General features: G+C 45.4%; 2 protein-coding genes across 13 annotated transcripts; one reads left to right on the top strand and one right to left on the bottom strand.

Annotated features, from left to right (window-relative positions):
- The first annotated feature begins 27,960 nt into the window (after positions 1–27,960).
- Positions 27,961–126,006, top strand: TNRC6C (trinucleotide repeat containing adaptor 6C). Of its 12 annotated transcripts, none has more exons than XM_056505677.1 (24): positions 27,976–29,340; positions 48,170–48,269; positions 49,036–49,057; positions 70,819–71,121; positions 87,860–90,445; positions 97,332–97,538; positions 98,695–98,861; positions 99,486–99,590; positions 100,033–100,113; positions 100,709–100,766; positions 100,993–101,138; positions 106,381–106,554; positions 107,800–107,946; positions 108,359–108,481; positions 109,751–109,834; positions 110,136–110,367; positions 111,956–112,123; positions 113,168–113,359; positions 113,500–113,643; positions 116,363–116,479; positions 118,691–118,888; positions 120,163–120,233; positions 120,930–121,069; positions 122,761–123,895. In XM_056505677.1, the coding sequence occupies exons 2-24, from the start codon at positions 48,207–48,209 to the stop codon at positions 123,119–123,121; spliced, it is 5,889 nt and encodes a 1,962-aa protein (XP_056361652.1). In that variant the 5' UTR covers positions 27,976–29,340; positions 48,170–48,206; the 3' UTR covers positions 123,122–123,895. The 12 variants fall into 12 exon arrangements, with proteins under 12 accessions (XP_056361657.1, XP_056361652.1, XP_056361653.1 ...); XM_056505678.1 differs by having other exon boundaries at positions 97,329–97,538; positions 106,405–106,554; XM_056505676.1 differs by having other exon boundaries at positions 97,329–97,538.
- A 9,759-nt stretch (positions 126,007–135,765) lies between these two features.
- On the bottom strand, positions 135,766–137,082 carry LOC130260547 (GTP-binding protein Rhes-like). The gene has a single exon (XM_056506066.1). The coding sequence runs from the start codon at positions 136,906–136,908 to the stop codon at positions 136,282–136,284; it is 627 nt and encodes a 208-aa protein (XP_056362041.1). The 5' UTR covers positions 136,909–137,082; the 3' UTR covers positions 135,766–136,281.
- Between the last annotated feature and the right edge of the window lie 5,354 nt (positions 137,083–142,436).

The raw sequence follows: 142,436 nt of genomic DNA, 5'->3' as shown, positions 1-142,436 counted from the left end.
GGAGCAGGAGCTGGGATCAGGGGCTGGGAGCAGGATTTGGGATCAGGAGCTGGGAGCAGGAGCTGGGATCAGGATTTGGGATCAGGATTTGGGATCAGGAGCTGGGATCAGGAGCTGGGAGCAGGAGCTGGGAGCAGGAGCTGGGAGCAAGAGCTGGATCCAGGAGCTGGGATCAGGAGCTGGGATCAGGAGCTGGGAGATGGATCCAGGAGCTGGGATCAGGAGCTGGATCCAAGAGTCTGCAGCAGGAGCTGGGAGCAGGATTTGGGATCCAGGATTTGGGATCAGGAGCTGGGAGCAGGAGCTGGGAGCAGGAGCTGGATCCAGGAGCTGGGAGCAGGATTTGGGATCAGGAGCTGGGAGCAGGAGCTGGATCCAGCAGCCTGCAGCAGGAGCTGGGAGCAGGATTTGGGATCAGGAGCTGGGATCCAGGAGCTGGGATCAGGATTTGGGAGCAGGAGCTGGGAGCAGGATTTGGGAGCAGGAGCTGGGATCAGGGGCTGGGATCAGGAGTTGGGATCAGGAGCTGGATCCAGGAGCTGGGATCAGGATTTGGGATCAGGAGCTGGGAGCAGGAGCTGGGATCAGGGGCTGGGAGCAGGATTTGGGATCAGGAGCTGGGAGCAGGAACTGGGATCAGGAGCTGGGAGCAGGAGCTGGATCCAGGAGCTGGGATCAGGGGCTGGGAGCAGGAGCTGGGAGCAGGATTTGGGATCAGGGGCTGGGAGCAGGAGCTGGGAGCAGGATTTGGGAGCAGGATTTGGGATCAGGAGCTGGGATCCAGGAGCTGGGATCAGGATTTGGGATCAGGAGCTGGATCCAGCAGCCTGCAGCAGGAGCTGGGAGCAGGATTTGGGATCAGGAGCTGGGATCAGGAGCTGGGATCAGGATTTGGGATCAGGAGCTGGATCCAGCAGCCTGCAGCAGGAGCCTGCAGTGACTGTTTGCACAGTGAGATTCTATTAGCTGAGTTACTGCTGTAATTTCCTAATGGGACAGGGAGCGTGCAGGAAATGATAGAAGTGTGTAATTAAACCAAGCCTATCTGAGGATCTTCCATTATGCCATGGTAATTTCTGGGCCTGGGCATCCTTCTCTCCCTTTCTCAGAACTGGGGGAGAAGGGAGGTGTGTGCTTTTCCCTTGAAGCCATAGGTAGCACACCTTTATGGTCATAAATCCCTGCTTATTTATGATCCAGGGAAGTTAACCTTCCAAATCAGATTACACAGATAATTCTGTGCCTTGCCTTTGCCTGGCTGGCAGGAAGAAGAGCTGCCAGGGAAGAGGCACTTATTCCAGCAGTGGAATCTGTTGTGTGAGGGAATTTAGCAACATCTTTGTGAATAAATGGAGAGCTCTCCTTTGGGACTCACTGTGTTTTATTGGAGGAGCTATTAAACACTGTGAGAGCAGCAGGGATCAGGGCAGCAGGTTTGGTCTATTTGCAGAGGGTAGTTAACCTGGTTATTTAGAGTCCAGCTGTAGATGTTCCTCCATATTCCTGAACTGTAAAAGCCACAGCAGTTTGCAGATTCTCCTTCAGGCTCCACTTCCAGGACTTGCTGTTCTCTTGCTCCTGGCACTCAGGGCAGGTCTGCCATACCTGGTGTGATCAAACACTGCCAGACCCAGGCACACACCACAGCACAGAGGCAAGATTCCCACTGCAGCAGGCAGGAACCAGCACGTTGAAGACAAAGCCAGGCAGCCCAGGTTTCACCCCAGAAAAAGCCCCACTGGAAGATGGCAGGAGCTGACAAAAGGTGCTGTGCACAGGGCTGGGATGTCTCCTTCAGGTTATTCTGGGCACAAGCCCTCAGGTGATTGATGTCTGACACCTCCAGTGCAAATTCCTCTTCACTGGGTCTGGTTTTTGACAATGCAGCCCCTTTGCTCTCAGGAGGTGAGCACAGCCTTTGCCCATCCAGGCAGCTTAGAATAAAGCACTGAGGAAAGTGCATCTGCACTGGGAAAAAACCACCTTTGCATGGCCTTGGTAGTGAGCCTGATCTTCAAACTGCTGCATTAACATAGTCCCCTCCTCACTGGGAATATCAGCTTTTCTTACATCCTTGTCCAATGTATAGTGTTATTGCTGGGACAGGGTAAACAGTTACTTAATGCAAACAGATATTTTATGGCAAGGAGGGATCTGACATGCAAAATTTAGACTTGTAAGAAAGCAAAACATCCCCAGAGCTGCAGTGAATTGGATTTCAGGCTCCTGGGGTTATAGTGGGACAAGAAGAATGGCAGATTCACACAGTTCTTCTTCTCCTTCAGTCAAGTATTTCATCATTTTGATGCAAATAAGTGATCTGCGACCAACTTGCTGAGATCTGTGCATCTCACTGGCAGCTGGCAGAGTCCTTTATTTTCCCATGTCTCCTGCACCAACATCTCACACTCCCTTCTTCTCTTTCTTTGAGGACTTTGGCTCTCCTTCTAATTAAATGGCTCTGCTCTAGCATCAGCATCCTTTGGTGGGACCAGACTCAGCAGTCATGTGGAAGGTGAAAGCTGGAGAGTCTTTTTTGAGGAGATACTTGGAACACTGGAAATTTGGGGTGAATTTCCCCCTCTCTGCTCTTTGTTAGTTTCAGACAGGTTGGAACACAAGTAGAAATGCAGAATTTCTCCCTTCAGAGACAGACAGAGCAACACCCAGCAGGTCAGACATGCAATTCTGAACCTGTGGTGTTCATCACAGCCTGACAATATGAGAGTGGCAGAGAGGACATTCCTCCAACAGCCTCTGTCAGTCAGTTCTGGAAAGGAATGGATCCTGATGCCTGGAATTTCCTGGGCAGAGATGCAACCTGCCAGATTTCACCACAGACAGTCCAACCACCAGGAATTGGTTTAAGTCCAACAAAAAAGATCCTCAAGTGATTGGGGTGTGGCCCTCCAGAGATGATAATGGAATCATTTAGGTCAGAAAAAACTTTAAGATCATCAAGTCCAAGCATTAACCAAGGTCAAGGCCACCACTACCCCATGACCCCAAGTTCCATGTCTGTGTGTTCTTTTAATACCTCTAGGGATGGCAACTCCACCACTTCCCTGGTAAGGGTAGAACACATGACAGGAAAGATGGGAATCTGAGAAAAACACCTCCCTGCTGCATGAAATGAGTGTCACTGCATGAAATGAGTGTCACTGCATGAAATGAGTGTCACTAGCACTAAGAAGGATGGGAGAAATAAAAAAAAAAAAGAAAACCAACCCAAACATGCAGGAGTCTGTGAGGTCTCTGGAGCCCCACAGCTCCTTCAGGCCTGCCTGAGATCTGAGTTCTTGGCAAAGACAAGATGCAGGTGAGCAGGATGTTATTCTGCATTCCTAGCAGGACATTCAGAGGTTTGTATCCTTGGGTTACTGCATCCTGGGACTGTGGATTATGGAGCTGCAATTGCCACCATTAACTGTCACAGATGTGACTGAAGTGCCCAGCTGGAGACAGCACACCCCAGTCAGCTACTGCAGCACCCAGGACCTGCTCACCAACACAAAACATCAGCAGCTCCACCCATCTAATCCCTTGGATTGATGAAATAATCCTGGAAGGAGAGGTTTTGAAACAAAGGCTGCTGGCCTTTCAGCAGAGGGTCCAGCTGGAGGTTTGGTGGTGGCAGAGCTGTGCCAAGGGGCACCTTCCCCACTGTGGATTCACCTGCTGTGCCTTTGAGAGATGTGCTGTGAAGTCTGTAGGCAAAACAAGCCTAGATTTCAGTGCTTATCGTGGTTACTCTGCAAAAAGAGTCTGCACAAAATTCTCCCCTGATATCTTCAAATTTTGCTTGTGCTAAGGAGATAATGAGTGTGATCCTGCTGCAGCCTGGCCCCTGCACAAGGATTCCATTGCCTGGACTTTATTAGGCTTTATTAGGACTTTATTAGGCTGTGGGGCAGCAGTGGGGTCAGGGGATGAATTCATAGAAATGAATTCTTCATTGATAAATGCCCAAGGAAGGGGGTCCAGCAGCACTGCCCTGATCCACAATTGCTCCAAGGACGGCAGAGAGGAACAAATCAGCTATGGAAATGACAGCCTGGCCTTTCCAGCCAGGAGAGCATTGTCTGTGCACCCTGATGGAGGTCTGGCTGGTGATAAATGGGTGCAGATCTGCCAGCCATGGCTGGGGTTACCCATCCCTCCCCCAGCTGTGCAGGGAGCCTTCCTCCTCTTCATCAGCTGGGGAAGGACAAGGAGAGGCACACCTGGCACACAAGGGCCCTCTCATCCCCAGGCAGCTCCTGGCACCTCAGAGTCTGTGACCTGCAGCTCACCCAAGCACAATGAGGCTTTCATCAGTAAAAGCTGGTGAGCAGCAGTGAAGGAACAGGTCTTTGGTATTTGCTCACAACGTGGTTTGTGTGTCTGTGCTCTGCAGCTCAGCCTCCTTGGAGTTTTGGTTCCCTTTCTCTGCATGACTACAGCAGTATCTTTCTGCAAATTAATCTATTTTTGTGCTTTTTTTTTTTTTTTTTTTGCTTTTTTTTTTTTTTTTTTTTTTTTTTTTTCTGGAGAAATTCTCAGCATCAAAACAAACCCAGTGTGTGGGAGTGATGAGGAGTGAGTTCTCTCAGCTGATCCTCACCGTGAGCACAAAATCCCTGAATTTTGCTACAGTTTTGAGCCAAATTTGCATCTCATTTTGGATGGGATTAGCCAAACCAATCCCTCCCATCTCCAGGGCAGGTTGCAACTCATTGAAAAAAAAAGAAAAAAAAAGGAGCAGTTACTTTTTTCCTTTCTCCTTCACTAAATGTGCAAAACCCATTCTTTTAACAATTAGTCTCAAACATATTTTTTCTCATATTATTCCTTACCTGAGTCATCTCCATCTATTGTATGGTGCTTCTGAGATCAGACATGAATGCATTTCTCAAAGGTAATCTTTAAATGCCCAGGCAGATTTTGTTGTTGGTCTTTTCTAAATCATTTGTTTTGTTGGAGGAAAGGTTATATGTATTTATTATGAAATGCAATAACATTTTAATGAGAAAATGCAGCATTAAATGTATTTCACGTGTATTTATTTCTCAGAAAACTCATATTGTTCAGTCTTTGGGTGGAAGCCAAGCACTTGTAACAGTTACCTGGCATGATGTGGCCCCGTGACAGAAAGTCTAATGAAGACTTTCTTGATAGGAATGTAATTGTAAAGAAAAAAAATGATTAAAAAATTGGTTCCAGTGCTCTGTGATCCAAGAGTTCATTTGTTTCCTCATTCATGCACTAAACAAGTCCCTAATTAATCTTGAACCTTGGAGAAAGGAGACTAGATTGGCATCTTCTGAATACGAACGCACTTCTCATTTTGGAAAGTTTGAAGAGGCTCTTAAGCATTCTCTTTTAATGGTATTTTTGCAAGGGTTTAAAGTGGCTTCATTAGCCTGCCAAAGCCACTAATTGCATTACCATATTTTTAAACTTAGGAGATTCCTTTAAAAAAAAAAATTAGATTAATTTGCTGGCTGCAAGCGCCTGAAGTGCTCAGTGACTGTGACGGCCCCAGCTGGAGCCAGCGTGGCACTGAGTGGTGCTTGTGGGGCTGCCCCGAGGTGCCAGCCCTGCTGTCCCTCCTGGCAGTCAGGATGTGTCCCCTGCACAGGAGAGCTGCCTGAACTCCTGCCAGCCTCAGCACCCACGGAAACCCTGTGCAGGGGCAAACCTCTGCTGGATCTCTTTGGGGTAGAAATGCAGAAACAACTGATCTCTCCCACACCAGCTCTAACTGGGAATAAAGAGCTGATTGTGTTCCAAGCATCTCTCTTCCATCAGTGTGGGATTCTCAGCAAAAGCCCCCCCAGCTCTGGGGGTGCAGCCCCTGCTGAGCACTCACCTTTCCACAGCCCTGCTGTGCCCAGTGGCCAAAGCCCTGCAGTAATCCCTTCTGGAGGAACAGTGGCAGAGCTGATTAATCCAGCTCCTCCGTTCCCCTGTGCTCTGAAGTGTGAAAGGGATGGAGCCAAAGCCTCAGATGGAAAGTGCCAGCCAAGTTCAAAGTGTGCCTGTGTTCGTCCAGCTGTTCTTATTACAGTAAATAGGCACCTGAACTGTAATGAGGTCACTTCCCTGGATCTTGCTTGTGTGCAGCCCCAGGTGGCTTATCTAAGGTAATATGAATAATAAGAACAAGATAAGATAAGGCTGTTAGCCCCAAACAATATTATCAGCCTGTGATTTTAGCTGCCTACCTACTCCATCCTGACAGCGAGGGATAAAAGAAAACCTAAAACTGCAGCCTTGGAGACTTACAAAAGCCTTGTTAAAGCCCATACCAGCTCTGAGAAGAAATATTACCCTGTCTGGGGGAAGGGGGTGGAGGAGAATCAAGGGCACCAAGAAGAAAATACAGCTCACGGTTGAGGGAGTTGGGTTTTTTTTCCTTCCTTTGCAAATGTGTTCTTGCTCATTTCATTGTGAGCACCACAATATATTATCAGCTTTCAGGGAAGTGAAGAGTCGCCGAGGTTTCATTAGTTATGTTTATGCCAATAGAAATAAATCTCTGCAGTCATCAGAACAGGTTTGTTCATACTCCTGCTCCTGACTGGGGAATTTCACTGGCCACATCCCTGTTGTGCTGGTGGAGCAGATATAGTTTGAGATATACTTTGGCCTTATTGATTTGAAGGCTTCTTCATTACTTCTCCAGCACTGCAGATCAATAGCCATGCCTAGAGCAGCATAATAGATTTTTTTAAAAAATCAATTAAACAGAATATTTTTAACAGAGCCTAGTGCAAAATTCTGTTGCATTTTGATATGTGTGTTTTAAGCCTTGCTGCATTCACCTGCAGACCCTGATGAGGGTCTTTGTTTCAGCATCCCTGTGCTGTGGTGTTCAGCCTCAAAGGAGGAGGAACAATTCAAGATTAGAAACAAGAACCACCCAGCTTTTCTCCTTTGAAACCCATATTCATCACTGCAGCCTCACCAGAAAGTGAAATAATGTTTGTGGTCTTGGCTCAATCCCCAGTGGACAATAATTCAGTTAAAATATACCAAATTCTGTCATGCTTTTTCCTTGCTCCACGTCTCTGAACACCAGGAGATGAGCTCCTCTTAAATTAGCTTTCATGCTTGAGGGGTTTCCTTGTGCATGCAGAGCCTGGTCCTGTCCCTGCTGGGGCTGGTGACAAATTCCCTATTGATCCTGGTGGCCTGGGCTGGGGTCAGGCAGCAGCGTGGGTCAGGGCAGCCCTCGGTCTTGCTGCCATCCTGGAGCTGGGAAAAGCAGCTGCTGCTGTCCTGGGGGAATGTGGAGGTGGTGCCTGGCCCTGGGACTGGCTGGGAATCTTCTGTGGCAGATTTTGGCAGCAATGCAAGTGTTTAACACAGTGTAACAGAGGCAGGTAAATCCTTACAGGGAGGAAAACCCTCATTTCAGAAGCAGCAGAAGGATGTAATGAAGGATTCTGGTGATGTTCTGAATGGTGATGCTCAGTAAAACCCTTTCCCAGTCCCAAGTCCCTCAGATGGGGACACTTAAGGTCACCCCACAGGCAGCCAAAACCAAATTTCCCCATCATTATTCCTCCTTCTCCCTCCTTCCTGCCTTTTCCAGCTCCATACCAGCTGCTCTGGGCTGCCTCAGCCACTGGCCACTCTCCCATCACTCCTCCCTAACCCCAGGTTGAATTATTTCTTTGAATTATTTGCATGGCAAATGACACAGGTGGGTATTTTCAGAACTTGCCTTGTCACATCCCAGTACAGCAGCTGCAGCCACGTTGGGTTGGCTTGGCTGGGGCCTTTTTCCTTTGCAAAATGCAAATATTTGTGGCCACAACCCCTGATGCACTTGGAGCTGCAAACTGTGAGGGTTTGTCAGCAATCCAAGCCAGGTCTGCACACTGTGGACAAAGCAAAGCTTAGGGCAAGGTGCAGATCTCCTCCTGCTGAGCCCATCACCAAGCCAGGCTGCTCCAGCCCCGTTCCCAGGGAGATGCTGTCCCAGGGGATGATTTGGAGGAGACAGACCTCTCTGCATTGCTGTTACAGGAACAGCTTGGCCAGGCAGGGAGCTGAGAGAGGATGAAGCCAGCTCCTCAGATGTCTGCAGCTGGGAGGTCTGGAAGCCTCCTGGTTTTCTTCTTCCTGTCATCCATGCACGTGGGGGATGTGAGAACCACTTCCAGAAAGCCATGTCTTCCCTCTGCTCCCCTGGTTTTGAGTTTAAACATCTCATGCAGCTTAAAAACCTTGTTTAAAGCTGGAAAGGGAAGCAGAGGGAGGCAGAGCCTGAGCTCAGGGGTGGATCCCCCCCAGCCCATCACAGCTCAGGTTTAAAGGCCAGGGAGGTGTTTTCTGGTGCAGGTGAGCTGGGGGAGAGGCAGCAATGAAGGGGTGCCCGGGCAGTGAGCTGGGCTGTGCCAGGGGCAGGGCTGGGCAGCAGAGCTCACACACACTCTCTGTTCATTCATTTTTCATGCCTCATTTTCAGGCCTGCCTGGTTTATGAACCTCATTCTTCCTTCCCCTCGGTTTAAATCTATCTTTGGAAAACAAAGGCGGGTTTAGAGCAGACCTTCCCTTCCCTCGAGACCGACAAGCCTGAGTTGGTTTAAGGCCACCAGATTTAACCAGGGCACGAGGGATGTCCTGGGGACCTGGAGCCTCTTGGGTGAGCAGCTGCCCCCAAAAGTGATGATGCTCCAGGTGCTGCCTTAGCCCTGAGGCCCCTCCAGCCCTTGGCAGGAGCTGAGCCAGCAGAAAGCCACCCCTGTTTGCCAGCAGCTGGGTCTGCCTGGGAAGCACCAGAGCTGGAACCTGGAGTGGGCTGGGAAACCCAAGGAAAGGCAGTGAGACAGGGAACACAGATCTGGAACCTGGAGTGGGCTGGGAAACCCAAGGAAAGGCAGTGAGACAGGGAACACGGAGACAAGGGGAGTGGCTGGATGCCGTGGGGATGGGAGGTCTCCTGCCTCACCTCTGTGCTGCTCCTGCTGCCCCACCAGCCCCTGCTGTCCCCACTGACCCTCAGTGACCCAGCAGGGACCAGAGCAGGCTCAGCTCCTGTTCCTCACTGGTGCCAGTGCTCACTTTGGTACCCTGCACTGGCACAGCTCCTCTGGAATTGCCCCCCCTGGATGGAACAGGCACCTTTAGCTCTCATGTATTTCACACAGACATCCAGAGAGCAGAGAGAGGAGCCAGGGGCTCTGGGCTGGAGGGCAAACACAGCCCGTGGCGCTGGGGTGGGACCTGCAGCCACTGTGCCACGGTGGCATTGCTGGAGCTGAGCTGTCCCCTGGCAGCCACACATGAACCTTTCCCTGATGGCTCAGGGCTGTCTGGGCTTTGCCTTTTCCGTGCTGCAGGGCTGGCTGAAGCCTCTGGCCCTTCCAGGGGTCACCACCATCCCCCAGCATCCTTCTCTGCCCCAGCTGGGGACAGCAATTCCCTGGGGGCAGTGCCCTGGCACAGCTCCTGGCATGCCCATGCATCTTCTGCCGGGCACCCCTGACCTTCCCACGGCTTCAGCTGCGCCAGCACTGCCATAATTACTCAGGCAGCTAAGAAAAGACCTTGTTATTAGGAAGCTTTTTTTCCCCCCAGTTATCTTTCAGCTAATTTTTCCCCGGTTCTTAATTTGCGGCCGGCTCCTCGGAGCCTTCAGATCTGTCAGGAGCTCCGGGTGAAACGCTTGTTTTTGTTTGACTAACACGTTCTGGGGGAGGGGCGGGCGCTGCTTTGGAAGAGCCGCTCTGTTTGCTTTGGTGATAGCGCTGATATTTGGGAGAGACAGATGGAAGGCACTTTTTATTTTCTGCAGACACTTTATGATCCAAGCTGCTCATATTGTATAAGAGAGGCCAGATGCCTTGTTAATTCATAGACATGTTTACAGCATGGAGCTTCTAATAGGTGAATATGAATACTAAATAGTGATTAGTGCTTGTCTGACAGACGTCTCCCTCCTGACTGAAATTGGATCTAAGTTTGACCTTTGGTGAGGGAGGAAGGTATTCTGGTATATTACAAGCCTTTTTTTTTTTTTTTTTTTTTTTTAATATAAATATCTCTTCTCTGCATGTAGAAGGACAAATCCTTCACAGACAAATCCTTTTTCTTCCCACTGAAGGATGAATTTGCCCCTGTTACTGTGTCACTGTGGAAATGGAGGGGGAACCCTCTGAGTATTAAAAATCTGTGTTTTGAGTGGGGAGCATGAGCCCAGTGGTGCTTTAATGCCCTTGGGTGGCATTTTGGCTTTGTGAGAGGGACTGAGGAGCACCATGGCTCTCCCCCTGCACCACCAGGCTTTTGTGGGATGCTCCTGCTTGGAACCCATTGATGGTTGTGCACCCTGTACAGGAGGAGATGCTACAGCAGCAGACCAAACACACAAGATGGAAAGGTTATAGACAGGAGAAGGAAAGGGTGTGGAGAGAGAAAATAATTAGCCAGGAGACTTATTTCAAGAGCAACCCCAGCACTGCTGGTGGAAGGGGCCAGCAGCTCTTTCAGAGGATGGGCCAGGGTACCAGGACTGTGTTCACCCCATCCCTGGGGATTCACAGCACCTCCCTGCAGGACCCAGAGCTCCATGCACATGGAAAACCCCATGAGGAGCAGCACCCAGTGCATGTTAAATTGTCCTGGATGTGATGTGACACCCAAAACCCAGAGGGTGGGAGCACTGCCCTGGTGCATGCCAGGCTGCTCCAGAGGCAGCAGAGGTGGGGAGGTGGTTTGTGGAAGAAGAAGCAAGGAAAGAAGAAATAGAGCTCAACAGAAGGTGTTATTTTAGTAAACTGCTCTTTAAAGACAGGCAAGCACAGACTTCTCTTTCCTTAAGGAATCACCCTGACCTGGGGAATTGCAGGCTGTCTTTGGGAGGGCCAGCTGGCTGCCAGCCAGGTCCCCACACCCTGGGGCTGTGCCACTCCTCCCTGGGGACTGCCTCAGTGGCACCAAACCCACGGGACCTGGGGGACACAGCAGGGCACCTGCACAGCCCCAGGGCGACCTGCCAGGGCTTCCCAGGAGCACACTGTCTCTACGGGGACCAGGCATTTCCCAGCTTGTTCTGGCTGGGAGAGCTTTGTGATGCTCAGAAACCTGAGAGGAGGTGAGGGTGCTGAGGGAAAGCTGAGTGTGCAATGACACAGCTTCAAGCTTTATGGTGTGCTGAGCAGCCAGGGTGAGGGGCACTCCTGTGTCACCAGCTGGGCACTTCCAGGTGGAGAGAGGGTCCTGAGCCAGCAGGAGAGCAGAGGGAGTCTGGTGAGCAGCCACAGTGTGGAGTGAGGGAAGAGGGGTCAGGCCCTATGTCCCCAGCCAGGCTTCCCACCCCAGCCTGGCTCCCTACAGGTGCAAAGCAGCAGCACTCACGATGTCCCTGCATCACCAGAGCATCCTTTAATTGAGGTAAAATCATCTCATGCCCATCCAAGGCACTTTTAAGGCTACTTTGAGACAGAGGGACCACATATGGATTATCACCCAGGAGCCACCCCAGTAATCTGAGTGGGGGTGTCCCCAGGAGAAGGGAGACTGAGCTCAGCCCCTCACACCAGCACCCAGCAGCTCCCAGCTGAGGCTGCTCACTGCTTTCCATGGTTTCCCAGGTTCTGCTGGTGGCAGACACAGGGCAGAGGAGGGTCTGGCTCTGCCACAGCCCCACTGGCTCGGAGCACATCAAGGCAGAGCTGCTGCTTCCTCTGGAGATGCAGCCCCAGCCTGCTGCCTGTGATCACGGCTGGGTGCAGTGCTTGCCTCAACTTGCTTTCATCCCTTTCCTTTTCACTTCACCCTCAAAATTAGATATTAAGTTTATTCCCCAATTAGACCAGGAAAGGATAAAATGTTTGGTTTGGGGGATTTTTAGTTTTATTTTTTCTTTTAAAGGCTCGCTCTTGCTGTGAATTTATTGGGTATTGCTGACAGCAGAGGAAATCCTGTGGTTTTGCTTTCCCTGCTTGCTGTTCAGATGTGAAGGTACAGAGGATGCCTCAGCCCTTGAGTGAGCTCAGCTCTCACTCGAGGCAGAGAGAGCACAAGCGATTGAGCAAAATCAGTCCCTGACTCGTTTCTGATCTCAGCTCCCCTCTGCTTGGACTGGGAGCTGAAGCTGGAACGTGGTTTTGGCAAACAACCTTAAAAAGTAAATTGCTTGCTCTGTGGACTGAAAATCACACTCTTTCTCCTCTAACCAGCTCGTCTCTGCAGGGAAACAAGCCTATAAATGAACAAGGCGAGAGACCTGGCCCCCAGAGCTCAGCAAAGCAAGAAGGTGGCAGGTCATGGCAGCTGCTCCTGCAGGCTGGGGGGGCTGGTGCTCTGCCCTGCTCTCACCCCAGAACCAGCCCCTGTCTCTGGAGAGGAGGAGAAAAGGGATTTACCACGTAAAGCACCGTTAAGGACTTTGCTTTAGGTACCAGCTGAGTGCACTTTGGTGGCCATAAGCCAAATGTGTATCTATTATGTGTGTATGTATGGAGCTCAGATAAGCTGGTTGCAGGTTCTCTCAAGGCAGCTGGAAGGGAGGGAAGGAGCCCACAGCCTCCTGCACTGACTTTTCCCCAGACCTGGCTCCCTGGGCTGGCTGCCTGTGTGGGGCTGCCTGCTTCCATCCCACTGCTGCTTGGGTCCAACCCAAATCCCTTCCCAAAATTCCAGCACTCCCATGTGCCTGGGCTGGATGGGACAGAGGGGGCTCTGGCTCCAAGGCAGAGGTGGCAGAGGGGCTGCAGGTCTCCCTGTGTGTATTTAAACCCCTCCAGTCAGCAGGCAGGAGAAATATCCTTTGCCTTAGCAGAGCTCAAAGTGACTCCTCCATTCTCTGCCTGTGACATTTCCAGGGGGCCCTGGCTGCCACGCAGGGCTCTGGCTCTCAACTCTGCCAGAAAAAATGATGGTTTTCAGAGCTGGGGTTTTGGCTCTGACCCATCTTGAGCAATATTGTTCCTCTTGTTTTTGAAACCATAATGCACTGCACTTGGTGGTGATGTCAGGTACTTGTGGATTGTAATTACTGTGTAACCCAGCAGCCTGGAGAGGGATGTCTCAGGAGGGGCAGCCTGAGGGGAAGGAAACTTAGTCCTTTATGAAATGCAGATGTTTTTAAAGGGCTATAATTAACTGGACTGGAGGCAGAGTATTGCAGATATAAAAGTTGAACAGGCTTTTGGTTTTAAATGTTTGCTGTGTACTTCCAGGGGTCACTCAGCTCTGCAGTGCAGGATTTCAGTCCTTTCTGTGCTGCCCTCAGAGTCACCCCTGTGCTTCAGGCTCAGACCTTGCCTTGGTGCTTTTTCTTCTCCACCCAAAAACTGAGGAGCACCCAAACTCTCTGTGCAGGGCTGTGTCCCTCAGCTCCATCCCTCAGCATGGCACAGGCTGCAAGCTGGATTCAGGGTGATGCAGAGAGTGAGGCAAGAAGGGCAGCATGGAAAAGGAAAACAAAACCCCCCAGCGCTCAAAGCTGAATAGGAGCGAGCTCTCCAACCCCAAGTTATGAATTTTGTCAATGAAATTAGCCAACAATGTTTGGGAAAGAATAAAAATAAAGCAGTGAGGCTCAAAGAAAAACTAGCCGAGGCCTGGGAGTGAATGGGGGCTTTGTTCGGGCTCCGGTCCCTTCAATAGGAGCTGAAAGCCGGTGAGTCACAGCCCTGCTGCCCGGGCTTGGGGCCTCCCGAGCGGCCAGGGGGAAAACCCGCCTCGCTGCAGCTGACCAGCCACGGAACTGAGCCCATTCACTGCCGAAGTTAATTTGTTGGGCGAGAGAAGGGACACGAGAAGCATGTTATTATAAACTCAGCAGCAGAGAAGTGTCTGAGCGAGGGCTGCGCCCAGTACTGGGGTACATTGTGGGTTTGGGTCTCAGGGCACAGCCAGGGATCCCAGTCACACTCCCTGCAGGAGAAACCACCACAGGAACGTGCTGGAGCAGCAGCAGCCTGCAGCCAGTGAAGGGATGAGCATGAGCCCAGCCTGCAGCCAGTGAAGGGATGAGCCTGAGCCCAGCCTGCAGCCAGTGAAGGGATGAGCCTGAGCCCAGCCTGCTGCCAGTGAAGGGATGAGCCTGAGCCCAGCCTGCAGCCAGTGAAGGGATGAGCCTGAGCCCAGCCTGCAGCCAGTGAAGGGATGAGCCTGAGCCCAGCCTGCTGCCAGTGAAGGGATGAGCCTGAGCCCAGGATGCTGCCAGTGAAGGGATGAGCCTGAGCCCAGGATGATGCCAGTGAAGGGATGAGCCTGAGCCCAGCCTGCAGCCAGTGAAGGGATGAGCCTGAGCCCAGCCTGCAGCCAGTGAAGGGATGAGCCTGAGCCCAGGATGCTGCCAGTGAAGGGATGAGCCTGAGCCCAGGATGCTGCCAGTGAAGGGATGAGCCTGAGCCCAGCCTGCTGCCAGTGAAGGGATGAGCCTGAGCCCAGGATGATGCCAGTGAAGGGATGAGCATGAGCCAGGATGCTGCCAGTGAAGGGATGAGCCTGAGCCCAGCCTGCTGCCAGTGAAGGGATGAGCCTGAGCCCAGCCTGCTGCCAGTGAAGGGATGAGCATGAACCAGCCACTTCCACGGCTGTGCCTCCTGGGAACAGCCTTGAGCCTGGCACCAGAGCCCAGATCTGTGTCAGCCCGAGCTGGCAGTGAGCCCAGCATGTGTTTTGGGAGCCCAGGGCATGTTTTGGGGTACCAGCACATGTTTTGGGGGCCCAGTGTGTGTTTTGGGGGCACAGCACAGGCAGGGCCAGGCAGCACTTTTGGCACAGCAGCTGTGGTTTGCCCACAGGGTGGGCTCTGTGGGGCTGCACTAGGGGCACATTCCCAGGCTGTGATCTCATCCCCATGCCTGGCCACATAGCCCAAGCTCTGCAGAGCCTGGATTTGCTCCCTGCACAGACCTGTGAGGGTGAGGGGAGCACGGGGAGGGGCAGCAGGGACCATTTTGTGCTCCTGCCCCTGACACGGGCTCTGCAGCACGGATCCCTGTGCGTGCTTTGGTGGGAGTAGCTGCTGTTCCCAAACAAAGGGCTCCTTTCTTCCCAGCAAGCAGAGGTAGCTGGTGTGAGCTGAATACAACCTGCCTCCAGCCTTTGTTCTGTACTACCTCGCCCATCCCAGCACTTGGTGCTTGTTGTTGGACAAATGTAGAGGAAAAGAGACGGTCCATCCCCCACGGGGCTCGGCTGTGCCTGGCTTTGTGTCCCCACCTCATCCGTGGCCAGGGATGTCCCAGCTGAGGGCGGTGGCTGTGCAGGGTGAAGGACTCTCCTCCTGGCACTGGCTTGGAGTGCCAGCAGCCATGCAGCACCTGCCCCAGGCTCCTGCCCCCCTCCCCCGGCTGGCCCCGGCACGCTGCCGTGCTTGCAGAGAGCCACAGCCTGTCTGGGCAGCTGGGCAGGGGAATTAGGGCACTGCTCAGCCCAGGAGGTGGAAACGTGCCAGGAGCCAGGGCCACAGACTGGTGGGGATGTCCGGGCTGTGACCCTGTGCCATGGGCTGGTGAGGGTGTCCAGGCTGTGACCCTGTGCCATGGACTAGTGAGGGTGTCCAGGCTGTGACCCAGTGCCATGGGCTGGTGGGGATGTCCAGGCTGTGATCCTGTGCCATGGGCTGGTGGGGATGTTGGATGTCCAGGTTGTGACCCTGTGCCATGGACTGGTGTGGATGTCCAGGCTGTGACCCCGTGCCATGGACTGGTGGGGATGTTGGATGTCCAGGTTGTGACCTGGTTCCATGGACTGGTGTGAATGTCCAGGCTGTGACCCTGTGCCATGGGCTGGTGGGGATGTCCAGGCTGTGACCCTGTGCCATGGACTGGTGAGGGTGTCCAGGCTGTGACCCAGTGCCATGGGCTGGTGGGGATGTCCAGGCTGTGACCCTATGCCACAACCAAGTGCAGACATGCAGCTTTGGCAGGGCTCTCCTGTGGTCCAAAGTGCAGAAATCCATATCAGCTCACTCACCATGCCAGCCAGTATTTAATGAAGCAGAGAAGCACCAAGATCATTTTTGGCTGACACATCGCTTGGGAGGAAATTTTAATGGTTTGTTACGGTATTTTAAAATCTGGGTTAAGCTCAGAAATGGCACAGCAGAGGTAAATGTCAAGCAGCAACTAAACTGTGCCATCTCCCTTTCCCAGCTGCACAAGGCCATGTTGTGACCAAAGCAATCCTCCTTTCTGCTCACATCACCTTTCCGGATTTATCATTTTAATGTTCTCTGGGCCACCAAGCCCCACAGCTGTAAATTAATTTTTAAAGTAATACAGGTTTTAAAACTTCCATCTGCTTTAATGAGCTTGGGGGAATCCTGTTGTATTAAAAAACATGCATGCAATTATTTTTCCATCTTGGGTTTCACCAGTTCCCAGCACCACTCGGTGATGACATCTTCTTCCCCTCTCCAAAGTGTTTTCTTGTGATAATGTGGCATTGTATCCTGATGGTGTGTGTGTTTTGCTGCACGTGGGCAAGGCTAGAGAGGACTTCTCTGAGGACAAAGCAGTATCATTAGCAGGTCCCTTGGTGGCTTCCCAGTCACCTTTCCATTAATCCAGTTCTGCATCACAGAATTAGGCAGCGGCTAATGAACAGCTCCAGCGCCGGGAGCCTGGAGGTGCCGCATTAACCGGACGTCTCTTTGAACTGTCTGATTTCTGGTGGGAAAACTTCATGGAAAAATGAGATTGTGTTTGTTTTCACAGCCTTCTGCATCTGTTTTTAAATATTTGCTCACAGTAGTTCCGGGCTTTTTTTTCTCTCTCTTTTTTTTTTTTTTTTATTATTAGCAATTAGCCTAATAAGGCACCTTTTCATTGCTTTGCATGTAGATTAACCACTTCAGAGAGTACAAAATAAACATTTTGCAATGCATGCATGTATCTTCTGGAAAAGATGAGTAACTTGTTTCCACTGAGACAAAGTCCTCTTAACATCAGGGTTTTGCTCTAATCATTAGTGCCCGAGATTTTTTTTTTGTTCGTTCCCCTTTATTTCCCCTATGACAACTCCTTACAGCATTTGTTAACCTGAATTTTTAACACAATTAATTCTTACTTAGCCAGTGCATTCAAAATGATGTTCTTTATAAGTAACAAATAGCCTGAGATTGTGCAACTTCCTTCTGGTATTTGAGCATTTAGAAGATGCATTTTGGTCAGCCTGGCTGGCTCTCAGTCGAGCCAGGAGCACAGCCAGTGAGTAGCTGTGCACTTTGTGCAGACCCTCCTCTAGTTCTCCTTTCCCATATTTGTAGGATCTAAACCTTTTCCTGGCTTCTCTGTAGATGTGCCCCTAAGGATGTATCCCCAGGATGTCCCCCCAGGGATTTGTCCAAAGGTTGTACCCCAAGGGTGTCACCCCCAGGGTGTACCCCCAGTGTGTACCCCCAGGATGTACCCCCACGGATTTATCCCAGGGATGGACTCCCAGGATGTACCCCAGGATGTGATGTACCCCCAGGATGTGCCCCAGAATGTGATGTACCCCTGTATGTACCCCCAGGATGTACCCCAAGGATGTCACCCCCAGGATTGTGATGTACCCCCAGGATGTCCCCCGTATGTACCCCAGGATGTGATGTACCCCAAGATGTCACCCCCAGGATGTACCCCAGGATGTGATGTCCCCCAGGATGTGATGTCCCCCAGGATGTGATGTCCCCCAGGATGTACCCCAGGATTTTATGTACCCCAGGATGTACCCCAGGATTTTATGTACCCCAGGATGTACCCCAGGATGTGATGTCCCCCAGGATGTCACCCCCAGGATGTACCCCAGGATTTTATGTCCCCCATGATGTGATGTCCCCCAGGATGTTATGTACCCCAGGATGTGATGTCCCCCAGGATGTGATGTCCCCCAGGATGTCACCCCCAGGATGTCCCCCGTATGTACCCCAGGATGTGATGTACCCCAAGATGTCACCCCCAGGATGTACCCCAGGATTTTATGTACCCCAGGATGTGATGTCCCCCAGGATGTGATGTCCCCCAGGATGTCACCCCCAGGATGTTATGTCCCCCAGGATGTCACCCCCAGGATGTACCCCAGGATTTTATGTACCCCAGGATGTACCCCAGGATGTGATGTCCCCCAGGATGTCACCCCCAGGATGTCCCCCAGGATGTGATGTCCCCCAGGATGTCACCCCCAGCTGGCGCTGCCGGGCTCGGCCCCAGCTCTAATCAGATCAGCGCTGCTGCGCGCTCCCCGAGCCGCGGAACAATGAGCCTCTGTCCCACACAGTGAGAACAAGAACCGGGCCGAAAAACAGGAGGAGGGGAGGAAGAAGATCTTCCATTGTGAGCGAAGCTGTGCCCGTGCTGGCCTCTGCCCGGGCGAGGCTGAGCGCTCGGTGCTGCAGCCGCGGCATCACTTCTGAGCGCTGCAGAGGGACACGGGGGTTCCAAAAGCCACCCCTCCAGGGACCCTTTGCTGCCCACATGGCCGCTTTCCAGAGCGGGTGGCAAATCCCACATCATTGCAAAGGAATTTCCTTTCACTTCCAGAGACACTGGACCAGGCTGGGTGCAGCAGGGCTCCCGAGGGGGGTTTCTGTGCTGCCCTGGGGGCAGGGAATGCCTTCTCTACCTCCTCCTCATCCTCCCACGAGCAAATGGGGTCAGTGGTCCAAACCTGGAGGATAACCAGGCAGTGGAATGGAGATGGATCTGTCCTAAACCATGGAGTGACAGAATGGTTTGGGTAGGAAGGGGCTTTAAAGGTCATCTAGTTCAACCCCCCACCATGAGGGGCTGGAACTGCCTTTGCTGTTGTTCCAGGCTTTTGCCTAAATGGCAGCTGCAGGTTCTTGGGGAATTGGATCTTCCTCCCACTCTCAGGGCCAGGACAAGCCCAGGGTTTCTGGCTGAGCTCCAGGCTGGCTGCCCTGAACGCTCCTCACCCTCCAGGAGTGTGGCACAGCAGAGCCCAGGGCTGTCAGAGGGACAGCAATGACCTGGACCAGCCAGGCTGTGCCAGCCCCACAGGATCAACAGAAAATCCACTGTGGGTTTTCTTTGGGAAGGTTTTTTGGAGGGAAGCTCTCAGGAGAAGGTCCTTCCAACAAGGCAGGAATCGTGCTCTACCCTGCTGCTTTTTTGCCTAAATCTTTCCCCTGGGCCAAGCAATTAGTTGGTGTGACTCAGTGGCTTTGATGGAGCACTGCTGATTTACACCACTTGATGAGCTGCTCTGATTTTCTTATAGAAAATCACAGTTAGACTGTTACACTTAACCTGTACTAAACTGTGCATGAATGATTTATTGTGAACTTCTCATGCAAATGACATTAATAGACTCTGTCATACATAGGAGAAGATGCTAAAAGATTACTAAAAGCTGCTGCACTTAAAAATGTTTCAGAAGAAAATAATGTCTTATATTGTATTACTTGAGAAATCCATCTGATCTCCCCTTGAAACATGAACATGAGAGAACAGTGTGAAGGTTGTGCTGCATCGTGTGCAGTACCTTGAGGCTGTGACAAAAAAGCTACAAGAAGTATTTTAAAGGAATATATAGGGACACCCAGAGATGCATTAGGAGCAGGGAGAGAGCTGTTTTCCTCACACACATCCTTCAACCAGCCTCGTGATCCAGGAGTGTTTGATGACTTCAGGATCAGACTGCAGAGAAGAAACAAACCAAAAGCAGTCCTGTCTAATTAACTGAACATATTTACATGTGTAAAACTCTCCTGTAGTCCTCGTAATGACTAATGCATAATTATGCACAGACAAATCCCCACAGTAAACACAAATATTTTTGTTTGTGATTATTTATCTCAGGAGAGCTTGGCAATTTGTCAGGGCTTTGCTGAGCTTCTCAGCTGGGCCCGGTGAGGTGTGGGCAGCAGTGAGTGCTGTGGTCACCCCGGGAGCCCTTTCAGCCATGCAGCAATAGAGGAGGGCAGCTTTGGGCTCACAAAATGCCTTTGCATTGAGAAATGTGGATTTATGGAATCACAGAATTGTTTAGGTTGGAAAGAACCTTTAAGATCAAGTCCAAGCATTAACCCAGCACTGCCAAAACCACCACTAGACCATGTCCCTCAGCACCACAGCTACACATCTTTTAAATACCTCCAGGGATGGTTTGGATCAAAACAAAGTATTTTGTAAGTTTATTCCAATTCCATGGAAATACTGTGATCTCTCCCAGTTTTAGGCAACAATCACAACCTTTCCATTTGACAGCCCTCTCTCTTTTGTGCTGTCTCCCTCAGACTGCTGGGATGGAACAGGCTCATGTGTGCCCATCGTGTCCAGATGTCAGCAGGTGATGTTTGCCCACAGAGAAAAGCCATGTCCTGTGGCTCCTTCCACTGTTCATGTTCAGTTATCTGAGCTGCAGGGGACAAGTAGGTTTTGTACTTTGAGTTCAGCTTTCGCTGTCCTGGCTCGCCCCAGGGCATTTCACAGCTCAGCTGCAGGGACAGACAAATCTCCCCTACCCAGCCCCTGACCATTTGACATCAGCCCTGATGCCCTGGTTTCAGTGGTGCATCAGTACCAGAAAACCCACCATGTTTTGATTCTGCACAGCCCATTGTGGTGTCTGGAAGGTGTGGGGAAGGAGAGCATGGGGCTCCATCCCCAACCAGCACTGCAGCAGGTGCAGACAGCTGTGGGAACATCTGCCCAGTGCCCTGAGCAGGTGTGGGAGCTCTGAGCCACCCCAGTGTGCCTCCTCCCTCACCTGCCATCCCCTGCCTGGGAGCTGTGGCACGTCTCACCCATGAACCCCCACCAGGATCTCTGTCTGCTCTCCAAGCCCTCTGTGCCATGTCATCTTAATCCATGGAGCCAAGCAACCCCCAGTGATAAATTCATCACTTAGTCACTGGCTTCCCTCCTAAAATCCTCTTCAGGGAACAATTCTCCCATGTCTGATACAGTGACTAATTGATAACTTTCTTTAAGGGGACTGCACGATAACTTTCTTTAAAGCAGTATATTATGATCAGTGGGTTTTCCAAGGAGTGTGCTGCTCTCTTAATTCTCACCTTCATTATTTTAATACCTCTGTAAAATGGATTTCTAATGGATCTATATTGCCATAAAACTTTAGGGATGGTGGGTGGGTGTCAATAAATTCTTTGCAATCGGAGCAGCTCTGCCAGCCAGGTAGGGAGCAGAGTGACAGGCTCTGGGGAGAAGCCAGCCCTTGACTCAGGATTGCAGCTTCCAGCAGCATGACCTTCCCTGGTTTGACCCCGTCCTGCTGTTTCTGAACACCTTGCAAAACTTCATTAAGCAACATGACTAGTATCTGTCACAAGCAATTCTTTCTCTCCCACCTCCTCACCCCGGGGATAAGTCATATCAGCTCTGTCAGGAATACAGAAGCTGCCCTAGGTACAATCCAGCCCAAAGTGTTGATACCTGGTGAGTCTGTACAGAGCAAAAGTCATCACATCACAGCGTTTTCACCCAAAGTTCCCAAGGCAGGCAATAAATGTACATTATATTGGCATCAATCCCCTTCAAAATGTCCTCTGCCACCAACAGAGAAGGAAGGCAGCAGCCAGGATGCCCAGCTTCATCAAAGAAAGAAAAAAGTGGATGTTATGGCCCTCTGAAGGTTTTACAGAGGTCAAATTACTGCCATGTGCATCAGCCAGGACATTGGGAAAAAATCTTTTACCACTGGGTCCATTCACCTGGTCTCATAAAAACTGCCCAAGAATCTCATTTTTGTCTCATCCATATGGGCTATCACAACTCATTTTTACCTTGAATATTGAAGTCACTGGCCCAGCAACTGCTCAGAAAGGAGCTGCAGCTGTAAGCATTTGCCATTCTGCCATCCTTTACCCTGAAGAGCTCCCAGGGTTAGGAGGTGATGGAGTGAGGGAGATGCCCACACTCAGCACATGGTATAAAGAAATCCTCTAACAGAAATGCTGGAGGCTGAAATCTGCTCTGCTGTTCCACTGCCAGCATTGGATGACTGATGTATATTATAAAGTCCTGCTGCAAAACCCCACCAAAGGCTGGTTTGCCCTAAGGAAATGGTGTTGAGCTGCCACAGGCACTGCACAAACCAGTGTGGGAGCAGTGCCTGGCCCAAGGACTGGGGTTTATTTTTTAACTCAAGTATTGCAAGTTCTTTCACCACTGCTTTGATAGCTGGTGGGGTGCTAGTAGGTATTCTCCCTAGCCCTGGTTTCAGAACAATTTTCATCCCTTAGGTGTTTCTTGGCTGCAGCTGTTTGAGCTGCCAAAAAAAGGTCAGACTGATACATACAGTAAATTAACCTTTTTTACAGCCTGCCCCCAACTCTGCTTTTTTTTTTTCCATTGGGGTGGGAAACTTGCAAACAGGTAGGAAAACCTAAAGCTTGTTTGAGGACATCATGAAAACAGCTCCAGTGCTTCCCAAACGTGCAGGAGGCTCTGTGTGGGGTGAAGATAAAAATCTGCAAGCTGAAGGAGCCTTGGAAAAACCTTTTTGGAAAGGCTTTTTTACAGCACAGAAGCACTGGCAGCTCCCTCCCAGTTCATTGAGATGTTGGGTAATCAGGGGTTTTTCCCTTTCTGCTGCAGGATTTTTATTACAAACACTTGGCTTGGTGCCCCTGTCAGTGCCAGAGGTGACAACTCCAGTATTTCACTGGGGTTTGCATGCTCAGCAAGAGGTTTCTGTTCAAACCAGGGTTTCTGTAACATTTGCTGCCATGCCTGGGTGATGAGCACTGCCTGTGCCACTGGAACACCCTGTGTCTTCCCTCTGCTTGTTCCAGCCCCCTTGTATCAATAAGTGATGACCTAAAAAACAGAGGAAGAGAGGCTGATGAATGGCAATACTTTTATTCTCAGAAGCACAATGGGAAATTTGCATCTCTGCACGTTCCTCCAGCCTATAGACTTAACTCGAGGTGCCATATTCACATATCCAACCCTAAACCACTGCTTCCTCTACCCCAAAATAAACTGTGGGGTGAGCTATGGGGTGAGCAAATCCTGTGCTCTGAGCCCTCTGTTCAGGGCAGATTATGTATTTATTGTAAAACAGCTATTGATAATAAGCAGAACATGTTATCACTGCTGCTGTGGCAGGCAGGGTAGGGAGTCATGTGCTTCTTGCTTGCTTTTTGGCCTCAGGACACTTGTGTTCCTGTTTGTACAATAGCTCTGCTTGGAGAGCAAGAATAAAAAATATCATGTTTTCCCCCCTGCCAGATTGCTGTTTAGCATCGTGCTACATCTCTCTCGTGGGAAATACAGGTTAGAGACTCTCGGCTTGGGGAGGGAATTGAATCCAGATGTTGTGTTTTCTGGGCAAAGGTTTCAAGTCTTTGGTTGTTACACCAAAAAAAGGGGAACCAGCCCAACCAGTGCAGGGTAAGAGGTGAACTGTCAGACTCCTGTAGTGATGCTCACCACAGTGGGTTTGCTGATGTGAAAATTGTCTGTGCCAGACATCAGGAGGAACATGGGGTACCAGGTTTTTGCAGGAGCCCTTTCTATTTTGGGCCAGTGCCATGGAGAGGACATTTCATAGCTGGGTACAACCACCCTGATGTGGAGGTGTCACAGCAGGGCATGATCCCAGCAAGTGGGAGGAAAATGTGGGGAAAGAAACCTAAGTTATGAAAGTGAGTTTTTCCAATAGAAAATGATGTACAAGTTCATTAATGGTTGAATCAAAGACCTTTGAGTTTTTTTCCCAATTTAATAATTCTGTGATTCTATTTAAGTGCTCATCCTAAAGACTCAGTTTGTGGTAGTGTGGCCAGGAGGGATGTGCTTGCATCCTTCAGAGGGACTCCATACAAATGGCTTGCATGTTCATATTTTCCTTGGAAAACTTGGGAAGAGGCTGTGGTATCCTGGATTTTGGCTGCCGAGAGTGATCCTGCCCATCTGACCTCTGAGCATCACCTCAGACAAGAGAGAACCACTTTGTGTGGGCTCTGGGAAATCCTGTTCAGCATCAGAGACTGGATTCTCCTAAAGGAATGAGGTTGTTTGTGTCACTGGAGCATGGCCAGTGCTCGAGCTGGGCTCTGACATTAATTTTGTGTGCTCATTATTGCTGGGTAGGAAGTGCCAGAAGTGCTTGGTGACAAATTTTGTGCTGTGTTGGATGGATGACACAAAACCAAGCAAGAGGTGTAAAGTCTAAGGAGGAGGAATATTTTGCCTGGGTGTGGTTGAGCCACCCCAGCACTGCCCTGAATGTGTGAAGACCTTTGCTTAGCTCAGCTTTGTCACTCTCAGCAGAGAAAATGCTGTATCTGTGTGAGTGCCTGGCTCTTTGTGCTCAAAACCATCCACCCAACACACCCAGCACCCTGGGAACACTTTGGTCACAGTCTTTTCCCCAAGACACAGGCAGACTGGGCAAGTGGAGCTTTACAAGGCAGCAGAATCCCTTCTGCTCTGTGAGCACTGAACCACTGGCATCATCTGTCCCTTTCCCTCCCCTTCACACCAGCTCACATCTGTTCTTACTCACGTGTGACAAAAAGCCACTACCTGAGTGCTGGGGGGAAGGAGAGGCTTCAGAGGCAGCAGAGGCTGTGCTGGAGCAGCTCTGGCAGAGCACAGCTCAAGGAGAAGCCTGTGCCCTGCCAGCTCCTGTCAGCTCAGTTAGGGGACAGATGTGCCACGCGTGGTGACAGCAGGCACCAGCTGCTACAGAGCCTCAGCCCTGGAGCTGGGGGCAAACCCACCCAGGTCTGTGAGCCCCCAAGGAGAACAACCAGGGGAGTGAGGGGCAAAACCCCAGTGGGAGACCAAAGCAGGGGGGAAAAATCAAAATTCCATTGGATAAACCCCTGTATTCAATGGTAAAAGAGCTCAGGTAAGACAGGAGAAGTTTACTAGAATGTGTTTTTATCCATTAAGGACAGTATTTCAGAACAAGGGTGTCAAGCACAATGGGCTGTCTGTGTCTGTGGGCTGTGGTTATATCATGCTTTTGATGGTAATTTCTCCAGGGCCAAGAAAACAGATTAGTACACAAATCACTTTCAGTTTTATTCCATTTTGACATTTCAGGGTCTCCAGCAACTTGGCATCACTCTGAGAAGCCAGAAATATTTGTGTGTTAAAAATGTGTTTTGAATTACAAATATTTCAATGTTCACAACACGAAATTTAGAGAACCAGGAACATTCCTTGGCACAATTGCCAAGCAGTTTTTGGTGAAGGGCAGCCTCTGTAGGGGCATGAGGAGGATGTCGTGCCATAAGCATGGCATGTGGCTTCTGCTCTGCCTCTCTGGAGTGGCTGAGAGAGCAGAATCCCCTTGGCAAGCAGCAGTGGTGAGTACTGCAGCTCCAGGGTGAAGGAGTCTGTAGGTGCTGACCTACATTTAAGTAAGGACAGAGAGCAGAAACTGAGCTGGCCCTTGGGATGACACAAGGGCATTTCCCCTCCAAGCCAAGTCTGCCACCATGCTGGTGTATGAATTCACTCCCAGAGAAAGGTGCCAGGCTGACATTCAAAATATAGGGGGGAAGAAAAAAAGAGCCTTGTTCTTAATAATTCTTTCCCTTCTTTGTGCTGATGAAGTACAATGGGACATTTAAATCCGATTTTTATAACATTTTGCATTGCTATAGATCACGGTCTGACCTGCAGAAGACACTTTGTTCTGACTACAATGATACGATATTTCATATTTTAGTAATTTTTTTGTCTTCCCCGTAGCGTTTCTGTCGCATTCTGGCACAATATGGGCTCCCTCCAGTGGTCAAGGGGCTCCGGGCTCCTGCTGGCACAGGGTGGCTGTGGGGCTGGCATCACAAATGCCAGCGGGGATCACAGCGGGACTGGGCTCCTTTCACCCCGAATCGGCGCTGGGGGTGCCACCCTGGCGGCAGCAGTTCACATCCCTGCTCCATTCAGATTCCAGCAGAACGGCCTGAGCAAATAAAGATTCAGCCTCTGGATTTCCTTGCAGTTCCCAAAACGTTCGCTGCAGAACGGGGAGAGGAAACAGGAGAGGAGAGAGAACCGGAGAAGATCTCCTGCAAGACCCAGACACAACAATTTTCAGCGAAAAATGACTTTTTTTTTTTTTTTTTTTTTTTTTTTTTTTTTTTTTTTTTTTTTTTATTCCACTCCTCCTGTGGTATTTTGAGACCAGATCCCGACTTTCTCCTGGCAGAAACAGTTAATGTGGTTATTGTGGGGGACAAGTCAAGCGCTGCCGCTCTGAAATGTGGCATTTCCATCTCCCCTGCCGGCGGCTCCCCGGGCTCGCTCAGCCACGGGCGCATTTGAAACCCCGGGATCATTTTGGGAATCACCTGGGTAGGGCGGGGATTCCCTCCGATGGCCGAGAGCCCGGCAGGGCTGTGCGGGAAGGGCTGGGCCGTGTCCGTGGGTACCCCGAGTGTAAGGAGGGGTGTCCTGTGTCCTGCAGGTGTGTCACACCTGTGTGCACACCCACACCTGGTGTGTGTGTGTTGGGACACCCCAGACGGGCCAGGCACGGGTGTGTCCGGAGGGAGGGATGTTTAAGGAGAGGGATGCTGGCAGAAGGAGCGGCGGCTCTTGGCAATTCGGGGTGCAGCAGGAATGTTTAACCCCCCCCTTTCCACCCTGCACCAACCCGCGGGGTGAGTGAGGATGGGTGAAAGCACCGATTCCCATTTGCACGGGATGGGGGGGAGCCCCTCTGCACCCCTTTACACCTTTTGGGGGGTACAGCTCTCCCGCCACCCCCGTGCGCGGGGGTCGTGGAGAAGGGGTGAACGCACCTAACGCCGTTTGCCCGGTGCGGGGTGTGTGTGCCTGCACCGACCCCCGTTTGCCCGGTGCGGGGTGTGTGTGCACACACCGACCCCCGTTTGCCCGGTGCGGGGTGTGTGTGCACACACCGACCCCCGTTTGCCCGGTGCGGGGTGTGTGTGCACACACCGACCCCAGTTTGCCCGGTGTGGGGTGTGTGTGCCTGCACCGACCCCCGTTTGCCCGGTGTGGGGTGTGTGTGCCTGCACCGACCCCCGTTTGCCCGGTGCGGGGTGTGTGTGCACACACCGACCCCCGTTTGCCCGGTGCGGGGTGTGTGTGCACACACCGACCCCCGTTTGCCCGGTGCGGGGTGTGTGTGCACACACCGACCCCCGTTTGCCCGGTGCGGGGTGTGTGTGCCTGCACCGACCCCCGTTTGCCCGGTGTGGGGTGTGTGTGCCTGCACCGACCCCCGTTTGCCCGGTGTGGGGTGTGTGTGCATGTACCGACCCCCGTTTGCCCGGTGCGGGGTGTGTGTGCACACACCGACCCCCGTTTGCCCGGTGTGGGGTGTGTGTGCACACACATATTTGCCCGGGGCGGGGGTGAACCCCCCTGTACCGCTTGGGGGGGGCACAGCTCTCCGGTCCCCCCCACCTCCCCGCGGAGGAGTGCGATGGAGGGGCGGATACTCCGATGCTCATATGGACCGGTGTGTGCGTGGGAAGCCCTTTGGCACCCCTTGGGGGGAGCACAGCCCCATCACGCCTTTTTGGGGGGACACATCTCTCTCCCCCCACCCACGGGGGGGGTGCGCGGGAAGGGTGAGCTGTCTTTCGGTGTGTGTGTGTGTGTGTGTGTGTGTGTGTGTGTGTGTGTGTGTGTGTGTGTGTGTGTGTGTGTGTGTGTGTGTGTGTACCGGGTGGGGGTGTCCCCCCCCCGTACCCCATTTGCGTTGGGGGGCCCCAGCCCCGCCCCTCCCCCCGCGCGGCGGTGGCGGGAGGGCGCGCGCCTCTGCGAGGCGGGAAGAGGGGGCGTGGCCCGGGGCGCGCGCGCGCGGCCTCGCCGCTGATTGGCTGCGGCCGCCGCGCTCATTTGCATATGGGCGCGGGCTCCCCCCCTTTGCCCGCCCGCGTCACGTGGTCCGGGCCGTGGCGGGGGGGAGGGGGGAGCGCGGCACTTCCTGTTGGCGGCCAGCGCGGGAGGGGGCGCGCGCGGAGCCGCCCCGCGGTCTCGCGCTGCCTGGCGGGGCTCTGTCAGTCAGCGACAAAATGGCCGCGGCGGCGGCAGCGGCGGCAGCGGCTCCTCTGCTCCCCAGGGCGGCACCGGCGGCAGCGGCGGCGGCGCGGAGGAGCGGGGGACCGGCCCGGCAGCACTGAGCCCGGCACCGCCTGCCCTGCGAGCGGACGAGGCGAGAGCGAGCGGGAGAGAGACGGCGAGCGGCGCTGCGTCCCCCCCCTCCCCCTCAGCACCCCGGCGGACCGACCGACCCTGCCCGAGGCGCTGCTGCGGCTCCCCGGGGACACGCCGCCGCCTCGGCTGCCCCGCTCCCCGCCGCGTCCCTGCCGGATCCCTGCGGAGGACACGGAGCGAGCCGCGGGATCTGCCCGCGGATCCCGCTGCGAGCCAGGCACACAGACTGTCGGGTTTCCCTCCTCCCTCCGTGAAAGACTTGGCTGGATCCTCCTCCCCGGCTGCCCTCCCCGCGCTCGCTCCTTCCTGCGGGAGCGGCTCGGATCCTCCTCCCGCCGCGGATCGCCCGCGGGGTCCCTGCGGAGCCGCGGACCCTCCTCCCCCGGCAGAGGCACCGCTGGATCCTCCGCCCCCCCGGCGCTCCCGGCGGGATCCTCCTCCTGCCCGCAGCCCCATGTGAGACTCCGCATCCCCCCGTGCCTCCGCGCTGCTGGTTTCTTATTATTTTTTTTTTTTTTTCTTCTCCCCCTCCTCCTTTTATTTTGAAGGGGGGATCCATCTTAAAACTCTTTTCTGGATCCCAGATTCTCTTTTTTGATTTGCACTTTTTGAAAAACCCTCAGATGCTCCTCCATGTGGACTGAGAACCCATCAAGACACACACACGAGAACTCATCCCGATCAACTCCAAATACTGGCTTTTCGTGGGTTTTGCTGCAACACATAAAAGCAAACTTGTATTTAAGACACACTCGTGCAAAAATTTAGCTGGGGACTTGAACGTGTATTTTGGTTTCTTGATCTTGGTTATTTTTTTTGTTGTTTTTTCTTTTTTGCTTCACTGGAAATCAGAAGCTTGTTTTGGAATTGGACCTGCTTTTGCTGCACTTCTCCTCTGGGCTGGATAACACTGAAGCTCTTTGCTTTTCTACTTGGATAGTGTTTTGCTGTTGATCTGTTGGGTTTTTTTTCATCTCCTGTGTGGCAGACTTTTTTTTTTTTTTTTTTTTTTTCCCTGAGGGGGTTAACAAACGACAACAACAACGAAAAACTTAATTTTTTTGGCCGTGTGAGATTTTTTTCGTATTCATATTCGTGAAATTACGGGTACATTTACAAAAAAAAAAAAATTGAAAAAAGCATTAAAAATAAGAAAGGAACACGTCAGAAAGACCCCTACACGGTAGACAAAATACTCACTTGTTTCCTTACAGCAAGACTGAATCGAAAGCTGCCAAAGAGCCCCATAAAGAAAAGACTAAAAGGTAAGAAGGGGTAAGAGCCTCTCTTAATCCGGGCATGGTAGAAGTTAGCAGGGGAAAAGACCTGCAAAGCCAGTGCATTCCTCCGTTTTCACAAGTCTAAACTAGATTATTATTATTTTTAAACTGCTTATAGGTCAGCGAAGCAAGAAGCACCCCAAAACATTTCAAAATCCATTTTACTTTATACGATTTTTTTAAATGGGAACAACCTCTCGGTTTTTTTTTTTTTGTTTTTGTTTTTGTTTTTTTTTTTAATGCTAGAATTGATTCTGTATTTTTTCCTCTGTCCGGCATCGCTGCTTGGCCCGGAGCAGCGAGCAGAAAGTGCTATTTGTGAGCGTGTTTATGCCACTCAGACATGACATGAAGGCAGCTTCTGCTGCAAGGCATGACCGTGTGCTCTTGCTTTAGAACTTACACGTGTGAAAATTATCGCAGAGCGCCTTGGAAATGATCCCAGGGCTGGAAAAATGTGGGCATGGCCAGCAGTGCTGCCCTGTGGGCGAGCACATGAGCTCCAGCTTTGTCCTTCATGGCTGCTTTCTTTTAAAAGTTAAAATGTCCAGATTTGTGTTGTTTTCCCTCTTTTTCCCCCGCGTAATGGGATTGTGAGGATCCGCAGTAATTTTCTCCTGAGTATTCACGGAGAGATCTTCGTCTAAACCTGGAATGTCCAGGGGGAGAGAGAATATTAAACAGTTTATTCCTTTAGCTGCGACTCAGAAGGGGAGGAAAATGGGGAGGGCTCAGTTGTTAACCTGAGAAATCTTGAAACACTGGAAGTTTATTAATTGTTCGAGGCTTCTTTGTTTGTATCACAAGTTTGTGTCAAAGGTTAATCTTCTTAATATGTAATTAGTTGAAGGTTCAATTATGGGATTTATAGAACTCAATTGGGTTTTCCCCCCTCTTTTCCCATTAAAAATAATAATGCAGGTCTTTGTGGCTAGTTTATTTTCTGCTACAACTCGAGTGTATCTGCGAGAAGAGATTTATTCAATTATTCTAACAGCCAGTTTAAATTTAGAAATAACCTTTGGGACGTCATACCCGTGTCTGTTGCATATATTTTCCCTCTCGTTTGCATATGTATGTATCTGGCGAATTATGCTAATTTATGTACAGAAATTTGCTGTGGACATTAGGCCGGTTAAGGTAATTAAAATTCCAATAAATCCCGCTGTTAGTGGGCTGGCCGGTGGTGCAGAGCTTTAAATCAGGTGGGTGTCGGTGGTGCCGTGGACCTGAGGACAATGCCGGAGCGGAGGAGCAGGAGAACATCTGCACTGCTGCTGGATGCGCTGGGAGAGCGAGGCACGGCTCCCCAATCCTGCCCTCCTTCCCTGCGGTGGGTGGGGTTTTTTGTTGTTGGTTTTTTTTTTTTTTTTTTTTTTTTTTTTTTTTTTTTTTTTTTTTTGATTCCCCGACGACTGAGAATTTCCTCTCGGATATTACATTTTTAAAAATACTAATTTCGAGAAGGTGGTGGGAAGGTACACAGAGGTTCTCGCTGCTTCCCCTGGTGTTTTCCAAGGAAATAGGAGGTGACTTGCAGTGGGTGCAGCCTGTGCTTAGCACATCACAGTTTCCCACAGCCGCGGTTCCTCGGGTTCAGGAATCCCTGGGATGTCTGGCTGGCTGCTCCTGTGTGTTATTTGTGAGCTCAAAATGGTGTGCTAGGAACAGCCCCCGGATGCGCTGGCGTCCCTGCTCTGGCTTCTGGAATTCTTTCCCGAACGTGAGAGCATCGGTGTGAGCCCTGGATAGCCCAGTGAGGAAACTGCTGCAGCCTGTGCAGGCTGGGCTGCCCTGGGAAGCACTGTGGAGCTTTTTGGGTGAGATTGCAGGAGCCCCGGCTGGTGGATAACCTAACCTAGCTGCTTCTGAGCCCGGGACTCTTCTGTGAAAAAAGCTGTAGTAAATCAGATTAATTTGAACTTTTTTATTTTTTAGGGAAAATGAGTGCTTAAGGGCACCAGCAGTAGTGTAATAATGCCTTGTGTGGCTTTATCCTTATCTTCAAAGGGGAACGGATCATTTCTGACTGAAATGATCTGCCTGGCTTCCTGAGATGAGGAAGGTTCATTACAGTCCAGCCCCCGGAGAACAGGTGCTGCCACAGGGAAAACTGCTGCAGCCAGAACTTGCTCCAGGGTGAGAGGGATGGATATCAGTAGGGGCTGTATTTTAGGCAATATTTTGTACTTTTGTCTAAAGGTTTTGTTGTAGCAGTGAAAGAAACAAGACAGACTTTTTCATTGAGAGCTCTTCTGGATATATTTAGGATATATTAATGTTTCTGTTTTATGTGTGGATTCCCATATTGACAGGTTTAAGTCAGGGTATCCATCAGACTCGGACTGTTGTGTTACACGGATGGTTTGTGTGTGCTGTACATCAGCCTTCCAGCACATGGATTATTTTGGAGCTGTCAGTGTGCACGGCATCAGTCCCAGTGCCTGGGAATGTCCTTGTGGGCAGCCTTGGGCTGTGCCATTTCCCCGCTGGCCACAGCAGAGTGGAGTTTGCTCTGGGACGTTGCCCTTGGGCTAAAAACCATCTGGGGACTTGAGGTTCACCCTCAGCCATGGCTTCTTGGCTTCCTCCAAAATCTGTGTCTGATCACCTGTGAGTGGATGGGTTTGCTCATTGCAAAGCCTGCTGGACCTTGCTGGGATCCATGAAAACCCCACCTCCGCCTTAATTTCTGGTTTCTTTTCCAGGATTTGTCTTTTCTAATAAGATAACACACTATGCTTTTGGTGAGTTGAGATCTTTCACTGATGTTTGAGGGAAGTAAGGTAATTCTGTATTCCTTTTGCTTGAAAGAGGTTTTTAAGACTTGGAAAATAATGAGACGGAATTTCCTTAAAATGAGAAAAACATAATTGGGCATAAGACTACTTTTAATTCTTTGTTGAAGTTCTCAAAGCTCCAATGTTCCATACCTTGCCAAGTATGGACCAACAACAAAACAAGATAAAGTGAAAGGTTTTGTCAAGCAGGGACATATAATCTCCTTGTGTAGTGGAGCAAACTGTTGCTGAGTTGCAGGCTTACCAAAAGCACAGCTTTAAATTCGTCTAGAAATAAAACCGTTTATTTTTCAGTTTTTCTTTCACTTCATTCAGAAAGGCCAGGAATTTTATTGACAGAGTCACTGCCTGCTGTTCACTCAAAATGACCTCCACTTCTGCAGCCCGTTCAGATGCTCCCTGCCATGGAGACTCCTTTTCTCTTTCGTGTTACATTTATTAAAAGCCCAATGGCAGCGTTTACTTTCAGTTTTAGCTGTGAAGACTTAACCAAGAGCGGGGGATGTGGGAACGGGTAATATGTTAACTTAGCAGCTGGCCTCGCCGAGATAAACATGCGCTTTTCCAAATGCTGTCATCTGGCCCCTTTCCAAAACAAGCTGAAGGAGGAGGTCAGGGGTGGAGCCATCCCCTGCTTCAGTAAAAAGAGGCTTTCATTTGGAAAGAATTGCCAGATCGTATTGACTAAAAGAACTGCAGATTTAAAATAAAATGACCAAACCTTTCCTGGGTAAAACAAATGGTCTCGCTTGATGACTTAAATTTAAGTGCCTTGTTCCAGTGCTGCTTCTCTTTGAAGGTTCAGCAGCTTCAAGGCAGAGTGCATATTTCTGCTTTTTTTAAAAAATCAGTGCTTTATGTAAGCCTTTAAACATGACAACTGATGAAAAATGTATCATCTTTGGTTACAGTAGAGGCCTGCAACACAAAAGTGCTATTGTTTTAATGGTTTAAAATTCAGATTACAAGATAATGGTAATACCATTAGAAGGTTTCCCCTTGGCCTAGAAGCTGCAGGTAGGAGTGTGTCGATCCCTCAGTATTAAAGATGAATGATAAGGAAACCTCTTAAATGCCTGTGACGCTGCAGTCTAGCCAATTTAGGATCAGCTGATGCCTTCTAGTGATAATGGCTTGGGGTTTTCAGCTGTATTATGAAGATATCAGCCAGGGCAAATAGTGTTTGGAAGAGAAGTATACTTTATTGAATGGGGAGAGATGATCTAGAAGTGACAGTAAATTGCATTACTAAATGATCTATGTGCTCTGCGCCGTCTCTTCATTGGCAAATGCTGTTGGTAAAATGAAAGATGGTTATTCTTAATGTATGAAAGCCGAGGAATCAAAGTCTTATTTAATCTCTCTTTAGGAATCTGTGCTAGTTAGGAAAATTGTCAGCTGAAAGCATGGCTAAGTTGTGCATCTTATGCCAAAAGTAGATGCACTTAGGCTTATTTTATCATTACTTAATCATGGTTAACTTCACTGTGGGTTCCCAAATACAGTTACAACTGTGTTTTCTGAAACTTCATTTGTGCACCTTCCTACCTTGTCACTACTGTGTTTTAAAATCTCCCGCCCAAGATGAAAATGTCAGGATTTGGTAATGAAGAAACTGCCTGTTCTTGCACAGAACAGTCACTGTGCTCTTTGAGGTCGTGTCAAAGATGGTGGAAAATGCAGCACTCTGAAACATGCATCTGATTCTTTTGTCTTTTTTTTTGAAGAGTAGCATGTCTCTCTTTTCCTCCCAATAAAAAGGCTTCTGTCACTGAAGGCAGCTGTAAAATAACTGGCTGTTCCTGCATCTCGAGGTTCAGGGTACCAGGCAAATCCGAGCGAGTTTTGGTCTCAACCTTGGGTGTGAATCAGCGCTGTAATTTTTCAGCACTGAGGTCTTGAACGTTAAGTTGTAATACAAGTTCATAAAATATTAGAAGCCCTGACAGTCCTGAGGTTTGGTTTCTGGAGCTCTTCCCCGTGGGTTTGCAGCCAAGGATGGCTGAGAGCGAGAACAGTTATCTGTGCTGCAGCAGTGATGGTTTATGGCTGGGTGCCCAGATTGTCTGGCTTTGCACACAGCTTTATAGTTTGCCTTTGAGGGCTGTGGAGGAGGTGGAAGTCATTTGTAATAAACAGCTATCTGCAGCCTGCTTTTTCTGGGGTTTGAAATGTACAGCCATTTAAAAAATTGCAAACTAGATGTGCATTTACTTAGATTTCACTCCCAAACTCCTGTGTTTTAGGAGCTTGGTTATGAGAAATGATAACAATTCCTTATTGCTTTGTATTGAAAATACCTAATATTTATTCTTTGGATGTTTGGGCTGGTTTCTAAGCTCTGCATTGCTAGACAAGGAGGCTTTTCAGGTTGGTTTTTTTTTTTGGTATTTTTTTTATTTGAGAGAAAAATTGACTTATCAAATCGGTTGGCATCCTTTGTGGTAATTAAGCCCCAGAGAAAAATATGTTTATATATCTCAAAATAGTTATCATGCAGTTACCAGCTATATTGTATACCAGCTCATTTAGGAAAAGCTAACAGCCACCCCCCCTTCCACCACAAGGAAAACAACCACCCTGGCCTGTGTTTAGTGGCTGCCCATGGGTGTTTTCAGAGGGGGATCCATTCTTCTGCTCACTTCTCTCCTCCCAGGTTCTTGTTCCTGGGGTCTGTGCATGTTTTCCCATGCTGATTTTCTGAAGGGATGGTGGTGCTGTCTTTGTTACCCAAGAGGAGTCTCTTAGAATGGCATTACCTGATATTTCTCAGATGTGCTGTTTTCCTTCCTATTCCTTTCTTTCCTTCCTGTGTTCTGTATGCACAGAGTTTACAATTTTCTCTCTCATCCTGCATTTCCAAGGCTTCCTGAAGGGAAGGGGAGAGCTGTTTGTTTTGGTGGAGGGATAGGGAGTGCTTGCTGTGGCTTGGATACATTCTGGGTGGTCAGTACATCCACAGATCGATTGTTAGTCCAGGCTGACTTCTGCCAAGTCTATTTTAAGCTCAGCCAGATATCTGTGTTATGTCAGTCTGATTTCAGTCCTGCTCAAGCCTCCAACTCTCAGGTCTTTTAGTTCTTCAGAATTCCAAAGTGTTTTCATGGCCGATGCTCGTGTCATTCATTGGTGCTGACAATGGGGATCCTTGTTTTTAAACAGTAGCTGGTTACTGGTAAACAAAAGAGCATCAGCCCAGTGCTTTAACACAAACCATTCTAGAAAAAAGGAGCAGTTCAGGGAGAATGCCAAGGGAAAAAAAAATCAGCTGTACACATGCATAATGTGCAGACTCTCATTTTCCTGTGCTCCTACAAGGTCATTGATAGACTACAGAAGGTGGTCTTGGTAGTGTCTGTAATGTTTTTGCTTGAACTCCCTGTATATCTACACAGTAGCCTTGAGGATGATCCTGCACATGAAATATGAGGCTAAAAACTTCAGTAGCACAACCTAGTGCAGGGGGTGTGTGTAAATCAAGTCTCTTTATACAAGTATATTACCAAAAGCAGGAGTAGGATTCCTCATTATCCCTCTGCTAACACCATGCTGTCCATCTGCAGCTCTCTTCACTCAGTGTTTTTAATCACACTTACCAAGTGTACAAACTTACTTAACAGAAGAGAATTGCTTCCAGTGTTTGTGTTGTCTGAATTTTTACCACATTGTCAGTTTTGAAATGGGTGGTACAGCTTGAAATTCTTTCTTGTACAAAAGATGTCCATCTCTGCAAATCTAATCATCCTTATCTCCCTATGCTGTCGTGACTAGAATGCAGTAAGTGCCCAGCACTGTACCTCATTCTTGTTTTGTGATGCTGAAAAAATTGCATTTAGTTAAAAATAACCTGTTGGCATATGTGTGCTGTTCACATCTTCCTGCCTATGAAATTATTTGGTTTCTCTTTGCTCATGTAAACTATAATGAAGTGTATGTTTATCTTACGTCTTTCAAAAATAAATTAGTATGGAAGATGCAGCATCCTCTGATAAGGAAGGAGGAGAGCCTAGTGGTAGCAAACTAAATGCTATTTAATGTTTTCTAGTATGATCATAATAAAATATATGTCTGATCCAGGTGTGGAGCTAAATTTGGTCTCTCACAGGAATAGAACTGCTGCTGTTAAGGAGCCGAGTCTCTGTATAAATAGCACTGTTTCAGGTGAAAGATTTATTATCTGGGACTTAGTGGAGCTTGGTGAATGTGTAATTTTTACTATTTCTATTCTTCTAATCAATCTCATAGAACTCAACTCCTTCACTTGAGAAAAGAATGGTCTGAGTAAGTCTCATTACACCAACAGTGCATTAGAGATGTCAGTCTTTATACTCTGCCACATTTACATATAATAATTGAATAAAGCAATGGTTGGCTTAGTGGATGGATGTTTGCATAGTGATTTGCCTAAAAAAAAAAGACCCTCAACTTTAATTTTTTCTTACATTTGTGAGAATGAAATGTACTTCACGAATTTCTAGGTGAAATCCTGCAGTGATGACAAAACTTGTTGCTTTTGAAGCCAACAACCCAAAGTGATAGATATAATAATTTTTATCTGGATGGTGTTAAAACACTGATAGTCCAAGTGCACTGAAATTGGGCTTCTCTCCTGCCCCACCCCCAGTCCCTCAGTCAGCATCCAGACAAGCAAGAGCTTTTTTTTCTGGAATTCTGTCTGCATCAACTGATCAGATAACATACTTGGAGACATATTGGATATATTTCTGAGAATATTTGCTCCCCTGGGCGTTTCATGCACTAAATGAAGGCATAAAATAGTTATTACTAAGATCATAATTGACCATAAATTGATTTCCAAAGTGGTATTTACTGCAACTAGTTTTCCTGTCCTGGAAGATCATTTATGGCTATTTCCTTTCTCCATCTCTCCCCCCACCCTGTCTCTCCTCCCCCATGGAGCTGCTATTCATTTGCTAAGTTGAAAAATGGATGGTGGCCATTCTGATGCTGGGTGTGATATTCTAATTTATGCTTTTACTATGGAAAGTGGAGTAGAGGAACAGAGAAGTTTATTTCCATTAAGTTCATCAAGTTTTAAGGATTACCCTTTCAGCTCTGCAGGGCTAATCTTTTAAACTGTGGTAGGTTTGTGGAAGGAAAGTTGCTAGCATGGATTATGCTGTTTCCTTAATTTTAGATGATAGGATATATCTTTAACTGAATCCAGTTTCCAGCCTAAAGATAGGTACAGAGTAATTGTTTATTATCTTACTCAAATTATGTTGCCATCTTAATTTTCAAAACATCCTCACAGCTGAAGAAACAGTGGAACAAAGACTTGGAAGCTTCAAAATGTATTTAAAGCTTCAAAAAGTATTTTCTTTAAGTTAAATTACATGATTATGGTGAACAGTGTTTTTTTTATTTTTTGTAATGAAATACTAGGAGTGTATAAAGTGCACTAACCAAGTAGATTTTCTTCATTTGTGTTTAAACTTTCCCAAATTTTCAGTGCACAACTTTGAGTACAGTTTATTAGTCTATAGTGTGTTTTGTCTTCCTTGACTCAGATCAAATTTGGTGTTAACCTCCTGCCGAGAATTCCAGGACCCCTGACATTTTATTGTGACTCTTGATTAGCTCACCAGGGTTCCTGCTAAGAATTCTTCTTTCATTCATTTGATAAATTGAATTCCCTATTCACAGTGCCTTTAAATAGAATGGTATTTAGAAAACTTGAAGACAACAGCTTGAATGTTCAATGAGCTCACTCAGCAAATTTAAAAATGTAGAGGAAGGAAATTATGGGTTTGTGTATTCTGAAATCTTCTAAAAGAATAAACATCTTAACAAAAACTTATATCTCTATCATCATACTTGCTTTAAGTGTTTTTCCCTTTTGGTTTCTAAGACATCTCTTTTTCCCTTTTTCATCTTGTTTTGCCTTGTTGTGTCAGGAGCTGTGCATTCACCTTGTCCATGTGGGAGCAGGTATGATGAGGTGACACAGCACAGAGGGACTTCAGCTTTCCCAGGCAGAGTTTGTGTGAGAGCAGCTCATCCTTCCCACCCTGGCCTCTACAGCATGAGGAGCAGTGTCCTTATTTTCTCCTGATTGTAGATTTCTAGACACCCCTCCCTGTGAGGCTGCTGTCCTTTGATTCCCCCATCAGGTCTCTCCTGAGCTTCCTGGATTTAGGGCTGCAGCAGTGTCCTGCATCTCCTCCAAGTGACTCCTGGACATCTCAGTGCTGTGATAGCAGAGGCCCACCCCATCTTCCTTGAGATTGGCTTCTACAGCTTCTGCCACACATGTAGGAAATGAGTTTATTATCACAGCAAAGCCTGGGCTGGAGGGGACCTTAGGTTGAGTGGTGTGTGTGTGTCTGGTCACTGCTGCTCTCTCTGCCCTGCTGCTGTGTGTTGGTGTTACTCTTGGACATGCCTGCTGCAGTTTCCCTGCCTGTGGGTAGGAATGAGGGCAGTGTGTGCATTTTTCCACTGTGCCTGTGGCAGGAAGTCTGCCTAAGGAGAGGTGTTGCTCACCTTCCTGGGCCTGTTTAATCACACTGGAACCACTGATGAGCAGGGACACCAATGGACCTGTGTGCCTGCAGCTGCTGGATTCTGGGGGTCTTCTGCTGGAGGTGTCAGCACCACCTTATTCCCAGAATCAGCACAAGAGCAGCACCCTAAACATACCTGTCTTCAGGGGAAATTCTGTTTCCTACTTTTTGATGCTGTTGGTTGTGTTGTCCAGCCCCACCTGTGTGAGAGCACCAACCTCATCTTCAGCTTTGGCAATAAATAGGTTCACTGTGCTTTCACCTGCTGCTGACAAAGTGATGGGGCTCAGAGATAATTGAGTACTGGCACCTAACTGTGCTAGAAGGGGAAAGGAGGATTAGGTGTGTTGGAAATCCCTACAGGCAGAAAGGTGTATCATTGTAGTTACACAAACAAACTTCTCAGTTATTTTCAGCAGAGGAGCAGAAAGGCTTAGCTGTGCTTGCTGGAGGGCTCTGAAGGTTTGCTGCACAGTGCTCCCAGCTGTGACCTGTCCCTCCTGACCCCGTTGTCCCTCCAGAATGACAGGTGCCTGACTGGCTCCACCAGCCTCCATCGCTGGGAGTGTCAGCTCTGAGCCTGCGTAGCAAACATCCTGTGGAGCTGCTGCTCCTGCTCCAGTTTCCTGGCCTCCTACGTTGCAGTATCCCTGTGCAGCTGCCCCAGGGAGCAGTGCTCCTCTCAAGTGCTCTTGGAGTTCAGCTCAGTAGAGCCAGCAGTTTGTCTGTGGGTTCTGCTCCTGGGTCAGCTAAGGGTGACACTTAGTGAGGGGGCTCTGCCTCTCATCTCCTCAAGTATTTACAGAAACCAAAATAGCCAGCAGTATCTGGGGAGACAAACATGCTGTGCTCTTGCTCAGCTGCTGGATTCCAGAGCTGTTTTCCTTTGTGCATTATGTCCCAGGAAGATTGGGGACGAGCTGTGGAGCAGATGCCAGATCAGCTGCGGGTAACTATCATCAGGCCTGGGAGGGAGGCAGTGCTGGGAAAGTAAATCTGGTTATCCTCACTCTTCAAGTGTGTAGCTTATTTCTCTATCAGTTCATGTTTGCTGGGGGAGGAGAGTTGTTTTTCAGAGCATGTTTCTTGCTGTTTGTAGCCTGCTTTGAGTGGTGAATTCAATGCAAGCTTTTTTCTTTTTGTCCTTGCATAGCCTGAGTGGTGCCCATGGTGGGGTACTTAAAGTCTGCTGGGGTGTTGTCAGCTGATTGAGGGAGGAAGTTCTGATGTGGTTCATGCCTGAAATGCATAAATGGCTGAGGTTTGGTGTACAGATCTAGCCCATGCCCAGGTTTGCCTTCTAACTCCTTAAGCTGCCCCTTAGGCTGCACTGGGGAGAGCAGCACCTTCTCAGGAGAGGGGATGTACCTGTGTGGTGGCATCCCTGTGGCATTGTCCACATGGATCTCTTCATTTGGATTGGAACTTCCATGATTGATCAGGTGATTGTCCTCACTTGCTGTGCTTTGATTGGTGTTGTGTGTCTTGGAGTGCAGTTATCAGCTTCCTTTGATATGAAACCTTGCTGGATGATGAGTTCCAAGGGTGCAGTTAATGCTTTCCTGCTGCATGGGAGCAGCCTGGAGCCAGGCTCCACCTGAGACAGGGATGGTGTGGGTAGGAAATCCTCTGCAGTGGCAGCTTTGCTCTGCAGATCCACTCTGGTGTGCACCACTTAGCAAGGAAGGGGTAAGACACATCTGAAACCTTCCTGCTTGTACTCCAGTGCTCTCCAGTACCCATCCCTCTCAACTAACACACCAGGAGAAACTGGAATGTTCAACAAAACCAAAAGGAAGTCTCTAGATGAAAAACAAAAACTCCAAGCCCTGCAAACATTTACTGGGACTTGGCAGTGCTCAGATATGGGCTCTTCAAACTTCTGGCTTCCCAGTCATAGTTCATCTGCATCCTTAGTTCATAAAACTTCTCTGGAATTTCCCCCCCTCTTCCATTGGTACTAACCAGCAGAAGCTAAATCAAGGCCATGTCAGTGCACTTTTGAAAAATATCTTGAACTGAATGATAGTAACTACCTGTTCTGCTTTATTTCTGTTCTAATCTAATCTGCTTGAGTGGTTGTTTACCTTACATGTACATAAAGGAGAGCCACAATAAGTTAACACTGGGTGAACTGGAAACTTCCAGTGGGAGCCCAGATCCTGCAGCACACACCAGCTGGAATTCTCCTTTTCTCTCCTTGGGCTCCTGCCAGGATTTTATTGCTCTTCAACCAGTATTCCAAAGTGGCATCTTAGAAACATTGTGTGCTAATTGTGGAAATGCAGCCTTGAGACAGAGCATGGAACACAGAAGCTCTTTCTGATCCTGGAATTTCTATTTTACAGGTTGTAGGAGCAGGAATTTTAATTAATCTCTTGGACAACCTAAAATCTGCCTTTAGTTTCAACAGTTTTAATTGAATGTGTTGCTTTTTACACCATGTTCTTAGTTAATGCTGTGATGTTCTTGGTTGGTTTTGAATGGCAGCTGCACTCTACTCCTGCAGAGACTCCAAATTTGGTGGAATTTTTAAGTGGCTGCAGGAATCCAGCTGCTGCCCCTGTTCAGGAGATCAGTTTTCTGTTACACACTGGAGGATAAGTTCACCAGAAACTGGAGGTATTAAAGTCCCAGCCCACATCTGTTAGCAATGGATGGTATCTTGATGTTTCAGAGGAAGGAATCCCCTGTCAAGGCAAATAATCTATGAAGGAGGACTAATTGCAGGACAGGGACATAATTGTGAGAAACCCCAAAACATGGGATCAAGAAATCATAAATTGAGGTCAACCAAAAACTCTCATTGAACTTCATTTATAACTCCCCACAGGAACACATTTGCAGCCAGACTTTCCAATTACAGGGTGGAGTTTCAAGCTGTGTTCTCACAACTGTACATGTCACTGTTCCATAGACTTGTCCTGTCCACAGGGGTGTGGCTGGGGGGCTTCCCCCCCAACTCCCTGGAAAGGAGATTGTAGGATTTCACTTTTTAGAGCTGGGCAGAGGTCTCCACTTCCCTGTCTGATTGTTTTTATGTCTAGGAGCTGGTGTGGCCTTCTATCAGTGTTGCTTCATAAAAAAGAAATATTTTCTTTTTGTATTTTTCCTCTTCTCCAAATGTGTATTTATAAAGACTTGGTATACATTTTAATGTTGGGTGTTCTTAAAATGCTTCAGCATGGAGGATTTTTCTTTTCGCCTAATCCAAATCTTCTTTGTTGCAATTTAAATTCAGTGCTACTTACACAGCTAAAGGAAAAAGATTTGACTCCATGCTTCTCTTCTTTTAACACCTTTTTGAATAACAGGGTTGTGATCTCTTTAGATTAAGTGAATTCCAGTCTGAAGATTTTTCCAAGGGCCTGTGTTTTTTGATTTCCTTGGTGCTGTTTGCTGGGCTCTCTCCAGCTGACCTGTGTCTCCCTTGCTGTAGATAGTCCCAAACTGGACACAGCACAGCAGCTGATGAATTTCTGACCATCTGTGGCATTGTTGCTTTGCCTTTGGAGTGAAATCCGTGTAGCACCTGCTTTTTTTTCCTCCCCCAAACTGGTGTTCTACCACTTGTTCCCTATGCTGTATTTATATAGGATTTTTCCTGCCAAACATGACACCCTGCACTTTTTTTCACTGATCCTCTGCCTTTTTCCTGGGTGTTCTGAATATTGTCCTTCCTTAACTGTTTTGCAGCCCCATGACTTGATATATTTTGGAAACTAAGTAAGTGGATACATTTTTCCAGCAGCAAAGTGATTAATAAAAATTTTGCTGCTGGACGTGTGGCACACTGCAACAAAAACTCGTCAGGTCCCTGCCTTGTGGGAGGGGTTTTTTGAGTTTTTATGTTTTGTTATGTACCTTAAAATTATTGAATAATAATTCTTAAAATTATCAGATAATAAAGCATTCTTATTCTTACTAACAAAAATCTCCATGTGGATTGAAAAGTCAATTATATAGTTTGGTTGCTTCTCTTTCATTTTTTTCAAAAATACTTGGGACCAGGCTGTGAGAAAAAAATCAGGCTTTTTTTTTTTTTCTCACCACAAATAACTTGCTGATGTTTTTCTCTCTTCTTGTGTAAGTTATATGCACAGTGTTTGCCATCTGCTGCTCTTGCAGAGTGCCATCCATCCACCTGCTCGTGCTTTCAGGTAACCTGCAGTGACCAGACATGGCTGTTGCTGTGCTCAGGCCCAGCCAGTGGGGAAACATCCCATTTCTCTTGGGAATTGTTAAGCTGTTCTTGCCTTTGCTGGCCTTATTTCCTCTTTGGATTGGTAGCAAAATGTTTAGCTCCATCTTGTTTTCTTCCTGCCATTTCATGTGATATTTCTGAGAAACCAGATCACATAAAATTTTGGCTCAAGGGACTTGTAAACACATTGAGTGTCCTGCCTGGCGCTGTGCTCAGCAGCCCTTTGGGAAGGAAGCACTGCAGCAGTGGAGGTGGAGATCCTGGGCAGGAGCAGCCTGGCTGTGGGTGCTTTGCTGGCCATGGCACCAGCTTGGCCAGAGCCCCCTGAAATCCCTGGAGCAATCCCTGGAGCAATCCCTGGAGCAGTGTCGTCACTGTGCTCCTGTTGTTGGCCATCTGTTCCCTGCTGACCTCTTTAGGGAGGGCTGCAGCAGAGAGAAAAGTACTGTCACTTCAGCCCTCTCAGGGTCATCTGTCACTGCTCCCCCTTTCCCACCCACAATCAAAACTAATATTTCCTCTTGCATATTAATGAAGCACTTAAAGGTTGATTTGTTGTTGCTTTTTGCACGCACAGTGCTCGTATTTTTCTGGCCTTTCTCAATTTGTCTCTGTGTGTTTGTGCTGGGTTTTTTCATATTTCCTTCTTATTTATTTGACCTAGTTTTGCATGCTGCTTTCTTTTTTGAGGTGATTGGAGAGCTTGTAATTAGGGACCAGCTTGACTCTTCTTGATTAATGACTGAGCCTGGATATCAAGGGAACAAAGCTGGCACTTTTAACAGTCACACCAGCTCCTTCCCTTCACCCATATTTACTCTGGAAAGGTCACAGAGCTGGGCCATGTAAAGATAAAGCAGGAAACAAAATTAGCAATAGGCAAATACAGAATTTTAGTTTATCTGTTCCAGCACTTGGGAAAACAAGGATTGCTGATGACCTCTTGTTTTGTGCAGGATTCCTGCCATACATGTGGATGTATCTGCATTGTTGTTCAGATTCCTGGTGATTTCCAAGAAACAGCACCTGCCTCTTCATGTGGGACAGTATTTCAGGTGTCCTGAAGGAATCAAAGCCTGCCTTTCCAGAGCTTGATACTCTTTTTTTGATGCTAATTTTGGATCCCATTTCATCACCACCCTTCAAGCTGTTTTCTACCTTCAAGATTTCAGCCACTTCTTTATTGTAATCAGATCTTGAAGAATGTCCTAAGTAATCATTTTCTGTTTGAAGCTGTATGATACCAGATTTGGAGAACTTGTCTTTGAGAGCTTGAGTCTGTGCTGTCCAAACCCTCTGTTATCTGTTATCACCTGTAACAATGCATGGATCTAATAATTCCTTCCATAAAGCCTCCACAGCCTGCATCTGGATGATTATTTCCCAGTTCCTTACAATTCTAGCTTAAAGATTTTCTTTTTTTTTCCATTATTTTCCCTCCCATCAGCACTGTTAGGAAAAATGCCTGTGCAGGAATGCATGATGGCCTCTTGTATGGTGAGGGAAGTTAAAACCAGAGCAGTGCTTGAGCAGTTGTTGTGTGCACCTTGTAGGATTTCTGTCAGTAAGAGCAAATTCCACAACTGTCAGGGGAGTTTGTTCCAGCATAAAGTAGGATTTAAGGTACAAGAGGTATATTGGAATTAAAGTATGGTGGCTAAACCAGACCAAGGTATCTGTGAGCAAGGATTAGGAATGCTTTGCTGAAAAGCAGTTTTCCTATGTTATTAAATAGTATCAGTATCTTGCATATACAACAAAATTAATGAGGTTGTTGGAGCAGTGTGACATAGAGTGACAAGAGAGGTTTCTGCTCAGCCCTCAATTACTGCAGGAGCTTCTGAGCTCTGAAACACTGTATGGGCAATAATACAAATAGATTCTACCTGAAGGTTGTTGAAGAGCACTATTCCCAAAGGAATATTGCAAAATGCTGTCAGAATGTCCCCTCAGTGCTGATCCACAATACCAGCTGTGCCTTAAGCTGTGGAAACAATCCATCTAGAAAACTCAAGTTCTTACTTAGCTTAAAAAATAAATCAGCCTAGATTTGTTAATTTTTAAAGGGATTAATAAACCTTTCATTAGCAGGCACTGAGAGGCCAGAGGCACAGTGCTGGAGTTGTTGTGGCCATGACCTGCAGCTCCTCTTGCTTTCCTGTTGTGGGAGAGCTCTCAAGCACATGCCCTTTAAAGATAACCTTGGCTTAGGTTTGGATTTCATAAACGATTTGCAATCTGGGAAAACACCACTTCATTCTGTAGTAAAACTCCTTGCTCATAAAAATCCCTCCCAACTCAGATCCATATGTAAGAACAAGGCAAACTCCTCCAGGGATATTCTGAGACACTCCTGCTTTAGAACATGAGCTTTGTATTCATAAATGTTTTAGCCTATTTCCTGCAATAAAGATTAAATTGTGGCTCAGGAAGTAAAGCTGCAACATGTGCTTTTGACAATGTAATCAAACTTAATATAGCCATGTTTTTATTGTTTTCCTTTTGTTTTGCTCTTAGATGACTAATTTCTGCCTAAAAGTGACAGCAAGGGTTGCCATCTGAGAGGCTACTTGGAGCTTTATTTCTATTTTAAGTAGATTTAAAACATGTATTCAGAAGTGTCATTATGTAAATCAGTTTGGAAAATTGAGCTCCATTAAAAATTACAGCATCATTTTCTGAGCTAATCTGAGGCTGTTTTAATCTCAGAAATTAAAAAATAACAACCAAACCTCAGGTTTTTGTGAGGAGTGGCACTTCTACCTCTGATGTTGGAATTGGTGTGCTAGTATGATAATAAAATACCTTGTATTCTTGGTGGAGCAAAATGTTTGCTCTTCTTGGATCTGGAGAATCCACTGACATGATGCATTGCCTGGAAACAAAAATTGATAGTGGAGTCCAGTGTAAGGAGTGATTTTGGCAGTGGTGAAAGTTGATCTCCAGGGTTGGACACTTGAAAGTCTTGGCTGGACCAAGAAAGCTTGGACAGATGATCCTTAATATCCCTTTCAGCCTGGTATTTTAGGAAAAGAACTTGATATTAAAAAAAAAAAGAGGCCTAACAAGGAGCTTGGGTAATATGTACTTTTATAGCTTATAGAAAACTCTGCATGTTAAGCAAAGTGGTGGTTTGTTTTTCTGTGTGGTTTTTTGTTATTGTTTTTAAATACTGCCCTGAGTATTGAAGGGGATTTAAATGTAACTGTGGTGTTCTGGAATTGCTGTAATGGCATGGGGTTTCTTAAGTACTAGCAAGAGGAAACCAAAAAGTTTCTCATTTTACATGGACTTGTTTCATTCACCTGCTTTCAAAAACCAAAAAAAGCTGAGCTTCCTCTGGCAATAGTCTGCCAGCTTGGGGGAGTTCACTGGAACAGGGTCTTTGTAGAGTCTGCTGTGACTTGGGTAGGGAGCACTGCAAATGAAGGGACTGGATGTTGTTTCTTTGTAGTTACTGAGATCCTGGGGACTTCTGTTCTCCACTGAGCTAACAGGAATAAAGGCAAACCTATTGCAGTTTCAACTCAGTTTCTTTTGGCAACCTCAGTTGCCAAGTCCTGGAAGAAGCCATTTAAAAGTACAGTTTCAGCACCTTTGTCTTAAGTGCAATTTAACACGTAGTGTTTCCCAAACCTCAGTTTACAGCACAGGGTTTAAAAAGTGGCCCTTTGGAACTGGCATAACTGAGCAGTTGTGCAGGTGGTGAATTTTTGGCCATGACAGGAGGTGGATCAGCATTTAAAGAACAGAAGCCTGATGCCATTTCAGCTGTCTGGACCTCCAGTGATGCACCAAGAGCTCCCAGATGTGCCCAACCTCTGGCTGCTGCTCCAGACCCTGGGTCTTGCCATATCTCTCACTTCTGTAAATAGTCTGAGTGCTGTAAAGTGTCTTAAAAAGGCACTAACACCTAAATTTAGAGCTGTGAATTGCTTGCTGTAGTGTTTATAGTTGGGGTGACACAAGGAAAGGGAATCTGCTTTTAATTTAGTCTGGAGCTCCATACAGGATCTGTGTAAGCATTAAAGCATCTGCAGTGGCCAGGATCAGTATTTTCAGGCAAGTGAAAAAGCCAAATCCCAGAATGCCCTTCAGCACCAAAATATCAAAAGACTACAATGTTCCTTTTTTACAACAAAGGGAAACTATGTAGGAAAATGCAAACTTGTTAAGAGGCAAAATGTTTCATGGGGAATGTTTGAAGACACAATGTGCAGAATCTGAAGAGTGGTTTTCATCTTTAGGTAAAGAGGAGTCTCACTCATTGTGACCCAAAAAAAAAAAAAAGTTTTATAACTAAAAAACTCATTTTTAACAACAGCAAAGATCCAAACAAAGAAGGGGGTGGGGGGGGCTGCAGGTTTTGGCAAGTGAAATGTAAAGCAATAGTAAATTAGGCTAAAAGTGGTCTTGAGGAGTAATTGGAGGACATTGAATCTAATAATGGTGATGGTAATGGCTTCAGCCCATCAGAAACAGCCTTCTCAGAGGATCTGTAAGGCTGATAAATGATCAGGACCTGAAGAGCTGTCAAGGAAGATAAAGCAGTTATAGAGAAGTAAATGAATTATTTGCATTGGTATTTATTGGAAGGGATGTTGGGGAGGGTCATTGCTATAACCATTTATTTCAGTGATGGACGTAGGAAGCAGAGAAAAGAAGATTTCAAATAGATTTTCTTCTTGATTTGGAATGATTCAGGTTAATTTTTAATCAAAATGGTACTGGAACAGTCTTGTTCTGCATTAATGCAAATTCTTCAGCTAGAATTTATAGGATGAACACAAAATATGATTATTGGAATTCATCTGGGCCTTAGTTTACAACTCTTGAGAACAGAATTGATGTGTATGGAAAATTAATGCAGCATGTGTTTGATCAAAAAGAGAAAAATAGTTGCAAAGCAATGCACTTGCTTATGATCTTCAAGGTGTGTTGTGAATCACAGCTGCTGAAAGCCAGCAGAACTTGCATTAATTACTTGGGTTTGTTGCTTTTTTCCCCAGTTTCAAACTTTCTTTTCATAGAATATGCTAATATTAAACAGTACTTATGAGTGATTGTGGAAAGAGGTTCCAAATAAAATCTATCCATTCTGAATTCTCACTGCTTGCTATTTTATTTGAGTTTCAATTTTGGAACAGCTCTTTTTTAGTGCTTTTATTGAAGCATTAGAAGCAGCCTTTTTTAGACATGAGATGTAGAAAGTTAGCAATGCAAATATGGATTATTCACCTTCATTTTACTGAAAAGCTTTTCCTAACCTTTGTTTTTATCAGGGAGAAAGAACAAGAAACACAAGAAGAGGAACATTTGATGGAAGAAAAGAAAAAGAAAAAGCAGGAAGAAAAGAAAAAGAAGGAAGGTGCTCAGAAAAAGGTTTGTTCATGTTCCTGTTGTAATTGATCCCTTCACTTTTAAATGTGAGCTTCACTTCAGGAGTGAGCCTGGCACAAGTGATCATTGCCATGGCTTGGGAGAGGCTGTGGTCACAGAATCCCTGCCCAGGCAGCTGTGCCAGGGCCTTGGCACTGCCCATGCCCTGCTCACACCTGGCTCCTCCTCAGCCTCAAGCACCTGGACCAGCCCCAGAGGGTGCTGGAGGCACTCTGGCATCCCATTTGCACTGCTGGGCATTCTTCTCCCTCATTTTCTGGATTGGACAGCTTGAATATTTGAAATAAGAATTGATCACTGTCTTTTTTGGTATTGAAAAAAAGGGTAGATTCCCAGATTAAAAAATAAACAGCAGGTGTGTGAAAGCTGGTAAGTGTGGGTGGATTCACAGGGATGCTGGACAAAGTCACAGAAGTTAATTCTGCTGGGGGCTCAAGGGTTGACAGACCTGGTGTGGGTCCAGAAAGCCTCTGACCCTCAGGAGAGGTGCATGGGGCTGCTGCCCTCTCTTGTCATTCTTTTCACTGCTTCTTTGGCATTTGCTGCTGCCTGCAGTCAGACAGAGGTTGCCATTCCCACATTCCTATCACATGGAGTTAAACTAACATTCTCTAGTCCTTAAATGAAACAAATGTCTGATTTATGAAAGCAGTTTCTGCAAAAAGTTAGGCCTGCAGCCCTGTAATTATTAGGTATAACTTTCAGTATTGACAAGTAGTTGATTTGTTTTGTTCTTCTTTTCTTTCAGGCTGCTGAACAAAAAACCAAAGGTAAATCCATGTTTATTCTTTGTGAAATGTTTGATATTTTTATAAGCTTGTTTAAAAAATGTGCTTTTACTTTTTATTCATTGTGTCTTTTTAATGAGGGGAGTATATCTTACTAGGATTATTATGTTCCTAAAGTTTTATTGGGATTCTCAGCATAAGCTTTGGTTTATCTTGCTGGGTATTCTACAGCAGCCTTCTGACAAGAATATATGGATTAATTTTCTGTGAACCATAACACAGCATGTGTCATCTCTTTTGTCAAGACAGATGCAGTTTTCCATTTAGTTGTTAGTAGTTATTTATCTGTTTCAAAGACAAGTAATTGCCCCTTTCCCCTTGCACAATTCAGCTCAATTGAATGTGTAAACTCAATTCATAGAGCTTAGGAGAAACTGTTTCCCCTGCTGCCACCACTGCCTGTTTTTCTTTCTGTGTGGGTTTTTTTCTGCCTGGGAAGTGAGTGGAGCTGGTTTGCAGCAGGGTCAGGAAGCAGCAGAGGTAAGGAATGCCTTCCCCTTTGGGGGCAGTGGGCTGCCAGGTTCCCTAGGAGAAGAGGTAATGAAGCTGTGCCTTTCAGAAAGGTGAGGAAGGTAATGTCTCTCTTCTGCTGCTGCTGGCTTACAGATCTTTTTGTGTGGTCTGTCCTTTGATTTGAGTTCTGAACAGCTCAAATGCCTTGTCATTTATTGGTGGGTAATTAGGTGGCAGACAAGCAAGTGGAGCTTCCTAGAGAACCCAAAGGCTGAGAATTAGAGAAGAGCCAAGCCTAACATAAGGGGTGGACTAAACAACTTACATTTCAAACACTTCTTATGATTTAGACAGATGAAATTAAATATTACTTCAGTAATATGAATTCAGAAAAATAAAGTAATAACTCTATGATGAAGATAATGTAAAAGTAATTTATTGAAACTCTTTTTCTTTCTAAGTTTTTCCAGTGTAGAAAGTGAGAAGTCAGAAAGTTCTAGTTTGAATTCTGTAGCATCTGCACTGTGAGATCTCATGTAGTTTATAACTGGATTTTACTTTCAGGAGGAGGGAGCAGAGGTATGTGAGTCCCACCAAAACTTTGGTACATAAAAAAACTTGGAATTAAGATACATGACAGCAATTTCTATCTAAATGGAATATTTCTGTTTTCACAGTGTTGCTTGTTTTGTTCTCTGTATCAGCTCAGTTCTGTGTGAAGAGGTTTCACTGTTCTATAATGGCTTATAATGACTTTCTAATATCACAATTCAGCAGCAGATGTTTTTGCTGTCAGGGTAACTAAAATTCATTTTCACGTGTTAATGCAGTGGCTCTTCATTTCTGTTACTAGTGAGACACAGAGCCTTCTGCCTTCCCTCTGTGGGCTGTTACTATTTCTGTCTCTGTTGTGACAGCTTTGCTTTTAATTGCTTGAAACTGCCACGTTTAAGTTTCTAGTTAATAACTTCAATTTTTCAGGTATGCTTGTGAGTTTGTTTCTTTCAAACTTAAGGGTTGCATTTCTCCATCTGTTGGATTTTTTTGGTTCACTATCCATGTGTTTAAACATCTTCTACTGCTATAAAATATGAATCAAGAAGAAGATAGCAGTGAGTAAGGATGGTTATGTTAGAGATTAAGCAGCTTTGTCATTTATTATTTCATCTGTCAGAAGCAGTGATGCAGCTTTTTGTGGTTCAGCTTTATTGGAAGGGGGAACCTGTCCTACAGAGAACCCAAAACTCCTGTTCCTGCTCAGGGCAAGGGCCAGGGATTATTTACAGTCCTGTGAGAAACCCCTTCTTTGAATTTCCTTTGTCTGGCAACTACTTGTTGCTTTTCAGGTTGCTCTGTGGAAATGTTTTATTTCCACTTATAGTGCAGTTCCTTCCATTTACCTTCAGGAGGGATGTGCATGAGCTTATGAGAGGTAGCAGGAATTTATTAAAATAAAGAAAATATTAATACAAAATTAATGAAAGGAAAAATTGACTGAAGTTTTTTCATCCAATATTCAGAGTTAACTGTAAACTTTATTGCAGTGCTGCTCCAAGGGCTTTATTTGGATACATTTTCAAGGTTGAGTGACACATGCTACTAGAACTAAAAGGCAACACAGGGATTATCATTGAATTTAGTTAATTTATTTCCTATCTGGGACACAGCAATTAAATTAGTTGTGGTGATAGGATGGCAGAGTAAAACTGAGTGAATGGACTGCAGCAGGTAATGCATGCCAGTGGGCAGGAAGTATTAAATCAGAGATTAAAGCTGCACTGGAACTGGACATTTTGCAAAATGTAGATTTTGGTAGGCGAGATCTTTATAAATATGACTTAATGGAGCTGTTTGTGATAACTTCTTAAAAATTGCTTAATTTTATGTGTGTGTCACTGAGTTCTGCCACTGGGTTGCCATGGCAGTGAGAGGTGCTTGCACCGGTTGGTCCTAGAGGAGAAAAAGAAACCATACAAGTGCAGGTGGGATCTGGAAGGGTTTTTCAGTTTGTTTTTCAGCTGGGTGTTTGTACAGTGCCCTGTTTGCTCTCAGCAGTGTTTGTGGAGGAGAAGGCACTTTGCTCAAGTGGGTAGGAAGGGCCAGGTGGTGGGGCTTGAGAGGGGGGAAGGGTTTGCCCTTTGGGTTGGTGTCTTCTGTGCTAGAAACCTGGGATCAGGGTCTGATTGTTTTAGATTAATAGTCAGTTTTTCATGGATTTGTCTGTCACAGAGGTGTGGAGTTGCTGCCCTGGCACTAATGAACTGGTGTGTTTTGTGCATGTAGCTGTGAGCTGATCTGGGCTGCTGCAGGTTCAGCCACTGGTGAGGCCTCAGGAAGGAGAAAGGAAGCAAGAGGAAGGAGGTTTCCTGTGGGGGTGTTTGTGGTGTGCTGTCAGTTCACTCTTGCTCTGAGGCCTCAGTCCCAGCTGAATGTTTCCATTTGTGATGTGGAGCACAAGCCCCTTCCAAAACAAACACACTTTTCCAGCCTTAGGGGAAGGTATGTGGCTGCTGCTGGAGTGCAGGGCTAGGAAATGCTCCTTCACACAGCCCTTGCATCCACTGAAACAAATTCATTTTTCTGTTTAAACAATGATCCAACCCTTTAAATCTTCTCTACATAACAGCTCCTTCAGTTTCTGGTTTTTTTTTCCTGCAGCATTTGTTTGTCTGAGTATTTTTATGAGGCTGGATCTTTTATAAATACCCTGTTGGCAACAATTCTGGAGAATGTGTGAAAGAAAGAAAGATTGGAGAGCTGATAAAGACCTGAAATGTTTCTCAATTACTTGAAAACAAATGAAAGTAGTCTTCCTGTTCAGCTGGAGAGATGCACTGCAGAATTAGATGAGGTGGGAAATGAGCAGGTTTTTATTACACATTCAAGTTGTTGTTCTTTTATGGTAATTTTTTGGAGAGCAGCACTATTGAGCACAGGCTATTAGTGTTTATTTTACATATGTAAACTCTTGCCAGTTTATGTGCACTTGATCAAGAAACTTTGTGTATAAAGGCTTTTCTAATGAAAACATTCAGCTGTAATTGTGGGCTCTGTTCTGTATGGTAAAGGGTCACTAGTATGGGAATGGCTGTTATTTAATAACCACAGGGGCTTTAAGGGAGCTGTGCTTGTCTTAAATACTACCAGGGTGTGTTTTACTGCCTGCTTCTCTTCTAGCCATCCTCCTGCAGGTTTAGTCAGCACAGGTGATCAGTTCCTTGCTTCTTCACTCCCACTTCAGCTGAGTGCATTTGTCTAAAGCTGATATAAAATAGCTCAAGTGGTTTGTTACTCAAACATCCACCCTATTAATTGAAAGGCAAAGTATCCATCCAGCCCTACAGCATTATCTGCAATAAAGGTAAGTGCTAAATCTGCAAACACAAAAGTAAAAACAGTGAAGTCTATACACCACAGTTAGTCTAACATAGAAAGTATTTTGTTAAATATTTTTATGAGAAATGTTAGCTGGAAAATATTTTTATTGCTTTATTATAAAGCAGAGATTGTCAATCTGTGCTCCTGGACCTCCATGATCCTTGTAGGTCTGTCTGACATGTTCATGGCATGGGACCAGGAAGGGAGAGGTGGGCTTTCCAAGGGGAAAATGGGGATTCCAGCTCAGTGCTGGGGGAGGGTGAAGCAGGATTGCAGAAGCTGGAGTGGCTGCAGTGATGCTGGGGTTGATTCAGCCTGTCCAGCACTGCCCATCCTCTGTTCCAGTGGTGCAGTGGCTCCTGAGCTGAGCATCATTCCCTTCCATCTGTGCTGTGTTTGGAGCTGTCCCCTCCCCTGGCTGTCTGGGCTGTGTGCCTCGGGACTCCTCAGTGGGAGATGATTTTAATATGCAGCTCGCAGAGTCAGGGAGCTCGTCTGCAGCCTGTGGGGTTATTCTGCCAAGGTTTACACTTGCATACTTTTTATTTTGGGGAGCTACACAGAGAACATTTAGCAGTATGTGGTTGCTGGGTAAACTATTGTGGTGTCACAAATGTTGGCATACTTCCTTCAGGTTACCTGTTATCCCACAAGCAGTGCTGGATATTTTACCTGCAGGAACATGGTCCAGTCTAGTAGAAAGGGGAGTTAAAAGGGAAAAAAGAATTGGTGAAAATATCTGAGATCCCATTCCCTCCTCTGGCTTTTCTGTTGGGATGACAGGAGTAGCAGCATGGGTTATTATCATTTTCAAATCAGCCATGTAGATTATTGCATATTTTAAATTTATTCTTTACTTACCCTGCCCAAAAGGGCTGTTAGAATGTTCTCTGCCTGTGCTTGTGTGTGTGACCTTCCTGCAACCTCCATTCTGCTCATACAGAAATGAAGTTTGTATGTATTGATAATGTGCTCCTTCTGGTTGTGGTAGATTTTATTGCTGTTTAGTGGTAGTTCCATAGGAAGGAAGGGAAAATGAAACTTTTTAAAGAATCTCATCAGGATTTTAAGTAGAATTATGACAGTGTGTAACACAATCAATCTTTGTTAAAAAAGTCTTGAGTTTTTCTGGTTCGTGTCATTATTGTAGGAACCAGCAGAGGCTTTTTCCATAAGATTAGAAAATGTGTTCCAGCCTACAAATCAGGTATGATTTACAACAGATTTACAACCTCTGACTCATTTGAGTATTTATAGCTTGTGCTTGAATATCTGCCTCTGTCATCTTGTTAGTTAAGTGCTGTGTTTGTACTGAACTGCTGCACATTGTAGTGACAAAATGTGCCATAAATCATCATTGCAGAAGGAGGGGGAGCACTGCAATAAGTTCTTCAATTAGATCTTAATATGCAGTCACTTGATAACTTAATGATAACCTGTGGCCATACATTAAGGCTTTGTAACACAAAAATGTTTTCTTTTTGATAAATTTTATCATGAGGGTGTTTTGCTATTATAAGTATCTTTAAACAAACATGAATTTGTTCATAAAACCCACTGAGATATCACTTCTCTGATAGAGGAGTAATTACCATTTTACAGCCTGCACAGAATAGAGGATGGAGGTAATTTGTGAGTCCAGTACTGGGTGAATAGGAGCAGAAAATGCAAAAAGATTGGAGCAGACAGGAGGAGCAATTTACATAGTCAAGGAGACAAAGCAAGAAGGATGAGCTGGGAGAGTTGGAGTTAAATATTAGAAAAAGAAACTTTGGTTTCCTGTCTGCTTTTCTTTCAAGAGGAGTGGCTGTGACAGGCAGTACTTCAGTGGTATTTAATAGGCTTTTTGCTCTCACAAGTGCAAGAAATATTATGAGTATCTTCAACATTGCCATTGTGAAGTGAAGGAAAAAAGCTAAACAGTAAATGTATGAATAATCTTTGATAAACTTTATTTGGGTTTGTAGCTCTTTCTATGTGTGTTGCTGGTTTGCAAGTCAAAGGTGCCCAAGGAGAGATTTCCATTGAGAATTGGTGGTTTTTTCAGGAGAGGGGGTTTGTCAGAGCTGGACACCCTGAGCCCTGCAAGCAAGCACTGACAGTTCTGAAGGTTTAAAACTTCTGTAGCTCCTGGGAAGCTGCAGATTCCCCAGCTTTGAGTGCTCTTTCAGACAACACCACACCAAAGTAATTAGTACAGGTTTTTGGGAAAAACATCAATCTCTTAAAGAAAAACAAACAAATACATAACCCTGGGGTTATTTAAAAATAAAAGAGTAACAATGAAATATATTTTCCCAAATGTACTTCAATCTTGAGTTGGAGTTACAGGACAGCTGCCCCCTCAGAGATGCTTTGATGTCAGTGCTTGCCTTGTGAGCTTTGCAGATTGCTCAGCTGGGAATGGAGAAGTAGGTAAGAGCTCAAATAGGTGTTCCTAGTTCTCCTCAGGTAGTTTTTATTCTCCTTAGAGATGGTCTGTTGCAGTTTGCTGTTGTGCAAATTTGGGCATAATTCTCATAAGAGAAATAGCTCATAATAGAAATACAGGCAGAACATTCTTTGTTTGTTTCCTTGGTTAGGAATGATATGGGTTTATCAGGTTGAGGATGGCAAGAGCCTGAACTGTAAATAGTTAGTTCTAGAATTAGACAAAAATAGGGGCTTTCCAACACTAGACACAGTTGGTTAAAAGCACTTTTCAAATGCTCTAGGTTGTAGGGGTTGATGTCCTGCTTGAAGGCAGCAGGCCAACATGTGCATCATCAGATTTCTCTTTACATTGGCCATTTCTAGCCTAGGACATTTTCTCTCCTTTGAAGAGAGAGTAAGCACAGATTGAGTAACACCAGCTTGGCTTTTCTGCTCTAGACCTAATTGTCAGGGTGATCCTAGGTGGGAAGTTCTCTCAGATAAATCCCAGTTTGCTTTCTCAGCAGCAAAACTGCCAATGCAGTTGTTGACAACTGGATATTTTAGAAGATAAATTTTAACCCAGCTGCACAATGATGATGGTGTTGGTTATGATCCAGCTGCAGGCTGGGTTATGGGTGATTATCTGCCCACAGTGGGTGCTTTGCTCCCTGCTCCTGTTCCCCAGTGCAGTGTGTGGAGCATGTGGGCTGTGAAATGGTCAAGCTGATGCTCTTTTGGCATTGCAGCAGCTCAGACATTGGCAAATGCTCTATTCTTCTGTCAATCTGCTTGTAAAATAACTGTTTTCCAATTATAAATAAAATGTCTGATATTTGCCCTCCATCAGAGCATATATGGCCCAGTATTTCTTTTGTAAGATGCCACTTTTGTACCTGCTGATAGCAGCAAACACCCATCCCAGATCTCCTCCCCACCCAGCAGAGTCTGGGATTTGTTTCCTTGGAAGTGACTTTGTAGCACAGCTCACCTGTTCATCAGGTGCTTCTTTCTCCCTTTACTTTCTGAACTAAAGCCTGTTGTTCACTTTTATTCTTCTTTTAAGCAGACATGACCATGAAGGCAGTTTCTTCTCTGCCTTGAAGCCTGGCTCATGCAGGTTTTCATGCAGAAGGCAGCTAACAGTTTCCCATGAAAAAAATGACCTATCAGCTTTGATTTATCTGCAGTGTGCTGACCACTTTCCATTATTAGATTATCATCTTGCTACCTGGAGGAGGCTTGTAAGGCATATAAATATAATGTAGATAAGATCTGCAAACTGTGAGCTGGAGGAGAGGTTCATCAGGAAATGTATTAGCTCGCTTTGGTAATGATTGTTTTGAGATACATGCCGGGTTTCTAAGGTTACCTGATCCCTTCCTTGGGAAGGATGAAATCCACTTTGAACTGTAACACTAGTACATGCTCCTGGAATAGTTACCATACAAATGCTGGAGAGGGTTATCTTGGGAACAGGAAGGGAATGAAAACGTGGTTTTGATTCTTTTACACTGTGTGAAGCGTTTGGCCTGAGGGATCTTGTGTTCTCTTGTTGACTATCTGGTGTTGACATTCCTCTACTCTGAGAACCCTTGGCTTCCCTGTGTTTTGCTAGATTATTTTAATGTTTTTCCTGAGCTGTTAAAGGTGGTAGCCCTAGTTTACAAATCCTACAGGACTACTTCAAATGTCTGTTTAGCCAGCTCACACTCAGGTAAACGCTCTGAGCTTCTGCTCAGGTGTGCATCGTGCACCTGATCCTTCAGGTTCTTCCTGAACTGGTTCAGGCAGAGCAGTGAGCATTAGCATGTGGAGAGGAGGTGATTTTCCCTGCAGGCATCCTGCCCATGTGGGGTGGCAGCAGTGGCTCATGCTCAGCTGTCCTGTGGGACCTGTGTTTAGCAGCACCCGAACCTCCAACGCTCCTGCCTGGCACCCACTGTTATTATTGCCTGCCCAATGGGAACAGCTGAACTTGCTGTGACTCAGGCTCCTGCTGGCCTCTCTCATGTTAACAGAAATTGTTCTCTGTTTTATCATAGGCTCCTGAACACCTCTCCTCCTGTTTCCAGGATGCTCTTAACAGCATAATTTCTGATTTGGCTGCCATTGCTATCTTTGTATCAGTTTTTCTGGAGCCAGCCAGACATTTCACCTTTAGGAGGCTAGACAGGCTCTCATGAACTTCTGTTTTGAAGCACATGAGTTACTAACCTGGAGAATGGATGATTCTTCAACTCCATTACAAATTCAAATGGCACCTTGAGGTCATCACAGGACTGGATATATCCCTTTAGATGAGCCAAAAGGGATTTAGATTTAACCCTCTCCCCTCTCTCAGACAAGCCCAACAGATGTTCTTGAAAGATGTTTTGATTTTTGTTGGAAAGGCATCTTCATATTCAGCCTGTCTTTCCTGTAACTTAAGCCCATCCTTTGTTGGCTGCTTGGCCCAGGAGAGCTGATCTTCCCTTCCACTGCAGAGGCCTTTTTGTGTCTCCTGGTTTTTCCTAGGCACTCTGTCCAGTTTTCCCTTGTGCTACTGTTTTCAGGCTGTTTTTCAAACCATAATAATTTATGTTTTTCTTTTCTGATAATCCTTCAGTTAGTGCAGAATTATTTTTCAAATGCAGTATCTGCATGTTGTGGTTTAACCCCAGGCAGGAGCTCAGCCCCTCGCTCACTCTCCCCTGGCAGGATGCAGAGAGGGTTGGAGGAGTAAAAGTGAGAAAACTCGTGGGTTGAGATAAAAATAGTTTAATAAGTAAAGCAAAAGTCACACACACAGGCAAAGCAAAGCAGGGAGTTGATTCCTCCCTTCCCATGGCAGGCAGGTGTTCAGCCATCCCTGACAGCAGGGCTCCATCACAGGGAGCAGTGCCTGGGGAACACAAACACCATCACTCCAAACATCCCCATCTTCCTCCTCTCCCCCAGATTCATGTGAGCCTTGGCTCAGCAGGAATGAAAACACCTTGGGTTATCTGCAAACCACAGCCCCACAGCAGCTACTGTAAGAAAATTAACTCTGTCCCAGCCAAAACCAGCACACTGTGCTTGCAGAGTTAGCAAGTAGCCTTTGAGTTAATCTCAACAGTGACCAGTAGAACAGTAACCTTGTACAAGTAAAACCTAAGGCTGATTTATTTTCTGTGCCTTTCAGGCTCACCCCATTATGTAGCTCTGTAATCCAGGCTGTTCAGAGCAGTGCTAATTCTTCTCTTTCACTTTTCTGTCCCTAAACTTAGCTTGCTATGAGAAATTCCCAAGTTTCAGATACCTTATTCTGTAAAGACCTCAGATTGATAATGTGCAGTTTCTTCTTCACTCCCCATTTCTCCTGTTTAATCACTGCCCATTTTCCCCCTGCAGATAGTCCCCTGAAGTATACATTTAAATAAATTCCTTACTTTAATTTCCCCAGAGTTTCCACTGTAGTTGTTTAGACTTGACTGACAAACCAGGAGAGCCCTTCCTGCAGGTGCTGGGGGTGTCAGGCTGTCCTGTCCTGCACTGGCAGCTCTTTCCTTTCTCATAAGGAGAAAGTCCTCAGAGTGGAATAGGAAGAAAATAATGTATTCTTTTGGACATAGGCTCCATCATAATTAATATCTTGCTACAGCTTCCATATCTTCCAGCCAGTTTCCAAGGGTAATAATTTAATTTTTTTTCTTTGTTGTATGGTTATCTCTAATCTCTGCCAGTGATCACTGTGAGAAATCAGGTGAGAGGTTCTCTTCAGCCTCCTCAGTTGTTCAGCTATTCCTTCCCAGAAAAGATCTGTGGAAGACTTTGTGATTTGGTACCTTATTATGGCTACTAAGACTTTTAAAAATATATAATTATAACTTTAAATCTGTGGATAATAACTTAGATTCATAGTAACATTGAACAGTTAAGTCCATAATCCCATTTTACTGATACATGGGATGTAGGTGGGATACTAAAGCTCATCTTGTTCCACCCCACCGGGTTGTCACAGCCTTAAGTCACATTTGCTGGGAATTCAGGGAATGTTTTAATCCTTATTTACCATATTTTAGTGGCAGTGCTGCCTCTGCTCTGGGTGTTGAGCTGTGCTGGTGCTGGGGCTGACGTCATTGTCACCCTGTGGCCAGTGGCAGATGTGACAGCTCCTTGTGCTCCCTCTGCTGTCACCAGCTGCCTTCTCAGCACAAACACAGCTCCTTCCTGAAAACTAAATAATGGATAAAACTGAATAATGTGGTTCAGAATTCTGAGAAGTGATTATTTAAATAGCCTCCATTTTTGCCCACAGTGTCTTGGTGTGTTGTGAGTTAAAGTCAGGGTCATGGGGGAAGCACAAACACCATCAGCTGGCAAATTTAACTTTTTATTTACATCAGAAACTGGGAGCACTGTAGATTTGCCTCCCAGCTGTCTGTCCTCCAAAGTGCAAGAATCTACTTTAAAAAACAAACTTAATAATGCATTGTTAGATAGATCTGCAAAGCCATTAAAGGGCTGTTATTTTTGTACCCTGCCTAGGCAGACATAGTGTGTTTTTTACTCTTTTTCCTCTTTGTTTTCAATTGGCTTTGCTACAAGATGTTTTCATTTTTTTCTACAAAAAGCAGAAATGAAACTCACTTTCTAGAAACTGCATACACTCATTGAAAGTCTGGAATTTACCAATAGTGTGAGGGGAGGAAGAATCTTAGGGTATCACTTATTAAACCAAGCTATATTTCTAATTAAAATGCTGGTTTTAGTTCTTTTAGCTAAGTCTAAGCCCATGTCTATGAAATAACTGTGTGTAATGCATGTGCAGTAATTAGGTATTCCTTCCTAGTGAGGGGAAGACATGTGTCTAAAATAAACTGAGCAGAATTTTTGAATTAAAATGAAGTAATAATATTAAGTTATTATTAGTAATCTTTATTAAAACATCTTTAATTTCTTTTAACATTCATGTAATAGAATCTGATTTACTGGGAGTGGCATTTAATTAATTTAATTCAATTTAGAGAGTTAACTCTATTACATATTAGTACAGAAAATTACCTCTGAACAGTCATTTCTCACTGGTGACATGCAATAAGTTAATTTAGCTGGGAGTTCGTTTGGGTGCATTGTGAATTCTTGGTGAAAGTTGCTATGGTGACAAGCCAGGGGTGTCACTGGGACAACAACCCCACTGCAAACATGGGATGGATCCTCTGGGCTTGTTCTTCCTGCTCAGGGTGGTGCTGGAGTCTCAGGAAGAGCTTCCCTGGGCACTGCTCACTGAAGAGGTTCCTGCAGAATGTGCCCAGCAAGTGAACTCCCTTTGGGTTTTCTTTAGAGTCCCCATCAGGTTTTAGTCTGCTTTTCTGTAGGAAATTTTCCTGAAGAACCTGAATAGGAGAAGGTCTGTAAATTGCTGGTACTGCTTTCTTCACATTTCTGAATAATTTAAATCCTGTTTTTCATATGTGCCGTTAATGCACGATGGCACTGGAGGCATAAAAAAATCTGTTCAGCTTAAACTGAATTAATGAAGAGTGTGCTTCAGATTTGGTGTTGAATCAGAAATGAAGAGTCTGCTTCAGACTCTCCAGGTTTGACTCTCAGGTAGATGAACCCAGAGTTCCAAACAAAAACCTTCCAGGAAAGAGGCCAGCATTGAGAAGCTCAGAAAAGCACTATTGCATATTAAATGTTATGTTTAGGTTTAAAAGGAAATATTAAAAAAATTGAAATATAATTTTTAAGTTCAGTGTATTTTCTTCCTCCTCCCACTGCAGATCTGTATGCAAACTTAAACACTCATTTGTTTGTTTTATCTCTAGAGCATGACTTTAATTTAATTGAGTTTAGCTGAATAAGGGATCACTCTTCATTTTGAGCTTCAAGTTCTCAGCTGCTCCTTTCTGTAGGCAAGAACGACATTTTCGTGTCTTTCAGATGCTGGAACTGCATCCAAAGAAGGATAAAAAGCTCAGACAGGTTTTTATGATAGAAAATATGTGAAATTATATTAGTACACTTACTAAAGTGATAATGATGTCCCTATGGGTTCTGTATGTTAAAGACCTACTTGCTCAAAGCAACGATTTCCAAAATAATTTTGTGAGATATAAATGAACACATCTTCAGTTATCCTAATAAGAACACAATATTTTAACATCCAAGGCCAAAATATTTCAGGTTTACCTTTCACTGAGTTGGCTCCATGCACAATTTCTCAGGGTGATGCTACCTGAAACTTGGAATAAATCCACACTGCCCGAGGGTGGGGGAAGCTGGTCCATGCTGGACACTCTGTTGGCTCTGCTTCAGTTTTTTCTGCTGACTGATTTAAAATGACAGCTCAGATAACTCTACACTATCTTTAGAGCTGTGGTATAAACATACTAAGTCTTCTTTTGAGACAGAATATGAACTGGAAGGGTTATGCCAGAATTACAGAGGCCTGTTACTGGTTGCTAACAAAATCGTTGCTATTTTTGTGTCACACATAAAATATTCATTTGGTACCATAAATGTCCATGACAGGAGGGCTGAGGCTTTGTGTTTGCACAGGCTTTAGTCAGTGTGACATGTGTGCCCAGTGCCATGACTGCAGCAGCACAGGCAGTGTCAGGCAGCATTACAGTTCCTGTGTGAGCTGCAGCCCTGTCATCTGCAGGCAGTCACAGTGTGCATGTCTGAGAGGAACTAATAGCACTGCAGCCTGCCCCCCAAACCAGAAATGAAATACCTGGAGGAGCTGTGCTCCTGCTTCCCAGAATTATGTGCCTGTGGGTAGTGATGTGATCCTTACCTTCTTTCCAGCTCAAATGTCAAAGTGGAAAAAGAGGTTGTGCCTGCTGCAGCATGAGTGCTTGGGATTTCCAGTTGTCCTGGGGGGGATGGCAGCACTGACTGTACCTGGGACACCCTGAAACTCCAGGAACACCCACCTGCATGGGCAGCCCGTGGGTACAGCACATATTCCAGGTGTGATGGAATCTGTGCACTGTGTGCCTGCACTGACTGATTTCTGAAGAGGCAACTCCAGAGAGAAATGATGGGGATATGGGGTATCTTTGCAGTACCCAACCACATCTGTATGAAACTGGAAGCATTTACCCTGGGATTCACTCTCCAAGCCCCAGCTGAAGTTCCATCACTATTCAAGGTGAAGGAAATTTCAGGCTCTTGTATCCAGTAAATCAGTGGATACTGAGGCTGTCATCATTTTCAAGTTCTTGGGAATGTACTATTTACTGGGAATTTGCATATTTATCTGTTTGTGTTCATGGTTTAACAATTGGGTTTCTGCTGTAAAGAAGAAATACTTAGTGCTCAGTCTGTGCCTGCAAGTGGTCTGTGGAAAGGAGGAGGAACACGTCTGGTGTGATGGCTGTGACATTTGTAAATTTGGTTTTTAAAAATTCTTTTGCATATGAAAACAGTGTAAAACGTTTTCTAATGAGATTAAATGCACAGAGTTAGTTTAAAATTGAAGGATTCACTTCCTGGATCTGCCCAGACTTCTTCTGTGGCTCTGTATGAAATTATTTAATCTGTTATTATATGCTTGAATTTTCCCACTGGCACTTGTGATGATGATAGTGTTGGTTTTGTGTAATTTAACTTTAAGCTGTTTTCTGTCTTCTCTGACTCTTTCATTGTGTAGTTCCTGCTGGGGGAACCTTGCCTGAGGAGGGTTTGGAGGGTGAGATGGAGGTGAAGGGGGGAGCACATGCCCATGGCTGGCTCCTGACATCCTTTGCTGTGTTCCTGAATTGTTGGGATTGTGTTTGTGATGCTCTCATGTCCTGTTGGGATAGAACTTACTGTGTTTCTCTAGTGGGTCCTTATACCATTAGTTGGTGGATTTCAGATGTTCCTAAATACTCTGGGAAGGAATACAAGATGTGAATTCTCTCTGAAGAGTTCTGAACACTCTATAGGAAAGTCTCATAAAACCTGAAAATATTCTGCCAGCATTTCTAACTGCTTGCTGAGAATCCCTCTCTTAATTCTGAGCTGCCCTCTCACTTAAATTCTACAGTAGTAATTTCCTGCACCAGTTAATTCATCTCAGCAATGACTCTTATCTCCCTCCTGTCCTTTTCAGACAGTTGTTAATGCTGTTGTTTCTTAACATTGTTAATATGAGTGATTAAAATTTTCTAATAGTTTCATTATTTTCCTTTAGAATAGACAAGTTCTCTTTTAAGGCTAGTGTATTGCCCTGCTCTGGAGGTGAGAATTGGGTTTGCAGGAGTCTGAATTCCAAGTTCAATGTGTGATGATGTGTTAAAGGAAATATGCCTGTGCTGAGATGTCAGAGGCTTCAGGACAGAGAGCAGCTTCTAGCTAGGTGAATTCATTTCTTTATTTCTCTGTTGCTTTATAAGGGACAGCATTTGGGCAGGTCTGTGTGCAGAGGGATGTACATGATTAATGCTGGTATTGCAGCTCCCAGCTCCTGCCCATGGAGAGCTCTCGCTTGAAAGGAAACAGATGAATTGTTAAGTCTTGAAAGTTACCATCTGTTATCAGTTCACGTCCTGCAGGATTGCTGCTCTGTGAATTTAACTGTTCCATTGCCCACAGACCTGGTGCCCAGCTTGGGCTGCTGAGTCTGAGGCCTGATGTGTATGGTCCAATTTCTGCTCATCAATTAGCTGATGGCAAACCCCATGTGTGTGCACTCAGAGCTTTCAATAAACATGAGAGACTTTGGCTTGCAGTGGGAGAGCATCATATTTGCTTTGGATTATCAATCTATTGTTGATGACAACCTATCAACCTAATTAGCTGTACCATTTTTAATGGCACAGTTAATTAATTGTGAATTTAAAATTAAAATTATAATCAGTGCTAACGGAGAAAAGCAGTGAGGAAAATATTAAAACTCTTAAAAGTGTAAGTATTCTTCACAAGATTGCTGCATGTGACACCAACCTGAATAATGTAGAATAGGATTGAAATAAACTTTAAAATGCATGTTGAGTCACCCAAAACAGGTTTTGTATCTTTCTGTCAAGAGAAGTATTTGTCACCCTCTCTGCTGACAGATCTCCAAGAAAAAAATGTAGATGCTGTTCCAGAAAGGGAAACAAAATTTTGTATGTGAGCTCTGAAGTACTCAAGAATCCATGTTTTTGTTAGGAGCTTCTCCATCTCTTAGGAAAAAAGTTCAGTTTGTGAATAGAGTTGGGCTCTGAGCCTTTGCTGCACAGAAATTCTGCCTCAGGGTGGGCTGTGTGGGCTTACACAGAGGATTCACCATGGTGGTGAAGGGATAAAATGTCACTCAGGATTGATTCAATTTCAAATTTATATTAATCAAGAACCAAATGGAGAGGATCTGCAAGTCAGGCTGGTGAAGAAAGGCCACATCTGAAACTTATTTAAAAGCCAGCAGAAGCTGGGGGCAGTGCTGTGACTATCAACCTGAGAGAAAAAGGATTTCTTTGTCATGGCTGAGGGAAGTGGGAGAACTGAGTAAGATGGATTTGGAGCTCTGTTTTACATGTAGAGTGGTAGAAAATGTGCTCTAAAGGTTCTTGAGAGGTCATTTATTCCATCCTCTTGCCCTGAGACAAGATCACCAAACCTGTATCATGTCTGCAGATAATCCTTAATCATCCTTATTGTTGGAAATGTACGTTTAAATCTCCCTGACTGCCATTTAAACCCAGCAAGCCTTGTCTTATTCACTGTGGGGTGGAGCAAATTATTTCATCCTCTTTCTTTGTATTTTTTTTTTAAATTTGTGTACACAGTGTCTTGTAGATTGTCTTCTCTATTACCTGTGGTAGTTCCCTTTTCCAGATTTCCATTTCCTTTGTGCCCTTCTCAGGTGGTCCAGCTCCATCTGGGAGAGGGATGCTCAGCTGTGGGTACAGCCAGGGAAGGCTTTGTGATGCCAGTAGATGGGATGCTGGGTGTTTATCCCATTCCACCACTTGGCTTTTTACAATCCTCTTGATTATCTTTTCCTCGTCTTTGCTTTGTGATCTGCTAAAACATTGCTTCTTTTTCTGCAGAACTGCTGTGGGGTGAGTTGTTTGCTGTTCTGCATTTAATTCCTCCTGCCTAATGACGTGACTTTCCTGATTGAATTGTAGTAGTTTTGTCACATTGCTTCTCCAGTTCCTCACTGCTGAGCTCTGATCCTGTCACACAGTGATCTGACCACCCCCATCTTCCTTCTCCCTTCTTGGTGTCATTTGCAGATTTAATAAGGATATTCTCCAGTCCATCATCCAGCTGTTAACGAAATATTGAACAGCGTAGGCTTGGATCAAGTCCCTGTGGAATCTCTTCTGAAACATATTCTGTTTTGACAGCAAGCCATTGATTCTCCCAGAGAACATTTCAACCAGTTTTACATTTTGCTCACATTTCCCCACTTTGCTTATGACAATATCAAGTAAGAATGTCATTTCAGCAGCCATTACATAGTTAAGAGCTATAGAGCCAGCTTTGGCTGGTGGGACATGGGTGGGAAATGTGAGCAAACAGACAGAACTTGTTTGAACTGAGGTGAATGACTGGGTTTGAGGGGAGGGAGGAACAAAGGAGTGTCTGGGTTGGAGCCAGAGGTCAGCTGGATTTGTGAATACATTGCTTTAGAGTCAAAGTGGAGGTAGGGAATGAAGTCCTCAATGCTTCTCTATTTCATACCTTTGCATAAAGCCAGCAGTTAAGAAGGTAAGACCTTCTATTGTTGAGAAATCCTAAGAACTGGTTTAGAAGTTTTCCATGAACCTTGCAGCTTCCTGTTAATTCCTACTCTAACTTCCAGTTGCCTGGCAGGAAAAAAAAAATAAAAAAAATCAAGTACTGTGTTAGAAGGTTCAAGCTGGTATAAGTGGGAAGTCTGTTAGGAGAAGTGGGTTATAGATGAGATTTTAGACCTGAGGTGGTGAAAGACTAAGGAAGGAAATGTTGTAAAAGACAAGAGAAGAAAGTGGAGAGGAAACGTCTGGAAGAGGAAGCAGAAGAAACTGCACCATGGTCAGGGGTGAGGGGGGAAATTATGTTAAATCAGGAAAATACTTTATATGTTCTGGGTATTAGATAAATTATATCATCAGGAATTGGCCCAAAGTCAAGGTGTTTCTTTAAATAAATGGTGACAAAGTTCTAAGGCCACAATAACACATGTATTTTTACTTCTATCACTCAATGTAGGCTTTGATGTCAAATAGCAGCTTCTGGTTACATAATTAAAGCCATTATAAGTTTTGGAATTATCTTGGCATTAGACTGCAGGGCTTTTCCCCCCAGAAGTTCATGATTTTGGAGGAAGGGATGATCCAGGCAGAAAATTTGGCATTTTATGTGTAAAAACACTAGAAGTGGGTTTTATGCAGTAGTTCTGAGCACCTTTGCTGTTGCCAGCAGATGTCACTGTGGATAGCAAATCCCAGCACTTAGGAGACAAAGGAGGTAATTTGCTAAATGAAAATTCAGCCTTTCAAAGTAGATAGGGGGGGGAGCAAGAATTTTTTCCTGCAACAGACTTCTGTGAGCAAATAAAAATGGGTTTCTCACTAATGAGGACTTGTGGTTTTGCCCACTCCAGTGCTGTGTTTTGTGGCTGGCTTCACCCGACTTGGGTAAGTTCCTGGTGCTCTGGGTGACCTGGAGGGGTGGCTGTGGGGTTGTGCTCCTGCTCAGCTTTGCTGGGAGAGCCTTTAGTGCTTGGAGGGAGCTTTAACCAGCAGTGGATGTGCTGCAGTGTGTGTGTGTGCAGGGAACTGGCCGTGGAGGAAGTGGCTTCATTAAGGTTGATTTGGAGGGGGGAGCAAGATGAGGAAAAAAATTGCCCATATGATTGGCTGGGAGAATAGCTCTGAATTATGGGATCCATCTGTTTCCTGTAATGAATTCATAAACCCATCAAACAATGACCTGAACGAATTGCTGAAGGAAAAAAATAATACACTGGCATGATATGTTTAACGCAGTGAGGCATTGGCATTGTATAATCAAAAATTCTCCTCACATCCAGCACTTTGTAATGGAGCTGCTGTGTTTAATAGAAGCTGTAAATAAATCCTGTCACAGTAGCAGCCAAGAATGCATTTCTGGGTTTAACTGTTTCTCTTCTGGAATGTCTGGTCCTCGAAGGCTTTAGAAATGCAAGTTTTATAGAGCTGGAGTGGGGGATTCAGAAATACAGAGAAATGTTAATGAGGTGAATGAAAGGAAAAAGCTGCCATAAATCAGTATTATGTGGCTTAACCAGTTTCTTTCATTTATGCATGTTCTTTCCTTATGTCATAGAAATGTACTTAAAAGCTATTGTTGTAATTGAAATCTGTTAGACTGATCCTATTCATTATATTAATAAAATCCACCTACAATTGCTCGTAACACTTTTTTATGCAGTTGGGATTCCCGAGATTGTAATCATCAAAAAAGCATATGGAGTAATTATTGGATTTGTTTGGGTAAAATTGGATTAAGAAGTTTAGATACCATTAAGTACTGATAATTATTACAAGCAAGCTCATTGTTTGGTGTATGTACAGCTCGGAATGGAGAGTAAGCAGATACCCATCACAAACATCTTAAGAGCAAGCAGTCTCAAGGCTTTCATTTTATGCCTTTAATTGTATTTTTTGCAAGAGGCTTTCCACTTAAATGTTTTTGCTTTAGCTCTTTAATCACGTGCTGGTTATGAAAATCACTGGGTGTTAAATCCTTTCCCCCACACGATTGAAACAACATTTTTGCATTCAGGCAAATGTAGCCATAAAAGCTCTGTTTTAATTCCTGGCTTTGCAGCAGCCACACGCATGCCATGACTGTGGCAGTGGGTTCCTTGCAGGTGAAAGGGAGGACAGGCTGCTCCAGGCTGTCTGTGGGTTGGCAGCTCGGCCCTTGGGGCTGTTGAAAGGCAGAGCTCCCAGTGCCCAGGCTGCTGGGAGAGGCTCCTGTTCTGCAAGGGGCACCCATGGTGCCCTGCAGGGAGGGGATGGCTCAAGGCTTCAGAAAGATGCTGATATTGCCAATATCACACAGCAATTCAGAATTCAGGTGTCCAGGGCAGACACCTGGATCATTTGGTATTTCTCACAGTGCATATCGAGTGAAAATTGCTGGTTAAACATTGCTGAGGATGGCTTTTAGAACACAGCTGTGTAGTATATATTTTCTAAGTATTGTTGCTGTGTTTGAAGTCTAAATTCCAGCCTGGTATGAAGCTGGAATTTAGGGCTCAAGCCCACTCGTATGATGTTGTTCACTCTTCTTGCTTTATTCCCTGTCATTGGTGTAATTAAACAGTTCTTTTCCAGCTACCATGATTTCTAGACAGTATTCTTGCAAGAGCTTCTATTTAAGTACTCTTTAAAGAGATTTTGATGTACAAAATAAAAATTACTTTGCTGTGTTGATTAGAGAAAAACAGTAGCATGAATATGCAGAAATATTTTAATTCTATAGTACAGTGATATTTTGATTTTCTTTGTTCTTTTCTCTCATCTCTGATTCAGATACCCAACACTGGGAAAATGGGTTTCTTTGGCCTCACCTTTGTGATGAAACACCTTTGTTAGTTACATTAAAGTGAAAAGTGTTGTCTATTCTATGACTTACATTAGTGATTTTTAAAAAAATATATCTATATGCACGCCTCTTTGGATGTGATTTATATACACACAATATTGAGAATATAATGCTTTTCAAAAGCTGCCCATCTTGCTTTCTAAAATATGTTTCCAGTTAATTAATATTCCTCATGAAAATCTTGGGGCCAGACAAATCCCAGCTCTGCTGGCATGGTGCCAGCGAGTGGTTTCCATTCTCTTGTCCTTCCCCTCCTCTTCCCTGGCATCCCCTCTCATCTGCTGGCACCAGGGGGTGTGTGCCTGCTCTGTGAGCCGAGCTGGAGAGCCTCCCTGGCTGCCATGGTGGGTTATTTTTGGTTGATCAGCCTGTGTCTGCAGTGCTCTGGGTGAATCTTGTGGTAAATGACTTTGCAGAAATCCTCAGTCCTCCAGATCTCACTGTTTGTAAATGTTTGCATCTCTGTGATGCTAGTGGTAGTAGAGGTAAATGCTTACATTGCTGTAACAGTAGTAGCAGAAACAATAGGAGCTAAAATAAACCCATCACAATGAGGTCAGACTTATTTTCTATCATGTGAATAACAGATCTAGCTCTATTGTGGAAACAGAATAGTTTTCATATACGTGTTGGATATGCAGATTTGGTACTTGAAAATAATTATTCTACATTTCATGACACTTCTTATCTACTTCTTAAATTTGAAAGTAAGGATAAACTGTTTCCAAAGGTGATTGTGTATTTTGAACAGCTAAGGAAGGATTATTCTCTGCTCTTCAGGTATTGGTGGTGCTTCACATTTTTTAATATTCTTCAAGTTCCTTTTTTGTTCAGATCGAATCACAGGTGAAATTATTTAGGCTTCCAAAACAAACATCTTGGAGAAGTGAAGGGCTGATGGTTCTATCAGACTTTTTGGCATATTTTTGCTTGGTCAAATCCCTGGTTGCTTTGAACCCACCCTCAGCATTTCCTTGGTGCTTTTCACTGCTGCAGCTGTAGAAGTTACTGGGTTTTCTAGGTGTGTCAGAGCCTGGAGAGAGGCTGAGTGTGGGTTTATAGTGTCTGTGACAGAGATCAAGCAACATTTGAACAGCATTCTTGGGCACAAGGTGTGACTTGGGTGATGAACCTTGTGTGTCCCTTCCCACTCAGCATATTCTGACTGTGAATGAGCTGGAATTTTGCACTTGTTGGACATGGCTTGTGATGAGCTGCAGCAGTGCTTGGTTCTGTTCATTCCAGAAGCTCCAAGAGTTTCTCTGGGTGACCAAGGAGCTCTGGCAGCTGCTGCCAGGTGAGCTGAGCCAGCACTGCCATCCCCCAGTGCCCTGCTCGCTCCCTCCTGCCTGTCCCAAAGGCACCTGGCACTGCTGGTCACACGTGCCAGGTGTGCAGGCACATCCCAGGTCGCCTGGCTGGCTCATTGCAGCCTGGGTTACTGTGGGGGATATCACATGGATACCTGGAGTGCAGATGTTGGAGACTGAAATGTCCTAAGGGTTTGATGCAAAGGTTTGGATAAAAACCCCAAGAAACCCAAAATCTGTGTGAGTGCTGAATAAGCTGGTGGATCAGGTCTTTTAGCTTGTTTTTTTGGGAGCTTATTAGAAGCCTGAAAATGTTTGCTGTCATGGCTCTAGGCTCATGGATATGATGTTAGTATTGATAAGGCTGCCTTGAAAACTGCTGAACTAAAAAGGCAGTGGGGGCTCAAGGTGGGCACTTTAAACAAGCATTCTGTTCAATACTGAATTGTCAAAGCTTTCTTTTGTCCTCTGTGTGTTAAACCATCCAGATGATTTGTTTCAGTAGAAAAAGCTTCCAGTACCATCACAGAAAGTAAACCTACGTAGAAGGTAACATACCCTGTTCAGCATCTGCAAAACATCAATTTACCAGTTACAGTAAAAAACCAAACCTGCTAGCTTTTCCTACCCTAAAGCAATGCTGTTTCTTTTGTTTTGCCCTAGTGCCAGAAGCTGTTAAGAGCAGTTTAAGCCAGCCCCAAGCTGCGGGTACCGGTCCCAGTACTTCCACCAGCACTCTCAGCAGCAGCAGCAATGGCAAGCGCGCGGCTGCCAACGGGCAGCAGCCTGCGGCGTCCCGCTACCTGCCCCGCGAGGTGCCTCCCCGCTTCCGCCAGCAGGAACACAAGCAGCTCCTAAAGAGGGGGCAGCCACTGCCCGCCGGGGCTGCAGCCAGCCCTCCTCCTCCTCCTCCTCCTCCTCCTCCTCCTCAGCAGGGACAGCAGCATCCCAGCAAGACCCAGCCAGGTAAGAGCAGCTTCTCTGCGCAGCTGTGGAAAATTCCGTCTGAAAATTGCACTCCTGGGTTATTGGTGCTGTAGAAAGGTTGTGGAGCAGAGAGAAATAACAGCAACAAGGACTCTCTTGCTTGGTGCAAGAGAGCAATTTATTGAAGGAAGCCATTGCCTTAAATAAAGCAGTTAGTGCAAAACAAAATACAGGTCATTGGGCAGAGAAGGAAACACCTCTTCTCCCTGGCTTCCCATGGATCTAGCAGGTGTTTGTCTCTGTTATGATTCTTTCTCTTGTGTTTACAGTAGGAAAAGAGTCTCTAGCTTGGGAAAAATCCTAGCTAAGGCTGAGAAGGTTTCACAACCTGAAAAAGGCCTGGCTGAAATGTGCCTAGGCCTTCAGCAGTGTCCATAGGTTATTACTCATACTCTGGCTCAATGTGCTGTTTCTGGCAGCCACTTGTGAAAGATTTCACTGCTTGGAGCTGTGGGCTCTTCCTCCAGTGTGGATGATACAACTGTCCCTGAAAAGGCCCCCTGGGATCTCATACCCTGAGACAATGAAACTTTTCATGACAAATGTTTCCCCCCTCTACTGAAACCCTTGTTATCATTTAGGATTTCTATTGCTCTTTAACTTTACTAGATGATCGGTCTTTTCTCACCCAGAATCTTAAAGTAATTGGATAGTTCTCAACTTATAATTTTACTGGTTAGAATCTCAATCCCCCTAAACCCTATAAAGACCCCTTGCTATGCTATGTATCTGGATTTTGTTGGTAGAAACCTTTGAAGAAACAAAGCTACCTTCAGAACTTCTACAGCAACTCCCAAAATCTCATTCCTAGCTGGCTGAGAAGCTGAATTCTGCCTCAGGGGGAGAAGCTATCTGGACCCCATAGCAGCCCAAAGCTAGAACCACCCTAGCCCAGCAGCTACACTCCAGTTTGGCTTTTCCCCTCTCATGTTTCTTAATGGACCTTCAGGAAGTGTAAATATTTAGTGATGTTTCTTACAGAAGCACTGGTAATTTGGATATTTACAAGTTCTATCTTCATCTCCTTTTCCATCTCTGCTTTGTGGGGATGTCAGTAAAGCAGGAACTGTTCTGGAATACAGTTATCCATGGCTTAAAAAAGTGATCTGGGCTAAATCATAAAGGAGAGGTTTGATATCTTGAATATTTGTCATTTCTGTGTGATCTCAAGTGTTGCTCATTATCACTCATTAGCACTGTCAAACATCATAAAATTTGGATCTGAACTGTCTGCAGTTCGTCCCTTTGGGCATTAGCAAATCTTTCACTATTTTTGCTGCTGAGCAGAACTATAGCAGAGAAAATTCTTTGGTGTTGTCCTTAGAAGTTTTAGTTAGATAAGAGAATGATCTCTTTGAAGTTACAGCTTCTATTACAAAATACATTTGAAAATACCACTCAGCTACTGCCCAGAAACTCAAAACTGAACAGACAAAATGAAACAATTGATTATTTATTAAAATGGTTCTTTTTAGGGAGGAAAGAGGTTCTGCTTCTGTATTCTCAAGTATTTGGCTTTAGTGGGATGGAAAGTAATCATTTCCCAGCAGTTCTCTAACTTTTCTAACAGCAATCTTCCTTGCAAATCCCAGTTCACCAGGGATGGTTCTGACATTCTTGGCTTCTTCTGGATTGGGAAATGTTTGTTAGCTGTCAGCTAGTGTTCTGTGTCAGAGGTATGTTCATTATTTTATTTTCATAACTCTGGAACCATAGAAATTATAGCACATCCTGAGCTGGAAGGGACCACAAGGATCACCCAGTGACAAACCTCCCCTGGCACAGCTCCAGCCTTCCCTCAGGTCCTGGGGAGCAGAGACTGGAGCTGCCCCTCTGATCATGATTTATGTAGGACACACAGCTGAAGTGGCTCAGGGTGCCTGAGGGTCAGGAGGTTTCTTCCAGGCATCGTTGTAGATGTATCTGAAGCATCTGTGTTTGAGTTTAATGAAACAAAGGCCACTGTAAATCATAACATAACTCATAAAAGAGCTTTGCTTGTAGGAGTGTAGGAAGAGCTGTCTGACTTTGATCTTGCCAGATGCATTTCTACCTTGAGGCTTTATTTTTTTCCCAGTTCCTATTTTAACTTGCTCTGTGTGTAGAATGTTGGTGAAAACAGCCAGTTTGGTGACCCTCAGCAGATGTTTTACACTGTTGAATTAGTTTGGGGGTTTTTATTTTTTGCTTCTTTTATGTAACTATTGGAAAAATTCAGAGTACAGTAAAAGTTAGTAGAAATGAGAAGAATAGAAAGAGTGCAGAAGCTTTTCAGCTTCATTTTATATTACTGCCCCAAGCAAGATCAAATCTTAGCAAAAGTGTTCCTTAGTATCATAATCATGGAATGGTTTGGGCTGAAGGAACCTTAAAGCTCATCTCATTCCACCCCCCTGCTGTGGGCTGGGCACCTTCCACCAGACCAGGTTGCTCCAAGCCCCCTCCAGCCTGGCACCAATGTCTCACCACCTTTAGAATGGAGAATTTCTTCCTAATATTTCATCTAAATCTCCCTTTCTTCAGCTTACAGCCATTGCCTGTGTCCTGTCCCTCCATCCCTTGTCCCCAGTCCCTCTCCAGCTCTCCTGGAGCCCCTTCAGGCCCTGGAAGGGCTCTGAGCTCTCCTGGATCCTTCTCCTCTCCAGGTACCCCCAGCTCTGAGCTCTCCTGGGTCCTTCTCCTCTCCAGGTGAGCACCCCCAGCTCTGAGCTCTCCTGGATCCTTCTCCTCTCCAGGTGAGCACCCCCAGCTCTGAGCTCTCCTGGATCCTTCTCCTCTCCAGGTGAGCACTCCCAGCTCTGAGCTCTCCTGGATCCTTCTCCTCTCCAGGTGAGCACTCCCAGCTCTGAGCTCTCCTGGATCCTTCTCCTCTCCAGGTGAGCACTCCCAGCTCTGAGCTCTCCCTGGATCCTTCTCCTCTCCAGGTGAGCACCCCCAGCTCTGAGCTCTCCTGGATCCTTCTCCTCTCCAGGTGAGCACTCCCAGCCTGGCTCCAGAGCAGAGGGGCTCCAGCCCTGGAGCATTTCCATGGCCTCCTGGCCTTACCATACTTTGAGTAAATAATTTCTTCCTCACTTCAAATCTAAACCAGCAATTTTAATTGCTCAGTTGCATTTGTCCATAGAGTCACAGTTGTCCTGTTGCTCTTTACCCTATAAAGTCAAAACAAAAAGTTTCAAAGGCACCACAAGATCTGCACACTGGACAAGATGTTAAACAAGCTAAATCTTGGCTCCCTTTTTGTCTGCTGACATGAGGTGGTGTTTTGAGATTTCAGTGATGGCCTTTTCCACACAGAAAGACCTTGTTGAATTCTGGAGCTCTTTCCAGCAGGTGGAGCATCAGCTCATTTACTGACTGCAGGCACAGGAGGAAAAAAATAAATGTCCAGCTTGGCTTATAGTGACAGCAGCTCTGTGCCTGGCTGCCCTGGGAGGCCAAGGGAGGAGTAGCTCTCTCCTGAGAGACCTTTGTAGCCATGAATTGCACATTTTCACAGTCCTACTCAGTCTCTCTTACAGGCTTTTGTTTTCATCTTGTCGAGCATAAAGAGCAAAGAAGTAGGAAGAGTACCTAGGGAAGGCCAAAGCTTTTTCATCTCTGCTGTTGGGATTTGAGTGACTGTTAGATTTAGAAAACATCAGGAATTCTGTATCCTGTAAACATAAGAATTTTCCCAGAAATCTTACTCAAACATATTCTTGTGAATATGAAAAAGAAGAATTTTAAACAGGAGGATTCTACTAAGAAATATTTATTAAAATGAAGCTTTTTGCCATCCTTCTCTTATCATCAGTAGGAACTGTTTTCCTTTAAATGTCTGTCTCTGGCTCCTTGGGTATTTCATTTACAAAGAGTCTTTGCAGGTAAAAGTTTTCTGGGGAAATGATGAGAAGGAACAAAAAAATCAAACTTGCCCAGAAGATCTGGTGTAGGAACCTGAGCCACATGCAAAAAGGAATTTTGTCTGCCTGAGCAGCACTTGCACTGTGGCAGAGGGATCCCTGCAGGGGCATTATTGGACATCCTCAAGGTGTAAATTCAGTGATGCAGCTGTGCTCAGGGCTCCCTCCCTGTCCTGTCCTGCCCAGAGCCACTCACACCTGGGCTGGCTTCTTTAGGCTCACCATGAACCACAGCAACACCTTTTTATGGGTATCTGGTGTAATCAGAGAGTCAGGATTGCCCTGCATGAGCATCTTGTATCCAGAAGATGCTTGATGTGAGTTCACATCTGTAGCATTTCTTCTTACAGCATCATATCCCTTCAGAGTTAATTTGTAATTATGCATCCAAACTCCTTTCAGGCTTTATTTATAACTACCCAAGTACAAGGAATGCTGCTAGAGAGTCATTGCCAGTCTCTCCACTGAAAATCACACTGTTTTATCTCTTTATTCTCTTATCAGCAGCCCCTGTTATCTACTGCCTTGGCCTATCCAAAACACTTATCAGAACTTAACTGCAATGTCATGAATTAAAAAGGATGTTCTGCCAATGTAAGGCAAGTGGGAATTAATGGCCACTAATATATTCTTTGTCAGGTTTATCACCTAGAAATATCAATGAAGTGGATGAGAGTAGGGATTTTTTGTTTCTCTCTTAAGGTAATCTCTAAAACATGAACCAGACAAACCATTATGAAATTAAAACATTTCAAATTGCATAGAATATTTTAGAACTCTTACCCCTTGAAAGCAGCCTTTTATTCATTGTTAACCATTATGGAACTATGTTCTGAAGAACTTGAGAGTAGAATAGTTATTTGTTTTGAGGTACAGAGCTTGTTCTTGACCTGCCTCCTCTGTAATCCTTTCCAGGATTACACTGAAGGAAAGCTGTATCTCTAATTTATGAGCAGTGTTCTATTATCTAGTCTAGTTTGTTATTTTTACTTGAAGATGGGACTCTTTATCTCTTCCCTCCCTACTTTGTCATCTAACTCTTCTAAACAGGTGAGTAGTTAACTTCCCTCATTAAGGTGTGAGGCATTTTCCCATTAATTGAATTATTGGAGTGATCCTTTGCCACGTGATCTAAAAGAAAGAATAATTTCTGGAAGTTACCATGGGAGATTAAAAATAATATGTAATAGAGATTTCTTAGTTTCTTTACAAATGATGAATTTTATATAGAAATCTTCAGGCAACCAGTGTGTTTGATGATTATTAGAACAGAGATCAAAAGAAGTAATCAGTTCTCCTCCAAGATACCTTTGACTTTCCTGAAATTCAGCACTGTGAAACCACCATCTGTCAACTCAAAAGCAACTCACCACATCCTGCAGGAGTCAGGGTGGAACTTGTGCCCATCTTTTTATTGGCAAGTAGAGTATTTTGTAGAACAGATCCATATTATCTGTTTCCAAAGTCCAGAAAGAAATGAGAGCAAGTAAGTCCTGCAGTAATCAGAATGAGTAAACACACCAGCATCGTGGCAACTCGAGTTACACTCTTAATTTGTTCTATCTGTTGTTTGCTGTGAAGTGAGAATTTGACAGCAGTTACAAAGAGAGATTTATTTGCTGCCTGTGGGCTGATGCCAGATTTTGTGCTGAACTTTATTCTTCTTTTCTCTGGAGCTGGGAGGTTTGTGTTTGAAGATTTCTGTAGCTGCAGTTGAGATTCATGCTCATGGCATGGTGTGGTGTGCACATTGAAATGGGCAGCTGGAAGTTGCTGAGTGCTCTTCTGTGACAGGTTAACTCTTTTTATAATCTCTTGGCATTAACTTTGGTTTTGATAATTTTTTAGGAAGCAAGATTAAAATATGCTGGTTTCTGTAAAAATCATGTCTGGCATACTCATTTCAAACATCCAATCCTTTAACTAAAAGTTGAGAATTCCCTCAGACTGGGATATTTTATATGGTTGTAAAGTCTAATTTGGAGAAAAGTTTTAGGGAGAGGTTATCATGCCTTCTAAAGCCAGTCAGTATAATTGGAATACACTGATAAGCTTTGACATAGAGTTGTTTCACCAGATCCAACAAAGTAATGGAGATCTTTGTGCTAAAGTCAGGCTTGAAGAATTCAGCAGTTCAGCTCATTGTAATTTGTGGTGCTGTAGGTAAGGCAATGCCAATGCAGTTCTGAAATATATTAATAAATTTAATTTCAAAAGTCTGAAATAAGATTTAACTTGATCTCCTGGAGGTATTGCAAACAGCACATGTGAAAAGTGCTTTTATGGAAATGATTTGCTGAACTTCACCTCTTTGGGCCCATATTCTGCAATTCCATTAGCAGCATATCTTTGCTAGCAAAACATTACTGTGTGTTTTTGCTTTTAGTTGGAAAGTTACACAATTAAAACCAGAAACTTCTAAAATGGATTTATTCTGGATCTCCCAGAGCAGAGTTTTTAATATGTAGCAGTTAAAACACTAAAAGCTTTAAAGTAGAAATTAGGTAATATTTATTCATTGTGTTTGCACAGTTCTTATGTATAAAATTTCACACTTTATATAGAAAATACACTTTAAAAAAATTCTCCATAATACCTGGATGATGTTCTTCATGATGTCATGGCTGTTGATCACAAATGAAGAAAGCAGCATGGTGATGTTTTTTAGGAAACAGGAATTGGCTCTTCATGCTGCTTCAGTGGATGGTGAATATATATAACAAACACAATTCCATCCTGCCAAGAAACTCCTGACAGCTTCAATCCTTACACACCCCCTTTGGCCACAGATTGCAGAGCAATCCACAGCACAGCTCATCACTGTACACACATTCCTGTAACTTGTGGAAAAATTTTCCTACTACTGGGATAAAAACATGGGGAAAATTACCAGAATTTGGCTTGATTAAATCTTTTGCCACTAGAGTCACTCAATTAGAGGTGTAAGGTGATTGTGTTTCTGTCTTCTCCTGTTGTTCTCAGGGCTTTGTTTAGCATTTGGTAGCACTTGGTGTGTGATCTGTGGATCTGGAAATCAGGCAGCATTCCCAAAGGTCACTGGTGTATATTCAGACAAAAGGAAGTAAAAATCACACAAGGCCATAAATGTAGCAGGTAACACAGACAAGGGATCTAACCCATGGGTCTGTCTCCTGGATGATGGAAATTTTCTGAACTGCACTGACAGGAAAGCTGTGGGAAAAGAGTCTCAGCTAGTTTAGAGTTTTGTCTCCCTTCAAAATTTTCAAAAACTCCTTATAATGCTTTGAATACAAGGAAGTGGCAGTCTCTGTGTAGCCCAAATACAAGCATTAGGAATGAAAAATTATGGTAAAAACTCATCAGTAAACTAATCTTTGGAACTAATTTTTCTGTGTTGTGGATGTTATCTGACATCAGGCAAGCAGAGCATGAAAAATAAATCTGCTGCATCAAATCTCTTTGACAGTGATTAGAATTTTGCACAGGAGAAAAGAAAAACAGAAATCTTTGGAAGGATAAATAACTGATGTGGTTTTGTAGTTTTGCTGTTCTCACTTTCAAAGCCTGGCAAGGTGACATGAAGTACAAAGTACATGAAGAGACCAAGTAGCAGGACCTGTCCTGATGGTGGAGAAGTAAAAGGTAGAAAGCAACTAAGATCAGAGTGACAAGGGAATAGGTAGGAGTTCAGTCCTTGGGAAGAAGAGAAAGTCCCAGATGCACACTTAAGGTCATGTGAAAATTACAGGAAAGCTGAATTTGTACAGCTCAGGAATCATATATAATGCTACCAGGAAAAAAAAAAAAAAAAAGACATTTGTAGCAGTTTGGAGGAAAAAAAGCCCCAAAGAACAAAAAGGTAACTCATTCATAAGTGAGTCAGTAATAAAAAGCAATGTCAGTGGGACAGAGGGAACCACTGATGGATGGCATCAGGAATACTTTAAATACCTTTCCCCCTCATCTGTAAATTTAGAACTAAAGCTACAGTGAGTTAGAGCACTTCAGGAAATAGAGTGTCCAGTTGTCTGGAAATTATGACATTCATAGGAGACTAAACAGAGGATAGATTGGAGCAATGTGGTCACTTCAAAAACTCTTAAAAGAGAAAAAAGCCTACCAATGTTGAGGTGAGAAAGTTAGAACTGAGGAAGTGTAAATCAGAGTAACTGTTAGAATGATCCTAGGGGGAAAAAAACCCAAAGGAGCAATTTCTGTGCATATTGAACTTTTCAGGAGAGAGGTGCAGAGTCACTGGGGTTTGTGGAGAGCAGGTTTTGCCAAAGGGGATAGTTGAACAGCAGCCTTCAATAAATTTTTGATCGAGACTAACTGGAGAAGAGTGCTAGGCAACAGAAAGGCAAAATTACAGCATGGAGTAGTAGTGACACAACTGTGTAATTGGATAAGAAATAAAGAAATAGGAAAGTTTCTTTATTTGCCAGAGCAGCTCAGTACCCAAATACAGGTGTGTGGGTCTCACACTATGAAAAGGGATTTGGTCACAGGGCAAACTTGTTTAATGTGCTAAAAAGAGAATAGCCACTGAGGTATAGAGGCAGCACTGCTTCCCTGGGATGTCTGGGATAAGGGCTCTGAACATTCCAGCTGGAGGTGCTGTGCTTCAGAAGGAACCACCTGGAAGAAGCAGAGGAATGCAGCAGGAGAAAAAGCCTTGCCAAGAAGGAAGGAACTGGAACTCCTGAGTGAAAGGAAGATTGGGATTATAAATGCTGAGATACCTAAATGGCTGCTGCAGGGAAGGAAATTGTACCTTCTGTGTGCTTGTGATGGATTAGATAAGAAATTATGGGCTTCAATTTCAACAAGGAAGATTGAGGGTGGACATTAGGAAAATCATTCTGGTATGAAAGCTGTCTTGAGAAGTGAGATAGAGCACTTGGGAATGTGCAGGCTCCATTGCTGGAGGCCTTTCTTGCTGGGTTGGGATAAAGTCACCTTGTGTGTGTCAGGAATAGTTCCTTAAATCAGGTGAATGGGCTGCATCCCCATTTTTAGTCTTCTGCTGTTAATAATTAGGAATTTCAAATTTTTGAGAGACACTCCCCATCAGAGTTGGTCCAAGATAAGGTAGTGGATGTGCTCTGCCATCACTGTTGGTTGGAAGCTGCACTTCATTTTACTCCCAAGCTTCTTAGTGGGCTCTGACTCATTTCTTGGGGTTCTTCTTTGCCTTTCTGTGTACCCTGACTGGAAAAAACAGTCCCCTTCAATAGCTGCCCTATATAACTACTTGCCTTCATAAATTGAAGTTGATTACAGGAAGTTTGTCTTATTTATAGGAAAAATACAAGGAGCCCAGTTTTGACGTCCCATTTTAACTAATGGAAATTTCAATCGTGTGTAGTTAGTTTTAAAGGAATGTAATATACCACAACAATAGTTCCACTTAAAACTGTTCTTGCAAAATTGACCCTCAAGTCTAGTTCCTGTGTGCGTTGAAATAATTTTCTGAATAGAAACAAAACCAAACAGGTTTGACTTCCATTTATCTCTTGTTTCTGAAATGAGGTTGAATCTGACCAATATTCAGAGACTATTGCAGAGAAACAGGGAATAAAAGTCTTCAGGAGGAAACCAGCTATTTTCGGGAGTCCTTCAGTGGAGCAGTTCTTGAGCCAAGAATAGCAGCAGCAATTGTGCCTCGGTGCTGGAGTGGCAGCGACCCTGAGAGTGTGGCCAAAGCTTTAAAGAGCCACTGGTGTGAGATCCAGCACAGAGCAGTGACAGGAAACAGCAAAGTTGAAACGTGCCCCATTTACCACGTCATTAATATGTATTTGGGGCAGGTAGGAGGGGAAATAATCGTAAATTCGATATGCTGGAAGTTAGTGCGAATTAGCCTTCGAGATCTGCATCTGGGCACTGATAACAGCCCTGTGTGTGCAATCTCAGAATTTATGGTGATCTTTAGGTCCTAGAAACGTGAAGCTGCCCCCATTGTGCTGCCTGTGAGTGCTGCTCCCAGCCCAGGGTGATCCAAGATGGTCGGTCCCGCTGTGCAGGCGCAGCCAGCGCCCGCTGCTGCCGCATTGTTCGGGCAGCGCTGCCCTGCCTCCGTAAACAACCGCTGCTGATTAATGCGCTGCCGTTTGCCACTTGGAGCTGCGCTAGATAGAGGCAGGGAAGTCATTAAGGGCTTGGCAGCAGTCCAGGGTACATCTGGGACTTGGGAGCTGCCGCTGGGGCAGGGAGGAGGGCGGCGGGCGGGAGCTGGGGCAGGGGAGAGGATCCTTGGCACAGGAAAGAGCCTGGGCAGGGAGGAGAACGATGAGGCAGGAGCTGGCATGGAGCAGGGAGGAGAGCACTGGGCAGGAGATGGGGCTGGGAGAAGGAGGACACTGGGCAGGAGATGGGGCTGGGAGAAGGAGGGCACTGGGCAGGAGATGGGGCTGGGAGAAGGAGGACACTGGACAGGAGATTGGGCTGGGAAAGGGAGGAGGGCACTGGGCAGGAGATGGGGCAGGGAAAGGGAGGAGGGCACTGGGCAGGAGATGGGGCAGGGAAAGGGAGGGCACTGGGCAGGAGATGGCAGGGAACAGGGAGGACACTGGGCAGGAGATGGGGCAGGGAAAGGGAGGGCACTGGGCAGGAGATGGGGCAGGGAGAAGGAGGACACTGGGCAGGAGATGGGGCAGGGAAAGGGAGGAGGGCACTGGGCAGGAGGAAGGAGATGGGGCAGGAGGAAGGAGATGGGGCAGGAGGAAGGAGATGGGGCAGGAGGAAGGAGGAGAACCCCAGGCAGCAGGAAGGAGCTGGGGCAGGAGGAAGCAGGAGAACCCCAGGCAGGAGGAAGGAGCTGGGGCAGGCGTTCGGCAGCGCCCGCGTTCTTCTCTTGGCTGACTTTCAAAACAGCAGAAAAGCAGCTACGGGCGCTAATTGTAGCCGGGTCCTGAAGTGAAAATGTTTTGTGACAGTTGAAAGAATTTAAAGAGGAAGGAAGATCGGTTTAGTGTCAGCTGCAATTAGATAATCAAAGCTTAAAAATCCTGCTCTGTTGATACCTTCACCTAGAGCCGGGGAGCGAGCTGGGGAAGGGGGAGGCGGGCTGTGCGTGGAAAGGGCATTTCCATCGGCAGCGCAGCCGGGCCCGGCCGAGCTCGCAGGTTGTCTGGGCGCGCGCTCGCACACAGAGATTTTCTTGGCAGCTCTACAGGATGAGGCTTACACTGTACACAGCCGACATATTGAAGCCGGGAGCCCTGGAGAACGTAGAGGCAGGAGTAGAAACAGCTCTGCACACAATGTAGCGTCTCCTAGGATGGTTGGGCGGCTCCTTTCTTCAGGTATTTTATTACCCATCAGCCCTTTTTAGAGCCAAAAAAAGGGAGAAAGTAACCCTAACCCTGAGAAAATAGCATCTGCTTCTGTTAAATCAATTTATTACATAACATTTCAGCGAGAGAGCAGCAGCACAGCGTCCTGAGCTTTTGGCTGCGTTTCAGGTTTGATAAAATGGCGTCTTCGCAGCGAGCTGCTTGTAAAGATATGTTGCACTGAGCAGAAAAATGCAATGATTTGCTGTTTTCTACTGCTGCTTTTGTGTCGGAGAGGTAGCATTTAGTGGAATCTCTGCTAATAATGAAAAAGCTTGTTTATTTCTGCTTGTTTTCTTAATGCATTTGAAAGCTTTCAGCATCAGAGGGAAGGAACTACGTTTGAATGTCGTAGTGCAGAAAATGAAAAGGGGATAACAGGCTTTCCCCCGTGAGGGCTTAGCTATGGTTTAGTTTTAAAATAAATAAAGCTGCTTTATTCAATGCTTCCATCTCTTTTCTGCCTTTCCACGTTGTGTGTGTGCTGTGCAAGATTTCAGCTTCCTCAATCCATGAGACTTGTTGTGAGTGAGCTTTGTAGGGCTTCAGATAGATGCCAGTTTTCAAATCTGTCTCTATGCCTAGAGCTGGATGCAGCAGGTAACCTGAAATGTTAGCAGTACCATTCCCAAATTTTCTGCTTTATAGTATTTTGTGCTTACGTCATGTTTCCTTTATGAAATTAGGATACATTTGATTTTGCACTTAAAATGTTCCTGGCGATTCCCATTTAATTTAGATTTGGAAAAACTCATTTTTAGTGTTTTAAAGATCTGCTCATGTTGAGTTGAAAACTATATTTTTGAAGGGGGAGAGAAAGTAATCTGCCCTTTTTTTCACATATTCTGACTCAGGATCACTAACCTTTGTGTGCCAGGGAAAATCCCCAGCAGGACTGTCAGTGGCCCTTGGGATTTTTCTGTGTCCTGCATGTCAGAGCAGGGAGCACCGTCTGTCATCTGTCCTCTGGGCAGCACGGGGCCAGCCAGGGGGTCTGGCTGCTGTTACGTGACAAACGTGGACTGAAAAATAAAACAAGTCATGAGAGAGGAGTCACTGTTAGATCTGATTTAAAATGGGGTGAGCACAATTTATTAATAACATTCCATTAAAAGTTCATCCCAGGCTTTGCTGTTTCCTACCCTGTCTGTACTTCTGTTGTGGCTGGGGAGACAGGGTTTTACTGCACAGCATTTGAACTATTTACTGCAGTGGAAGCTCTGAAGATACAGCTACTTTTAACTCAGCTGAATAAAAAAAATTAAATATGATTGTAAATGAGATTTTTGGAGGAGGTGGGAAGTTTGGGGTCAGTTGCTTGTGCAGGCAAAGTATTTTGCTTTTCTAAGAAATGTATGCAACAGCTTCTCCCATTTCCCTCCACTCATATTTTGCATTTGTAATCTATGTAAACACTAAACTGATTTTGCAACTAATTATTCATTACCCAACACAGTCAAAAACGTTTTCTGTTTTTAATAAGTACTGAATTGAAGCTGGTCAAGTATGTTGGCTACAGTATGTAATAACACCAGCAATCTCCTCCCACCCCATTAAGGATATTATTTCAAAAAAAACAGCAGCCCAAAACAAAACAACCCCCTCATGCTATTGGTTATACTGATCAGAGCTGTGCATTTTTCTGGTCATGTGTATGGTTGCAGTTGGACAGAAGTTCTGTGCTTGCTAAAAACAAATTTGAGCCATTATCCTCAAATTAATATTTCCTTCCTGATGGCTGAAGAAATGTTGTTGATCAGGGGAATGATACTTTATAAAAGATTCATAATTAAGATTTTGAAACACAAAGTATTAATTTAAAAATCGTTTTCACTCTGTGGTGTCCCAGCATTAGGATTTGCTAACATGGAATACCTGTGATTCCTGTTCCTTGTACCTTGTTTACAGTCTTTGCTCAGCCCACAGAGGAGGGATAGAAGTGCTTCTGGTGGACTCAGTGCTTTTATTTCACATCTTTGCATAAGTAAAGAGGAACCAATTCTTAAGAATTTTTGCAATGGGTTTCACATTTCAATCTTAACAACTTTGAAAACAAAACATTGGGAATTTCTGTGAAGGGTTAGTTTCCTAGAAAGTTGGAGGAAATCTGCATTTCCAAAAAAAAAACAAAAACAAAAAACCCCAGGCAAACTGAAAATTCTCTAGATTTAATCATATAAAATATTTTGCATTTGTTGTTCTTCCAAAATGTTTAAGGTCTTTACAGTTTAAGTAAGACTGTGCTACTCATTAATTATTTCATAGCAGCAAGCCCCCTTTTAGGTAAAAGAAAATGGAAAAATACCTTTTTGTTATTTGCTTCTAGAGAAAAGAGTATAAAACTTACTCTCTCCAAGAGCTGTATTCAAACTCTGGGTTTGTCTGACAGCAAAGACCCAGTTTTTACAGCTTTCTATTCATTTAGTGAATTTTTATTCCATTCTCTTCATCTGTCCTTTGTTCAGCAGCCTTTGGTGTTAGAACTGATTGTTCCAGTGGGTGTTGGACACTCTGAGGCTGCTGCATGGTTTTTTCTCTGGTTTTTGAATCTGGGGCTTGTGGAAGGCACCAGTGGGATCCTGCTGCTCCAGAGGGGGATGGCTGATTTCACATCCCCTCCACAGAGTTACTGTAATCCCAAAGTCACCACTTTCAGATCAGCCTGTGGTTATTGGTGGGGGAATCATCTGAACCTTGGGAAGAGCGACTGGATGGGACAGGAGAGGGAGCAAAGCCTTGGATTTGCAGAGCCTTGGGAAGCCCAGGGGCTGGAGCTGCTGGATTCTGCTGGAGTAGCTGTGCTTGGCCAAGCCCAGGCACTCGGCCATTTTCTGCTCTTAATATGGACATCTCTTGGGTTTTATAGTTCTTCTCCATCATAATTTTCTTTTCTTCTTGGTCTCTCTTACTGCTCCTCAAGATCTGGTGTCTTACTTAGCGAATTGTTTTGCTCCCTAAGCCATTTTGTCATCTTCAATCCCACCCCTTCCCTTTGTGTCCTGAGTGCTCTCAAATTTGAGCACTGCTTTAACCACCATCTTTGGGGGAGAGGAGAAAGGCACTGATTAAACAAGCAGCTCCTTTCATCTCACCTTGTCAGGCGTGGTGCTGTTGCTGTGAGTGCTGGAGGCATCCTGGCTGCTCTCCTGATGCCCCTTCCCCAGCTCAGACAGCGCTGGCACTGCCAGCACCGCACACAGAGCTGAGCTTTCAGCTCTGACAGGACCTTGCATTCAACAGTGTATTTCCAGCCACTTTCAAATCCTTCTGTCAAGGCTCAAACACAGCCCTGAGCTGCACCACCCACAGGGTTGAAAAACATCTCCTCTAACTCCTCTTATCTGATTCTTTGGTTGCCTCAACTTCTTATCTTCTGGCCTGGCCTGCTGCTGCTTTTTTCCTTTTGTTCGTTCCTACTCTGCTAAGAATGTTCCTCGGCTCATTTCTCTGACCCTGCTGACCCTTTTTAAGTCTTTTCACAGCCTGCCTTCCCCTTCCATGTCTTATCTGAGATTCTGGTTTCTGTTTAACACCTGTGGAGCAAATCCAGATCATCAGGTAAATGTTCAACGTGCTTCCTCAGCTCTGTGCTCTAGCAGTGGCTGTATCCAGGAATAACAGGATGTTTTCTTCCTCTCCAGCCATTGCATGTAGAGGAAGGAATCCAGGTAAATCCAAGTGGTTCTGTTCATATTCGTTCAGATTTGTCATGCACTTGTCAATTATTATGGAAGAAATTCATCCCTGGGAGGGTGGTGAGGCACAGGGTGCCCAGAGAAGCTGTGGGTGCCCCATCCCTGGCAGTGTCCAAGGCCAGGCTGGACAGGGCTTGGAGCACTCTGGGATAGAGGGAGGTGTCTCTGCCCATGGCACAGGGTGGAATGAGATGATTTTTAAGGTCTCTTCAAACCCAAGCAGTTCTATTTTCTCTGATTATTTAGATCTTTCTCTGATTTAGGTCTTTTCCTGGTATCATGAATAGATAGGTGATGAACTAAGAATACTTTCCCTTTCTTTCTCTAAAATTCTTTCTTCTGCTTCAGTTAATTTAAATTTAAAAAAAAAAAAAAAAACAGTCTGGATTGGTTTAGCATGTTATTTCTTCATCTTGCATAATCTTTATAAGGCAACCAAGTAATCACCTTAAAAAGCTACAGGTGAAATGTGTGAACAAGACTTTGTCAGAGAGAGAGCTTTTTCTAACCTTGGGAGTAAGTTTTTCAGTATCAGAACACCTCTAATTAGAGGAGTTAATCACACCAACATATTTGTGATTTAAATTAATTCATATTAGGCATTCGTTGTTAACAACTTGTTTGGGAGATTTGTTGCATCCATCTTCCCCACAAAAATATTCATTTTATTCACAAATCACAAGAGTTGAAGCCATGTTTTAGCAGATTTAAAGCAAGTAAAAATAATTGACGTCCAAAATTTGTTACTTTGATATGTGCAAGCAGTTAAAAGGAGCTCTTCTACAGATTGTCTCCCATCCAGATCTCTTGGATCAGACTGAAATACTTGTTATCAAATTCCTATCAAAAGCAACTGAGAGAAATAATCTTGTACAGAGCAATTGGGATGGAAAGTAAATGCAAAACCTTAACCAAAGTCAAGTTCTTAACATGAGACATGTTGTGCCTTCCAGTTTATCATCATGCTGTGGTGAGCAAGCAGGTGCTCAAGAGCATGTGGCTGATTTTTTTGGGTTAGTGTCTGTATTGAGGATGTGACAGTGTTGAAAAGGCACAGCATCACTTCATTGGCTTGGGGACACAGGGGATTGTGTGTACAAATGCAACATGATGTTTAAACCACAAGTAAAGCCTGTGAGAGGTAAGTTTCTTGAGAAAACTGTCAGTTATTTAGAGATGCCCAAGTCCTCTGCTAAAATATACATTAGTGGTGTTTATAATTGACATCTAATAGTAAAGGTTGCTGTCTGTATTTGTTTCTCTATTTCGAGGAAGGGCTGCAAACCTAAATGCAGTATGAATTTAGTGTGTTGTGGTGTGGGTATGTATGGAATATCTCAGGGCAGGCAGACATTTCATTGGATGCTCTTGCTTTGCTTTCTATTTCTCTGAAGAATGAGAATTGAGTCAAAATAAATGGTAAGAGTCTGCTAGATAGACCTCTGTGTTTTTTCCAAATTTGCTTTTAGACTTTTCACGTAGATAAGTATATTTGCTCTTCTTATTTATTGCCTGCTTATTATTTTTACTGGTACACTGGGGGCTACAAAACATTTGCTCTGTTCTGAAATGAAATTGTTTAGTTATTTTAATTGAGAGTCTTGCCAGATTAAAAAAAAAAACCAAACCTGAACAAATTAATATGCATCATGCTCCATTGTAGTGAGGAAAATTGCTGTATTATATTAGAGATTGTACTCTAAATTTTAGCAGAATGTAGTGATGTAAAACAGTGCTTAATAGAGGGCTTTTGCAGTGCTTGAACAGTGGACTAATTTTTAACCTTGGATCCTTTCAGATCTCAGCCACAGTGGATTGGGAGACCATTATGAGAATTCCCACTGGGGACAGCAGCCCGCTTTCAGGAGTGAAGGCAACTGCAGCTGGGATAAAGTGATAATAGACAGGACTGACAAGGAAGCGTGGCCTTCCATTACCGGAGCTGAGACTGAGTCTGCCTCAGAATGTACTACAGACACTGACTCTGCCTCCAACTGTGGCTCAGAGAACAGTAGCATGGCTACAGGGAGTGCCCAAGGCAACTTCACTGGACATACAAAGAAAACTAATGGCAATAATGGCGCCAACGGAGCACTCGTCCAAAGCACTTCTAACCAGAGTGCCCTTGGAGCTGGTGGAGCAAACGGCAACGGCGGCTCGGCCAGGGTGTGGGGGGTGGCTGCAGGCTCCAGCTCTGGCCTAGCTCACTGCTCTGCCAGTGGTGGGGATGGAAAGATGGACAACATGATGGGAGACGGTAGAAGTCAGAACTGCTGGGGTGCTTCCAACTCGAATGCTGGCATTAATCTTAACCTTAACCCTAATGCCAATCCAGCTGCCTGGCCTGTACTTGGACATGAAGGAACTGTGGGAGCAGGCAACCCTTCCAGTATTTGCAGTCCAGTCAGTGCCATAGGTCAGAACATGGGCAACCAGAATGGGAACCCAACAGGCACCTTAGGTGCTTGGGGAAACTTGCTGCCGCAAGAGAGCACAGAACCACAAACGTCCACTTCTCAGAATGTGTCTTTCAGCGTACAACCTCAGAACCTTAACACTGATGGACCAAATAACACTAACCCCATGAACTCTTCACCAAACCCTATCAATGCAATGCAGACAAACGGACTGCCGAACTGGGGGATGGCCGTGGGCATGGGGGCCATCATCCCGCCCCACCTGCAAGGCCTTCCTGGTGCTAACGGAACAGCGGTTTCTCAAGTCAGCGGGGGCAGTGGTGAAGGAATGGGCAGTTCAGTATGGGGGATGTCCCCAGGTAATCCTGCCGCAGGAAACAGCAATTCTGGGTTCAGTCAGGGGAATGGAGACACTGTGAACTCAGCATTAAGTGCTAAACAAAACGGATCCAGCAGCGCTGTGCAGAAGGAAGGGAACGGAGCGAACGCGTGGGACTCGGGGCCCCCCTCCGGCCCCGGGGTCCTGGCGTGGGGCAGGGGCGGGGGCGGGGTTGGCAGCGTGCACTCTGGGGCCTGGGGCCACCCCAGCCGCAGCGCCAGCAACGGTGTCAACGGGGAGTGGGGCAAGCCCCCAAACCAGCATTCCAATAGCGACATCAATGGGAAAGGATCAACAGGGTGGGAGAGCTCGAGCGTTACCAGTCCAAATCCTGCCATGCAGCAGGGCAATGAACAAATGAACTCTTGGGCCAAAGCTGCAGCATCTGGCACCACGGCTAGTGAAGGAAGCAATGACAGCGGTGGGAGTCAAAATGAAGGCAGTACTGGGAGGGAGGGGGCTGGAGAGGGCAGGAGGAGAGACAAAGGGATGATTGACCAAGGGCAAGTTCAGTTGCCAAGAAATGACCTTGACCCCAGGGTCCTGTCCAATACGGGGTGGGGACAGACCCCTGTGAAGCAAAACACTGCCTGGGAATTTGAAGAGTCCCCAAGGTCTGAACGGAAGAATGACAATGGAACTGAGGCCTGGGGTTGTGCAGCTACTCAATCTTCAAACTCAGGGGGGAAGAACGATGGGTCCATCATGAACAGTACAAATACCTCTTCAGTATCTGGGTGGGTCAACTCTCCACCGGCAGCTGTTCCAACAAATACAGGTTGGGGAGACAATAACAACAAAGCACCAAATGGCCCAGGGGGGTGGGGAGAGTCAGCAAGCTCTACTACTGTTAATAATGCTGCTGCTGCCAAAAGCGGCCACGCTTGGAGTGGGACCGCAAATCAGGAGGACAAATCACCTACCTGGGGTGAACCTCAGAAACCCAAATCTCAAAACTGGGGAGATGGACAGAAATCAAATCCGAGCTGGACTTCGGGAGGTGGAGACTGGACAGATTCATCATCTGTTCCTGGACACTTGGGTGATGGGAAGAAGAATGGATCTGGATGGGATTCTGATAGTAGATCGGGGTCTGGCTGGAATGATTCCACAAAGTCTGGGACCAGTGGGTGGGGGAACGGCACAAACAGCAAGGCTAATACAGGTACAAGTTGGGGGGAATCTTTAAAGCCAGGCCCCCAACAAAATTGGGCTAATAAACCCCAGGACAACAATGTGAGTAACTGGGGAGGAGCTGCTTCTGTAAAACAGACGGGGTCAGGGTGGGTTGGTGGGCCAGTGCCAGCCAAACAAAAAGAGAACTGTGAGGCAACTGGCTGGGAAGAGCCATCTCCACCGTCCATTCGCCGCAAGATGGAAATCGATGATGGTACCTCAGCTTGGGGCGACCCAAATTACAACAACAACAAGACTGTAAACATGTGGGATAGAAATAATCCTATAATTCAGAGCAGTACCACAACCAACACCACCACCACTAGCACCATTATCAACACCAACATGGTTGAACCTCAGCCATCGCACCAGTCAAGTGCCCAGCCAAACCGGTCCCCGCTGCTTGGCCCAGGTATGGCAACAGTTTTGTGCAATACTTCATAAAGCAGGTTTATGAGATACTTTATACCTTTAAACTAAGTATTTTATGCAGTACCAATTGCTGAATGCTGTCTGTCGTCCCAGGATGTTGGGTAGAAATCCTGTGTTTATGTCCAGAGTACATTTATCCTTTTATTCTGAAGCAATCTTCTAGAGGACAGAATCCATGGAACCTGACACAAATTTCCATAATCCAAATGAATGTAAGGAAAGCTTGAAACAATATTTGGTCAATAGCATGTAGGTTCTTAAATTGTGGATCTGTATTTATTTTAACATCTCTTCCACAGTTACTTAACACCTTTTATTTCAGCCATTTGAGAGGGTTTTGGCAAAGCTTTCTTCTGTTATTTGTCTGCTGATCCCCACTGCGCAGGCTCAGTGTGTTTAGACAGTCTGCATCTGTTTCTTTTCTGCAAAACATCTCTTGGCAACAGATGTTTGTTAACAATTGCATGAATTTAGGCTGCTGCTGTTTCTCTGTCCAGTTTGTTGTCTTTTCTGAAGAAATGGTTCTCTTCTCAGGGGTCAGGCACAGGCAGCATCCTGGATTTTGTGTCCTTCTTGAAAAGCAGGACTGGCTCAAGATGTTAATATTCAGGGTGGCTGAAGTTAGGTTATCCTAACTACAGCTGGGTTTCAAATACAAGATTTTAGGCATTTAGGAATTCTTCTAATCAAAGGCAGGGTGCTGTTGTAGACAAGCAGCAAGGGATAAAAATGCATAAAAGAGAGGTATTTAAATAAAAGTTACACTAACAGCCCATATCTATATTATGGCCACTGACCTCTCCAAAATAAGTCTAATCATGCAATACTCTTTCAAATTAGCCATCTGAGTTTTTGTTTCCAAGTTTTTGTTTCATCGTGGTCATGGCTAAGTACTGATTTTTTAACCACTTTTTTTTTTTTTTCTCCAAGTGGGATTTGTTCTCTCATTCCCATCCTTTTTCTCTTTGATGTTTTGGAATGATTCAAATTTGCTTTAATGTCTGTATAAAAATAGTCTTATGTTCCCCACTCTGGTCAAATATTTTAATAGTAGAGGGTACCTATTTTAATAAAATAACATGCTCCAGAAGGAGAAATCTTTAAATGGCTTTGTACTTGGTCAGCCCAACATATGTGACTAACTTATTTAATCCATATTTAAAACTTTACCCATGAAACAAGAATTCAGATTCCTGAATTGTAATGGAAGTATAATGAAAGTGGATTTTTGTTTGGTTTTGAAAGGGTTGTTTTTTTTTTTCATTAAGGTGATTTTTGGAGGATTACATTGGTGCTTATAAAACTGTTCATACACAGCAATGCATTGTTAATGTTATTCAAATAATTAACACCTTGTAGAGGAAAATTTATCAGTCCTGAGCCCTTCAGATTTTGAAAATGGAATTTAGAAGCTGTTGTTAATCTTCAGTGATTCCTTTGGAGAATGGACAGTAGCAAAGGAAAGGTTTCTTTGAAGCAATATGTTGACATATTCAAGCTGCCTATGAACACATAACCAACCTGCTCAAGCTGCCCCCTGACCAGGTTAAAGTGAATGTTTGGCTTCTTGAAAAATGTGAGCTAGAAAGATTCTAAGATCTTTTAAGATAAGCAAATCTTCTGTCTTCCTTTTTTTTTTTTTTAATTTTACAAGATAAGAAAAGCCAGCTCTCAGAACACAAGAAAGTATGAAATGAGTAATAATGAAGACAATTTAAAATACAGTTCTGATATTAAAATTTAGATCAAGTTGTAGCAGGCATAAATTAAGCCTTATGTTATGTATTTTTGCTCCATACACTTAATACAGTACAAGTATAAAGGCCAAACATGGAAATATTTGGAAGGATTTTTGTTGAAATGGAAGCAAGGAGCAGTCCCTTGGGCTCTTGTGTTTACTGGTGGCTGTGGCAGAGAAGGGAGCATTGCTGTGCTTGTCTCACACACAGAGCAGCAGAGCCATTCCCAGTGATCCCAGTGACCCTCCAGAGTGCAGGAGGCCCCTTCTCCCCGTGCAGGCAGCACATGGCAGCTGCACAGCAACATCCTCGTGCTCTGGGGGAATGTACACAGACCTGAAACATCTACAAATCATCTCCCAGCTGGGACAGCCAAAACATGGCAAGCAGTAGTGAGCGTCCTCCCTCCCACGCAGACAGGGCCTGCACTTTGCAGTTGTGCTGTTTAACTCCTTCTCCTGCTCCAGTTCCCTCTCCACTTGGCCATGCATTTCCTTCCAGCCTCTGCAGTGAGGGAGACAAGAGTCCTGTAACCAGGAGACTTGTAATCCACAACCAGAGTTCATCCAGCAGCAGTTCTTCTCCATGTATGTGTCTTAGGACACAGTTAAGGGCTCAGCTAAAATCCTGCAAGTCTTGAACTCTGTAGTTACCATGGGCATTTTGTCACCCACATGGGTCATGATGTGACCTGCCAGTCTCATTCAGGGAATAGAATCAATAAGGAATCCTGGATTCCATTCCTGTGGTGCAGATGGAAGTTGTCACAATGTCCTGCAACAAAGGAGTGGATTTTAATTTTGCTGCCCAGCACTAGTTAGGGGTTCACAAAGGATTAACAGTCCCTTTTGGCATTGAATTTTATGCTTTATTAGTTTGGAAATAGAGGCCAAGTTATAGTCTTGTTATTCAAGTAGTCACCCATCCCCAGAAGTTCTCCAGATCCTTTGAAGGCAGAACTTAAAAGCCATTGATGGGAAGCAGATGTTGGTAAGCACTTGATGAAAATAAAGAATGCTCTAAGGAGTTTCATTTTCCATTGGAAAAGGAGGGGGAAAAAGAGGGAGGAAAGAGATAGATAATGTGATAGATACAGTCCTTTCTGGCAATGGTGAATTACTTAGGAAGATGAGCAGGAAGCTGGTGGGTTTGAGTTAGACTGGGGTTTAATCTAAATTACTTGTGCATAATTCTTCCCAGCACTTCCAACTCATGCAGCTTTGATATGAGGGGAATAAGAAGTGAGAAAAGGTTTTGCAAACAGAAATGATTAAAAGAGATTTTTAGATCTCAAACAGCATCAGATCCTCCCTCCAAGTGCTGAGGAGTGGGCTTGATGCTTTCCTGTCCTCATTACATCAGGAGAGCCTGGCAGGGCTCCAGAATCCTCCAGCTGAGGAAGGAAACAACAGAAGATAACACAGGCTTCCCTGTAGGGATTGTAGGTCACAAATTAAAGTCTTTGTGGTTTCTAGAGAGCGAGCAGCTTAAGTTTTAAAAACCTGAACTGGGTCTAAGTTCTGAAAGCTCCAAACATTTCTGTTCCTTTTATAATCCTGTGCCACTAAGTGGCAGCTCACGTGACTGTGTTTTTCTTACTTTGCACTTCTGTCAGAATGGATTTGAAAGCAGCTCAGCTTTGGGCTCCTTTAGGGTGCTCATGTGAAAACCTAAAACCCTGGGTGCTCAGCCCATGAACAGTCAGGTTTTGGGGGGCAGCCAAGTGATGCTGAGAGAGCTGCCCTCGATTTTAACACAAGGGTGATGTCACTGCTGAAACCCAAATTAGAGCTTTCTGAATGCCCAGTGGTGAACTGGAATCCCTTTCAGAAAACGAGGATTTGAAAGATTAAGACATGTAGGTGGCTCTTAAATGTATATATAAAACCCAGAATAATTAGTGTGTAATTAGTAAACAACCTCTTTTCTGCCTAATACCATCTTTTTTTATCTATATAAAGTTCTAATATTTTGGTTTGCATGTATTGTGCTCATGTGCTCTGGTATTTATCACGGACCAACAACTTGAAGGAAAACAATTTCTGCCATCCAAATAGCTATAGGGTTATTTTGAGGGAAAACAACTGCATCCTGCCACAACTTAGTTAACATTTCACTTTCCCTTGAGGATTTCCTGTTGGCTGTGGCCCAATGTTAATTATGTTTTTATTTCTATAAAACAAAGCTCTGCCAATGTGTCCATGTTTATTACTCGCTGTGATCTTTTCATTTCTTGCAATTCTAATAGTGTTTAAAAACTTCAGTACTAAAACCTCATTTTCTTGCCAAAGAAGCCTTTAAATGGAGCACATTCTATTGTGAAACAATATTCATGCAGATCTGGGTGGGTTTTAAGGAGCTTTTTACCAGGAGAGCCTAAATCTGTATTATTTTCATCAGGAAAAAAAAAAAATTCATCAGCAAATTGAAGTTTTCTCCAAGCAGAACTTTTGAAAATGTTTGACAGGTTCAGATTTTGAGACCACTCAGAGGTCTTGGTTTGCCTTCCCAACAGTTTTGCATCATTCATTCAAAAATGCAAATTTATTCATCTTTAAACTTCCTAGAAGAGAATCATTTGGAATCATTTGGAGAAAGATGGCACAGAGACAGTAGCATTGGGACAGCAGTATTTACACAGAGGGGAAACAAGTTTGCAATTGAGAAGTGCTCCAGAATTTACAGACAGGGTAGTTTTTGCAGTGCACAGGTTATTTCTCCAGCAGCCTTCAGGTTTTATTTACTAATTTCCTGCACTTAATTTTATCTGTTAAGATAGTTTTGAAAACTTTTTGTTCCCCCATTATTTGTAATCCCATATTATTTCCTGCCCAGTGCCTTAAAAAGCACTTAAAATAATTTGGACATTACACATCTGTGGCCTTAAGTTGCATTTGTTGAATTTATAAGAGCAACAGAGGAACCAGAGGTTTTTTTGAGGTTTTTATTCTATAACATAGCACACTTTGGCATTTTAATCTATGAATTGTGTTTTAAGGATGATTTCATAAGTTGAATTGGGTAGAGGTTCCAGCAGAGGTTGCATGAAGTCAGGGAGATGTGTCTGCACTGAACCTGTTTGCAGGCTGGTTGGTGCTGTGGAGGTGTTTTGTTTTCTGTTTCATTTGCCTGCACTTAATCTTTTTCAGCTGCCAGTAGGATTAAATACATGCAGTTGTCTACCAGTTGCCTTCTGAGTGGTGAGGCAGAAATTCAAATAAAGCCTCCCTTAAATAAAGTTGGCTTGAAGACACAAGCAGGAACTTTGAAATAAGCATTTCAGGTGCAACAGCAAGGGAGCTGTCATGTTAAGTACAGGTTCATTTAGGTACATCTGTGGATCTGCCAGTTTATCTTCTTTACACACCTTAAAATAACCAGAAATGTAAGGTACGTGTATCGAGCCTAACCCGTGGTATTTTTGTTTCAAATGGAAATCACTTGAATGAAACAGTGACATTTTGGGTTGTTTCAGGAGCTTGTTTTAAATTCAGTGCCTCTTGCTGATAGAGAAGGAGTTTTATGAAGCTGCAACACACCAGTGGAGAGTTTGGCCCTGGGTTGTGCCATCTGCACTTGCATCAGTGTCTGAGAGAGCTGCAGTGGCTGTGAGGAATAGAGCCTAAAATAAATATGAAATGCAGAACCACAGGAGTGATGCACAGCTCTGGGCCCATCTATTTGATTATTTTCTCTGCCAGGCAATGTTTGAGTCATTATTGGCAATGGATGTTGCTGCAGTTTCTGGTAACAGGAATTCTGTGGAGCTCAGTGCAAGGACTTGTTGCTCAGTGAAACACTATTGTTTGGTTATTCCAGTGTATTTCAGGGTACTCCCTTGCTATTGCCTACCTATTCTGAGTGTCAATTTGTGGAAAAAATGTTGTTCCTGCTTTTTGAAGCCTTTCCAGAGTATTTTTACAGATACCATTGTGGAGCAAAGAAAGGAAATAGTGCTGTGGCAAAGCAGCATCTGGTCATTCACTTACAAAATACCCATCTCAATAACATTCATCTCCAATGAAAAGAGAACAAGTTCCTGATTTAGCAGTCTAATTATCAGTGGAAGCTTTAAGGAGACCAAATTCTACAATATTTGTTGAGATCTCAGCTGCCATGTAATGGGATGTAATTTTTTCTACAATTGTAGAAAAATAGGTTAGTGCCAGGTGTCTGTAAGAATTTTGTTTTCTTGCTTGTTGTGCCTCTCTTTGTGCATGTTTACAAAGTACCTTGAACTCCGTGTGTGATCCAAGTCCTCTCTGCAGAAAATCTCTGGGAAGGATGGTTGTAAATTCAGTTCATCCTTTTGCTGTGCTGGTCAGTGTTGCTCTGGAGGCTCAGGAGCCCTGTGGCTGTTCCTGCCACGTTCAGCTGCAGGGCTGAAATCGTGTCAGAGGGATTTAAGCGCATTACATTCAAGCCAAGCCAGACTAAGGCTGTTTCTTTGGAGTAGCTTACGTCTTCCAGTGAGTTAATGCAACTCTGCAGGAAAACAATGGCTTCTACCTGCCATTCCCTGTGGTTTGATTATGGATCCTAATTGCAGTCTTGATTAGTTCACCTTTAGGTGATATTTATTATAATGTAGAGGGTCAGTGATGAGGGATAGGTGGGTAACCATGAGCTGTAATAAGCTTTAAGGAATACGTTCAGCACAGATAATCTTCACTCAGAGTGGGAACAATCAAACAGCATCTTACTGCCAGGGCATGAGAAAAGAGATTTTATAGTTTGTAACAGTGAAAAGGAATTAAAATAGGTTAAAATCTTGCAGTGAAGCAAGGGCCAGCTCAGACTGGGGTCCTGGTCTCCAGAGTGATGGCCCTGGGCAGGTGGGAGCAGCTGCTCCTTGGGACCAGTATGGTGCTCACCTGGCAGCCTGGTTTCTTCTGGCTGTGGAGAAAAACCTTCTTTCTGTGTTGACAACTTGGCATTAGTATTGAGTTAAGACTCTTGAGATCAAATCTAAGGGATTTTTTTAAACACACTAAACTACAATCACTGTATGTGCTTACTGGTTCATGCTCTTTCCAGAGAAACTCTTGATTAAAATATAAAGATTTTGGAATTATTTGATGAAGAAACCTTTCCTCTCATCACTTTCTCCTTGCCTTGCTCCAGCAGGCTGGGGAGAGATGCCTGCTGTCCACACCAAGAGCGAAGCTTCCTGGGGAGAGCCCTCCTCCCCTTCTGCTGCAGTTGATAATGGCACTTCAGCCTGGGGGAAGCCCCCCAGCAGTGGGACCGGGTGGGGAGAGAATCCTGCCGAGCCAGCAGGGACCTATGGAAGAACAAACGCTCCAGCTGCTGCCCCAGCACTGTGCAAACCAGGTACACACAGGGGAGGGTTTGCTCCTGCCACTTCTGCTTTCCTCTGCATTTCAGTCACAGGCTGCCTTTGTAGTTTCAATATCAAAACTGTATTATCTGTCACAAGGCCACATTAATCCAAATACCCAATTAATTAAAAAATATGAATATAGTGCATCCATCTGTAAATTTAAAGAAGGCAGCATAGCAGAGGTGCAGGAAACTGTGAAACTGCAGAAGAACATGACTGGGACTTAAAGCCTTGGTGTCTAAAAGAAAAACCTGTATTGGGATGAGAAGCAGTGGAGAATAGTCAAGATAGAATTGACTTTTGTAGGAAAAGCAACACCTGAGAACCACTAATCATAACAACCTCATGTTGGGTTAAACTGAGTGAGTGGGTGTTTTCTTCAGCCATCAAAACTATTGCCAGGTTCAGGAACATCCTGAGCTACTTCCTGCTTTGTGATTCCTGACTCATGGCACTTGATAAATATCCTCCATCACTGAATTTCCTGAGGGCCACAATGATTGCTTTAGACTCTCCTCTTGGCTGTGGAGATTGCCTAGAGTTTCACTCCTTCAAAATAGCCATAGTTAGAAGTCCCAGGAAACATAAAAGGGGGAGTGAGAGCTCTTGAGATGAGTAATCCCAGCTTTAAACAGAGTAAACAGAATAGAAGGGACTGAGGTGACACAACCTTGTCACTGAATGTGAAACGTTCCCTGCAGCCCACGAACTCCTTTCAGATTCCATTCTTCAAGATGGAAATGAGTTTCTGAGCATAAATGGCTTTGAAATTGAATTTGTTCATGGAAGAATGTGGTAGGAAAAATGGTGAGATTCATTGAAAGCAAAATAGCACTTAACAAGTGTGTGCTTATACTTAGGTTCCTTGTTCCTAGGAGAGTGGAGTGGCCATGACCACAGATCTTAGTGGTTCTGGGAAAAGCAGGACTTGCAGTTGCTGGGTTTTCTTCTCTAAGCACTTTCAATTTTTTTGCTAGTTTCACAGAAGACATTCTTATCATTTTAATGCCAATTAAGTTATGTGATGAACCTCTTTATCTCTTTAAAATACTTATGTTAGCACACTGAATGTGGCACAGAAGGCTATTTCTGTAAAATTTGCAGGAAACTGAATAAAATTTTTTCTTCTCCCTCTTTTCCCTCCAGCTTCAAAATCTATGCAAGAAGGCTGGGGCAGTGGTGGGGATGAAGTGAATCTCAGTACTAGTCAGTGGGAAGATGAAGAAGGAGATATGTGGAATAATACTGCTTCACAAGAGAGCAGCTCCTCCTGTAATTCCTGGGGGAATGCCCCGAAGAAAGGACTTCAAAAGGTAAGACAAAAATAAAGACACTCTTCAGCAAGAGTGGAATAAGTGTAATGTTTGTAGAGTAAGTTGTCACAAATTTGCTGGTGCATTACACCTGAAATTAAACCTCTGACACCTGAACACAAGCACAGCTTGCCACTACAGTGGTTCAAGTACAGCCTACCTTGTTTCCAGGGGAAAATGGGAGATCTTTGAATTTGGGCATGTCACATGCTTCGGGAGTTTTGTTGTTGTTGCCTGTGTTTTCTCTAAGTTTTATAAGCTTCCATGTATTCTAAAGAAATGATAATGTATTAACAGAAGAGGAGAAGGTGTTAAGGGGGCTTTCAAACACTTCCCATGGTGGTGGAAAAGCAAACAGTAGTTTGTGATGGAGCTGTTTAACAAAAAAAGCTGTTTTCTATTTGTGAGGACGGTGTGTGTGTGAACAAAGCAAACTTGTGTTAATGCTGCACTCAGACAATTGTGTGAGGAAATTTTCCATTGCACAGTCTTTATTTCAGGACAAGGCCAGGCTGTAACTTAAAGGAATTGGGAATGCATTTAGCCACTTTGTTTGTTATTCCATTAGCCAACAGTTAGGCCGGTGATTTGATCAAGTGTGGTTGTTTCTTGTACTGTCCGCAGCCCAAAACAAATCCGCGCTTGTCCCTTGGTACTTTCTGGAGAACTGAAAGGAAGAGACTTCTTAAGGATTTTGTGATAGAAAAGCTGCACAGAGATCTTTTAAAGGTGTTTATCTAGACGCTCTTGTTTGTTTTTAAGAAAATACACTGAGTAACATTCTTAACTTCAAGGTTGCAAACTTGTTTTTGAGAATGTTTTTCAGGAAGTGTTGTACTGTTTCAGCTTTATTTCGTTATATTTTTCTGCCAAGGATTAAAATGAAATATGTAAATTCAAAGGTGGCTTTAATTCAGTGGCCAGCAAATCAAATACTAAATAGTACACTGAACACCTATTCAGCTGAGATAAAATTTTACACTTTTGGGGGAAGAGAATTGTAGTCGCGTTGCTCGGAGGGTTCTTCAATACTTTCTGAATTAATGTACTAATACATCTTTCAGTAGCATGTGTTATTAATAAAAACCACTTACCATTTCTTTTATGTACATCTCACTGCAATGAACGTGGCAAGCAGCCCATTAATGGAATCTCCCATTTATTTACTAAGGGCATGAAGACATCTAGCAAGCAGGATGAGGCCTGGATCATGAACCGTCTGATAAAACAGCTCACAGACATGGGCTTCCCTGTGAGTAGAGCTCAGCCAGCACACTGTGCCTTAGCTTTCAGCTTGTACTTCTGACTCTGGCTGTAGCTACAGACTGTAGCTACACCAAGATCTTCAGTCTCCAGGCTGGGAAGTAGCTCTGACCTGCATTTAAACATATGCTGTGATTTCAGAAATCTGCTCTGAGATCAGTTGGGGATATCCTTTCCATGAGCACGTTTATATTTTGAAGTTCATGGTTTTATAACAAGTATTATGTTGAACTGCAGTAATAATCCCCTCCCATTCCTCCTTTTTTATTAAACAGGTGAAATGAAAGTCTAGCTGGGTTGTTTCTTAGAGAGAGTCATATCATTGTGATGTTTGAGTTCTTTGTGGAAAACAGGAAGACGTTCAAACAGAACAGTGTGTTTCACCTTGTAGAGCCAGTACTTCCTTGACAAACTGAAATACCTGAATTGTGGGAATTGCTGAAAGCAGAAAAAAATACTCACAGACATTATTTAGGCTGCTGAGTAAACATTAAATCCAGTATTTAAGAGATGTGTCTGTTTTCTCAGGTTACTTTGAAATCATATGAACATGATCACTTTTAACATAATTCCTGTTTTTACAGAGAGAGCCAGCGGAAGAGGCCTTGAAGAGCAACAGTATGAATCTTGATCAGGCCATGAGTAAGTATCTGTGTAAGTAACTTTTTTGTCTTTAAACCAACACAGGAACCCTGCATGATTCTGAGCATTTGATTATATTCAATCCAATTGGATAATATTTATTTTCATCCCTTGCTTTTCTAAGCAAGATGTATTTCTCTGAACTGCTGTTGGCAGTTCAGCCAACAGAGAGAGAGTTTTCTCTCCCTGTTTCACCTTTTCCAATGTATTTCCCCTTTCTGTGCAGGTGCTCTGCTGGAAAAGAAGGTGGAAATGGACAAGCGTGGAATGGGAGTGACCGACTATAATGGGATGGTCACCAAACCCCTTGGCTGCCGCCCACCACCAATCTCCAAAGAGTCTTCCATGGACCGCCCCACCTTCCTTGACAAGGTGAGCTCAGCAGCAGGAACGTGGTGCACAAGTCAGTGTGCACAGTGTAGAAATGATTTTCACTGTTTGCTTAGAAACCATAGAAAGAAATGTGACAGATACGGCTTGGTTCCCTTTCTTGTCTTCTTTCAGTTTTGTGGGGAATTCTTGTGGAAAGGATCAATGATTGGATTGACATAGAAAAAAAAAATTATCATCCCCAGTTTTGCACTTTAAAAGTTGCTAAGGAATCAGTAGCACAGTGGAACTAGAAATGGAAAAAAAGAGCAAAAAAATTAAGCAGAGGAATCTTGCCACTCTGTGAGAGTCCAGTCGCTGACCCTTGCCCAAATTCACAATCAGTCAGGACCAAGACCAAAATCTTCCAAGAATTAGGCTCTTAAATGCTCTTCTTTTAGTTTTGAGTTTTTCTTAGAAATTTCAGTGGAAGTTCAGTACCTAAATATGAAGGAGGAGTTCAGGCATTTTTGTCAAGTCTTGTAGCAGACATGGACAGTCATAAATAGCTTCTGCAATGAGCTTCCCTTTCTGTGATTACATATGACAAATTTTCCAGCACTGTTTAATGACTGAGGAAAAGGCTCCAGAAGTTTGTGGTGTCCAGGATTCAAAGTGACTAAAGAAAAAAATACATGGAAAAGTGCAGCCAAATCTTCAGTACAAATGAGATTTACAGCCATGACAGAAAGTCCTGCAGAAACTTACCAAATCACCTAAGAATCCTCCTGAAAATTATTGATAAGTAAAGAAGAATCTCAGATGTCATTATGTTTTTCACAGGTTCATACAGATTCATAAAGGTTCATACAGATGGGTCCTGGAGGATTCTGAACACAGAAATCAATGCTTTTGACAAACTGTGCTGAAATCAGTTCATTTCACATGAGCTGTGTACAGGGTGTGAGGCAGCAATGATATCCACTCATATAAAGTTCATTCTTAGCCATGGCAGACTTTAATGAATGTGTTAATTGAAGGCCACAAAGATGCATGCATGCCAGTTAGCCTTTCCTTTTCTTGGATAACAATATCTTCAGCAGTACAATTCTTGCCAGAGAGAGAGAGGTGCATTATGTGCAGCATGATGCATAATTCTGGAAACATATGTTAAACACAACTATTGAGAAGGGAGTACTAAAATCATTAATATTCATACAGCAAGTAAAATCTATCAGTCTAGGCATAATCTGTCACAGTGACTTGGCTCTAACAAAGGAAATAATCCCACACTGTATTTGTTAGCTATCACAGTGTTGAGCAACTTGCTAAGTGAATTAAATAAATATAGTTTCTACTCTAAGAACACAGGGGTTTTTTTTCCCCAAAGAAATTCTTTCCAGATTTACAGCTCATGCTAGTAGAGCAACTCCTCCAAAACCTTTTTGCCCTTTGAGGTCCTGTTTCAGAGCATGAGTCTGGAGCTGTCTTGTTTGTGCTTTGCTCATCCTTGATGAGGAACAAGCTCTCCACACAGCTGGACAGAGCACTTCAACCAACATTCCTTGTTTTACTTACTGCTTTATCAAGTCATCATCCTATTGTTGGCTTTGCTGAATCTTCAATAAGCTCTGCAAGGTTCCTCTTTATGAAGTTGTAGCTTGGGTTGGTGTGCTCATTGTTACCACTCTCTCAGCTCACTTGCATTGGGACTCCATCATTTTTCTCTAAACAGCTAAAATCAGCACTTACTATATTTTTAACTTTATACATTTGAGGAGGGAAAATTTCCAACTGTGACATTTGCTTCTGGACTCACTGAACTCTCTGTCCTCTCTGGATCAGGAGTGGTCTGTACAATTCAACATCACCTTTGAGTGTTTGCTTTCTCTGCTTGCTGCAGGTGCTCTTTATTCCATGTCACACCGAGTCAATATTCAGCACTCAGTGCTTTGTTAATTTATTATTTCTCAGGATGTTATCTTGACCTGTAGCACCATAAAAGGACAGGGGAGAAAATCCCTTGAGTGGTCTTGAGGGAATAAAGATGCAGCCCTGCTAAGTGATCTCAACCACATTATCTCACACTTGGTGGCAGGCATGCTGTGCTCAGCTGTCAGCTTTGCCTGAAGATATTACCTGCTGTCTTCTGGAGCCATCAGATTTGTAAGAAACACATGTCAGATTTTCCTGGAAGCATCCTTAAAATACCAGAAATAAGCCTAGAGAAGGGATCCTTTTTCCAAGTATAGAATTTGCCTTGGGATTCTGAAATTCTCACCTTGCAAATGAAGTCTCCATTTCCCTACCCTCATAGTCAGGATCAGCTCCTCTTCTCTACTACTGCAAAATCCAGCTCTGCAAGCCTTGATGCCTCTTAGCTGCTATCCTGTTCTTCCAAAAATCTTCTGACTAGACCTTTTCCTTGTTTCTGATTTGAGCATAGTGTTTGTTGGGTTTTTCAGCCTCATCCTTCACATTCTGGATGGAGTGTGATTGGTTTTTGTCTTTAGGACAACAAGTAGGATATTGTATTAATATGGATAAACTTTTTTTAGATGTCACAATTAGATATTGATCACTAGGATTTTAAAGTTGTCTTTTAAATTCTTCTTTCCTCCATCTTTGCCATCTGTGATCCAATGACTGAAACCATTTTCATCACCCCTTGTATGATGAGCACTTCTTTGACTATTGCATTTCCTCCAGATTTCTTTTGCCTAATTCCTCTTTGATTTAAAGATAACTTTTTTTAGATGAGATTTCATTACTCTTACTTCCTCTTTTAGGAAAGGATTTTTTTAAAATCTTTTTTTTAAGAAGCCAGTGTGTATTTTCTGCCAGCTACTGACTGTGTAAAGACCTCTGGCAGATTCATCAGCCTCTCATCTGTCTGTTGAGACAGACAGATTTTGATTCATGAAGTGGCAGTTGTTGGCAGGTGACTGCCAAAGTGTCCAGGCATCCTCTGCTAAATTGTCCATATCTCATAGGGCTAAAAACCTTTGAGTAAATCCCACTTGCATTCTGTCACATTTGATATTTGAGACTATTGTGAGAGACTTCCCAAAATCCTAAAAAACACCAGTGTGGTGCTTTGTGTTAGATAACTGTAGTAGGAAGCACTTCTACCAGTAGGATTTTATGGTGTGTCAAGTCCCTTTAAGAAAGTTAAAAACAGTGCTGGTTTGAGCATTAATGTGATGATTCAATTTTTAATTGAGTAGCCTGAGGAAGAAGTGTAACATAAATTTGTAAGAAAATCACTGAAGAGGAAAGGTTAGGTAGAAAAGATTGTTCGTCAGGAAACAATTATTACATAAAGGATTCTGAGAAATAATGGGTCAGAAACCACTGTGAGCAGTAAAATTGTCCTCTAGTCTGGCTTAAAAATGGCTAAAGGATGCTTTAATTTAACCAACTAAAATACTTCATGTTATATGAATTGATTTTAGTTCAGTTACAGAACACAGATCTGTGCAGCACAATGCAACAAGTTCAAATTAAATAAAATTGAACCAGCTGCATATGAACAAAGTGTTATAAACTTACACAAAGCCATTTGCTGTAATTCAGCCAAGGAACACACTTGTGAAGGAGTCTGGAAATTAAATCCCTGGTCTCCAGTGTGACTTGTCCTCCACCATCCTTGGCAATGCCTATTTCCAAACTGAGAAAAAATAATGTCAGTAAGGCAAGACTTGAATAAATTTGGGGGGCAGGGAGGGTCTTTCATGGTCAGTAGGTCTGTTCACACAGGGAACAATCACATCTGAAGGGGAGAGTGAGCACCAAGCTTGAAATTATTTTCTCTTTGAAGGGGGAAGGGTAGAATTGTAAACATATGTCTGTGATCTAAAGAGAAATCCTTGAACCTGTTACTGTCATGCAAGCTGCAGTTGTTTGTGGAGTGTGACTGATGTCCAGCAGAATGTAAAATATCTGAGCTGAAAGGCCTTGGGGATATCATTAGAAAATGTCAGTGTCCCCCTCAGGATAGTCAGATAGGATGTCAAGTGTCACTTTGCCTGATAGTAAAGAAACTTTTCCTTTGCATCAAAGGAGAGCTGTAGAAAATGCATTTTTCAGGATTAACTTAAAACATCCCATTCAGTGAGCGTGCTTGCTGCATGAGGTCATCTGTTTGGGTATGTGGTAAGCAGACTGGGCTGCTTTTTGAACAAAGGAGGTTCACCAGTATCTGACAGTCTTCTGGGGCATTGAATTTATTGGTTGAAATAATCTAGCTCCTCACCTCTTTAAAATGCCTTTCCTTGCAATGGGCATACTGCCTGAAATACACCAGCCCAGCACATTGCAAATTAAATCTTTTTCTCTCTGCCTGTTTTTTTGGAGCCCTGCTTTGTACACAGTGTCATTTGATCATGCATACTGCAGGCTTCCCAGACATCAAAGCACAGTTTGAGAGAGAGCTCAGTGCCCACTGAAACATGAGCAGAGATCTACCTGTTTGATTGGAGTTCTCTGGATGATTTGATATTGTGCTTGCTGTTTGCCCCCCTGGGGGCTGCCTGCTGTGCATCACATCCACACTCAGCCCTGGTTCCTACAGCCCACGTAGCACAGGGGGCTGCTCCTGCCTTGCTAAAATCTGCCTCCTCCTGGGATGGTCAGCAAGGCTGCCCAGCCCATACTGTCATTGCTGGGTTTGATGGTTTGTGTTCATGGGCTGCCTTGCAGTGTAATGTTTCAGAGAGGGGTATTAATAACTCAGCACTATGTGAATATTAAAAGAGGCTCGTGTGTCTCAGTTAGGAAAGGGGATTAATGCAAAAATGATTTTTTTAAGAGCAGAGCTATGATGTGGAACCAAATTCAGACTGGTGTCCAATAAGCTGATGTGGCCTTTCCCAAGTTTTGGGTTTGGTAAAGTGCTGGTTTGTCTGTGCTCTGCTGTGGAGTTTTCCAGACAGACAGAGGGCTTCCATGAACTGTGCTGGGCCTCTCCCCCTTCCACCTTTCAGTCTGGTGGAGAAGAAAGGAGAAAGTCTAAGTGGGGAGGAGGCAATGGCCACATGATAGCTCTGCAGTCAGCTGCTAAAATCCCTGCTTTCCTCTGGAAAGGTGGGAGGGGGGATTGTGGATTTGGGGATAAAGTTGCAACCAAGTTACAAAAAACAGTACCTTAACCCTGTTTCTCTCTTTCTTCTCCCTTCACTCCATGCTTTCCATTCTCTGTTATTCATTCTTTTTTTTATTTATGTATCTCTTTTTATCCATCCACGCCCTTTTCTGTCTCCATGGGACTCTGTTTTGTGCTGTGGGCTCCTGGCTCCGCACACAGCTCACCCTTTCTTTCTCCAATCAGGATGGCGGCCTAGTGGAAGAGCCCACTACTTCACCATTTTTGCCTTCACCAAGCCTGAAGCTCCCCCTTTCAAACAGTGCACTCCCTAATCAGACCCTGGGCGGGATTGCCTCAGGGCTGGGCATGCAAAACTTGAATTCTTCTAGACAGGTAAGGCAGTTGGGGAGATCCCCAGGGGAGTTTCAGCTCTCTTGGAGTAGCTGCTAGTGCCTGGAGTAGTCTCTTTCCCAAGAAAAATGGTTTTAAACTGGAAATGCAACAGCTTTGTTCATGTGAAATATCAGAGGAGCTACCTGCTGTGTGAACATTTCACCTTACAGGACATAGAAGAGCTGTGTAGTTGTAATTAGCCCGCTGATGACACATATCCATCCAGAAGAGGCTGTGGTGGTGTGGATTTATACCCCTGAACCCTGGTGTGGCTCTGCCTTCATTGATGGGAAATCCCTTTTTTTGAGGCATTGCTAATTACACAGACTTTAAGGCAGGGAGATTGCTCTAATTCATCTTTCCTGGCTGGTATAATTATTCTGTGATGAGATGTGGGAGAAGTGATGGGAGCTTTTTTATTCCTGCTCCAAGTGTCAAGGCATCTCATAGTTTTAACAGGTGGTAGAAAGAAACGGAGCTTCCAGCAACTGAGTCAGGTTAAGGAGGTGTTTTGGCCCCTGGGTAGAACAGGCAGAGAAAGAAAAGAAGAGGAGATAAAGAGAGGGGAGAAATGATAACCACCATGAGAGTAAGAAGCCATTAAGTACTGTTGATTATGACAAGGTTATTTTTGTCATCAAACTGAAATCCCAGCAATGATACTAAATAACAACAGAGAAAAACTTTGTCATTCTGTTGTGGCTCTTTATTATGTATATTCTTTTAAAGTCAGTTTTCTTAAGGCAGTACTTGTCCAGCACTTACAGTCCATTAAGCACATCTTTCCAAAGCAGTCTCCACTAATAGCATGTCCATTATCAGTAGCTTTATAAAATGACTAAGTAAAAAAACTGCTTAGCCAGCTGGAGGATGGGGTTACTGTGAGTTTAATGCCTCCATTCTCCTGTCCCTTGCTATACAAATATGAACATTTTTGGCAAGTACTTTTGATTGTTCATCTTGTGAACCCTCCAGGGTTCTGCATCCTTATAAATGCTATCTTCAACTTCAGCTGTCTTTTGTTCAGGCATCTGTACAAAGTTTGGGGAGTTTGGGATATTGGGTACCTGGCAATCTTTGCCTTGCCCGATTCTAAACCTGGTTGTCAATAAACTTTGTGTGTGCTGGTCTCTTGATTCCTGCCTGTCATAATCACTAAGAATAAAGCCTGCACTGACAACTAACACCCAGGTTATGTGCTGAGTGGTGCCACTAAGTGCCTGTGTCACTGTTGTCCTGCTGCAGATACCGAGTGGCAATCTGGGTATGTTTGGCAATAGCGGAGCAGCACAAGCCAGGACCATGCAACAGCCGCAGCAACCGCCAGTGCAACCTCTTAATTCATCCCAGCCTAGTCTTCGTGCTCAAGTGCCTCAGTTTCTATCCCCTCAGGTCAGACAACACCTCACTCAAACCCTTCCTTTCCCTGGAACTCTCCCCATGTGCTCTGTCATGCTCCTGAGGCTCCATAGCCACTGCTGCCTGGCTGTGCCTGTGTTATTTATTTGTTTCCTAGGCAGAAGATGTGGCATGGCTGAGTTGTTCTCACATTCATATCATATAATTACCTCTTTTTGCACAATGGTTTCTGAGGAGTTTATTCTCATCTCTTTTTTTATAAATGAACACTTGAGTACAGTTATTATGACTATATTAGTGCCTCTTGCTAATTTTGTTGATTGTTCACGGTGTTACTTCTGGTGATAGTACCATTTTCCCTGTGATGTGACTCTTATTAATGGCTCACACAGCTGCCACTGTTAAAAGTAAATGTACAGTGTTTTAACACTCTTCTCTTCTTTAGGTTCAAGCACAGCTTTTGCAGTTTGCAGCAAAAAACATTGGTCTCAGCCCTGCACAGTTAACCTCGCCAATTAATAATCCTCAGCATATGACGATGTTGAACCAGCTCTATCAGCTGCAGCTGGTAAGTTAAAAGATGTGGCAGATAAGCTCTAAATAGAATTGAAGGCATGAAGATAAAATAGGAGAATGACTGCATTTTTAAATGACATGACAGATCTTCAAAACAATCAGCTGCTGATTTCTTTGATAAAGTTTCTTTTTAAAGAAACACAGGGTTGGTTTTTTTTGCCTTGGGCTTTATAAATAGTAATTTGTGGAATAATTATTCTTTACAGCTGATAAGTGGAACTAAAAGTCAGTTGTCTTCCTACTGGTATGATAACACTGTGTTCTCAAACAGCTCTTGCCTGTGTGTTACATGTCAGTAGAAAGATTAAACTGGACACAGGTGTCACAATATAACAAGAGACATCTTGGCAGTGCTGCTCACCTGAGTTATCTACAGAACTTCTTCACTTACCTTACTGAAAAATAAAGTGTAGGGTGAATTTCCTTTAATTGATGGAATTATGTTAAGCACATAATGTGATAAGAACTACTTACTTCTGTGTACTTTTGCTGTATTTGCAAATCTTTACATCAATATTTTAATGTATACGAAAATACTTAATTGGATTTTAAGAATATTTTAAAAAGAGATACTGTGAACTCAGTAGTGGCCAGGTTTAAACATAAAATTACAAATGATAGACTAGTTCAGTTGCTGGTCTCTGTGCTAGTCAAACTCTTTTATTACTAACAGTGTTTGATACTGTTACTCATTTCTGATTATTTTCTCTAGTTCTGAGAAACACAGCATTATTCTCATGATAATTGAACAGTACCCAGTACTTGGAAAACATTAGTACAAAATTCCTTTGGATTTTGAACTAATGTGTTTCAGAGAAACTTACCTTGTAAAAAAATTTGCTGCCAAGCCAGCTACTTGAAAATTTTTTCAAGTATTTTTCAGGAATAAAGCAGCACAAGTGATTTAACTACAAAGTGTTGGCTGAACTCAAAATGGCCAAACCAAAAATAAATATTTGTATAACACTATAAACTTCATTTTAATTTTTGATTTGTGTTACAGTTATTTCAGAAAAAAAGTCTTTACTGACTTTTTTTACTTCTTGCCATATAAACTTATTACTTTTTTTTTTTTTTTAACGAACATGGGACTAAATAAATGTATTGTAAAATGTGTTTGTGACGGGATTATTGCTGTTGCTTCATGGAGTGTTTTCAGAACTTTTCTGTGTTGTGGTGAGCAGGGCAGTTGGAGGGGGTGTGTTGAGCTTGCAGTGTCTGTGTGTGTGACCTGTCCCTGTCCCTGTCCCTGTCCCCACAGGCGTACCAACGTTTACAAATCCAGCAGCAGATGTTACAGGCTCAGCGTAACGTTTCCGGACCCATGAGACAACAGGAGCAGCAAGTAGGTGTCCCTGCCAGCCCCACCTCTGCTTTAGGGCTTGGTTTCAGTAGCTTGGAGAGGCTCAGTGGCATTACACCAAAGCAGCTAGAGCATCCTTAAATCAGGAATGCAGTGCATGGCTTGGGTGCTGGACAGGGGAGGTGCTGAGTGCTAAAGCTGATCACAGCCTGGCTGGGGGAAAGCTCTCCAGCCCTTTATGCAGCCAGTTTGTATTTGTAAGGATAATAACACTGGTATTTCACTGTGGAGAAATGCAGTGTTTTGTGTCAGCACTGACAGTTGTTTGTTGTTCTCCCTGCAGGTTGCACGTACAATCAATAACATGCAGCAGCAGATCCAGCAGCACCAGCGCCAGCTGGCCCAGGCCCTGCTTATGAAGCAGCAGCCTCCCCCTCCACATCTATCTTTGCACCCCTCTGCAGGCAAATCAGCCATGGATAGCTTTTCACCCCATCCCCAGGCTCCCGGCCTTCCTGACCTGCAGACCAAAGAGCAACAGTCTTCACCGAACACCTTTGCTCCTTACCCTCTTGGTGAGTGTCCTGCCACAGCAGCTCCACTCTCCTTGATGCACATCTCAGTATTTTGCTCCACAGTGTAACAATACAGATAAAGATTTATTAAATGGCACTGAAATGACAAAATCATGCCTATGTGGCAGCTGTATCTGCTCACCTGTGTTCTGCCTACAAACATCAGAACAGAAGATTTGCCTAATTAACTACTTATATATGTTGCTATTTTATAAATTAGCAGCATCATGTTGTAAAATAGAAAAATGTCATATTGATAAACAGGAATATCATCTGGGAAAAAGTTATCCAAAGTCATCTTTCTGCTCTGTTCAGCACTGGTGAGGCATCAGTTTTGGTCAGTGTATTTCAAGAAATACGTGGATCAGTTTGAAGGAATGCAGAAAGATTGTAGTGCAGGTGATTAAATGTTTCAAAAACACAACTGTTAAGGAAAAAATTAAATCCTCTGCTCAGTAGTCTAAAGAAAAGATTTAAGATACTTAAAAGAATCTTCAAAAGCATAAAGGAGAGCTAGGAATATGTTTTGCATTTCCTAATGCAAGAGGTAATAAACTTGAGTTGCATAAAAGGAGATCTGGTTAGACATTAAGGATCACTTGGTTTAAACAGAGTAGAGTGCTGGAATAAGTTATCTGGAAAGTTCCTGAAATCTTCTTCACCAGCATTTTTGGTAGATTTAGACATAGATCTGTCAAATATGATTGAAGTAAAAATAATTGGCTGGGCCTGGATACAGAGTGAACAGAGCAACCTTTTAGACTTGTTTGCTGTCTGGTTGTTTGATGTATGCTGCAGACTTCCTTTATGACATAAAGGAATTAATTTAATCTCTTTGTGACTCTCTTTATGCTGGGTACAATAGTATTGCCAAGCTTTATCTGCCAGCAGCAGTTAAGAAGGTAATTCTGACTGCTGTTGTGGCTGGGAGCATCAGAAGGCAAAAAAATTTGTGAATTAAAGGCCTAAGTCTGAGAGGTTCTTACAATATCTCAGCTTTTTGTGATCTGCTAACATTCAGGATTATATTTCAAAAAAAGACCCAGATTCATGCCACAGAAGCATGTCAAAATTATTCCCTAAATAACAGTCTGGGTGATTTTGTTCTGTGTATATAAAATAGAAGCCCAGTTAGAGCAGAACCTGATCTGATGAACAGCAGCTGTTTTTCTGACCTTTAATTGGTTCCTTTTTTGAGGAATTTTTAGCAAAATGAAGTGGCAGACATCGTGGGGGGGGTGCTGGGGAGACATTGGGAGTATTTTGGCTTAGCCATGGAATGGTGCAAACTGGTTTAAACACAGCATTCCAGTGCATTCTTCTGAGCCAAGTGAAGAGACTGCAAGTAGAAACACTGACAGCTGTAATATATTATCCCTACATCTTGTTTCTTCCACTTTTTAGCAAGGTTTTAACTTTTTCTGAATTCATGGGAGTTCTATTGGTGTTCCATAAAAGCAAAAGTTCATGATCATGTGCATAGAGATATCTGAAAATCAGTGTTGAGTAATTCCTGTGGCCAGATTTCAAAGCCTGTTTTTCAACCCCTCAGTATATGATGGATAGCTAAGGATCTCTTTCCCCCCAGCTGGACTGAACCCGAACATGAATGTAAATAACATGGACATTACTGGTGGTTTGTCAGTGAAGGACACTTCTCAGTCCCAGTCTCGCCTTCCTCAGTGGACACACCCCAACTCAATGGATAATCTGTCTAGTGCTGCTTCTTCTCTTGACCAGAACTCCAGCAAGCACGGTAATTCATGTCCCCTGCACCCCCTGCAGCCTGGCTTTTGCTCATTCCAGCCACAGTGCAACTGGAATTATTTCTCTCATGTTCCTTTTTGGTGTAAGCGCTCACAAATGGTTGCTACTGAGCACCTCTGAGCTTGTGAAATTTTATAGTTGATTTCTGCAATGAAGGGCATGCAGCTGTCACTCCATTCATGCAGTGTAGGAATGTTTGTTTTTTTTTTTTCATTTATTGAATTTTGTTGCTGGGATGATGGAGTTCAAGTAAAACAAGCCTTTAGTGTTACAAAACAAGTCCCACAATCTTCCCCTTATTCCAGACCTGTATGCCTTCAATCCAAAAAAACTTTACACTGGCTTTCTCCCACAGTTTTTCCAGTATCATCAACCTTTCCCAGAACAAAAGTATGATGGTTTACATAGTTACTCAGCCTAGAGCTAGGGGCAAAAATTTCTTACTTTTCCAGAAGTGATTGCTAATCTGTTTGAACTTTATCCCTAACGCCTCCAGTATCCTGAGCCAGTTATTTCTTTATTTCCTGTACCAAATTTGTTCTCTTAGAACATAGGGCTCTGTTAACTTTATTATATCCTGGATTTTATTATGAGCAGCATGAATTATTTCTTCTACAGCAGTTTTTTATTCTGCAAGTAGCTGCACTGCTGATGCCAAATTGTTGTTTGATAGTTTGTAGGAACATGAGAACAGCCATTTCGAATCATCCATCCTGTCAGCACTGAATGCCTAGGGAAGGATGAGATGAGGGATATTCCTTGGTATGCTGTCTCAGCAAGCTCCTATTTACCATCAGTGTGATGATTTGAATTATTTAGTCTCTTTTTGGCAGGAATTTAATGCAGAATTCTTTAACTTGAGTGTCTAGATTGTACCAGCAGTGTCTCTCAGCTCTAATCCCAATGCTGTTAAGCTTGGCTTACTGTGTTTGCATTTTAGTTTTCTTTTTATCTTTGTAATACAGAAAGAAAAAAAAAATTAACTATATCCTGATGAAGTTCCATACCCACATCCCCATTTCACTGCTTGCAGGTGCTATCCCTGGAGGTTTGAGCATTGGTCCTCCAGGCAAGTCCTCCCTCGATGACTCCTACGGCCGCTATGATCTGATCCAGAACAGTGAGTCTCCTGCCAGCCCACCTGTAGCTGTTCCTCACAGCTGGTCACGTGCCAAATCTGATAGTGATAAGATTTCCAATGGCTCCAGCATCAACTGGCCACCAGGTAACACAATCCAAAGCCTTGCTGTTGGGCTGATGTCCCTAAAACCTGGTTGGGTGGGTTTGTTGAGTCCTGCTGATGCACAGGAGCTTTGGAGGATTATGACTTCACACACACTTCCCTTTGGATTGTGTTTGAAACAGAGTTTCACCCAGGAGTGCCATGGAAAGGACTGCAGAATATTGATCCTGAAAATGACCCTGATGTTACTCCTGGCAGTGTTCCTACTGGGCCTACCATAAACACCACCATCCAGGATGTGAATCGCTATCTGCTCAAGAGTGGAGGTAAACACACAAGTGGCTTCCACATCTCTGCATACTTTCTTTGCCCTTCCAAGAAAAGGTTGACATCATTTGTTACAGATATAACTTATTTTCTGCATGTGATCCTAATCTAATAATGCTTCTGCTCGGAACTGTCACTGAATATCCAGAAATAATTGTTTTGAAAGAAGGGATTAAGACATTTCTTATTTTCTGTGAGAATGTAAATATTTTTATATTGGAAAAGGTTGTGAGATGTAATTTAAACTTCTGTGGTCACTGTAAATTTTTTTGACCTGTATCACATGATTTTGAACAAGATTTTGCTCTCCACTGCCCACTCTCCTCCATACACTTTGTGAAACTCTCAAAAGACTCAATATAAAATTCCACAGTTGTTGCTGAGGCAGCAGGCTTCTAGTATACTAATTAATTGTGGCTTTGTTAGAAGATCAATAAGCAAAATAAATGAGAACTGTTTTATCTCCAAAACCATAAAAGAAAAAAAATTTGGAATTGACTAGTAAACTAATATTTCCCAGTGCTATTTCCATTCCTTTTGTCTTGGCAGTGCTTACTTCAGAATAAAAAGGGAATTTTCTAAAACAAGAAAGCATTGTGTGACTGTGCTACTTGTTAGCTTCATGTGCTGGAAGTTGATCAAGGGAAAGGTGGCTTGGTTAATTGTGGTCTGAGAGCCAAAATAGCCAATTTATCTGCACTCTGTCAGAGCACTGCAGTTGGCACAGGAATAGCACAATCAGGCTGTCCAGAAGGACCTGTCAGGAGTAAAAATGTGGGGTTTGTTTTAATTGTTACATCTGTGATACCAGCACAGATTGCAAATCAAGGCTATCCTTGAAGTGGGGGTCCAGCTCTGGGCTTGTTACCTCAGGCAAGGGATGTGAACCATGAGGGACAGGAACCCAGTGCTGACTGCCTGCAGTGATTGTGGTTGGCTCTTAGCAGGAAGCAGCTTTTCTTTCATCTGAAACGTGAAGTATTTGGGTAATGAGTAAGGTTGGATTAACTTCTAATGACTCCAAAGTGCTTCCAAGGGGATGGGCAGGTTTGAAGTTATAAAAAGAAAAGCTGTAGGATGTAATTCAGTGACACTTTAGGTACAGTGTATCCCAGAAATACTCCCCAGGTCAGAAACCTAAACCTACAGAGCTGTACCTGTAAAATCAGAGAATATCCACTACAGGTCCTGCTGCTTTAGAGAAGGAATATTAGCTCTGTTGCTGCATAATCTGCCTGTGGAATGAAGAAATAACTCCCCTCCTTAGAGAGTGTCAGCAGGGATGGTCTTTGCAGAATTAAACAGGCCCTCAAGAGGTCAGACCTTATGAAAAGCAGTGCCTGTGGGGGTCAGTGTGTGCTTCTTTCCCTCATTAGCTATTTATTTTGGTAATAATAGAATTTTAATAAAAGCAGTAGTTTCAGAATCTGTTTCTTTCTGTTTGTATAACTGCAGCCTGAAGCACAGAGCTTGTGCTGACAGAGCTGCTCCCCAGTTAGAGGGTCAGGCTGTAGGGTGTGCTGTCCTTGCCCTGTGCACTTAAAAACAGGCAAAATTGAAGCTTTTGGATCGATTTTTGCTTTGCTCTGTTTGCTAATGAAGCTTTGGAGGGTCAGCTTCTATGAGCTGAGAGTTGTAGCCACAAGGAATCAGGATCATTTTCAGCACTGTGGGCCTTTGAATCTGCTATAATTTCATAGTTCCTGCCTGGGGAATAGATTATTTCCAGACAGGGCTGATACAGAGTTCTGTCACTTGAAACTGAAGTCTGTTTTGGTGTCCCTTGCAGCACAGGGACTGTGGGTAAGGTAAAATTTGGTTGGTTGCTGTTCCAGTTGTAAACAAAGCTGGTTTTTTTTACTGAGCTGTGAGGAATGAGATTGTCCTTTACTTCCTCCCTTCTATCTCAACCCAGTGCTCTTTGCTACAGAGCTCACCTATTTTTTATGAGTCCTTTAGAGATGCTTCAGTATCACAGCCCATCTCTGTGTGTCAGGAATGATAAGTCACCCAGGATACACACTTGATTCTGTTGGTGGCTAGAGAGAATACTTCCAGCTCTCCTGGTCTTTGCAATGAAGATTTTTGATTTTATGTTCAGTTTCTTTCATTTGCTGCCAATAAGGAAATTGTAGGTATGCTTAGATAGCTGCTCAGATAGTAAATGATTTACTGAGGTTTTGTGCTATTTCATTTATGTTATCAGTTTGAGAAGAGATTGCTGAAATATATCTTTGCTTTTACTGAAAGCTTGCAAGAATTTAAAGATACTTTTGGGCATTAGAATGTAGGGGAAGTGTTTACCTTGAGTAATTTAGGACAGATCACCCATGGTAAGAGGTTAGTTTATCATACACATCTGCTCATCTGCAGTTGCCATTGCCTAAGTCAGCTGGCAGAGGACCTTTATAAATGAAGCCTGTTCCTCTGAGACTAATCACTTTAGCACTGATTTTTTGGGTCATGTATCTTAAAGGAATTGCAGAATTTACCTTCTGCACTACAACTGTTCCTGTGCCAGCTTTCTCCTCTTCCTTCTAAAGACTTCAGCCTCACTTTATCACTCTTCCAGTAACATTTCATTCCTAGACTTCAGAGACCAGGCTAATTAAGGAGAATGCCTTGCATGGTTTGTACTTGCACATAATAGATTTGCTTGTGTCACACCAAACATCATTATGCCCATCTTTCTTAGTTGCTTCTCTGCTGGTTCTGCAGGGTCATCCCCAACATCATCTCAGAATGCCACGCTGCCTTCATCGAGTGCCTGGCCGCTTAGTGCCTCCGGCTACAGTAGCTCTTTCAGCAGCATTGCATCTGCACCTAGCATTGCAGGTACGGCCTTTCTGCTTCCACAGCTCGTGCATGCCCAGGAAAAGGCCCTAGGGAGTGCTGGCCAGTGCTGACAGGAGTGCTGCCCCAGGCAGAAGTGTGCCCTGAGCTAGGTGGCAGCTCTCCTGGCAGCTCTGCGGTGGGGACTGGTGGATGGTGTGCCTGGGATTGTGCTGAGGACAAATGGATTTGTTCCACTTGGTGTCAGTCTTGGCATGGAGATCTTTGTGGGGAGGAGCACTGTCCAGGGCCTCAGCAGGAACAGACCCTTCCAGGAGGAGCTGATGTGAAATTTGTGTTAACTCGCTGTTAAAAGTGAGAAGCTTCAGTGGTACCTCCAGGGGGTGCTTTTTGCATGGCTCTGGGGGATTGGGTTTGGGGCTCTTCAGTGTCCTTTAATAGTCAAGCCAAAGCCTGATGCTCCCCTGTATGGCTGGCTTGTAGGTGAGCTAAATAATTATCTCATTTTATTAACTGAGCTCTAAATTCTGGAGCTTCTTTTTGCATAACACAGAAACTTTGCTTGCAAAGTGGCTATCTAAGTATGCACTTTGTCCCATTCTAAAATTGTGTTGGGCTGTATAGATGGATTAGATAAGAAAATTCTGATCCACTGAAACCTCCCCACTTCTCTGAAGGTGCAGCCTCTGGGTCAGGCTGCAGAATGCTAAAAAAAAGGACTTGTTTGGGATGTTTTCCTCCAGTGAAAGGAAAACTAAGGAATGGCTTGCTTTTCTTTATCTGCCATACATTTCTGCTTTATTTGCTGCCCTTTTTGTTTGTTTTTGGTTTTGCAGTTTCATCTAATGTTTTCCTGAGAAGTAGTGACATAGCAGCACCTGGCCTGTGGTGCTGTGCCTGTATTGGGTGTCCCATCACAGGCTGAGCTCTCAAACTCAGACTTGCTCCTCTCCTCTCACCATTTTACACTCATTAATGTCCTCATTGTCATTGTCAAATTATTTTTCTTGCTACAATTTGCCAGAAGATGGAAGAGTGGTTGCCCTTTTGCTTAAATTGTTATGATTCAATATGAAATAATTGAGTTAAACAATTTAGATAAATTGAGGCAGTTGGGGGAATGTGTGTGTATATAACTGAGTCTGTAATTTTGCAAGTGGTAAATTTGGCTTTGGGACTCATAGAATTACTCAGTGCCTGCCTGATGTCTTAAAGCACTGATCCAGTATAAACTTAAATCTGCCAATTCTGGTTTTATAAAAACTCACAAGATCTTTGCATCTTGGGCTTTGTCAGACCAAATATTTTCTTGTTCTCTGCAATCAGCATTAAAGCATTAGAGCACCACAGTCACAGCATCATTTGCTGGGGCAGAAGATGCAGGATTGTGTCCCTTTCAGTCCATTCCAGCCCTCCAGTGTTGGTAACAGCAGGACTGGGCTGTGACAGGGAAATTGGGCTCCAATTGCACAGCAAGTGTTGGTATCAGGAGGAAAGGCAGGGATGTGTAAGTCTAAAGGTGAATAAAGATTTGTTTCATTATCCATTATTTAAATAATTCAGTCTACCCCTCTGAATGCTATACTGTGTCTGCTCTTCTTGGGTTTGTGTTATTTTATAAAGCTTCGAAATGGCAGGAACAGCAGTAGGAGTTGAAAACTGATCAGGGAAAGAACAAGCAAAGACTGACAGATTGTGGTGTGGTGTTATCTTCTAAAGACTTAGTTTTTCTCAAAGATACTTGGAAAAAAGAGTGTAGGTTACTTCAAATATTCAGAAATAAAGTTTTTGTTGCTCTTTGATCTTTAGAATTTTAATAATGCATCAGAAGAACATATGGGTATACTGAATTCTTTATATTAGGTAAAATGAGTTGTGCAAGAAAAAGTGTTAAAGTCCTGCTAAACCTTTGAGAGAGCCAATCTTGAAGTGTTTCATTATTATTTTGGTGAAATCAGATTTCACCAAATACCTACATTCATTTTCTGGACTTTTTTCCATGTATCATCTCTTACAAGAAAACAAAGCAATAGATTTTCAACATGGAATTTGTATGTAGCAGGTAGTGTGAGGTTCACTAAACACAAAAGTACTAGAAATTGTAAACAGTGGTTTGAGTGGGTTCAAGGAATATTTGATTTATAGCACTGCATGGTGCAGAAAATTGTTGTTTTCCTACTGAGAAGCTGGGAGGATGTAGCCCATGATACCCATTGGTGAAGAATGCCCAAATGTTCTCTTTTTGTGTTGCAGGTAAACTGTCAGACATCAAGTCCACGTGGTCCTCTGGCCCAATCTCTCACACCCAAGCCTCTCTGTCCCACGAACTCTGGAAGGTTCCCAGAAACACTACAGCTCCAACAAGACCTCCTCCAGGCTTAACCAACACCAAGCCATCCTCCACGTGGGGTGCCAGTCCCCTGGGCTGGACCAGCTCTTCTTACTCCTCTGGTACTCACAGCTCTCTTCTGCCTTCTTCTCACCATTGTTTGCTCTGCTCTGCATTTCTGCAGAAACCAGAGCTCTAACACAGCTGCAGTGGTTCTGCTCTGGGGATGCATCTCCTGTCTCTTTATTTCATGTGTAATAAGTTGTAAATGCAGCATCTTTTAACTGGTCATGTTAGTGATTTTACACAGGAGTTGCCTAATTTGTTTAACTCCCAACTAGAATGTTTTTCCCCCAGTTTCTTAATTTCTAAAAATGTCTTTAAAATATGTGTCCTGTTCTGTGGCATGATCTAAGACTTCAAGAGGAGCACGTGGAATTTAATATGGACACATGGATGTGAAGCATTTAGGACCTGATAGCATTGCAGGGCCCTCAGGGAATACCTGCAATTTTTCATGCAGGCCCCTTTTTTATATGTTTTTGTTTGCTTTGATACAAATATGAGAAGCCATGGATCTGGCTATGTATACATACCAATATTTAGATATCTCTATCTATATAAATATAAATATATATGCAGGTATTACTGCTATTTTATAAAGCTGTTTTAATAGTCTGCGTACACTAAGTTGAGAATTAAATGTTCTTCCTTCTTCCTGCTATTTATTTTGGTTGTTTCTTCACCAAACCCCCACCTGGAAGGGCAGATAAAGCTGCTCCCAGGATTCTCTCTGGAGCACCCACAGGATCCACTGTGATTCTCAAATGCCACTCATAAATATCAAGCTTGTACAGCTTCTTACTGTAAAGCACCAGGCTGAGGTTGTTAGAGCAGGTTTTGTTGGTTATGTCCTTGTATCTTCAATCAGGACATTGTCAGTGCAGAAATACCTGTTTTGAATAAGTCATGCACATTAATCTGTCATTGGCAAGAGAGCAGAGTGCTGCAGTGCTATAAAAATCTTTATTAGGAAGCAGCAATCTGAGCTTGGACTGCTCAGATCTGCTTTTGAAATGTGTCTTCCAGATTAATTCTAGTGCATCCTGAGGATCCAGTTTGTTGCAGTGCCATACCTGCATCTGTTATTTCCCTAATAGTTACTCTGGGAGTATGAAAAATGCCACAGATCTTTGAAATGTAGCAAGAGCAGCTTTTCATTCAGCAGCCTTTCCTTCCAAGAGAGGCAGTAAATCAAGATGTGAGGAAACTGCTGTAGGATTTGTTTTCAGCAGCACTGAGGCTTGTTAGAGTGTTGTGATTCCAGATAAATTTGCCTGTAAGGTGCTCTCCAGAGACCATGATCAAATGTTTTGTTGTGGAATTTGTGTTGCAGGTTCTGCATGGAGTACTGACAGCTCAGGGAGAACAAGCAGCTGGCTGGTTCTTCGGAACCTCACCCCCCAGGTAAGTGGAATTGTACAAAACTGGGCAGGAAAAGACACTTGCATTTAACAGATGATGAGAACAGCATTTACAGGCCTTGGCCATTTGATTCATTTGAAAGAAGAATAATTATTCTGCATTTATTACAAGTAGCTGTCTTCTACAGGGAATTTGTTAGGTTTCAAAGTGCTGTCAAATCAAATATGAACTTTCAAGCCTGTAATTAGTCATTCAGTGGGAACCATTTCTGTGTGTGTAAGTTTGGAGGTGAATGATGTAGTAAAACACAGATATGTAAAATCTGATTTTCCTGTGGGTTTTTGGGTTCCTCTCATCTGTCTCACATCCTCTACTTGTCCTTCATGGTGTCATTCCAAAGGACAAACACAAACCACAAAGCCTTGGATGCAGACATCCAAATTAATCTTGGGAAAAAATTAATTACAATTATGTAGTGTGTTTTCCCTTTGACTTACTTCTGGATTTCTGTGGACATCTAATGATAAATATAATTTGCATAACCTAAATTGGGAAAATTTGTTCACTGTACAGAAGGGAATTCTTAAAAAGACAGGATGTCTCCCTCAATGCAGAGAGCAATGAGTGTGTAATTAAGTACTTCTTTTTCACTCTTTAGCTTTTAAACACTTGTTAATGAAGCATTTAAGGTAAGATCAGAGTAGCACAGGTAACCTTTGCTGCCCTTGCCTCCCCCAGATCGATGGCTCCACACTGCGGACACTGTGTTTGCAGCACGGCCCTCTCATCACATTCCACTTGAACCTGACCCAAGGGAATGCTGTGGTCCGATACAGTTCCAAGGAGGAAGCAGCCAAGGCCCAGAAGTCTCTGCACATGTATGTTTCTGCTCCCTCTTTCTTTTGTTACAAAGCCCAGAAAATGTTTTCTTAGCCACAGCTGATCACTAGTTTCTTCAATCTTGATTTTCAAGATTATCTAGTGAGAGAGAAAAAAGTTAACTGGGGGTCAATACTGAATAAGAGGGCATTACAAAACTTTATTCAGCATAACCATCATCCTCAATTAGGACTTGTCATCTGTAAGGCAACAAAGAATTTGTAAGATGTGATAAGGATTCCAAAGGAAGCTCAGGGAGAGCACAGGACAAAGTTTTAGCTTCAGAGAGAAACAGAGAGGGTAAAACAATGCTAAATAAGGAATGTGTTCATGGTGGTCACCTTTTTAAAGGAGTTATGAGAGAAGTATATGACAACAAAATCTGCTTTTTAGGAGTTTTGAAATCCAGGGGACTAATTGGCATAAAGGCTGGAGAATTGGAGTGGTAAAATCAAGATGGAGAATACAGAGAGTGATGTTTCAGGAGGATTACTTGGGTATTAGAGTTGGAAAGCAATTCCCTTTATCAACCAGTTATAACATGAGCATAATGAAAATACTGAGGCAGTGGGAGCATCATTTGGTTGGAGAGCTTCTGTCCTTATTCCTGAAGGGAATTGAGGTTCCAGGATGTGTCAGTTAGAGGAGGTGATCTCCATATGTGTGAAGATGAGCACCAAAAAGAGACACCACCCAAAATCCTCCATCTTGTCCCATACCCATTGCTATAGTACAAAAATTCAAATTTAAAACCCTTCACCATTTGAAATCACACACTTCTATTTAACTACATACCCATCACTTTAACTCCATCGTTAAAATTTCTCCAAGGCCTCAAGTCAAAAGCAGTGTTCTCCAGGGGGTCTGTGCTTTGAGCTTTCTGGGATCCAACACCTTTGCACCTGTAATGGTTTTGAAATCAAAACCAGTGAGAGACTCCCGAGTCAGAAGTACAATTTAATAGGAAAAAAGGGGAAAAATAAAATACATGCAATAGTACAAAAGAAAAAAAATAAACCACTGATAGAGTCAGAATACAACCTGACACCCCATACTCAGGGTGGTGGTAGCAGTGCAGATGAAGTGCTCTTGTTGAAGCAGTGATCCTGTAGAAAGGTCTGGTAGCTCTTGTCCTCTGGAAACCAGTGGGTAAGGGCAGCTTTGGTGTTCCAAATCTCAGTTTTTACTGGGTAGGAAAGGCTTGGCTCCTCCCCCTGGGTGGAGCATCTCCCAGTGGGATGATGGAATTTTATCAGTCATGCAGTGGGACTCAATGGCCATTAACAGGAGATATCTCCTGGAGGGAGGGTGGGTCTTGGAAAAGATAAAGAACATTGCCCCATCTTAACAGTGGCCCATTAGCAGAGGATATCTCCACAGAGATAAGAATCACTGCCCCACCTGGTTTCAGCAGATGGCCCATTAGCAGAGGATATCTCCCATGGAAACAAGGACCACTGCCCCAGCTGGTTTTAAAGATGGCCCATTAGCAGATAATATGTGCCATGGAGATAAGAATCACTGCGCCAGCTGGTTTAAAGATGGCCCATTAGCAGAGGATATCTCCCACAGAGATAAGGGTCACTGCCCCAGCTGGTTTCAGCAGATGGTGACAGAATCCATCCCTTTGGGCACATCTCCATGGTCACTAGGACAGCCCCCCATAGCTCACATGTGCTTGCCCCCCCAGGTGTGTGCTGGGCAACACGACGATCCTGGCGGAGTTTGCCGGCGAGGAGGAAGTGAACCGGTTCCTGGCGCAGGGGCAGGCGCTGCCGCCCACCTCCAGCTGGCAGTCCAACACTGGATCCACCCCCAGCCGCCTGGGCTCCTCGGGCAGCTCCCACGGGCTGGTGCGCCCCGACGCCGGCCACTGGAACCCCCCGTGCCTGGGGGGCAAGGGCAGCAGCGACCTGCTCTGGGGGGGGGTGCCCCAGTACTCCAGCAGCCTTTGGGGACCCCCCAGCGCCGACGACGGCAGAGTCATCGGGAGCCCCACGCCCCTCAACACCCTCCTGCCGGGGGATCTGCTCAGCGGGGAGTCCATCTAGGAGACGAGCAAACAGAATGGAAATAACAATCATCAGCACTAAAGGAAAACAAAAAATTAAAAAAAAAAAAAAATTAAAAAAAAAAAAAGAAAAAAAATGGTAACCCTTTCCAGTCCCGGGCTTGATGAAGAATCCAGCTTTAACCCATGAGACTGGCAGCCCTCCTTAGTACCTCTGTCCAATATCGAATCTGAAACTGCAGAAGTCCTTGTGAACTGTTCCTGAAACAGTATGGGCTCCTTTGGTCAGTGTCACATGCTAATGACAGGTTTTACTTTTTTCATGGCTTTTTTTTTTTGTTTGTTCTATGTCGTCTTTTTATGTTTGTATGGTGATTTTTCAAAACCAAGTATAAAAGCTGCTTAGAATAGGTCTATCATGAAGGGCACTTTTCAGAATTTGGGCTGGAAAGGGTTATTTTATCAACTGGGGAGGGTGGGAAGGGGAAATGAAAGCCTATTTAAATGAGCCTGTGACTATTATGCACATTACAGAGGCGGACCCAATAATCAGAAAGGGTGAAGTGTGATATTTTACCATTGGTACAGAAAAGTGACGAATCCCAGTGGCAACTCTGGACTGTACAGGTTGAGAGGGGGGGAGGGAGGGCAGGGTTGGGGTATCTCTGTGTCCACTACTCCCATGGATCTGCCTATGCACATTACCCTTGTTTCATTACTTTTTCATGTCATTTTTTTTAATCCCAAAAAATATAAAAAAGTAAAAAAAAAAAAAAAAAGAATAAAAAAAATCAACAAAGAAACAAAAAAAAAACTTTAAAAAAAAGCAACAAACCATATCAACATGCAAATACTTGAATCCAGCAGGCCAATAACAAAATGTGAACACTTTCTAAGTTGAATTATTACACTTCCAGGTCAGCATCAGTACACAAAAAACAGGCTCTAAGAATTTTTTTTTTAAAGTTCAGACTCTATGTTTTTGTTGGGACAGATGTGAGTGTGTGTGTGTGTGTGTGTGTGTGCCTGTGTGTGTGTGTGCCCACGTGTGGTTTAACTCAACGTGTGAAGTTTTATCCTTTGGTTCAGTATATGCTTTTTATTTGCTCATTGGTCAAATGTTTAATTGTTATTAGCTTCTAACTTTGCACTGAGTGTCCGCAGCCCTTCTTGTAGCTAATCCTGTAATGGTTAAAATACAGAAAAAAACAAAAAAACAAAAAAAAAACAAAAAAAAAAAACAAAAAAAAAAACAAGGAAAGAAACTGATAGAAGGGGCCGGCGACAATTCACGTGTAAATGTTTACTCAAGGACTCTTATTGCATTTAAAAAATTACAGTGTGTATCTCTGGAGAATAATATGTATATCTACCTTTAGCAGCTTTTTATTGTGGACTAATGCAAGAAATTATTACCGGAGTATTGCACCATTTTTCCATTCGGAATATAAAGTTTAAAAAAAAAAAAATACTCTTGTTGAACTGTGGCCATAGATAATTGTAAAGAGTTGATAGTTCCCTTGCAAGCAGGAACAGAAACAAGCACTTGGACATAAGTTTTGACTGCTTTTGGAGGAGCCAGGAGTTTTGGCTCCCACCTGTTTACAGACCTTTTTTTCTCCTTCAAACTTTAAAATAAAAAAAGGAATTTAAAAAAAAAAAAAAAAAAAAAAAAAAAAAAGAGAAAAAACAAAAAAAAAAAAAAAAAAAAAAAAAAAGACTTCCATCGTAAAGAAAACTATTTTCAGAATGAAGATATGCTACTTCAGAGCTCTGGGATTGAACAGTGTTGTTGTATTATCCTTTTCTTTGGCCATTGCTGTGTACTATTTTTGTTGTTGTTTTCCTCCTCTTCGTCAAAGTGGCGAAAACTTTGTGATCACTATCTTGCACATGGTGGAAGATGTCTCAGGAAAGCCGGGTTTCCCGAGGAGCAACTCCACACCATTTCATGTATTTTTAAAACCCAACTCCTAGCACTGAAGATATTATTAAAAAACAAAATAAAATTAAAAAAAAAGACAGTAAGAAAGAAGAAAATACCTAATCTAATGTGTAGCAGTTACATATTTACCAAATAATGGACTCAAAAGAAATAGATGTTTGAAGAGTGCTTTATATATTAAAAAATCGCTTTATGTTTAAAAAAAGATCAATGTTTTTGATTGTTTTGAAAGGAAGAAAGACAATGGAATAACATACACTTCAAGTATGTTTTAAAAATTATATGAACATTGTGCTCCCTGCCTGCTTGGATCAGGAAACTTGTGCATTACATTATTTTTTTTTTTTTTTGGAAGATTAGCTTTTTAATGGTTTTATCAGATTTAAAGGGTCCTGCAAGATTGCAAATTAACAAAAGCTGGTTTTATAGAGGATCATGAACTATGCACAAACTGGGTTCAAGACTTGTTTTGTTTTTTTTTTTTTCCTCAAGTTTTAGTAGTGTATTTAGCTGAATAACCTTTCCTCAGAGTAATTGCATCTCATTGCCATTACACGCCTCCTACATATATATTTTATATATATATACACACACACACTTATATAAAATATGTATGTGTGTATGTGCGTGTTTACATACAATTTTCCATGCTGAAGTTTAGCATTGAGTTGTAGAAAAACTCCTGATATTTTCAAATTGGGAATGAAAATTTCTGTTGGAGGGGTTGGGGGGGGGGGGACAGGTGGGTTTTGTTTTTAGGGGCTTTTTTTTTTTTTTTTTTTTTTTTTTGCCTTTCCTTTTGAATTAAAGATGTCTGTAACTCTGAGATTAAAAAGAAAACCAACAATTGTGGCTTTTAATGTTTATTCTCCTCATAGAATGTGATTGTTAAAAGAACATGCACCGAAAGTTGCTTTCAAGAGTACGAAGATTCTTTGAAACTTAAATAAATTGCAGTTTTTTCTTGGCTGTTGAAATAATGTGTATTTTTCTTTTATGCAGGGGATACTAAATATATATATATATTGTTAAATCTGTGAAGGTATTTGATGGAAGGAGTTTGATTTTGAATGAGAATGCTGTGTACAGCCAGGCAAACCCCTCCTGTGTGGTCACCCCTCTGCTCTCTGCTGGTGGCACTCATGAGCTTTTCCATCAGCACTTCTCATCCAGGAGCAGCAGAACCCATTTTTGTGTTCAGATTCTGCTTTTCTCATTTATCCATGTCACAGTGGGTGAGTTTGTTCCCCCTCCAGCCAGGCTCCCCCAGCCCCACCCCAATTTCTGTTCCTGAATGTCTGTAAAGTGCCAGTTCCACTGATCGTTTTGGGGTGAGCAATAGTCCCTAAAAAGGGGAGAAACAGCAAAATATTTTCATCTTTGGCCTTGCAGGGTTTGAGCTGAGGAAGATGTTGACTGCTTGTAGGTTCTTTTGTCCCAAAGGTGCCAGGTTGATGGGGAGATGCCAGCCTTGCCCCATCCCTGGGTGTTCTCCTGCCTCCCCCAGGGCTCAGGGCTGGGGCTGTCCAGGGGAGCTCATTCCCCCAGTCCCTTTGGGAAGGACAGTCTGGCACGAACAGCTGCATTATTGAGAGTTGTTCCCAGCCCTGAGCCACCACCCACACTCCTGGGATTGTCCAGAGCCACATTCCCATAGGAAAGGCCCAGTGGGGCACTGGGGCTGAGTTGTGCTGGCAGATATGGTACAGTTTGAAATACTCAAATCCAGCCTTGGGGTAACTTCTGTTATGCACAGCAAAAATTCCCAGTCTGGAGCCTGTTCTGCCAATTTGATTGATCTGGCCCCAAAATGCCCAAAATCCCACAGCTATTTTTCACTAGAAGCTGCTTCCCCCTTCCCCTCCCACCTCCTTTTTATTTATTTTTTTTTTTTTTTCTTTCCCTTTCAGGTGTTTGTAATGGAACTTAAATGAGAGTTGCCTTTTCTTTTCCTTCTCTGATTCTCTGGTTTGTGTTTTGTTGGGCAGTTTTTCCTTGGCAAGGAGGGAGTTTTGGTGTCTCTGGGCTCTGTTGCCAAGACATTGAGGTCCCTTATGGAGTCAGATGTTTTATTCTTCCATGAGGTTGGCAGCAACAGCTTCTTGTAAATCAGATGCACTCTTAAAATTCAGAACCCCCCTGACACATTAAAAGAAATTTCATAAATTCAGAAATTTCTTTTGGCCAAAATAAATCTTTAAGTGTTTGTGTAACTCTTTATTATTTTTCAGTGTCATTCTTCTGCTTCAATGCTATCCAGTAATTCTTAAATTGTAAAGAAAGCTCCTGATGATCAGGATTCAACCCTCTGGCTGCAGAATCTTTACAAGAAAACATTTTTAACACTGTGTTTTTCTGTATATTGCATTTGCTGTACCCTCCATGGCACCTTCACTGCATGGCTCCCTGTCTTTAGGCCAAGAGAATTTCTCTTTGCTAAGTGGTCTGAAACTGTCAGATTTCTTAGTTCTTTGTCTAGTTTGTGGGTGGCACTGGCAGAGCAGATGTTTTGCTATTCTCCAAGAAATATATTATTGTTCTTGCTAATTCAGTATATGATTGTGTATGTGAAGGAGCTTTTTAATTAAAAACAAACAAAAAAAAATGTATGTGGCTATCTGTATATGTGAAGAATTACTGGAGTTGCACGAGCCTGGAAATGGAATTGGAGAACATTTTAGGATCTGGGCTGTGACTCTGGCAGGCTCCATCCCAGCAGGATGTGCCATCCAGAGGAGGTGACATTCTGTCCTGTGTGTGCCCCCCGTGTTTGTTCTTCCTGTTCCACCTTGGAAACTTGTCAGTTTTACTCTGATGGGAGCGTGGTCATGATTTCAGGGTTATTAAAATGGATCAAACATGATAAAATGGGAGATTGCTTTGCTTTCAGTAAATGTGGTTGTCACTGAGGGGGGTTTGCCTCACCCTGTGGGTGAGCTGTGTCCCGTCTGTCTGTCCTGAGTTAACACTTGTGATTTTAAATGTTCATTTTGTTCTAGATAATGGTCTTGATAATATTCACAACTGTGGCAGATTCCTCTGTAATTTTTCTGTTCCACCTCCTGGATTCTTTACCCACTCCTTAATTTATCTGAATTTATTCTTCATTTATACTGAAAACATATTCAGGCAATGTGTTGATTTATGTGACTGCTGGAAAAGAGCAGATTCTCTCCATTTTTGCAGTAGGCCTCCTAATTTTGATTGCAATATTCAGGCTTTAGAATTATGTTTTGCTCACAGGAGTACCTCACAAGAGCAGGAAAACCTCACTTTTTTCATTATTTTATCTGATTTCAAGTAGGATTCACTATTTCTGCCTTTTCCTGTCACTTGTCTCTCTCCCTCCCATCTCTTCCCTCCCTACAGATGACAGGGAACTTCTGATAAAGGCAGAGGAGGTGATTATTCCACAGGTAAAGAATGGCAGCTTCTGCCTGTGTGAAGTCTGGAAGTTGCCTAATTAGAGCTGTAATCCCAGTGGGAGGTTGAGCAGGAGCAGAAAATACCTGAAAGACAGAGGAGGGGACTGGGATAACCACAAATCCTGAAGGAAAAGATTGCAAATAGCTCTGATCACCCTGTGGTGCCTTTATTGATGAGGATTTTCCCAAAAAAACTGCCAGGATTGTGTTTCCCAGCACAATTCCCCAGCTGCCTGCAGCAGCCAAGGTGGAACAGGGCTGGAAGGAATTGCACAAATTGCCTGATTTATAGGGGAGTGTGATTTCTGACAGAGCTAAAAATTACTCAAAAATTAAAAAAAAAAGAAAGGAAAAGTTGTTTTTCCTGTTGGCTCAGTGATGCATTTCTCTACAGCATCCCCTGTAACTTGAGCACTGAGGTGGTTCTGGAGCTGTGTCCAGCTCACTGTTCCACTCACATCCTTCATTTCCTGCTCCTCAGCTTTCTCTGCCTCTTGGTTTGTGAATTATGGTTCCACAGTGGCTGGCACCACAGCTGGGAGTAGTTTCAAAATCATTTCCCCAGGCTGCTCTAGCACCTTTCTTGGAAAAATCCCTTTTCTGGGGGTTCTTCTGAAACACAAGGCATGAATTTGGGCACTTGGGACCAGCAAAGGAGCCCAGTGACTGCAGCCTGGGACAGATCTTGGGACACCCCTTGGTGCTGCTTTTGAGCACAGACATCCAGAGACCCAAAGTGGGTTTAATGGAGAATAAAGCTTTAAAACTCTGTCTGCAGCACAAAACTATCTTTGGTTATTTAGTGGGAGTTAAGCACAAATCACTAAACTCTCATAATATGAAATTTAAGACAATGTAGGTAATTTTTTCTTCTGTCCTTAATTGGGGTTGGACAGAAAGAAAAGTGAAGTATTAAAGTATAACAGGACCCAGTAGAAAGGTGAGAGGTTGTGTCATCTAGTACAGACATCTCATCCTTATGCCCTCACAGCTCAAACACTGATTTTTATCTGTTTTAGAGGATTCAGGTATTCTAGACACTGGAACCCACTGTGGGCACTGTCTTTAGATTGCAAAGAAAAACTTTCTGAAGTGAGTCTGAAGGGAATTGGTTGAAGTCTCCTTTTCTACTTGGACCTTCAACAAAGTTAGGAGGACAAATATCACATTTTTCAAATGGATTTCTTGTCAATACAAGACAACTTAAGTGCAGCATTCTGACATAACAAGAATTGATGATTTCTTAAGAGTGGTTTGCTGGATTCAGTGTCAGTGGGACCACAGAGGGATCAGCTGTGTGTCAGCTGCTGTCCTGTCTGGGGCCTGAGAGCAGAAATACCAAAGCAGAGGGTTTAGCAAGTCATTTACTTCCTTTTTTTTTTCTTTTACATATTTACCATGGAAATCTCTGATAGTTCATGGTCTGCAAAACAAGAAATGGTTACTGGCACCTTGGCATCTCCCTGTGGGTTACTGCAGCACAGCCAACACTGGATTCTGCTGCCCTGGGGTTAAGGCCAGAGGCAGAATGGGGATGATCAGCTCTGCAGTGAAAAGCTGGGAAGTCCCTGTGATGATTCCTGACTTTTTGAAGGTGTTGCCTGGCTCCTTTGGCCCCAGGAGCCACTCTGCCCTTCCAGGGCTCCAGGCACAACTTTGTGCCAGGAGGACAAACCCCACTTTTGCTCTCTTTTCCTGCAGCAGCCCTGTGCCATGAAAGCAGGACCATGAGCTCAGGTCAGGGCTCTCTGAGGGATGCAGGGCACGAGCACAGGTTTGCAGAGCAGCTGGGGCTCCTCCCTGGCACCTCTTGATTTTGGAAATCCTTTGTGTCAAGCACAGCTCAGCGTGCTGAGCTTTGAGCTGTCCATGAAAGGGCAAAGGATTGTAAATCCTCTTTGCAAACACTTCACACAGAGCCCTGCACTGGGTGTTCCCTGAGCTCCTGCAACCTGTTCTGTCCAGGGAAGGAATCTGTGGTGGCCCCATGCCTGAGGCACGGTGGGCTGGTGGTCACAGGGGCCAGTGGTCACAGGGGCCAGTGGTCACTGGGACTGGTGGTCAGAGGGGCTGGTGTCTGCAGGGATCAGTGGTCAGAGGGGCCTGTGGACACAAGGATCAGTGGTCACACGGGTCAGTGGTCATAGGGGATTGATGGTCACACGGTCAGTGGTGGCAGGGGTCGTTGGTCAGAGGGGTCGGTGGTCTCTGAGGTTGGGTTTGCAGGGGATTGATGGTCCCAGGAGTCCGTGGAACCAGGGGATTGATGGTCCCAGGGATTGGTGGTTGCAGAAGCTGGTGGTCCCAGGAGAGTTGTGGTCTCAGGGATTGATGATCCCAGGAACTGATGGTCCCAGGGACCAGTGGAACCAGGGGATTGATGGTCCCAGGGTCACCGAGCCCCGCGCTGCCGTCCCTGCCCCTGTCCCTGCCCCTGTCCCTGCCCCTGTCCCTGTCCCTGTCCGTGTCCCTGTCCCCGCTGCAATTCCCGGTGTCCCCACGGGGTGGTGCCAGGGAGCCGCTCCCAGCCCTGGTTTTTGGAGGTTCCTTCAGAGCTCGCTCAGTTCCTGTAGAGCTCGCTCAGTTCCTTCAGAGCTCGCTCAGTTCCTTCAGAGCTCGCTCAGTTCCTGTAGAGCTCCTTCAGTTCCTTCAGAGCTCCTTCAGTTCCTTCAGAGCTCGCTCAGTTCCTGTAGAGCTCCTTCAGTTCCTTCAGAGCTCCTTCAGTTCCTTCAGAGCATCCTTGGCATGGACACAGCTCCAGGCGGGTTTGTGTCCCGGGCTGCTGTGGGAGCAGTTCCTGTGCTGGGCAGTTCCATGGCGAGCTGAGAGCTGGGCAAGCCGGGACTGTGCACGGACTGAGTCATGGAATCACCTGAAGAAACGTGAGGCTGTTCCCTCTCATCCTGTCACTTGTGACCTGGGAGAAGAGATCAATTCCCCCGGCTCCAAGCTTGTTGGGAAGGATGAGGATTTGACAGGAAGGTCTCACAGATATGTAGATATAACAGAAAGATCTTTGAATGTAGAATCTGAAGAAGGTATAGAAGTGATAACAAGTTTTGATGTAGAAGAGCCAGTTTTACTGGGTAACTAAGAAGACAAAGAGCAAGTGAGCTGGAAGGGGCTTTTATTACTTAGAGCAAAGGATAAATCCACCTCAAATGAAAGATATTTTACCAAGCAAAAGGATCTTCAGACAAAAAAAAATACCATGTTGCAAATAGAGAAAAGCTGTTAGAATTTTCCACTGCGAGAAAACTGAGAAACAACCTCCAGCTTAAACTGTAACACACTAACTTTTGTGATTGGAAAATAGTAACACGGATATGGTAATGTTAGTAGTTAGGATAGGCTATAGGTAATAGTGAAGGTATTGATTGGTTGTCATGTTTTAAGATGCTCTGCAATGAAAAGTATGTAATGCATTGGAACCAGAAGTAGAAGTTTTCAGACGAGCCCACAGCTGAGGCTGACAGGCCGTGACAGGCTGGGCTCTGTCACCCCCGACCCGTGAATTGCTGCATCATTTGGATGCAATAAACAACATTTTAAATACAATACACAGCATTTTAAAGAGCCTGGAGTTCCCCATCCCTCATTACAGGCTCTCACACGAGCTCTTTGGGCGTTTCTCAGCCCGGAGCAGGAGGGTGCTGCCTGAGGATGCTCCGCTGGGAGCTCAGTGACCTTCCAGGTGCTGTCCAAGCCGAGCGCTCCAGGATTCTCTGAATCCCAGCCTGCGCGGAGAGCCCTAATGGGGCTCATGTGATGAGCTTTGCTCTCTGCAGAGCACTCAGCGTTTCCCAGCTCGCCCAAAGCTCCTAAAGACAAACACCCTTAATTACAAACACCCTTAATTACCCCCTCAACCAGCAAGTGCCGCTTTTGGGTTCCAAATGTTTTGCTCAGCTCGGGTGTCCTTGGCGTGGGCGTTCATCCATCAATCCGGGTCGGGCTGAGCCACAGCCCCCGGCTGCTGTGCACACAAATTAGCGGCAGCACCGGCGGGATGTGCTCCGTGATGTGGAACAGAACGGGAGGATCGCGCCGCTCTCCGCGGGGTGAGCGTGGGGACAGGCTGGCGACAGCGCTGCAGGCGGGCTGGGCTGGGGGAAGGGAAGCAGAGCTGCAACGGGAGCACCTTCCAGATCTTTCTGCTGTTTTCTGAATGGGAAGAGCAGCCCTCGGTGCTGTGAGCTCACTGAGATGCTTTTTGTGGAGAAAGCAGCACCGGGCACTCAGCACAGCCAGGGCAGCACTGGGGAGCTGGGTGTGTGTTGCTGTTTGCTACGAGCAGCAAATAATAGCAGCACGCTTTTGGGGTGGAAGGGAAAAAGCACTTTATTAAAACCTGACCTATATTTATAGAACTGTTCGTGAATCTCTAACGGGACAGCAGTTCATTGGGAACAGGAGCAAACATCCCATGTCATGCACACCATGCACTGTCCCACAGTCTACACCAGGTGCTAATCTTGTGTTTATTAATTCCTTTCTATTTGCAAGAAAGGTATCACCCTGGGGAAGATGCTGGCCAGAGCTGGGAAAGTGTCATGGCCTGAGAAAAAGAACCTGAGAAAAGGCCTGGCTGAAATTTGCCCGGGCCTTCAGCAGTGTGCACGGGTGTGTCTGCTCTGCCTCGCCCTGCACCCCACAGAGCCCTGGGGACACCCCGAGGCACTGTCCTGCCCAGCCCTGCACGGCCAGAGCAGCGTGACCACCACCCAGCAGAGCCACCGGTGCCACAGCATCACGGGAGTGAGGGACCCCCCAGATCCACAGTGCCAGAGAGGGGCTGTGCAGGTGGGGGCTGAACGGCTGGGGATCCCTGCACCCCATTGCCACTGTACCTCTGCACCCTATTACGCATTCCCCTGCACCCCAGTCCCCTGCACCCCATTCCCCTGTATCCCTGTACCCCATTCCCCTGCACCCCATTCCCCATTCCCCTGCACCCCATTCCCCTGCCTCCCTGCCCTCCATCCCTGCTCCGCCCGTGCCCGGCCGGGGGCAGAGGGGCTGGGGGCTGCCCGGGGGGCTCCACAAGGCTGCAGGCATTGGGCAGGGGCAGCGGGGCTGGAGAGCTCCTCCGATGGCTCCGCTCTGTGCTGAGCCCGGCGCTGCAGGGCAGGAGGTGCGCCCCTGGAGAGGGACTGCCTGCCAAAGTCCTGCAGCTCCTGCAGCTCCTGCATCTCCCTGTGCAGCTCCTGCAGCTCCCTGTGCAGCTCCTGCAGCTCCTGCAGCTCCCTGTGCAGCTCCTGCAGCTCCTGCAGCTCCTGCATCTCCCTGTGCGGCTCCTGCATCTCCCTGTGCGGCTCCTGCAGCTCCCTGTGCGGCTCCTGCAGCTCCCTGTGCAGTTCCTGCAGCTCCTGCAGCTCCTGCATCTCCCTGTGCGGCTCCTGCAGCTCCCTGTACAGCTCCTGCATCTCCCTGTGCAGCTCCTGCATCTCCCTGTGCGGCTCCTGCATCTCCCTGTGCAGCTCCTGCATCTCCCTGTACAGCTCCTGCATCTCCCTGTGCAGCTCCTGCATCTCCCTGTGCAGCTCCTGCAGCTCCTGCATCTCCCTGTACAGCTCCTGCATCTCCCTGTACAGCTCCTGCAGCTCCCTGTGCAGCTCCTGCAGCTCCTGCAGCTCCTGCATCTCCCTGTGCGGCTCCTGCATCTCCCTGTACAGCTCCTGCATCTCCCTGTACAGCTCCTGCAGCTCCTGCAGCTCCCTGTACAGCTCCTGCATCTCCCTGTGCAGCTCCTGCAGCTCCAGCTCCTCGGTTTCTGCCTCTGTTGCAGCCGCATCTCGCCCCGCAGGTCTCGGGCTGGGGCTGGTGGGAGTTGGGGTCCCGCAGCCCCCGGGGGTTCCTGCTCTGCCCAGGGAAGGCAGAGATGGGCACAGGGAGAAGCTCGGGGGGCTCCCCCAGGCCATGGGACCCCCAAGGGGAGCTGTTTCCAGGCCGTACCATGGATCTCACAGGAGGGGCTGGCAGCCAGCCTTGCCCTTCCCTGCTTCTTCTATTCACACTGCAGAGAGATTTTCCTTCTGCCTTTTGCACAATGCTGTGAACCAAAGGCCTGGTGCTCCTGATCCTGCATCACCCAAACCAGAGCTGCCCTGGGAGGTGTGGGACTCCTGCAGGGCTGGCTGGCCAGGGAGGCACTGTGTCATTTGGGCAGCCCTGGGCAGGGCTGAGTGTGGCTGGACAGCCCTGGCAGGGACAGCCCTGGCAGGGACAGCCCTGGCAGGTGGCTCCTGTGGGCTGCACCCATCACACCCAGCCTCTCTGCAGGCATTGGGCACCACATCGGGCCAGCTGCCCATAGTGAGCTGTTCCTGTTCATCCCCTGCAGGCAGGAGCCCCCTTTCCCAGGGAGGTTCCATCCTGAGCAGCTCTGTGTGTCCCCAGGCACTGGGTGAGGGACAGCCACACACCTGGGCATCGTGGTGGCAGCACGAGGGACGTGGCTGGAGACAGAGGTGGGGGCAGCCTGAGCCACCCCAGCAGGGCCTGGTGGCCCTGCCTGTCCCCTCTGCTGCCTGTCCCCAGCCTTGTCCCACAGCAGGCTCTGGCAGGAGGATTTTGCCTGTCTGGAGGTCGCTGTGGCTCCAGTGCCCAGGGCAGAGGTGGCAGCAGGGTGCCCAGCAAGTGATGCCCACGGGGAGGCTCTCCCTGCTGGACCTGCTCCTCTGGGAAGGGGCTGGAATCCCCAGGTGCCTCCCCAGCTGATCAGGGCTGGGCTTCTGAAAGCTGCAGACCCCAAACTGCCCATCTCCCTTGGCTCTGGATCTGGGGGTGGCTCTTTAACCCATCAGGCTTTGATATCTCTGTTTCTGGTGTGTGTGTGTGTGGCTGCTGAGCAGGTTAGGGGCTCATTACAGCCAGGCTGGGCTGTGTGAGGGGAGAGTAAATCAGTTCAGGGCACACTCAGCACAGCAAACACGGCTCTTCTGTGCCTCCCCCCGTGCTGTTTATTATCTCCCTTTAACATGTTTGTGTTTTTATTTCAGTGGATCAGCTGTCTTTTAATTGCTGCTTGTTATTTTTTGTGCTCAGAGGTAAGGAGGTGTTTTATTGTTGGTCTCTGCTGCTTGGTAAAAACTTCAGTGTGGGTGAATTATTATAAAAATCATAACTCTGAATGTCCTGGCACTGCCAGGGGAGGCTGGAGAGCTGGGGAGGCTCCTCCAGTGCCAGGACACTGCACATGAGGCTGGAGCACAGGGGAGGGAAGGCAAAATGCAGTGATAAGAGCCTAAAACACTGATAGTGGGCACTGCAGCACCTGAAATACAGGAGAAAGAAACGGAGACGATTTCCAACTCCATTTTGCAACAATTTATTTATTGGGAATGCTTAAAAAAAAACCAAACAGAAATAGAATGGAGAAAACCAAACTGATGCACAGACCACCCTATGACATGCTCTACAGCAGGTACAGAGTCAGGACTGCTGGGACACCGGGTGTGCTGGGGGTGCCAGAGCCGTGCCAGGAGGTTGGGACAGGTGACACCGGACCCGAGCCCTGGGACAGCGGCACTGGCAGGGCTGGTGCAGCTGAGATGCCACATCTGCCAGAGCCTGGCATTGTCCCCCTGCCCGTGCCTGCCAGCTCTCCACAGCGCCCTGGCTGACCCCAGGTGAGCCTTCTGCTTTTTTGGGAATTCCTCCTCTCCCCACACCCATCCAGCAACCAGCATCCCTTCCAGCTCCCGCTTCTTATCCTCTCTGCTCCTGTGGCTGGGTGGGGAGAGGAGGGAAGGGGTGGGAGGCAGCAGGGGAGGTTTCGGCCGAGGCAGTGCCTCTCCCCACCCAGCCCACCTGAGTTTGGAGCCGCGCTCAGCACACGGAGCAGCTGTTGGTCTTGTTCATGGGCGGCCGGAGCGCCTGCTCCTTGGGCAGCGTCTCCCTCCTCTTGCAGAGCGCGGGGCTGAGCCTGCTGGGCAGGTTTGCCTGCTGCAGCAGCTCCCTGAACACCTCCAGCACGTTCTCGTTGTCCCTGGCCGAGGTCTCCACGAAGCGGCTGTTCCAGTCCAGCTCCACCAGCGACAGCGCCTCCTCGGCCGGCACCTGCCGCTCGCCGCCGCTCTCCGCCTTGTTGCCCACCACCACGATGGGGGGGAACTTGTCCTCCTTCACCTCCAGGATCTCCTCCCGCAGGCTCTTGACGCTCTCGAAGGACTCGGCGTCGTCCACGGCGTAGACCAGGGCGAAGGCGTCGCTGTTCTGGATGGAGAGCTTCCTCATGGCCGGGAAGGAGTAGCTGCCGCTGGTGTCCAGGATCTCCACCGTGACCGTGGCCCCGCACAGCTCGTACTCCTTGCTGTGCAGCTCCTCCACCGTGCGCCGGTGCTTGGGCTCGAAGGTGTCCAGCAGGAAGCGGCGGATCAGCGACGTCTTGCCCACGCCGGCGGCTCCCAGGAAAACCAGCCGCACGTGGCTCTTCTCCTTCACCACCAGGGACATGGCTGGCACGGAGGGGACGGGATGCTCGCCCCGCAGGTGTGCCTGGGTGGCTGCAGCCCCGCTGCGTCCGTCTGTCTGTCCGTCCTCCCCGCCCTGGGAGTGTTAGCGGCACCGCTCCCCAAACTTCTCCCGCCCGCTTTGCCGCGGACTCTCCGAGCCCCGAGCCCAGCTCATTTTTTTATGCTGGCTGCTCTCTGCCATGTGGCACCGAGCTGTCCAATCTCTGCTGGAGGAGGGAGCGGCGGGCGGGGAGCGGTGCCGGGGCCGCTCGCGGTGCATCCCCGCGGGAGCGGGGCGGCCCCGCCGGGCACACCGCAGCACAGCAGCGCTGGGCTCGCCCTGGGGACACTCAGTGCCGTCCCCAGCCGTGGCCTGGCTGGTGGCCAGGGGCACCCGCGGCGTTTCCTGCGCGTACCCAGGGCTGGGGACTCGTTTGCAGACACAGTTGATGTGAACGTGCCCAAGTCTCCAGTGAAGCGATGAAATACTTGGCTGGAGGGGGAAAATAAGCTCTCCTGTCTGTCATAACCTCCTCGTTCAGCTGTCAGTTAGGCAGTGATTTTTGTGAAATATTTAACCAGAGGGGGAAATAAAACCTCCGTGAAGACGAAGCACGGCGCTCTCCGGGAGCAGATGCCAGCAGCCAGGGGAGGAACGGCCCTGACCCGGAGTGGGGCTGCTCTAGAGCTGCAGGCTGCCCCATCCAGGTGTGTTTGCTCAGCACTCACCTTCCATCCCGTGCCAGAGCTGTCTCAGAAGCTGATTTATGCAAAGTGCAAACACAAAGGGAGCTTGCACAGAAGTTCAAACAAGTTTCTACCCTAAATCTGTGGATGTGTGGCTTTCAGGAGCTTTAATGCAGGTTTTCTTTCCATAGCCAAGTACCAGTTCCAGCATTTAGTTCTGGGTGGGTTTGTTCTGTTGATTCCAAAACCCTTCTCACTACAATTTTTCCTGCCTTTTCATTCTCCAGTTATTCTTACATTTTATCCATGTGAGGAGCTTTCCCAGTTAGTCTTATCTCTTATTACCAGGAGATTGTATCAGGATGAGCAGAGTCCTGCCCTGGCAGAAGGGAAAGGTTGGGCCCCAGCAGGGCTGACAATGGGATTGGTGTCCAGTGCCCCACAGCATCTCCTGGTGATGCACATTCCCTAACCAACATGAAACTCTTTCTGGGGACACTTCCTGAGCCAAGAGGAGATCCCAAATATCAAGGGCTGAGCTGTGGGAGCTGGAAGGAGCTGGGGATGCAGAAGATTTGATGACAGGCTAAGAACCAGGAGAAGGGGTGGATGAGCAGAGGGAGCATGAAGGAAGCAGCAGTGGGGGTGTGGTGCCTGGTGTGGCATTGACACCAGTGGAAATGAGGAACTGAAGACAAAAGGGCAGAACATGCAACCTCAAACCAGCCTTTGGAAGCTGTTTAAAGCCAAACCCCTATTTTTTAAATAGGAAATAATTTGGTTAATGCCTCTTCATGTTTGATTTTCAGGAGAGATGAAAAGGGTTTCCCACAGTCCCTCCCAGCTGCTCCAGCAAAACTCTGCAGGCTCTTAGGATGTGCTGGGGGGCTGTGGTGTCCTTGCTGCTGCCCATTTCCCCAGCATTTCATTCCAAAGAGCCTCAAAACATGGATCTGTTCAATCTCTCAACACCCAGCAAGAGATGGGTGGGAGAACCCATTTGTTCTCTCTCTCAGGTGCAGAAATGATGCCCAGGGTGAAGGGGGAACCTGTGGCAGGAGGGAATGGGAACCCCAGGCTCCAAGCACCCCATCCTGGCTCTAAACCATCCCTTCTATTGCTGGCACCGTGGACATGCTGGCAAATGCCATCCATGGAGGCATTCATCCATAGCTGGGCTTGGTGAGGGTGCTGGTGCTGTGGCAGCCAGGGCTGGGTCACATCACAGCCCCTGTCCTGCCCTGGGTCATTTCTGCAGAGGTGGAGGTGTCCTGCCAGGTGTGGGCAGGTGAAGGGCCAGCCTGGGCTCTGAGACAAAGAATTGTGGCAGTGTGGGCACAGAGTCACAGCCACAGTCACACAGAGCCAGGCTCTGCATCCCCAGTGATTTTCACATCACTTGTCTCCCCTCAGTTCTCACATCTGTGCTGCTATGGTTACCGAGAGCCTGAGAGGTTCTAAATCTCCCTCAGAGCAATGGAGGATTTCAGGGTAATCTTGTTAGGAGATGAGCAATGAATATTTCCAAAGGCCTTTTGCATGGATAGCTCGTTCCCTATGAGCTTATGGCCCCTGACAGCAGGGAAAGCAAAGCACGGGGGACTGAGCAGGGGACAGGGAAGGATGAACACAGTGACTTGTTTTCCACTGCAGCCCTTTGTGCTCAGAGTGATGTCCCTAAATTCTGAATTTTTCAAGGCTGGCCAGCTTGGGTCAGATATTATCCAAAAAACACAGTGATTATTTCAGTCTGTTTCCTGCAGGGAGAGACTCACAGGACATTTATGGGCACTTGGAGATGGGACAGTGCTGGATGAGCCCCACAGAATCCAGAATCCTGAATCCTGAATCCTGAATCCTGCCCATCGGGATGGGGCTGGGATGGCTCGTGGGAGTGACCAGCATCCATCCCCTGGGGGGTTTTGTAATCCAGGTGGAATTTGGATCCTGCAGCCAGGGCACATGCTGCACCCACGGGAACTGGAGCGTGGCAGGGGCAAAACCTGCGCCAGTGTGAGCCAGAGCGTGCCCTGGGCTGTCCCCACAGGGAGGGGACCGTGACGCCCCAGGGACAGGGAATGAGGAGGGAGGGAGGGAAAGGAGCCCTGGGCAGGGCAGGGAGGAGGGCACAGCAGGGAAGGGTGAAGGGATGGAGCAGGAGTGAGATGTGGGGTGGGTTTGGGGCAGGGCTGCAGCACGGGCAGTGCAGATGTTTGTGATCATCCTCCCCCAAAGCTGCAGGGCCAGCAGTGGGGTACCCCTGGCAGGTGAGGGATGGTCCCAGGGTCCCAGGCAGTGCCAGGGCTCAGGCAGAGCCATCAGCCCAGCCTGGATGCTGGATGGTCTCTGGCTGAGTGAAGCCCCGTGGGCTGGGCAGCCTTTGGCTGTCAGGAGAGGCAGTTTGGGTCAGAACATTGGAAAATGGTGTGTGGGCTGCTGCTTCCCACTGTGTGCTGCTGGGGAGAGCCCGGGGACAAGGGCAGAGAAGGGGCAGAGCCTCTGCTCCTGGGAACAGCCATCAGCACTCAGGACAGGAGAAACCCTGGGATCTGCTGTGTGCCACTGGGAATGTGGAACAGTTCTTCTGTCCCTGCACCAGCCCACAGAGCTCCACTGCTGGAGTGAAACTCTCCCAAAAACATCCTGATCTTCAAGGTTTGTGTCATCTTTTACAAACATTCATTTTGTTTTGCTTTTAAGCTTATGTCTGGTGCCTGAAATGACTGAGTGAGGGGAAAGCCAGGAGAGCACAGCTCCCCTTCCCACTGGCCAAGTGCTGCCAGCCCTGCTGCTGTCCCAGAGGGGAGACAGACACTTTACACCTTCAGGAGCAGCCTGTGCCGTGCTGGCTGAGCTCTGGGAGCTGCTGCCCCACTGCTGGGCTGTCACAGCTCAGAGGGACAGCGGCTGGGTGTTCCCAGCACTGGTGCTGCTGGTGCTGCTCCAGCCCTGGTCACGGTGCCCCAGATCAGTCCCTGCTGGTCACACAGGGCTGGCAGCAGCCCTGGGGCTGGCCCAGTGCTGGCAGGCAGTGGAGCATCGCTGTGGATGTGGTGCTGAGCACTCTGCAGCACCGTGGAGCATTCCCAGCTCTCAGCTTATCTTAAACATATCATTATAAGTTCTAGATTTTTTCTCATTTCCGCTTTTTTGGCATAATATTTCCCATGCTCCTAGATTACCCCAGAGTTGCTGACCCCAATATAAGATAGGCAATGAGAAATGTGCTGCTGCCCGTGCACACGTCCATGGCGGTGAGGGGCAGCGCTTCCAGCTGAGCTGGAGGTGGCAGTGATGAGGATCCCGTGTGCGGGATCACCGTGCCGGGTGTGCCCCAGCAGCAGCCCCTGGGCTGGGTCATGGTTCTGCCCTGGAATGAGCCCTGCAGGGGAGCCCGGTGGAACAGGGCAGGGAGGAGGAGCAGGGCAGGGAGCAGCCTGGGCTGTGTGACAGGGACAGGCAGGTCCCAGCTGCACCCGAGGGGGTTAAACCTCCCTCGCGGCGATTAAATCCCAATGGCCTTTGATGTAGCGACAGGTGAGAGGAGAAATCCGACCCTGTGTCTCCCACCCTGGGATGCATAGATGGATCAGCAGTACGTGCTGCTGTCTGGAACAGCCTGGCCAGGGATCTGTTCCAGCCCCACCTGGGGGTGCTGGCCTGGAGGGGCTCCCACTCCTGCCTGGTGACCCCAGGGCCAGCTGGGGCTGAGACAGGAGATTCTGAGAGGAGGGGGCTGCCCACAGCCCGGGAGGGGTGTCACTGGGCTGGGCTTGGGCTGGGCTTGGGCTGGGTTTGGGATGCTCCAGTGCCACAGAAGGAGGTGTTGCTGGTCCCTGCTGGCATCACTCATCACTCAAGGGGAGCTGAATCCTCATGGCACATCCTGCTGGTGCAGCTCACAGCCAGGCTCATGGAAACCCATGTCACCTGTGCTGTCACCTGTGCTGTCACCAGCACAGAACCTCAGCCCCAGGTCACAGCTGTGGCACCCAGTTTTAGGCTGGGGCACTGGAGCTGACCTTGGCATGGGTGCTCTCCCCCTCATCCCTCCTCCAGGTGACCCCTTCCATGCCAGAGGTCAGCTGGGGTTTGCAGCCCTCCCCTGACCCCAGCCCCTGTCACAGCCCCTGTCCCCACCCTGCACAGCCTGTACTGAGCCAGCTCGGGTAACAAACCAGTCTCCTGTAAACAAATATCTCACCAGGGACTAAGGGGATTTAGTGTAGCTGTTCTCGGGCTCACAGGAGTTTCTATAACATCTCTTATCTTGCCTTGCCTGGATTATGGCTGGAGCAGAGAGCTCCTCTCCTCGGGCTGCCAGCACGGCTGCTCCACGGGGGACACGGGGTGACACAGCAGAGCTCTGGGGTCATCAGCACATGGCATGTGTGGTGCTGAGCTCTCCTGCAGCCCTGAGGGGGAGCAGAGCCCCATCCCACTCTGCAGCAGGCTGCACTGGTCCCAGTGCCTGGCTCTGCCTGGCTGTGCTCACTGCAGCGGCATCGAGGACAGAATCCCAGACCTGGCAGGTGTCTTAACCTCTCCAGACACAAGATAAAGCTAAATATTAGTGCTGGTCTGCTTGGAGGGGCAGTAAAGGCAGTAAGGACTGATGGGGTGTTACCAGCTACATGGGCAGCCAGTTGTAGCTGATTTTCTGCACCTTGCTCTGAGCCAGACTGAGCCTCCTCCATGTGGGATTGAGCCCTGAGCCTCCTCTATATGGGATTGAATCCTGAGAATCCTCCATGTGGGATTGAGCCCTGAGCCTCTTCTATACGGGATTGAACCCTGAGACTGCTCTATGTGGGATTGAGCCCTGAGCCTCCTCCTCCTCCT

The sequence above is a fragment of the Oenanthe melanoleuca genome, chromosome 18, assembly GCF_029582105.1.
Source record: "Oenanthe melanoleuca isolate GR-GAL-2019-014 chromosome 18, OMel1.0, whole genome shotgun sequence".
Taxonomy (NCBI): Eukaryota; Metazoa; Chordata; class Aves; order Passeriformes; family Muscicapidae; genus Oenanthe; species Oenanthe melanoleuca.
The sequence above is the reverse complement of the archived record's forward strand: the minus strand, read 5'-3'. Positions and strand labels throughout refer to the sequence as shown.

Excerpts from the sequence above, each read along its gene's own strand:
- TNRC6C (XM_056505676.1), top strand. The coding sequence starts at position 48,207 with ATGGAAGAAAAGAAAAAGAAAAAGCAGGAAGAAAAGAAAAAGAAGGAA. Across the intron at positions 100,114-100,708 it reads TCACAGACATGGGCTTCCCT|AGAGAGCCAGCGGAAGAGGC; the intron begins GTGAGTAGAGCT and ends CTGTTTTTACAG. Across the intron at positions 108,482-109,750 it reads AGCTCTATCAGCTGCAGCTG|GCGTACCAACGTTTACAAAT; the intron begins GTAAGTTAAAAG and ends CTGTCCCCACAG.
- LOC130260547 (XM_056506066.1), bottom strand. The coding sequence starts at position 136,908 with ATGTCCCTGGTGGTGAAGGAGAAGAGCCACGTGCGGCTGGTTTTCCTG.